This window comes from Gavia stellata, chromosome 4 (genome assembly GCF_030936135.1).
Source record: "Gavia stellata isolate bGavSte3 chromosome 4, bGavSte3.hap2, whole genome shotgun sequence".
NCBI lineage: Eukaryota > Metazoa > Chordata > Aves > Gaviiformes > Gaviidae > Gavia > Gavia stellata.
The window spans coordinates 43,101,466-43,245,644 of NC_082597.1; the positions used below are offsets into that span (position 1 = coordinate 43,101,466).

Sequence of the window (144,179 nt, forward strand, 5' to 3'; positions counted from 1 at the left end):
CACAAATGTATTATCTTCAGAAGCACCTATATTATTATGGAGCCAAGGCAATTTTTAAAAATGGCACTCAGAAGAGTGAGAGGGTGGAGTGATATCCCTCCTGAGGGGAGCGCCACGGGCGGTAGCCTCTGTTGGGGTCACTCACATACTCTCCCATCCTAACGCAGTGCCCATTAGGCTGATATCTGCATGGTGCAATACCTTTTACAGGCAGGATGTAGGGTCCTTCCAACCAGCCAGAGGAACTGGCTTTTATCTACTTAGGGTGCATGGGAGAAGTTGGGCCAGCTCCTCGATTAACCACCTATCTCCCCCGTAAAACACTGAGAGGCTTCATTCTTGCCAGGTAACAAATTTGAGAAGGAGATAAATATTCATGGTCAATAGTAAATTATTTCATGTTTCAAATTCACTGGGATTTTTTCCACCCAATTTCTTGCAAGGGTTGGCAACTGCCTACTTCCCAATTCTGTCAGCTGCCTGTGTGTAGGAAAACTCATGTCTTGGTAAGAAAGAAGCTCACAACCATATGTTTGAAGTGCTCAGGCCTGATGAGAGCTAGCCTTCAGCTTTAGATGACTACAGGTTATGTTGTGGGTCTTCCAGTATTGCTTCTTTTAAAGAGTAACACAGTTGCAGCTAGCTCCATTTGCTGTGTTTTGCATGTCTGCTCTGCCTTCTGTCTGGATCTACCCAGGGTTTAGGATAAGAAGCGAACATTTGCAAAGGCCAAACTGTAAGCACTGAGTGAGGTTCCAACCAAACAGCACCGTGCTCGTACAACATAGCTTGCTATGAGTTGTGCTTCAGTGTGGCAACTCTGCATTTAAGTGTCTAAAGTTTCTTCATTTTCTCCTTTACATTGAAGACCTGTTCTGATTTGTTGTCTCTCTCTTGTGCAACCAATATTGTAAATGTCCTTGGAGCTTGGTTCTGATGTGCATCTCTTGACCACGTGTGCAGCTGGCTCTACATGGTCCTGTCCCTGAGCTGGTTTTCATCATCATAGAACCATCATAGAATAGTTCAGATCAGAAGGGACCTTAAAGATCATCTAGTTCCAACGTCCCTGACATGGGCAGGGACACCTTCCACTGGACCACGTTGCTCAAAGCCCCATCCAACCTGGACCTGAACACTTCCAGAGATGGGGCATCCACAACTTCCCTGGGCAACCTGTTCCAGTGCCTCATCACCCTCATGCTGAAGAATTTCTTCCTAATATCTAATCTAAGTCTATGCTCTTTCAGCTTAAAGCCACTACCCCTTGTCCTATCACCACACGCCCTTGTAAAAAGTCCCTCTCCAGCTTTCTTGTAGGCTCCCCTTCAGGTACTGGAAGGCTGCTGTAAGGTCTCCCTGGAGCCTTCTCTCCTCCAGGCTGAAGAACCCCAACTGTCTCAGCCTGTCTTCATAGCAGGGGTGCTCCAGCCCTCTGATCATTTTTGTAGCCCTCCTCTGGACTCACTCCAACAGGTCCATGTCCCTCTTATGTTGGGGGCCCCAGAGCTGGACATAGTACTCCAGGTGGGGTCTCACGAGGGCAGAGTAGAGGGGGAGAATCACCTCCCTTGACCTGCTGGTCACACTTCTTTTGATGCAGCCCAGGATAGGGTTGGCTTTCTGGGCTGCAAGACTGCACTGACAGCTGATGTTGAGCTTCTCATCAACCAACATGCCCAAGTCCTTCTCCTCCGGGCTGCTCTCAATCCATTCTCCGCCCAGCCTGTATTTGTGCTTGGGATTGCCCTGACCCATGTGCAGGACCTTGCACTTGGCCTTGTTGAACTTCATGAGGTTCACACGGGCCCACCTCTCAAGACTATCAAGGTCCCTCTGAATGACATCCCCTCCCTCCAGCGTGTCAACTGCACCACACAGCTTGGTGTCATCGGCAAACTTGCTGACGGTGCACTCAATCCCACTGTCCATGTTGCCAACAAAGATGGTAAACAGCACTGGTCCCAATACAAATCCCTGAGGAACACCACTTGTCACTGGTCTCCACTTGGACATTGAGCTGTTGACCGCAACCCTTTGAGTAAGACCATCCAGCCAATTCCTCATCCACCGAGTAGTCCATCCGTCAAATCCACGTCTCTCCAATTTAGAGACAAGGATGTTGTGCGGGACAGTGTCAAATGCTTTGCACTAGTCTAGGTTTTGCATGAACCAGCTCTGCTAATCCCAGAGCTGGCAGCCTTAGGGTATTATCCAGCTTGCATCTGCAGAAGTGCTGCTCGGTTACTGCTTCTGCCACTCAATCAACACAGTGGCTCTGTGCTGCACCAGAGGGATGCTCGAGCTCAGGTCAGCCCATGCCGGGGCTCTCTGTGCTCTGCTCCATCCTGCAGAGCACTGCATGTGTCTTCTCACCGCAGTAACAGACGGAGAAGCTTTTAGGGGGTTTTGCTGGGTTTGGTTCTTTTTTTTTTTCTTTTAGTATTGTCTGAGAGGCAGAATCCAACCTTGTCATGGCTGATAATTGTCTGCAGAAGATGCAGATTATCATTTAGATTGTGTGTATCTATTTTTTGGTCTGCTTTAGTAGACTACCTTGGGCAGGAACAGTAGGACAATATTTGCCATACAATGTGAGGGAAAAGGAACCATGAAGTGACAAGAGAGGATTTTATAGACCTATTCAGTAAATCAGGGCCCCGAGGGCATCACCAGTCCTGACTGTCCCTGACCCCTCCTTGGGGCTCCCCCCACCTTGCCCATAGCCCAGGACCCCATGTCAGCCCCCCACGGCCATCAGTCCCTGCCCCAGCGATGCTGCAGCAGGGCTGGTCTCAAGCTCCCCACAGCTCTGCCTTGCCTGTCCCATCGCCATGCCCAGGGAGGTGCCCAATGCCAGGACTGTGCTGCCCTGGTGCTGCCCAGCTGCCCCACTGCCCTGGCCTGCCGTGTTCCCAGGCAGCAGCAGCTCTGCTCCTTTGCCTGGAGCTGTGGGAGCTGTGGGGCATGGTGCTAGGAAGAATTACTGGGTTATAAACTGAGAACGCCAGAGGTGGGCTGTCAGGAAAAATGAAGACATTCATAAGAAACTAAGCATATGGCTACTAGGTCTGTATTAGATTTCATTTCACCTTCACGGAATTACGCCCTCTCCCTCTGAGACTGGCAGGGACTGGGTTAGTGTCACACAGGGGAGCTCACACCTACGCAACAGCCATAATATTCTCAGTTGCAATATGCCGACATGCAACTTTGCAGATGAAACTGATTCTTTTTGCTGTCAGCCCCCTCCTCCTCTATTAAAATTCAATTTTATGGTGCAGCATTCCCTATGGCCATGTTTTGTCATTTGTTTCCAAGACATGCTGAACGCATGTATGTGCTTCTAGCAAATGCTGAAACCTAAGAGAAATAGTATATAAATTAGCAGCAGCAGGCTATAGTATAATAAACTGCTTACTTTTTTGATACCATATAATATGTGACCATTTGTACCAGTTTTAAAGCTCAGCTACAAACTCATCTACTAAATACCATTCTGTGTACCAAACCTTTTAGTTCCACTGTATTAAAGTGCGAGTGAGCCTTTTTTCTTTTTTTTTTAGGACCGCTAAAAGCGTCAGCAGTAAATGAAGCCCAAGGTGACCAAGGTCCTGATCCTACAAGTTCCCAAGTGTTGCCACTTCCCATCACCATCAAGATGTGTGGTTAGAGTGCTGTGAAATCTCTCAAGTGCTGGCATTTTTGAGAACAGGGGCTGAAAGAGTCTTAAACTTTGCAGCAATTCAAGGGAAGTCTGTCTCATCAAGCTGTAGGAATCATTGACGCTATTTTGACTGTGTTACCTCAGCATATGAAGGGAGATAACAGAATCATTGCACTGACAATGTCTTAGCATCTAGAGACTTTTTTCAGAAAAGAATCTTGAAAGAGGGTTAAATCATCCACCTGTTTCTGGAATTATCTACATTGCCCACATTTTGTTATGTTTCTGATCAGGCGTGGGTTTTGATTTTCATCTGCAAGCTCAGAATGGCAGACTTGGAATAGTGCATCTGTACATTTCCATCCTCTCCTAACCCAGATCTTTGCACAGCAGATTAGCACTGCATAACAGGGCTGTCAGCTTTAATGTGACAGCTCAGTTTTCCTGCATTTATTCTAAAAATGGTGCCACTGGTTCATTTCCTACACCTCCTAGACTTGATTATACTGGCTATACACCTCCTATACATTTCAATGTCTTTAGTGATTCCCAAGCACACCATCTAAACATACAAGTTTCTGAACCCCAGTTTTCTTTTTTAAAAGAATTAAAATCTCGTCATACAGCATGATATTTAACATTTTGTATTGACTATTAACAATGCATGTTTGAGTTTGCAGTTCAGACTGGCTGTTTTCATCCAAGCCTCCTGAATGTTTGCTGTATTTTACTTACTTTTTAATTATTATTTTAAAGCCTAATTGTGAGGATTATTGCTTCATTTAGTAGCTTCGGTATTCTGGCAGTCATTATATGAATCTTATAAAGGAAATCCAACCCTAAAACCTTGTTTATTTTTTCCCCAACTGTGTCAATGAGTCAGTAAAAGAGATTGCTGCTTCCTGCATATCCTTGCTTAGTCAAGGGCAGATAACTGTTGGTGCTACCACTCTTTCCCCTTCAAGCACAGCCTAGTTTATACCAGCACCTATGCAAAGAGTACTTGCCTGTGTGTAATGATCATTAATTCATGATAAATTCAGCAAAAAACGAAATAAGATGGTAATTCATGCAACATTTTTCATCACAATTTCAAAAGCTTATAATGATTTGGTGTTGGCTGAAATTGTCTGTCCTTAATTTCAATAATATAATAAATCTGAAATACCCGCATAGCATTATTTAAATACTTCAAACAGGCAATGAATTGTTTTCTACAAAAAAACCCCTAGAGAAATAAAACATCTCCCATGAAAAACAAATGGTCAGCCCTGAAGTGGTCGGGTAGTTGGACTAGATGATCGCTGTAGGTCCCTTCCAACTGAACTATTCTATTCTATTCTATTCTATTCTAGTCTAGTCTAGTCTAGTCTATTCCATTCCATTCCCTTCTAAATATCAGAAGCTTTCTGGTTTTAATCTTTCATTTTCTTTCTTACTGCTTTTGATAAAAGCTTCCTTGGTTTATATTTTGTTCCTGTGCTATTCCTTTTTTCTCCTGTTACACAAATGTAAACAATCTCTTACGGGCAGGTCCATCTCTGGCAATATGCTGTCCCTGACAATAGTCTCTAGATACCCACTATCATGGGGGTAATGACTACAGTTCCTGAAGAGGATTATAACACAACGTATTCTATGATTATCCTATTTATAAGAGTGGCTTATTACTGTATGCTTGGGTATCACCTTAATCACTGAAAATTATTTGAGTCCAGCTAACAAATTTTTGTTTATAAAGGGGAGAAGTGTTAATCTATCATGCTCCTCTGAGCTTGATTTAGAACTGAGCAGGGAAAATATTTACTTCATTTAATATAAAGTACCAAAAAATAATTCATTTATTGGCTTTCATCCAAAGATGGTAACTTAAACTCCCAACTGCAATTTTTTCCTTATTTTATCATTCAGCCCACTTCAACTTCAACTCCTGAGGAGGCAATATTTCCATAAAAAGACACCATAGTTGAATATTTATTGCTTCATTCTCATTAATACCTTTTTAAAGGAGTGGAATGGCTATTAATTTTATTTTATTTTATTGGTTTGTTATTGGTTTTCAGTTTGGCAGTGAGCTCCTATCTCAGCTGCCTGTGCTTCAAAAATCCATTCTTTGAACATGTTCTGCACCTTCTCCAAAGGCAGCTGGAATAATCAGCCCAAGGGATGCAAAGAGAGGTCTGGGAGAACAAAGGACAACAAAAACAAAAATAGAAAAAAAAATCCATAAAGTGTAATCCAGTCTCCAGTTTCAAGTCTGTTCATCTTCCCTTACAAATATCGAGCATAATCCAGTATGAGCTGTTGTACAGGGCTGCATCACAGTAGACCCCGGTTTGCCCTAAAGAATAAGCTCAGGCAGACGTGTTAGCAGAACAATCTGGTACATGTGGCATGTTCCTGGATGTGCTAATGAAAGAGCTCTAGGGGAAAACTCAGAAGAGACTAACAGACTCAGGTAAGTTAAAATATGTTTTAGTAGACCTAATAGATACATTCAGTCTAGGTAGCAAGAACACTAAATAATAGCAACTTTGACTATAACGAACAAAGAAAGAAGAGACGGTGCTTTGACATTAAAGATAGCAGCAAAGCCATCCATGAGTATGATATGGTATCAAGAACAGATATTCAAAACATGGTGAGTGGGAAATAAAAGCACATCATCTTAAAGGAAAAAAGTGGGCATAAAAAGTCAAGTTAGATAAAACCACTCATTTTCTGTACTTTTAACTCTATGAATCAGTGCAGAATTTGTCAACATGTGGAACTGCATCAGCAAAGGTAATCACCTAGGGAAATAATGTGATTGCTTTATGTCATTCAAAAGCTATACATATTTGCTACTAGTAAGATTATTTTGGCAGAAAAGAAATACACAATAAAATGACAAAATCACCAAAAACCTAAAAGCAAGGGTGCTATGCTTAATAGCAGCCTACACTTAGTGCTCACCTCTCTGACTATGTTCAAATACTAAATAATGATTCCATTAAAAATCTATATGAAAGAACAGAAAGTGACTGAAAGAATCTATCCAGAAAGACATGTTGCATTCACTGGCTGAATTTCTTATTGTTTTGAAATCCGAACATTAATTAAGCCATTTAGGATTCCACAAGTACAACATTTTTTTTAAAATACGTTTAGCATCTTGCAGTTTGTCACTGTTTTCTATATATGTTTATTTCATCAGCATTATATTTTAATAACTTTATGGGAAAAGCTCCCTGATTGAATGTCATGTAAAGATTTGGGGTCCAATTACCCTGTGGAAAACTACCTGTAGAAAAGGCTCCCTTTAAATGAAATGGGTGACATCTTTCACCACTGCAAGGGCATTTCCAGCTTCCAATGGCCAAATGGAGAGTTTGTTCACCCTAGGAAAGTGAGGGTGAAATAGCATGAGCATATTATTTTTTCTGATGTTTCCTATCAAACATCATCACTGGGCCTCTTTTAAGACTCGCAGCTTCCTGGAGTGTTTCCAAGGGAGCAAGAGGATGTGTAGGAAAAGAGCAGACTTCCTTGGGCAGATTCATCCTGTTCCATACTAATACTCCTGCAAAACACCTATCACCTGCAGACTAATAGACAATATTATGGCTTGCTATCCCATCAAAAGAAGCTTGCCCCGCCCCCGATTTACTCAGGAGGAGTGGGGAAGAAGGCGGCTTTCCCTTTTAGTACCCCTATCCATGCTGTGTACACTCCAGATTACAGTGGTTGAGGGAGCACCCAGACATCAGATAATAGTCCAACATTTTTTCCCCAGTTTTAGGAGGATTGCTGATACTGTATGGTATCTAAAACTGCCTGGCATGATATACAGTGGTATTTGAGAAATAGTAAAGGATGGTATAAATAGATACTGCATCTGACTTTCCTCTCATCACAACAATGTAAATCAAGATGACCACCACTGAAAATCAGAAACACATTGCCATAAAACTGGTGTAAGAGCACTGTCAGGCTCAGAAACAAACTGCTTAATGTAGCCACTGTGGCTATTCCTCTTCACTGGCCGTGCAGAGAAGAGGCACCTGACCGTGCTCGGTAGTGAGGCAAATCAAATCACCCACTGCTCTCTTGTACTAACAGTGCTGACTGCCGTGCGGTAGCACATTACACAGCCACACAGTCAAGTTGCTGCCGTCCCCAGCCATCCTGGCTGACAGATGCTGCCACCTCTGAGTAAGGACACCCCATCCCCTCATGAATCCTCTCCTTAACTGCCATGGCTTTCAGCCCAGGATGCTGAAGACTCACGTTACCTTAGAAGAGAGGGCTCAAGCCTGCAGTGGTTCAGGATCTGACCCACAGCGAGATCTGATGCCTCTGCCTTCCAGGATAGCGACCTCTCTCAAGAGGGTGAGGCAAATGGTTGGGATCAAAACCAGGTTTAGTCACTCAGGTTTTATTCATGTCCATACAACTGTCAGAGCCCTGAAATACTATCACAGAAGCAGTGACTGCAGCTGCAGGAGGCACTGTATTGACCAAATTCACTATCTTTGATTTCTGGTATCAATGCTGCATACTTAATATTCTCCTAATGCACTTGCTTTGAGAGCATTTTCAGCTGCATTGTATTTTTAAAGACAAATTCCATGGAGCTGTTTGGGCACAATGACACAAAATCAACTATCCCTATTTTCCCACCAACTGTGGCTTTCACTGAGGAGAAATGACTTGGATTGCCCTTATAAAAACTGGTTCAAGTTTGACTTTAGGTATCAACTCCTGCTTGGCATAGGGGAAGAGCTGTTTGTTGCCAGTTTAAATCTTTTTCTCTAAGTTGTTAAACTGTGCATTTTTGGGCATCTATCTTAACCACAAGAAGGCATGAAAGGAAACCCAGTAATGGTGTCATGATCCTGTCTCAGCTACCATCACATACAATAGAGACACCTGTCTTCACAAAGAAAAAATGGCCATACCAACATAGTTTTTCTTCATAGTTTTGTGCACTTTGGATGGAAAATGGTCAGTTGTGAACCTCTCCCTGTTACTGAAAGTGGCTCACCAGTTTCACCTGAATTTTCCCTCTGGTTGTTTCCTGAGAGAAGACCTAGTGAGTAAGAGTTTCTAAAAATGTTACGGGCCTACAGCATGGGATTAAAATGAAATTACTGAAGAAAGTTTCACTGTTGCTCCTAGGCTTGCCTTCCAATAGCCAAAGCAGAAATGGGAGAGACTGATGGAAGTGCGGTGCATGAGGCGTGCTGTCATAGCTTAGGGAGTGAGCTTCAACCAGGCAGCTATTAGGACAATGAAAAGATGCTGACCCCACAGAGAAGAAAAACCTACACAGCTGGTAAAGAAGGGTATGTTTCTGAGCCCAATGCATACTTAAACACTCAGGAATATGGTAATGCTGCAGTAGTTTGCCTTGCAGAAACACGTTACGGAAATGCTTCCAAGAACCAGCAGTTGGAACAGACTGGAGGGGAGACCACCTCGAGGGGGTTCAGTCACCCAAACTCACAGGCTTTCAGTCACCCAAACTGGTCCAAACTGTGTGAGAACCAGGTACTCTCCATGTGCTCTAGGAGTGAATGCAGAGAGAAACCATAGACTTGGATAAACCCAAGCAGAATGACACGTTTTATACATTAATTTTGGTATACACATCTACACGGATGGATGTAATTTCCAATACAGAAAACACAAGGCCTAAACAGTAACATGATTAAAAATGCAGTGTAGATAGCAATTAATAAAGATAATTACTCATTCTGCTCATAGCCCCTCTGCACACATATTCAGAGAACAGGAACATGATATGGCTTCCCCAGATATTTTAGCCCCTGACAGTGAAGCTAGTTTTTTGGGTGACTGTGCAAAGGAAAATTTCACAGAGGCCTCAGTATGGTGCCAAATCCATCTCATGATCTATTAATTAGGATTAATGAAATGTATGTATGAAAAGTGAAGGACAAACACAGGTCCTCTAAAGATACTCATTCTTTACGGGTTAGGTAGGGTACTTTTACTTAGCACCTATTTTGTAGTAAGATTTTCCAATATTTTCACCTTAAGTTTCAGCCTGCTGTGAGTGCAAACACTTAGCTTTAATTGCAGTATTTTAATATTTTACCTTTGCAACCTTTTAATTGCAAAGGTAAACAGTGTTTAATCACATTTTAGTTGTTTCAAGTGTTAACACCATAATACAAAACTACTACTAAGACATGTATGTTAAATGTTTTTTATTTCACTGCCACATTTCACAATTTAGTGGAAGACAGGAGCTAAAATAGCTGCACAGTCATCCCTAGTACTGAACCATGTGTATGGATGTGTGTTCTATAAATATGTCTTGTCTCTGCCAAAGGGGTTTTTTTCCTTCCTTAAAAAAGGTAAAATTCATGCTGCAGAATAGAGAATCATAAGACTTTGTGCTACTTACTTACTTCCCAGTGAAGCTGTATTTTGGCTTCCTCGAAAATTAAAAGGTGTCTAGACCTTGTGTTCTTTTTTCAGTGATTAACGTAAAGCAAAACAAAGGGAAGAAAATCTGTTTGTGGTATCGGTGAATTGTGTTTTCCTTAAGTCAGACTAGAATCTAAAATAATTTTCCAGTGCACGCTGTGTTTAGCCAATATTCTAGACCTGTCCCTGTGGCATGCCTAGTAAGCAGCACTGGATAAAACCTCTTCGGTCAATATGGAAAACACTTCACACATCAGCTATTGACCATTCAATGCAACCACACAGACAAGCATTTTTGGCCATTGATCAACAATAATTCCTGGCATTTACAAGGCATCTTTAATCTGAGAGCCTTAAATTGCAGTGCAACGATAACAAATTCTGAGAGTACCCCTCTGAATTAGGTGACATAGCATTTGATTTACAAATGAGCAAAGTAAAATGTAGATGAGTGAGATAATTGTTCAAGGTCGGGTAGTGAATTTTTGCAAGAGTCCAGAAGAACATCTAACCTTAGAGATGTTTAGATTTGTGGAAAATAGGTGTAAACTTTGTTACCAAAGCAGATGATTGTTAGGTTTGTATCTGCTGTTCACTTACTCTGCACAGATGTTAACTTGTCTGTAACAACAAAAGACAGTGAAGAACCACGTTTCCAAGCAATCATGTTACAGATTAGGAGAGGACAGGAAATGCTTGAAGTGTGGAAAACTCTTTAACTTCTGAATCACCGTTGGCTTCTGAATGAAGAGCTCTAATGCAGAGACACCTTAGCACGTTCCCGTATTCTAGTTCTGCTCTTACTTGGTGGTAAAAGGGGCACTCGGTTCTGAAGAAGGATATGATAGGCTGCACATGAACTATATAGACAGACGAGGCCTCAAATTTAATGGCAAAAATTCTCTGTACAGCTGTCTCCGAGAACAGAACTGGTTTCAAAATGTGTAGACCTGTGAAGAACAGGGTGTAAATAGCATTTACAATCCAGTTCAGAGCCACAGGATGAAGCACAGCTTCTTTAGACTTGCAAGGAAAAATAATCTGCATAGTAAAAACACTATAAAGATTTTGGTTATTTTATCACCCTTACTTTTATTATAAATACGAGTGAAGAACGGTCGTGATTGATAGGATTTCTAGTTCTGGGATTTGCAGGGGGGTGAAAACCGTCTTCTTCAGGCAAATCAGATTGCAAATTATATCTAAGCGCTGGTACATTTAATAATATACACCGTTAAAAAAAGATCCTCTCCTGTATACTGTGTGTCTTGTTCTGCTCTTTTAGCACTTCAGTACCTTATGGTTTCAAGTCTGTGCTTTTAGACCTGTTTCACACTCCCAGTTTCTAAATGCTATGTCCTTCTTCTTCTTCTTGATAATTTTAAATTTAAATATATTTATACAGCAAAAAGATATTTATGGTTTAACATTTTAATAATGCTGTAGTCAGATTTTATTAGTGTATCATCTCTGTTACATTTTGTATGAAAGAGGAAAGAGTAATGAAGAGAATATGATTGTGGGGTTTTAGGCTTATGAGCTTAATGTATTATGATACAACAAAATGTATTATCTAAAGGTCCCTTTCTTACAAAGGCAAACGAGAGCACCACAGATATGACAATATAAAGCAGCAGTCAAACCAGTGATAACATTCTGTAATTGCAAAAACATTTTTTAATAAAGAAGTAATTTATAAAAAAAAGTTTGAAATAAAGAGCTTTAGGATTCCTAATCTTGGCTGTATGCGTATTACAGAGCTTGTGAGAACAGAAATTACAAACTAAGCAGAACAAAACCTGTTTCCCCTCACAATGTAATTTGACCCCGAATCTGCAGCAGATAGCTTGGCCATCTGGATAGAGTGTGTGACAGGACGTAAGAACTCACCAGTTCAGTTGGGTACAAATGGTTGGAAGGAATCCCTTCCAAATGTCCTCAGAACTGTTAGGGGGTTTCAAACGTTCTTCTTGCAGCTGAGAGTGAAAACCTTATAAAAACTTTCTTGGTTTCTTCCCATGCTCTCTTTGCTACCTAGTAGGCATAAAGGTAACTTCCAACGAACACTGGAAAAACGTTAGTCTGGAACCAAATCAACATTAAACGTACAGGGGAGCTCTCCTTTTCCTCTCATTTCAAATTACGAACTTAATTAAGCTCAAGTATCTCCCAAAACGTAAATCATACTGAACACTAATTTCAGGAGCACTTATACTGGTATCTCCAAAAAGTAACATGCTCCTCCAAACAACAAAGTTGCTAGCAAAAAATTTGTTGTCTCTTCGGTTGGCGGCTGCCTGCCTCAAAGCAGCCGTCCTGGGGCCCCGAGAAGCCTGCAGGCCCCAGCCTGAAGGGGAGGGGGCCCCGTAAGGCTGGGCTACCCGGCAGAGGTGGGCACGGACCGGCTGTGGGAAGGCAGGTGGGCAAACGGGCAGGGAACCAGGGAGCTCTCCCCTGGAGATGTGGCAAAACAGCCCCGAGCCTCCCAGGGAGGAGGGCGGCCGCCCTGCCGTGCCGCTATCCGCCAGCTGCGGCCCTCTGCTTTGAAATCCGCCCGCAGGCTCCTCCCCAGGCCGCTGCCGGGGCTCCGAGGCCCGTTAGCGCCCGTTGCGCCGCCGCCCGGCGCTCCCAGCGGAGGCGGCTCCCCGGCACCGCCCTTGCCGACACCGTCGGGGAGCGACCGGGCTCCGGCAGCGGGCGGCGGCGGCGCTGACGGGGCGCCCGGGGACGGAAGAGCCGGGGCCTCCCCCGGTCCCCTCAGCGAGGGCTGAGCCGCCCCACGGCTGCGCGCCCTCCCCCCGCCGGGGGCGCCACGGGGCGGCGCGCGCGCTCGAGCGCGGGCCGCGAGAGGGGCGGTACGGCGGGGAGCGCGCGCATTACCCGGCATGCAGCGGGCGGTGGGCTCGCACCAAGATGGCGGCGCCTCTGGAGGAGTATGAGAAAGAAGCGGGCTGCGTCCCCATCCTGCACCCGGAGGTGAGGGCACCTCGCCGAGCGGCGGCGGTGCGCGGGCTCGGGGCACGGCCGGGACCGCGCTCCGCGGCGGGAGGCGGGGAGCGAGGCGAGCGGGCGGGGTGCGTGGAGGGCGGGAGGTGCGCCGCCGCCCCCCGCTGCCGGCCTGGGTGTGCGCGGCGGCGGGCCGGGGTGGGCAGGGCTGGGCCGGGCCGGGCCGGGCCGGGCCGCGGCAGGGAGGCGGCCAGGCGGGGAGGAGGATGCAGCTGCCGTTGGCGGGGAGGAGGGCAGGGTCCGCCGCGGGCCCTGCTCTGGCGTCCTTCCCGGCGGCGGCGGTCTCGCCCGGCCCCGGTCTCGGGGGGTGAGGCAGGCAGCGGGGGCCCGTCTGCCCGCCGGCCCGCTGCGACCCAGCCGCCCCTCCGCCGGCAGAGCCGCCCCGGGGTGGTGTCGCGGCACCGGCGTCCCTGAGCAGCAGCGCTCGGTGCCCAGCCGCGCTCGGCGCCCGCCCCCACCGCCCCGGGGGGGCTGCGGCCCCGCAGCCTGGGGGGAGCGGTTCGGGGGAGGAGGAATAAATGTTTCCTCTTGCGTTTTGCGAGCACTGGCCTGCGGCTTGCCTGCAGGTCGGGCCTGGTCCGATCCAGCCTAGCGCTCCCTGGGTGGCGTGGGGTTTATTTTGAAAGCAAACGGTCTGGTCTGTCTTTTCCACTGTGTTGGCCAGGCGGTGGGAGGAATGTTTACAGGTAACACATAGAGGTCGTTTCATGTCATATTTCCGCTCTTCTTTTGTGCGACCCACCTTTGTCAACAGCATGTGTGCATTCTCGAGGACTAGCATGATGGTTTTGAAATGTATTTTAAACAGTTTAGAAAACCTTTTACATGTGGACTTATCACCTGATACATTAAGGATTGTAAGAATTGATTTTTCAGCCTACGAAAAAGATTAATGCATATGCCAGGCTCCAGTTTTTGCTAAACATATGGCACTCTTTTTCCTTAAACAACATCTTAAAGACACTTTTAGTTTTCTTAATGACTGAAGAGGCTCTATAGGCCTCTATATGTGATTGTGTATTCTACCCACTCTTCTTTATCTCTCCAAACTGTGCTCACTAACGACTTTAAAATAGACCTGTCTTTTCTGAAGGTTAAGTAGCAAAGCGATGCACCCCAAATAAATGTCTTGGTGTGTTCTTAAATTTTTTTTTGTTTTTTTTAAGTGATGTGTGAAGACTGATACTATATATTTCTTCAGACTAACTGGAGAAGTACCCTCATTTTCAGTGTCTGATGTTTATTCAGAAGTGACAGAAGTTTTCAGTAGTGATCCAGACTGGATGTTGATGTTCTTTGAAAGAAAACGTTCTTAACTTGTGGAAACTTTAGATAGGCAGTCTAAAACTATGAAATGAGATAAAAAGCGTCTGCGGGCTGTTAAAAAAACATTGTGTTTTAAGGATTGAAGACTAGTATTTGTTAAATTAACTTTGAGAAATTACTATATAGTGAACAAAAAAGTCTCAGTTCAAATTGGTGATTTTCACTAGTTAAGCAATCTGGTAGAATTTTATATTCTTCCTTTGGTGTATAAAGTTGAGTGCATGTACGAAAGATGAGGAAGGAAGTTAATGTATAGTGTATGCTGTAACACCATCCTGAATCTTTTTAATATGCAATAAATATCACTTGTCTAACTAGTCTTGAGCGTTTTTTTACTTGATTTTTCTGGAAATGCTGAGTATCTGACTGTGTCTTATTCACAGGGTAGTATTTACATGGATTTCAGTGGGTATTCCCTTAGTCCTTAAAATCCCTTTGTGCGGATAAGCTTTAAAAGAGAAGGATGTTTTTAATGTTGGTGGTGAGACTGTTAAAAGAGCGTTTCTGGAGTGTCTGTTAAAAGCTTGAGGATTCTGTACCATAGCAGAGCTATATTGTCACACACATGCCCACTGAACAATGTAGTGCATCTGTGTTCAGTCATTTTTGAAGGTCAGAGGCCTTAATACTCAGTGATTTCCACTTTTTAAGAAAATAGCACTATGTCTTTATGGAAGTGGTGATGTTGGAGCATATAATCAGATCTTACATTTGTATACATATAAAGCTGGTGCTTTTTATAGGACTGTCAAAATCTTTCCCAGTTTCTTACATTTCATGCTACTGTGATCTGTCATGCATCTTTTTCAGATTTTTTTCTGTGCTTTTTTTTTTACATGAGACTTTTGCTTCTTACTGTCTTTTTGTTTTGACTAATTTGGATTACTTTCAAAGTTTTTTGAGGGGCTTTTTGGAAGGGAAGTGTTTGTTTTTATATGGGCTCTATGGCTTTGCATTTTGCCATTAGATATTATGAACACAGTATTGAAGTTGGAGGAAAGATGGTCTTGGGAATAGTGAAAAATTACTTAAATACCGGAAGATCTGTTTGTTTATTTGTGAAAGGCTCAGCTTAAAGTAACTCATGTAGTTTTGGTAAGAAGAGGTAGAAACGCTGCTGAAAATGTGAATGTTCTAGGAAATTTGGTGGGTTTTGTGTGGTATCTTGCTGACTGAGTTCATGGTCCTCCCTCCTTCCCACATGAAAGCAAGCCAAACTTATGTAATAGACTCTTGTTTCAAAGGATATTTATTGTCTCTTCTTATCACAAGTTCAGTTTAGTATGACAGTGTGCATCCCGCTGTTTTCTACTAGTATTGTTTTAAGATTACTAGTGGAACAGCAAAGCATATAAAGATCACTGTAGTGGTGTAGTACAACAAATAACATCAATTACTCATGTAGCACTCATGGAATGATCTTATAGTATGTGATAAATGGATGGAGAACTGCTGGGTAATGGATATATCTTGGATATAGTTGCTAGAGAGAATTATTCCTGAATGTCACTGTTCCTGAAAGTCTTAGAGGAGTTAATCTACTAGATTCAAGACTTTTTTTCATGAATGATTTAGAAGTAATAACAAAATTGTCACTAATAAAACTTGCAGACAAACAAGGTGGGTAGGTACTAAGCAGGGAGGACAGAACAAGTGTACAAAAACATCTAGAATTCATGTGAAGTTATGCTATTAAAACAAAGTGCACCTTAGTGTAGCCATATTCAAAGTAATGCATTAAAGATAAGGAACATAAGCATGGGATTATATCCTGAAATTTATTGACTGGTAGGATATAAACATGAACAAGCAGTTCAGCAGAAGCTCCCAGTGTAATGCTCTGCTTAAAGAATATGTAATACATTCCTTGATTGATTTTTTTTTTTTAAAGGTGATTTACTGATTAGGAACAAAGAGACGATTTTTGGCTGAGCGTGTGGTAATACTAACAATGAAGTTTTGTCTTTAAAAGTCATTGTGAAACAATCAAGAGTGTGGAAAAGAGTTAGGAATTATTTTAATAATGCCTTACAGTGAAAGGCTTGAAGAAACTCTGTTCGCATTATCAGAAACAGTGAGAAGCCCCTTTTTCCCCACTTTCTTACTGAGATGCAGTGCTTTATTCATTTCATACTTAACAAGATCCAGTGTCTGGGAAGTGAAACTGAATGGGATCAAATTGAAAGGCACAACTGGTAAACCATGAGGGTGAGTAGTCATTGTAATGAAGATAGAAGGGCAGTAGTGGATTATCCAGCTCTTAATGTTTTCAGCTTGAGTTTGGACATCTTTCTAGAGACCAAATGCGAGCTTTTGAATTCTGCACATGGATAATGGGGTGGTATTTTAAATCCATGAATATAGAGGAGTGTAGACTGCGTTGGGGTGACTCTGATTCTGAGTCATGTACCACCTCTTTCATATATGTGAATTTTTAGCAGGATTGTGAAGTGCATGGATGACCAAAGAGAGGGAGTCCTGTGGGTGCAGATCTCGGGGTGGACATGGCATTGGTTGCCCTACAGTGTGATATGATAGCCCCATTATAAGAGATGCAGAGCACCCGAGAGTGGCACAGTAACACTGGACTGAACAGTCTGTGCTGGTTTGTTTCCTTCTCGCAATGTTCAGGTTTCTGGTGACAGTTACAATGGCAAGCTCTGCTTCCATTTATACGGTGTAGCCCTGGTATGGGAATGCTAGTCATACTGTTTGTACTTGTTATCCTTTGACTAAATGACTTTAATAGGCCTTCTGACTTTAAATTCCTTGGATTTTCTAAACAAGAACAACTTCCTGACTGTTCTGTGGTAGGTGATGATAGGCTTGGATGTTTTACTTTGAAATCCAAGAAGGGGGGGGATCTTTAGGAAATGGATTTTGGTTTTATTGTTCCTTTTTGCTTGGAAAATATTCTTGGGGTGTAGCCTAATATGGCCTGAACTGCCAAAGGTATTTCAGCTGTTGAGGGCTGCATCTCTACCTAAATGGTAAGAACTGTTACCGAGGAGGAAGGTCTGTTTTGTTACTGCTATGTAGTGCATTCACCAGTGTTGTTAGGTTGTGTGGGATATATGAGACAGATGGAAGTTACTGGTTATTATAGATCTCTTTTGGCATTAGAAAAGTCTTGGCTGTGGAATTCTGTGGGTTTTTGGGGGTTTTTCTTATTTTTTTGGCTTACTCTGAAGTCAAAGAAAAATCTTCCTGCAAAGTTGGAAGAAAATTCTCCCAGAGTTGTGGGCTCTGGCAGGAATTATCCTAGCTGGAAGCCTTAATTTTTATCTTTGTTTCTGTCCCTGTGGTTCAATTTGTAACTACCTAGGAAGTTAGAAGCAAGATATCTCCTTGATTCCTTGGTGGCAGTGTGAAGAAAATAGGTAAACTTATTGTAGATAGCTTTGGCTGTAATTTCTTCTGTTTAAAATATCAGTAAAAGGCCTGATTTTACAATCTGACTCTATTCCCTGTGGAATTCTGTTGATATTGTTGGGGCCGTATTGGGGTGCAGATTGTTCTCAATTGTCCTGTAAAGATACAGGACTTAGTTTGTAGTTTAGTCAGGATCACTCCAGGGACTAAGCTTACATTTGTGAGCTCATTCAAAGATCAGTTAATGTTTATTGTATTACTTTAAAAAGGAGGACAGAAACATGAAGTCTCAGACAGATTAGCATGCTTAATATTGAAGGTTGAGTCTTGCTTCATGTACCATGGTTAGCTTCATAGTTTGAGGCCAGAGGGGACTGCAGATCTAATCCATCCCTCTAATGCAAGCATTGAGGGTTTTTAAGGAAATAATTATTTTTATAATCAGGACACTACTTATAAAGTAAAAAAAAAAAACAAAACAACAAAATACTATAGTAACAGATAATATTGTATAGCTGGGAAAGTTGCCCCCAAATTTAATTAGTCTGTTTAAGACTTAAACCTGTTTCTAGTCTGAATTTAATTTGTTTCTGTTCATTATGTCTTGAGAGATACCTATCCAAATATAGGTCTGTCTGTATTTATTTAATATGCTGATGATTATCAGATCCCTACACTGGTGTTATGCTCTGCAGTCCTACTGACCCTTTTGAGTCTGTCGTTAAGATGTGTTCTTTCATTCTTTCAGTGTTTTCATGGCATTGCTCCGAGTGCAGCAGTTGTTGTAGTAGTGAACTTGAGAACAGAACACTGTTCTAGTAGTTACACCAGGGCCAGTTGTGGTAGTAAAGCAACTTTCGCATTCTTACTCAGCATTCCCCATATGTATAGACGATCATACTGGTCTTGTTGGGAACTGGGTCACACTGGAAGGTTATGCCCAGATGATTATAACACCTCCAAGTCTTTTCAGTGTTTTCTGGATAGTTTCCAGGATGGGTCTTCATTTCAGATACGACTTTGCTTTTGCTGGTATTTTAGAAATCTTATTCTGGCCTGTCCCAACCTTCCTCAAGTAATATAGGCTACATTGTATCAGAAACAGAGTATCATTTATCCACCTTTCTCCCTTCACTGTAAAACTTTGTTCTAACTGTTGTTTACTCCTAGGTTGCAGACAACCATGAAATAGGGTGGTGTCAAAATACAAGCTCTGTAGGATGCTTAGTGTCCTTTCAATGGTATTTTCATATTGACCATCCCTTGATGTTTTAAAAATGTGAGCTACTGAAAAGAGCAAGAGAGGTTTTTCTGGCCAGCCTGGTCCTTAACTAGGACAGTGCGTATAATAGTCACAAAACGAATCATAAGAATAAAGCTTGTTCATCTCTAGTTTTTAATACATGCAAGATAGACCACATAACTTTCTTTGTATTCTAATTTCTTAAGCAAAATATCAGACTATGCTAAATCAAACACTTTGGACATTAGCTGTGTTTGACCATTATTACTTCTTTATCAACTGAAAGTGCTGGGTTTATTTTTCTGTGAAACCATGGTGCTTAGCATTACTAGTCTTTGCTTTTTTCTTAATTCTATATCAAACTTAGAAAAGCCAGCAATAACTTAAAATAGTAACCATTTATCACCCATGTTATCTTTTATCCAGATCACTGGAGTTTCTTCAGGCTTACTGAAAAACAGTATTTACCTCTTCTGGACTATATGGTTGACCTAAACAATCTGTACTTTAAAGAAGTTTAACAATATTTTGTTGTTATGTTAGAAAGCATTTTATCATGGCAACAGGATATGATTTAAAGTTTTTGGCTTTTTCCTCAGCTGTTTTTGTTCTGCACTTACTGAACACTTTCAAATCTTGTGGTTTTGTGTTTTTATTGTCAGGTCTATCATTCTTATGTTGTAATCTTGACAACTTTTGTCCATTTCTTTTGTTGTTAGGGTGCTGCTTGCCCTTCTAGGGATAGGGATGTCTTGTACCCTTTTGCTTGCCTTCCAGTTTTCTGTGTTTTTCTAATTTGTCATGCTCACTGTCAATGCTTCTATTGCCATTTTAACAAGATTTTTTTTACAGTTGTTCTCACTTCCCTTGTAAACTATGCAGGTTTTGACCACTGTAGGCTTTTTCTCAGTGGTAACATTGTAGCTGCTTAGGCATGTAGTAAAATGCTTGAAATAGATTTCAACTATTTACTGTTTTTCCTCTACATATTTTCTTCTGATTAGGCAGTAATTGATTTTTAACTTTTTGAAACAGCTCCTCTTAAAGCATCAGTGGTGAATGTCTGGTTTGACCTGAATTTGTGCTGACTCAGTTTGCCTTTACTTGTTAAGCACAGACTTTATTTCTGTCAGATTTCACAGAATTTTAGTCTTTCAACAACATTTGTTTCACTTTGTTTACCTGTTTGCTCAGGAAAGTAATGAGACATTATAAATGTGGAAGAGGGTTACATTTTAACTTTGCAGAATCCAGTTTAGGGAATGACAGAGGAAAATGTTTGTTTGCTGTTTGCTTGAAACCGAGATAATATTGTTATTGGTACTGACATGTTTAGATGGGTACAGCCTCAGTAATTGATATTTCGGCAAACACACTGTCCTCTGCTGCTTTTCAAAGACAGTATGAGATAAAGATTTGACTTTCATAGCATGCCTGTAGTTGAGAAACACTGGGGTCTGTTACAAATGAGACTGCAGAACAAAGTCAAAAGATTTTTCTGAAGTCAGAGGAAGTCTGGCTGACTTGAACCCTCAGGCCTGTCATGCCCAGTACATGGTGTAACATTAGACTGCAATTTGTCTTGTGCAATTTTGAAATCTAGTAATTTCTTCCTACACTTGTAGGATGCCCTGAGGTCTTTAGAAGTGTTTCCTTGATTGTTTCTGTAAGGGGGAGGTAGTGGGAATGCTGTGGTTAGAGCTTGGAAGGCTGCTCAAGACCAGGGGAAGATGAAGATGACTCAAGAAGGATGGAGCGCAGTAGCAAGACAGGGACATCAGAGTGTGCTTTGAAAATACTTGTGTTGCTGGCTTTGAAGGATGTGGTTTTGGGATTGAGTTTAAGCTGGTCTAAAGCCATGGTGGAACCCAGACACAGTCCCTTACCCTTCCTGGGATTAGCTCTTGCAATTGTGTGGCCAGAATGAGGGTACTTCTTACTTAGTGAGTCTGTGACGTGATCTAATTGAAACCATTACTGCACTGTTGTGAGAACTGATAAGAGGTAATGGAGAATGTGCAGCCAAGACCGTGAGTGTGACCACACCTTCTGACAGGAGGACAGTTGTAGCTACCTACAACTCTAGTTGTAAGCTCTAGTTGTAAACCTACCTTTAAACTCTTTCAGCTGCATGCATCTGCCAGTGATACTTGTCTGGTCCTAGAATGAACCAGTTCGGGGAAGTAAATCAGTAGGAAATTCATCCCATACAAAAAAAAAATGGGGAATAACTCTCTGCCAGTTCACTAAACCTACTCATTGTAGGATCAAGTGCACTGCAGTACTGACAGAAGGTAGAGGATAAGCTGGAGTGATGAAGTTTGGAAGGTTAGGAGTTGGGCAGAGTGAGACTGTTCTTAACTGTCAGACCACAGATTTACTAGACTTTCTCTCATACACTGCAGAAAATTGACTATCAGCATTACTAGAAGTACCTTTCGTGCAGTTTGTAGTTGTGGTAGATGAATCAGCCTGTGTTTATCATAAGTGGGAATGAGAGTTTGCTTAGTTGGCTATTGATTTGAAGCTCCCTTTGCTGGTTCAAGATTGTGGTGGGAATGGTGAACTGAAGTTTTCCATGAGGACTGAGCGTAACTTGTACTAACTTTCTTTTTTTTTCTGTATGTGCTAAGGAGAAAAGAGGGTCCATAGCTAGACTGACTGCTCATTCTGTCATGTGCACTTGCCAGTGCTCTAATTCTTGATTTAATTTTTTCATTGTGCCTCAGAGGTGAATTAGCTATACATCTAATAAGCAGCATAATTTACGTTTGAGTGTTGCTTTGGCAAATACTTGCTGAATAAAGCAGAACCTTCAGTATACTTTTTTCAAATATGTGATGTTACCAGGTTTGAAAGTTGAACAATTAATCTTGATCTTTGAAAAAGCATTTTCAGAATATCCTTTTCAGGGAATTTTAAAAAAGAGTGTGGGTTTTTTTCCAAGTAGTTGAGGATCAGGATTGAGCTAGATACATACGTAGGTGCATTTTTGAAATTTAGCACTTTTTAAGAGTGAAATGCATAATTATTTTAAGTTACTCTCATGATGACTGACTACTAAGGCTAGGTCTCTCAGGGATTTTTTTTTTTTTATGTTGAGAGGTCTGTAAGCTCATACACTTTGAGACCTAGACCTGTTTAAATTACTTGGAAAGAAATACAGCTTTATATCTGTTTGAAATCTGGAGATTTTGGCTGAGAACACAATGCAATGCTTCTTGAAAAGGAAGCCAAAAAAGATGTGTGTACATGTTAATGTAAGTTGCTGACTAAAACAAAAGCTTTAAACCATAATATTTTAAGCTTTTAATTTTTTTAACCTCTACAAATGCTAGTAAATGCAGCTGTTGCACACTTGCTGGTGATGCTATGTGTGCAAATACAAGGCCTTCTGGAAAGCCTTCTTGTAAAGCTCTTGCTTCTTAAAGTACAACATTGTACAATTTAGGAGCATCTGTAAGTAAATGGCTAGAAAGCAGTCCATAGTTTGTGGATGCTTGCTTTGAAGAAACAAAACTTACCGTTACCAGCTGTGCCTTAAATCACATGATCTCTGACCTCTGCATAGAGTGGTTGGATTAAGGGCTCTGGTTGAGCATCTTTAACTTGTTATGTAAAAAATTAGATCTACATTGGAGAGTAAGCGGGATTATTATCTCTGTGTGATGGCTGATTGTTGCTTGTGGGTGGAAGTCTCTATCAGCAAAAGGACTACTTTATTATGTTTGAGATGAGGCTTTTCTCAATCTATTTTGCCGCTTTTTAAAGAAAGCATTGTCAATTTCAACTGCAACTTGCTTTCAAAAAAAAAAAAAGAGAGTATTAAGTACAGATTTTTTCCCACTGTGTGTGTATTCTATAATTAGCTTCTCCAGGGATTTTCATAAATGCATCTTTTCTATTGGTGTGTCAAGAAACTGTGCAAATAGGCTAAAAATTTAGGAGGGAAACCAAACAGACTTCACAGGATGCTGTCAAATGTGAAAAGTAGCAGAAAACGGTGACAGAATTGGCATTGAATGGAAGGGGGTTTTTTGTCATGTCATACTCATTTTGTGTAATTTAGTGCTATAGTTGGGGTCAGGGAGAATCCCAGCATAAGTTTCAAGGGTCAAAGTAAGGCGAGTCTGATAGTATATATTTGCAAGCTAAACACTGAACTGTTTTTTTGATACATAACATGACCAGTTAAGATTTAAAAAAAAGTGGTATTGCATACTTTTTCTCATGGAGAATGTAACCTGGTTTAGATGGAAGTTTTCTAGCATGTATTAGCTAAACTGAAGGTGTATATGCATCAACCCAGTTCAGAAAATCTAACAGTTTATAGCTGCTGAAGGCTCTGGCTCCTTAAACTGATGAACCTATACAACCCTGCAGAATTCTTTTTTTTCTGGCTAGGACTTCATGCGAATGTGAGAAGGTTCACATTGCTCCCACTTGATGACAGTCAACAGTTAGATTAGCTATTACTGGTTTCACCCTACACTTTAGTGCTGTTTCTAGAGAAGAAAAAGCTTTTCTTCTTATGCCTGTAAAGAATGAAATGTGATTCTCTCTAAAATTAAGACATGGTCAGTTTAGCCCCTGTTTCTGTGACTTTCTGTGTTGCAGAATTAGATGAAGGGGTAGGAAAGTTATCGTAGACTTTAGAAGAGGAACTTGCATTAAAAAATGTTAAATACCAGCAGTATCTTTTTTAGGAATCCAATGAATTGATTTGCTTGTGCTTACTTTGTGAGCTTTTTTCTATTAATGCTAGTGCATGAGTGGCTTGTATTTATGTGTATATAAACTAATGTGGGTGTTTGTAATATGCAAGTTACTATAAATGAACTTGAACACATTCTTGCACTTTTTAAAAAGTAAGAGGAAAATTGGGAAAGCTTACTAAAAAGCACTATATTCTAACAAATGAAGAACAAAGAAATTGAATACACAAATACGGGGGAAGGAATTCTTTAATATTAACCTTCAATAGTCCCTGTTAAATACAACACACATGCATGAGGATTATTTTAGTACTTAGCTTCCCTGAAATAGTGTGCTTAGTTGCAGTCACTTCCAATTTTATCATGATTCTTTTGACTGCAGCCAGATATGGAAATCGTATAGTCATCAATTAAAAAAAAAGAATATTATGATTGCTTCTGTTTTTATTAAGAAACAAAGGCAATAGTATGCAATATTTTATGGAAGGTAATGTTTTTATTTCTACACTTGTATTTTAGAACTTCTTTGTATTTTCTCTTCAAGTGTCAATTATTTTGGTCACCATTCAGAATTTGACTGGCTGACGTTGATCATGGTATTGCTTCTTTGCAGCAATATTGCATAACGTTAAAGGAAAAGCAGTCCCAGCCATCTGTTCCTGCCTACCAGAGCCATGTGTAGCAGCTGTAAGCAGCAGTATTTTCCTCCCTTCCTTATGTCCAAGCAGGCATATTGACCCAGTCATATCCTCCTGCTATATATAATTGCAAATTATGAAATTGCTATCTCAGATTAATTCAGTCTTGGTCATCTTATTCTTTCATGCCTAACTTCTTAATTTTTTTTTTGCTATGAATACTGTTCTCAGAATTCTCCTTAAGCTTATTTCATTTTGGCTTTTTTATTGGAAAAGATTAAAAGATTTGAGTACTGAGGGGAAATGGGCATAACTTTACTGTGCATTTGGTTATGAAGAGAACTGATTGGGAATGCTGGTATTGTTAGTGCTCATTCTTAGGAGCTGTGCTTACTTTTTTCCCCTCTCCCCTGCACTTCTTTTTTCCTTTGGAGTTGTTATTCATATTTTGCTTTATCTTCTATTTCCCCATCTTAATGGTCCTGTTTTCCAGAGGAGATTCCTTTTTTCTTCTACCATGTTGTTTCTTTTTTTCCAAAACACTTCTTGTTTTTTTAGACTTATTCTTACTCTTCTGAGTTTTTTCCTACCCTGCATTACTTATGCATCTGTGCAAGCAGTCTGCATGTTTTGTGACTAATGAGTAATGACAAACTCTTCACAGATGCAGATGAGTGATTAGGGCACTGTCAAAGGATAGCCGCTGAGGTGGGAAGCTCATCTAGAAAGAGTGACCCTTGGTAGTAATTGGGGAACCAAATTTGATTTTTATAAATAAAACCTGTCTCTCTTGAAGCCTTCCAAGCCAACAAACTCTGCCAATTTCTAGAAGTAGCGTAGTTTTCTTCATGCTGTCAGCCTGACTTCCTTGAATATTTAAAAGCTGGAGTGTGTTGTTCTATGATTACTTAGGGAAATTAATAATTGGCAGCTGCCAAAATGTTCCTGCTACCATCCCTTCACTTGCTTTCCCTCTACCAGCGGCTCTGGAGCCTGTCTTTTCACAGGAGAAACAGATTCAACTTGCTGTCCTAGTAAAAGAATCAGGTTTTTCTGTTTCTTCTTTAAATTTTTTCCCCTCTAATGAGTTCACTGGGCTCCCTCTGACCACAGCCCCGAGTACTGAAGCTATCCTGAGTCAGGCAGCAGGAGCATGGAGCCAAGAACAGTGGGGGAGAGTGGGCAGAGAAATGACCTTTCTCTTTTAGCAGTGGTAAACTGCTAATTTGGCTCAAGTCACGCTTGGAAATCACTTGAAACAGGATGAAGTGAGTAGAGATTCAGTGTTTGCAACCTGCTTATTGTAAATCGGTGAAATCGGGCCTCTGCTCTACTACCTACTATGTAGTTTTCCTGACTTTCCGCTGGGGAGGAGCCATTGTCAGTAGAGATCAAAATAGAAAAAAAAAAAAAAATTGGATTTCAGTTAGTTTTTCATCTTTGAATTAGCTGTTAATGGTTTTTAACAGTGGATCATCATTGTAAAATTAAATTTTCCTGAACTAAATGTTTTCATCATAAAAGGAAAAATATTTTAACACATAGGTATATTGTTGAAGCCATTTGTGAATGTGGTCTGTGTTCTAGGTTCAAAATGTTATGTTGTTACTTTATTATCAATCTGTTATATGTTTAAAAAAAATCATAGTAGTTTCAAGAATTTTAACTGTTTTCCTAAAATTTGTGTGAGGGTGTATGAATTTAGAGGAGATTCATTCTTTCCTGTTTTAGGTGAGAACTTAAAAGCCTAATGGTGACAGCAAAACTTACAATACTCAAAGTTGTGTGAAAGGGATGATATAAACATCATTATTTTTTGCTTTTTTTAATGCTTATTCCCGTTCCTTTAATAATGGTGGGCAAGTAAAAAATTTGATTACCAGCATCCAGTTATTGAGAAGGTATTGTGTTTATACAGCTGAGATGAGTAAGCTCCAGATTAAGAGAGTTAGAGAGCAGAGTTTACTTGTCTGCATGCAAGCTCAGTATTTAAACTCCCATTGCAGTCAACAGAGAGCTGGTTAATGTTGCAGGAAGCTAGAAAACACTTTGGCTCACTAGCCACAACTGAACACAGTAAGAAGTTACTAATGCTTCTCAGTGTGACCAACAGCTCCTTTTGCAGTAATTACTGCACAGCTGAGAGAATGTGAGAAATGGGGAGACCTCCTCATGTTTGTAATAGGAAGTCTCCGTAGCCCTAATATGTCTCGTAGTCACTGAAGCTAGTGGGGCAACATATGCCTCACGGGAGAGAAGGTGGTGGGGATTTGTGACTGCGAAACCTTATTAAGGTTAGGTGTATTATAGCATGGTTGTCTTGACTCAGGCTATTTTTATCTCAAAAAAAATATTTGTCTAGTGTGTGTGTGTGTATATATATAGATATATTTGTAAAAAGTTGATCGCTCATTTTAATAACTAAGTGGAAGTTGGAATCTTAATTAAAAACCTTTCATAAGGTGTTTAAAAGTGTTTCCAGGTACAGATTAAAGAAACAAAATTTCTGCTCATGGCACTATATGTTGGGGAAAACTGAGTAAAAGTAAATTACACATTTTAATAAAACCAACTGACATGCATTTTTAGAACTTTCAGAGAGCTTGCTTCTTTTTTTGCTTCACTGTTGCAGTTCTCACTTTTTTATGTAGCTATGCAGAATTGCATGGTTGATACAAAGCGGCAATAAGTTATAATATTTGTAACAAATGGAAAATTGTCTAGAAGCTGCATAAAATTCATCCTTCAATTTCAGCTTGCTGAGCTGACTTTCACATGCATGCAGTTTGTAAAGAAAAATGGTATGTTGCTGCCTTAGTGATCTGGCAATACAGTGTTTTAAAATAAATTCCACCAAGGAGAGCATTAACAGTTGAAGTGTCCCCTTCATCAAAAGCATTAAGTTTGTAGGAAGCTGTATCTGGTGAAGAACATGTCACGGTCATGCCATATATTTCTGAGACCCATAGGTTAAACATACATAGATCACCTCTGAAGCTGGGACTGGAGTTGAAGAATCAATGAAGTATTAGTAGGTTCTAGTCATTGGTATTAATCATTCCCAATTATGTATTTTATAGAAGGTATTTGACTATGCTGTTTGAAGTATAGCAGTTACTTGTAGTAGCAGAGTGAGACTTTGTCAGTTTACGGCCAATAGCTTTCTTCAGCTATGCTATATTGCATTTATAAAACCAAAAAAAACCCAAAACCTCAAACCAACCAAACAAAAAATTGTTGTTACTTTTTGTTAGCATTCTAAAAAAATACCCCAGCATAGGATTTGGCAGAACTCTGCTATTATAAGTGGTGTTTTCTGGAAGGTGTTTGAAATCTGTACTAGGGAATACAGTGGCCTCCTTTGCAAAATGTAGAAATGTGGCTAGTCAGCTTACCACGCTCAGATTTAGGTTGCTTTATAGTATATTGAACTGGGTACTGTTTTTAGTTTTGCTTAAAGGATTTTTTTTTTTCTGAGAAACTTTAGTAATGCTGATTTTGGTGTTCTAATAGTAAGTTTGTCTTTTTTAGGAAATAAAGCCTCAAAGCCATTACAACCATGGATATAGTGAATCTCTTGGACGGAAAAGCCACATTGATGATTACAGCACTTGGGACATTGTCAAAGCCACACAGTAAGTTTGTTTTAGAGTGTTAGATTTGTCTGTGTCTGTATTAGTTAAACAGTAAAATGGATTTTTTTTTATTTGCATAAAGTGGAAGGTGAACTGTATTTGTAGATACAGTAGCAGAAGATTTCAGAAGTCAACTCTACAAAATTACTGTTAGACAAATTTATAAGCATTGTATGAAAATATGCGGGAGGAATTATGATAGGTTGTAAATATAGGTGGTTGCTGGATAGACTGTTGGAAGAGAACATATGGTTTTCTTCCTGTTGGTACTGTTTATTTTCTGTAGGTGATGATTAAGAGGTAAGTGGACAACGTTGATACACAAACACGAGGGTTTCCTTGGTTTGTTGGCATCATTTATAGGTTAGAAGGAACGTGTCTCCATGTAACTTCCTTCATAGTCTCTCATTCTGCAGTTTCAGTGCTGCTATGGAACTGAGTTTATTGCTAGAAAAGGGTTGTAGGAGTAAACTGTCTGCAAATGTCATAATTGCATTCTTAATGCAGATGAATTATACAAATTTGTCTTCTACACAGTCCTGTAGTACATACTAACTCACAAAACTTCCTGAAGAATTGTCATGACACTACTTTTTAGCTTGCTATTGATTACCATTCAGAAACTGCCACCACTGTCACCTTTCTTCAATTAGCTGAGTTATTTTTCTTGTATTAGCGATTTAAGCATTCAAATTAATATGTATCTTGCTGAGCTATTTGCCTTTTTCTTCTTAAAAGAAAATTTTTCTTTCTTTTTTTCCCTAAAAGGCATCTCCTCCAACTGAAAGCAGCTTTGCAGCTCTGCATGTTGACATAGGCCCTATTTAGGTTTAGGAAGTATGTACTTCCTTTCACTTTTTGTTTTGAGTTGTGAGGAGTTAACTTCCTGAAGTAGATGTTGACTGACCGTGCAATTGTTGCTCTAAATACTTTAATAGTAATACTACAACCTATAATCTTCTTATTAGTGGATTTCTAGAAATGTAAATATTGGCATAGCATCAAACTAGCTGCTTCTTAAAAGCCTGGAAATATGACAGCAGAAGTGGTTTTGCAAGTTACCTGCTTCCATTCTTGTATGCTTATTGTGTGTTTGAAACCCTAAAACATTTGACCCTATTAGCCCTCAGATTTAGGCTGATCTATGCTTTCAGCTGAGTTATAATTCTTTTCTGGTCTCCTCCAATGAGAATCAACAGGGCTGTAAGTTATCAGTTACATGCCCTCAGTCATGGTGAGATGTGATTTACAGAGAGAATGACATCTCACCAAAGAGGACTATATTTTCATATCATAGCCCTAATTGTTAATATCACGGGGAAGGGGGACTGTCAGCATGGGTATATGATCAAGTTGTGGTATCCAGGCAGCACTTCCCTGAATAGAGGAACAACTCACCTTTATTTTAAGTATTTACTAGGATTTGAAGGCCATGTTATACAAAACAGCTGTCTTAAAGGGAAAAATCTCTGAAGTTTAAGGCAGAAAATAAACCCACCAAATACTATAAGGCTTGCAATAAAATAAATAATGCTGCTAATCTGTTAATTCAGTGTTATTAAAAAGATATCCAGTTCCTATTAAAATGATGTAGTTATTCACTTTTGTAGAAATATAACCTCTTTTATATGTATGAAGAATATAGGTGATCTTATCCTCTACCACTTGTCTTCAAAAGTCATTATTCACTTAGATTAAAATATCTGCTGATTTTGTTTACTTTGTAGTTCAGTGCTAAGGTAAGTATGCCACAAAAAGTTTTGTAAAAAAGGGGCCACTCACCTATCTCCCGGAACTTCCCTCCCCAAGCAGTTCAGTAAGTTGAAGCAAAATGTAGCCAAATAGAGTAAGAATTATTTTCAGTCACTTAATTTGGGTGTTTTTTCTTCCAAGTCCAGACGTGTAGCATTTGGCATGGGATTGGCAGCACAGTTGTGGTTTTTTTTTTAGAACACTTGAAAACAGTCAAATTCTGTTGGTCTCAAGAATGGTCTGATATACAACTTTATTACTACAATTAGCTATCTTCCTCTGTTTAAAAAAAAAAAAGTCAGACTGATCTGTCATCCAAAATGATCTGGCATTTCATGTAACACCACTTAAATTGCAGGCAGCTTAACAGGTAGAAGGTGCATTTCATTGTAGCATAGAATTGTTTGCTATTAAATTTATGATAATCCAAGCAGGAAGCCAGTAGTCAACATCATACAAGTAGTTAGTCGGTCATTTAATTTCTTTAATAATCATTGTTGTTCTTAAAGTATTTGATATGCTGCATTATTAAAAGTTTCTCCTGTGAAAGTAACTAGATATTATTGTTCCAACATACATGAAAATGGGGAACATATTCCTTAAATCTTAAAGATGATGAAAAATGGGTTGAAAAGGTTTAAAACTCATCTATACTTCATATATGCTGTTTGACTGTAGAATTCTATTTTGAGATGTTGAGTTTATTGGCATTTGATTACAGAGAAATAAAACAATGTTAGTAAAATAATGCATTTGCTTTTATGTTTTTTAGCAAGGGAAAATAAGAGCTTGCATGCTCCGCACATTTTTCCAGAAGTATTTGTTTGTTGTTTCATATCTTGTTGAACTGCTTGTGTGCTTTACCTTTTAGTCTGTAGATTGGATACTTATTAAATTAACATGCTCATACAGTATGAGCTACAAATCTAATAACCTCTTACAATCAAATTAAGAATTTGTATAGAAAAGAACGGTTCAGCTGATGTTCTCATTGTAAAGACTTTATCAGTATTTGTATTTTTTTTCCCCATTATGTTCCTGATGAATCCTCCCACAGCTGTGGGGGCCTAGGCATGCTTTATCCCATAAATAGTCTGTCTCTGTCTTTATTTTGCAGAAACTTCTGTTGAAGTAAAAATCATAGTGTTTGGTTTTAATATATGTTGATATAAAGGACACTTTTCACTGGCTTTGTTATAAACATGTCCAAGGGCATCTAGGTAGTGTTAAAAGTAGTAGTGTCTTAGCCCTTCATCTTGCAGAGGTTACAATGTGTGCAATCTCTTGGCATCTTGTATTTGGTTATAGCAAAATTCAGTTTTGTTCATATAAATCTTCCACTGTGTTTCTGAAAGCAGAAGCAGGCCACTCATGTATTTGAAAATCTGTTTTCAAAGGAGTAGTAAAAAAAATAATCCATTGTTGCCTTTGCTATTGCGATGGAGGAACATTGCATACTAATACTTAATAAGTACTTCGCTTAACTGCATTTGAAGTCTTTGAATTTCTTCTGCCTCTACAAAATCAGAGGGTGGGCTGTGTACTGTTTTTGTTCCTCTGTGATATCATTCAGTGCTCTCACTGGAGCTGCAGGGGAATGGAGTCTTGTGGAAAAAAAAAAGTCATAAGTGATTTAAAAGTGAAATTTAATGGAGATATGTTTGGTATGTTTATTTCTATCTCTTCTGGCACCAGTAGCCCTACATCATCCAAGGCTGGAGTCATAACTTTGAATATGATGTCTTGGGAATGGTACTGTGTTAACATATGGCGAAGAACATTTCATGGTCATGCCACTTACTTCTGAGACCCATGGGTTAAACATACATAGATCATCTCTGAAGCTGGGACTGGAGTTGAAGAATCAGTAAAGTATCAGTAGGTTCTAGTCATTAGTTTTAATCATTCCCATTTATTTATTTTCTAGATACTTGCATTGTGGTTTTCAGTTCTGTTGCGAGTGAATAGGCATCTTCTGCTTGTAGTGAACTTGAGCAAATTCCAGCTATGCTGAAAGTACGTTAAGTATCCATTATGAACATGGTTATTAAACATTAATGATAGTAACAAGTGCTTTTGTGACTTCTGGAAGATTGATTCCGTGTGCTCAAGTGTTACGATTTCATTATTGCAAGATTAACTTTTCTGTTAGTTTTATTCACTGAGATAATTCAAAATGAAGTCATGTGGGTCATGAAATAGTGCAGCATGAAATATGCTGAAACTTGCTCAGGAAAAAAATCGTTGGATACATTTGAGAATGTGCTATTTTTCCTCACTGTTTCTCATCATTCATAGGGTAACTGGTAAGAAGAAAATAGGATACATATGGAATAATTCAAATTGGTGAGGGTTGGCCAAAGTGACAATTACTGCTGGCTTTTTTCAGCTATTCACAGGAGAGGATGGGCAGACCACAGTACACATTCATTATGCCTGGCCATTTGTGCCTATGGAGTTTGATTATATTGCTGAAAGTGAAATGTATCTGAAGTTCACACAGGAAGGGTGGGATTTTTTTGACCACGCTAGTAATACAGCCACAACTGCCTAGACAATTTGAGGCTTTGGAACATATGCTAGAGCTGAATTTCTCTTGTCTCTCAACATCCCTGTTCATTAAGCAGCTCTTGAGTTATCCCTTTGCTGTTGAAAACAAAACTGTCTTGCTGTTTAACACAAAAAAACATGAGAACAAATGAAAGGCTTTGTTAGTATTTAACTGCCATCATTCATGGGAATGAGACTTCAAAGGATAAAAAGAAGATAACTTTTCTACTAATTGCATTTCCAGTTAAAACAGCTTTGATTGGAGTTAGAATGATAGCAAGATGAGGGAGTGAGCTCCTGGCTTACCTGCTGTTTGTTGGCATGGTGATGTGCTCACTGAAGAGATATTCCTTCCTAGTATTGTGACCAAATTTTATGTTAATTATGCAGCAAAGCTGGCAGTGTCTATTTCCAAGAGTCAATGTGCTTGCAGACAAAAGGTTACATATTTATAAAGCAAAAGGCTTCTAGTATACTATTTTTGAAAGTAATAAATTCAGAATATCTTTAACCTGTGATGACAAATAAAATGTTACAGGTTAGTTACTGAAATGGCTTAGCAACTGTGATGAGGAAATGAGCTTGCACAATGGTATTTTTGCCCTGGAAGAACTAGTCCCCTTTCTTTCGGAACAAGGCAAGCTCAAAAGTATGCTTTTATTATACTCCATATCGATGTTTACAGCATCACCTTTTAGAATTCACCCAGATGCTGAAAATTTGTTAGGTTAATACCTAAGTCTCTTGTGAGGATTTGAATCTTTTCCTCATTCCCCTTTCTTGAAGGGCAAAGAGCCCTTTATAACATTATAAGCACGATTATGCTGAGTGTCTGAAATAGATGATTTTCTCATTTTGTAATCTTAACAGCACATCATGAACCTTTGGAGAAGGCCAGGTGAAGTCAGCTGCAGCAAATTGATGGAAGAAGACTGTAGGTAGTATGTGAGAATGCTGTGTTTCTAGGACAGAGCTCAAGAAACTGTGACTGCATCAGATTCAGTGTTTTATTTAATTGTAGAGGGCCTGCTGTTTCCAGGAAGAGGAGCAAATTATTGTAAATTCCTAACCTTTTTTGCCAGGCAGATTTTGTCTGTCTAGATCCTGAAGTCCTCTTGTGACAATTTAATAAATTGAAGAGTTATTAAATTATACCTTGTATGTTACATCTTTTGTAATCAGTTATGATTTGAGCTCATGATACCAAAATAAATTGCTAGGAACAGACAAACTGATGGTGACTTAAATAAAAAATTGCTATATACCTCATTCTCAGTTTAACTTTGTGAAAGCATTTTGTTTTCCTGGGAAGGCTCTTCTGATGTATTGCAAAACTCCATGATTTGTTTTGCGGCCAAGTGGTAGGAAGTACCTGTGACTGGCAGTTTGCCTTCCAGTGGGGAGGAGGGGAAGTTTATGATGCTAAGGCCGGAGAAGGAATCCATTCCTACTATTCCTTGTTGTATCTGAACTCATGCAGGAGTCTTTGCCCAGGGCTTTACAGCAGTGTATGGGTGAATTTTAGAGGGTGGTATTTGTAAATGTCAGTGGAGCATAACTAGAGCATCCTGTCAGGGTTTTTGCAGGGGCACTGGCGACAGCGTTCTGCCTCAACAGGCTGCTTGCCACAGCTCTCCTTCATTTTCATATCTCTTGAGCAAAGTTCTTCAGAAAGCTGCATCACATTTTCTGTAAGATGGGAGATTTGCTTTAAATAAAATAAAATAACCCACAAAAACCTCCCACCAAAACCCCAAAGAACAAACACCCCCCCTGTCGTCCCCCCCCCCCAAAGACTGTGACAGTGCTGCTTGGTTATACCTATCTTGGTAGCACAGTCTAACAAAAACTTGACTATGTGTCAGAGGTTACTTTCAAGGAGATTCATTTTGTGTTGTGTAGTTAACCTGATAGGACACTTATCGAAATCATTTGTATGGTTTACCATAGCTGACTGATAGTAATATTGTGGTTTAGCCCTGGTAGGCAGCTGAGCCCCACACAGCTGCTCGCTCACGCTCCTCCAGTGGCATGGGGAAATGAATCAGAAGGGTAAAAGTGAGGAAAACTCATGGGGTGAGATAAAGACAGTTTAATAGGGAAAACAAAAGCTGTGTGTGCAAGCAAAGCAAAATAAGGAATTAGTTCACTACTTCCCATCGGCAGGCGGGTGTTCAGCCATCTCCAGGAAAGCAGGGCTCCATCACACCTGACAGTTACTTGGAAATGACAAACACCATAACTCCAAATGTTCCCCTTTCTCCTCCTTCCCCCAGCTTTTATTGCTGAGCACAGTGTCATGTGAAATGGGATATCGTTTTGGTCAGTTGGGGTCAGCTGTCCCGGCTGTGTCCCCTCCCAACTTCTTGTGCACCCCCAGCCTTCTCACAGGCAGGGCAGTGTGGGAAACCAGAAAAGGCTTACACAGATGCTGTGTAAGCATGGCTCAGCAATAACAGAAATACTGGTCTGTTATCAACACTGTTTTGCTCACAAATCCAAAACATAGCCTTATAGAAGCTACTATGGAGAAAATTATTTTGATCCCAGCCAAAACCAGTACATGTAAGGAAAATCCTAATCAGTTACATGAAAGGTTTACGTGATTGCCTCTTACACTTTATAGAAGTTAGCATTATTGTGTTCTTGTGTTCCTTATGTTTTTCCAATAACTTAGAATATTTTATTAATGTAATTCCTGCTTGGTGTGTAGTACTACTTATTCAAGCAGGATGAGAGTCAGCTGAACTCAGTCTTAGGCAGTACAATTTTCTTAGCTGATGACTGTTAAATCTAACAGTAGGGCTGTAGGTCAATAATTTCTTACATTGTGGCTTCAGTTGTTTAAACAAAGGCAGCAGGCTTGTCTACAGTAGGAAGGGTTGTCGTAACAGCTGACTGGAGTAGAACAGCTTGTCAACAAAAGGGTGTTTTGCTATTCTGTATGAATCACTTTCCGGGTTACCTACAGGTGTTGTAATACACTAGTGTGATATTGTACTGCAGTAAGATCAGAATTTGCTATCTTGCTTTCAGAAGTCCTTCTTTCCTTCATCTCTTCTATCATCTTTTCTCACTCCTCATTCTTGGCTGACCTGACTTTAGTAGTCCTGACCTGTTTCAGTGGCCCTTTCAGCAGGGGGGTGGTGATGTGGGTGCAGAAGTCAGGAATGGCACATGTTAAGCCGTTTGAACAAGCACTTGTCAGGCCCCACTGCTGATCTAGACTGGGACTTGGGAGATAGTGCGCCTCAAGATTGGCCAGGCTTAGAACCTTATCAGTTTTCCTGGCAGTTATGTGTGTCTGAGTATGTGTATCTTGTCTAGCTGGCTGCATGTTTTTAAGTCTTTGTAAACCAAACCTCTTCACTCCTGCCTCCAACTGATTAGAACAAGGCTTTGTCATCAAAATTATTTATGGCTGTTGCTTTTTTGCTCAGTCTGAGAGATCAAATCTTACAAGCTTGTTGCCAATTGGTATGTACTGCATGCAATAGTCTTTGTTCTGATTTTTTTGTAATATTTGGAAAGATTATAGGTCTGACAGCAATTTCTAGCATTTTTCATAATTTCTAGTGCAACTTTCCTAAGAAATTGAAAACAACATGATCTAAGTAGGCTGTTATGTCTAGTACTACTTTTTTAATAGCGTCCGACTAACTCATGTGTTTCAAACCTGTGATAGGCTTGGAAGGCATTTCTGAGGTTTGTTGATTTGAGTCATTTGAGGCTTCACTATGGGAGCGCTGTCCAGATTGAGGATCCATACAAATACATGAAAGAAAAAGTAAGAATGGTAACTACCCCAGAAAAAAGGTATCTGCATCAGTTACGCAGGCTGATCAAGTGGACCAAAAAGGCCTTAGGTTGTCTAAAGCTGTCTCTTCTGCAGAAAGTAGAACATAGAAGCAGCATAAGGAAAACGTACTTAAATTTCAACTTTGAGAGCCTGTTAAAATTCTGCTTTAGCAGAAGTTGGATGTCACAAGGCATTGATCTTGATTTCAAGTTGTGTCCTGCCCACACATCAGTCTCCTCCTTGAGACATCGCTATGGGTTGTACAGGTGTTGAAATGTAATCTTTACTTGCCTTTCTGCATTGCTTTTATTGCCACTAAAAATAGGTGGTAAAACAGTGTAAGCCTCAAGACAAACATTATTTAATGTTGGCGTTAATCCTATATTAGATGCCTAAGTGATATTTATGCTTCCTGATTTGTTTCAACTTTCAAAATATATGCAGAATTTTTTTTTCAAATGAAGGTAGCTCACATTTAATAGTCATCTTTAATGAAAGAATTAATTTCATATCAAAGTATAGAATTTTGAAGTGGTATAAAAAAGAAAATGGTATTAACTTGTATCAGGAAGATTGCTATTTGTTATCTGAGAAGAAAAATGGGAAGTGTTTGAGCTTTGTTAGTGTTTGTAATTGACCTGATGATCTTGCCATCTGCTGAATTTTAGGAAGATACTGTCAAATCAGTTGGCTAAGCTCTTTCCGTCTTCAAGAGATGGAAAGGAAGGAGAACAGATGTGGGAGAAATAAATGTAGTGGAGTCCCTTGGAAGAGAAGTGTTTTATTTATACTTGGTATACTACTGATGGATATTTTGCCTTGCTGTGCTGTATAGTTTGCTGTGGAGACAAGTCTTCTGTAAAATCTTGAATTGATTAATATAACTTCTGCCAGTGGAAGCTTCTTGTTGCAAAAGATCTGTAATCATATAGAAATAGAAAGTAAAGTTTCTTCTTAATTTCTCTTCTTTTGAAGCTTTTGTATTGTGACCATAAGTATGGTGTTTGCAGAACGCATTTTTAACTAAGGTAACAGCTTTGAAAAATCTCGTTTTCTCCTTCAAGGTATGGAATATACGAACGATGTAGAGAGTTGGTGGAAGCAGGTTATGATGTGCGACAACCAGACAAAGAAAATGTAACGCTTCTCCACTGGGCTGCAATCAACAACAGGATAGATCTGGTGAAGTATGTATTACACTTAAACATAAACTAACCATGTCCTTAAAAATGTTGATTTCTTTTTTAAAGGTGTTATATAATCTTAAGTCTCTTAAAATCTTAATTTTTCGTCTTGAAATTTGGGGGAGGGGGGAGAAGTTAGAAGACCTAATTTGCATTTTGGCATCAATGTTTTGATGATACAGTTAACAGAAATAAAACCTATTAAATGTCCAGAAGTCAAGCTCAGACTCTTCTCAGATGAGATAAACCTGTGGAACAGCTATTCAGCTGCATGGGCAGTTTCTTTATACTATGGTATACTTGTTGAAATACCAGATTTTTTTTTTTGAGGAGGGGAAGTTTGGTGCTAGGTGGTAGTGAATGTATTTGAATGAGCAAGATTAATATGATGCAAGAGGCAATTCCTACTTCATTCAGCATTTCAAGAAGTTCTAATTTAATTAACTTCTTTGCATTTTAAAAGCATAGCTGCTACAAAAGGTAACATTGCAGCACTTCCCCTTTCAAGTAATAACAAAATCTTTAATAGTGGGGGCTGTGGGATTTGGGGTATGTTTTTGCTTTTCAGTGTATAAAATCTGGAGCATAATATTTGAGACTGTGTTTTAAAACTTATTATTATCTTTCAGAACATGGAGAGCTTAAATCCTGAAGGGGTAATTCTTAGTACTTGCAGTTTTACAAATCATGAGTGTGTGTAGAACATGGTTTTTTTCCTCTACCAGTAACAAAACAACGAATTAAGTACATGCAATTAAATCTGAATACGCAAAATATTATTGAATCAGCAGGTTTCTAGAATATTTGACATAAACTGCACATTTTCAATCAGTCCACTTTTCAATTGGCATAAGTGGCACATCTTCAGTTAGTCCACTTTTCAGAAGAGTTCTTATTAATGAATGTGTGCACTTACACGTAAAACCAAATGCAAAACATCTTCGTTTAAGCACGTTCTCCCCATTTATGTCCATTACCAGCACCAGATCTTGAGTTTCTAGAAGATCTCAGGTTAACGTTTCTCATCTTATTCTTAAAGGTCTTTCTGAATCAGTTTTCTTAAAAGAAGGTTAAATAAATAAAGATAGGTAAATAGATAAAAGATTTAGATCTGATGAGAGGGACCTTGGGATCCTGGTGGACCGGAAGCTGACTATGAACCAGCAATGTAGCTTTGCAGCAAAAAAGGTCAATGGTATACTGGGCCTCATTAATAAAAACAAGGCCAGCATGCTGGGAGGTGATCCTTCCTCTGTACTCAACTGTTGAAGCTGGACATCTGTGTGAAGTTGTGGGTTCCCCTTTGCAAGAAAGATAGGGACTTACTGGGGTGAGTCCGGTGCAGGGTGGCAAAGCTGATTAAGGGGCTGGAACATCTTACATGAGGAGAAGCTGCAAGAACTTGGACAACTTAGCCTAGAGAACAGAAGGCTTATCTTGTCAACGTATGTAAGATCCTCAGGGAGGATCTTGTCAATATACATAAGTACCTGAGATAGCTGGTAATATATAATACCTGGAATCTTATAAATGTATATAAATACCTGATGGGAGGCAGAGCCAGACTTTTCTCAGTAGTGCCTAGGGGCAAGACAAGAGACAGAGGGCACAAATGAACACATGAAATTCCATCTGAACATCAGGAAACACTTACTTTACTGTGCCAGGTGACTGAGCACTGGCACAGGTTGCTCAGAGAGGTTGTGAACTCTCCATCCTTGGAGATACTCAAAACCCATCTGGGCATGGTCCTAGGTGACATGATCTAGATGCTTTGATCAGGGATGGTTAGACTAGATGATCTCCAAGTGTCCCTTCCAAACTAAACAATTCTGTGAAATAATTCAGTGTTTCTGAAAGAATTTTTATTATATGCAATACATAGCACAACAGCTTTTATGTCTTTATTGTAGGTAGAAGCCTATCATGGAAACCATAATTCTGCATTTGGCATCTTCCTTTCATTATAAGATAGGTAACCAATGTGCTTTCTGGCACGCTGAAAGAGAGCCTCTTGCAAAAGTGATGCAGGACCCTGGTTTACCTAAATAACCTTTTTTTTGTGAGAGTACATTTTAGGCCCTATTGTTTTCTTCCTTTTCATTCTATTTTCCTTCTGGGTCATCCTGGGTCTTTATGGCTAGCATCTTACAACTTGCCGTGAAACAACTGAAATGCATAAAATTTCTCAGATAGCTGTTTTTCTTTAAGAAAAGTACAGCATCTAAAAGCAGTTGTTATAGTTTGAGCTCACTTTTTTATCTGTCTTGAATGCATAATGAATTATGTGCAATGAATCGTTCATCTTATTTGAGCTGTTGGAAGACATATTTGTATTACAGATACTCCATCTCATTTGGTATGTCTTTATAAGGTCTGTAAAGTGAATGGCATTGAGACAACTATCATCACTTTAAAACATGAGTATGTCATGAGGCATTTGAAAAAATAGGCCTATGTTGTGGATAATGTTTCTGTATCAAGTTATGTATAGTTTCTGTATTAGCTTTGCAGTGCAGTGAATCTACCTGTGTGATACTTGATTATGAGTTAATGCTTTTTTTTTTTTCCCTCTAAACATGTTGCTAAACATTTCCAGCTGTAGCGATTATATTGGACATAGAGGTGTTCAAAATAAAAATGTTAGATTCAGGTAGATGGAAGTCTGTGCTTACATCTTTATCTGACTTTCCAGTTAGGTCTTTATTATACGTTAGGGAGATCTCTCCACCTGCATTTGAGTGCTGGAAACTTGTTCTGAGAATTTTAGTTCAACATAACTTTAATTGTACCAGCCATATCGCTTTCAAGTTATTTTAGTATGAGCCCTGACAACTGAATGTTCTGAAATCTAATGTGTCTGATTCTTACTTCTTCCCCAATAATATGGCAAAGCTCTTGTCCCTTCTTGATGCATCTCTACCGCTGTGACATGGTGCATTGCATTTTCCTCCTGCTCTTTACTAGAGTGCATGTGACTACTAATGTGTTTAACTGTCAAAAATTTATTCCTCCTGATGCAGTTCTTACGCTCTAAGTTCCTCTGTCTTTAGGGGGTCTTGATTTATTTTAGTTTATATCACCCAACATATTGTGTGCTCTCTCACTCTCTCTTTTGTGAGACACTGGTTTATTCTGTTTCCTTAGAATGAAATTATTCTGTGTTTTGCTTTTTGTTTGATCCTATCCCATATTTCCCCAAGTCTCTGCTGTTTGTGCCCATTGTGTGCAATGGATAATTTCATTAAATATGTTGCCTAGTAAGCTTGGTATCACAGGGATAGAGTCTAAGTGTAAGTGGTCTGCTTTCATGATACCAGATGTCAGCGTGTTGCTCACTGGATATTGACTATATAAGGTCTTACCAATGAAGTAGCTTAGCAGCTCGGCTGTGGAGGGTGCAGGCTTAGAATTAGACTTCTCTTACTTTTAGTATTTCCTCATCCTGTGTATTGTGAGACTTGAGATTCAGCACAGATAACGGTGAAACCCATTGATGTTTTATAAGGGAAACTACAGAACCTTTTCTTATTTCTACAGGATCAGGTATAAGTGTGAGACATCCACAGCATAATTCTTTTTTCATCATGACACTGATCTATTGGTCTCTTTTCATCTCAATTTTGTAAAAATGCAAAAATTGGCCATACATCTCTACAGTTGCCTACTGCCTGCATTTCCCCATTCCCTGTGTTGAACTTTCTCCAGACAGGGATTTCTCTTCTACTTTTCCACTTTCTAGCAACAGTGACTGCGTGCACTTTGATTCCACAAGCACTGAATGCAAGTTGGGGCGGTTTTCAAATGCCTGGCAGAGACTTAGTGATCCTAATGTGGAGATCAGTGGAAGTATTTTCTTCTTAAGGTGACCTCTTACCAGGTCTGCTTGCTTTGAATGTAAGTAGATTGCTCAAATAGGACTTGCACACCTGGAATCTTCTAGCGTAGAAGCTTAGATGACTCACTGAGAGTAGAATTGCCTAGTTCCTCCTTTCTCCAGGGACATTCTCAGCAAGCACAAAATTCCTTCTGCGAGACCTACCTAGACAGGGAGATTAAGTTCTCAGTCTGGTTTTGCAGAAAAATCTCACCGTTTATGTGTACTGAAACTGAAATGTGGTGATAAATCTCATCTTAGTCTTAAGAACACACTTAAGGAAACATAAAATGTTATTTCAGTGCTCCATCTGGCAGGAGATTGCTGTCTTATCTTTCCCCAGTTGTCATACTGCAAGTTCTTCCTTCTAAATAAAACATACTAACCAGTAAGCAGTGCTGCTGCTCAGTAGAATCTGAACATATTCTGAGTTTCTGCGGGGATCAGTGTTTGAATGAAGACAATCTGTTTAATGTTCACCTCCCCATGAGTGGCTATCACATCAGCGAGATGGATCCAAGCTTTGACTGTGAATTTCTCTGTGCAGTCTTTTATCTAGACAAGATTTTGTTGGGAACTCCTTCCCAAGGGGGACTAAATAGCTTCTCAGTGTCTTTTTCAAATTTGTTCTTTAGTAGCTGATAACTTCGCTTCCCAGTAACAAAATTATGTTGTCCCTTTACCTTATATACACCTTGTCTTTTCACCTGCACGGGACCAAGACTTTCACAAAATCTTTGGTTGTTCTCATTGAGAAATCCAAAAGCTTAACTTCAGCACAGAGGTGTTGCAATTTTGTTCCTTTGGTGTTGGATAGCAGCAGAGTGGACTGTCTGTCCTGCATCGATCAGAGCAGATCTTGTTTGTCATACAAATCGGAGTTTGTATGACTTTGGCAAGTCTGCTGAAGTGCTTCATTGTGTCTGATGGCTCTAAAGCAACTGTATGAAAGGACTTCTTCCTTTAGATGTTTTTAGCGTGGACATGTATAGCTAATGCATTTTTCAGTTCTTGTTCTTAAAGCTAGCTTTTGGGTTGTTTTTGAAGTTTCACTCTCTGAATCAATAAGCACTAAAGAAAAAGAAGGTAGGTAGGTAGAGTAATTTTTTTCAAGTTGTTCTGTTTGTTGCTTTTCTTCTTGCCATGTCTTCAAACACTTAGAGGAAATTGAGATGCCAGAAACTCAATGCTGAGGATTTGAAGGATAGTTTGTGTGGGTGGGAGAGCAGCATTCATATATACCTGACAGGTATTTTGAAAGTGAAAAGTCTGCAGGCACAGGTACTTGAAATGTGCAAGCACTTGGGAATCTATAGCTAGATAGTACTTTTCAAAGGTCTGTTAGTAATAACTTTTTTTTCCATTGGCTTATACAGTAGTGAATGAAGAACTAGAAGCCTTCTGGGAAGTCCTGTTTTTTAAAAACATTAATTCTTTGTCAGGTGTGGATTTTCTTTCACAAAGGAAAAGTAATATTTCCAGTTTAGTGTCCCATATAAAACAGCAAGGAAAACAGTTCACAGAAACAGTACCAATGACTGTGAATATGAATTGCTGCAGTTAAATATGGGTAACTTGTTTTGTTCTGACAGGTAGCTCATATTTCTGTAAATGTTCTTGAGGGAAAAATAATTTATAACCCATCATTTAGAAGTATTTTTTAAATACTCAGATGTTTTTGTCCTTTGATTAATAACAATTGAGAAGTATATAAAAGTCTTAGTACTTGGCTAAACATGTAGCTTAAACATGAGCTCTTGGAACAATGACTTCAACAGGGCCATTCCAGCAGTGATACATGCTGCAAGTTGAATTGTATGTAATTTTGCCATTTAGCCAAAATTCTCTAAATACGCTAGTTGTCTAGCAGCATATTCTTTCACCATTAATTCAGAATCCTTTTTAATCCAGAAGCCCCTCAATATTTTGGAAGAATCCATTTTATTAAATACTTCTGTGTTAGCACAGTTTGTACTAATATATAGAGCAATTATTCGGTTTTACCTTAGAACCAAACTAGGAAATAGCAGCATGTTTAAAACACAGTAGGAAGCATTCCTACTCTCTCAATCCATATCAAAAAGGCAAAAAGTTGAATATACATGCGTGACCTCTAAAAAGGAAGGTTATATGAAGGCAAGCAAGGGTTCTGGTCTTCTGGTCTGTAAGTGCCTGTTATGCATAACATGAAACATGCTTACTGTATTGTTTGTTCTTTATATTTAACCAAGACAAGCAATAATGTTTACTATTTCTGTTATTCCAGATACTATATATCAAAAGGTGCTATCGTTGATCAGCTTGGAGGAGATTTGAATTCTACCCCACTTCACTGGGCAACAAGGTGGGGAAAAGTCTTCCAGAATTTTCTTTTCCTGTGTTTTTGCTTAACTTGGAATCTGCTACTGATTGATTTATGAAATTGCTGCATTTTATGGGAATACTTTGTACAAGAATTAATTCAATCATTGATAACTGGGCACAGTGTGAATGTGGTAGGTTTGAGCTACAGGAGCTTTCAGCATATAGTGCGGTTTTTGTCTTATCTCTTTTTGATGTGAAGGAAGATGATTGCTAGGGTAGGAAAAGGAGTAAAATAGAATTAGAGTCTATAGTCATCTTGGTTTACTCTTACTTTGGAGATCTTATTTTTTCTGTCTTCTGAAGTTCAGCGACACTTGTGCAGATGGGGCTTGGGATGATTTTTTTGTGACATTGTCCTTGGACTGTTCTATTATGTGTGTGGATTTTTTTTTTTTTAAGATGCAGTTAAAATCAGATTTCTGATGTAGAAGGTGGTCTGAGAATGATCAATGGCTGGGAAAATTGAAGACAGCCTTCGAGTAGTAGCTGCTCCTTCAGACAACCGCCTAGAAATAGGCGGGGAAAGAGGACTGTCCATATTAATATTTTTTACTGTAGACTGCAAAAGAAGACTTAGAAAATTAGCTTATAGAACATTTAATGTATCAAAATAATTTGTTTACTAAAGATGAGGACCTGCTTGTTAGCCTCTGTTAGAGATTTTAGCTTGTATATTTCTTTTTGTTACAGATCACACTCTAAGTTCTCTGTTAATAGCACAAAAGCTTGATTAAATTTCCTGGTGTTCATAGCTGTAATCTGTTGTTCTGTGAAGCATTGTCCAAAGCTGCTTCAGAGAGATTGAAAAGATCTTTTTGCTCATGTCAGAAACTGTGTACTGACAGTTAGGCACTGTGTCTACAAAGAGGATATGCCTATACTCATTGTGCCAAAAAGATGCTTAAGCTTTTAATGTAGTGTGGAAGAAGTGAAGGCCTTCAGTTTTCCTTTTTTCTTCCTATTTTTATCTCACTACAGTTTTTAATAGTAGAAGGATAAACCATATGCCCCACAAAAAGTGAGAGTATATAGCCAGTTTGATGTCTCTTAAAATAGCAGGTTTCATATGTGGATTGGAAGAAGTCACAGTAGACTAGATTTCTAAACAAATAACCTGGGTTATTTTGTTGGCTGGCTTTTTGCTATACAACACACTTAAGTGAATTGCATGTGATGAATGCATTGGCTGCATAGAATTTGCTCATATGAATGAGTTTGCTTACTCCGTTGCAGAATCAGATCATGACAATTGTTTTCAAAATATGAGTCAAAGTGTGGAAGCTCCAGTAGTGTAATTAAGCACTAAACATATTTGTTGTATTCAAATATTCAAATTTTAATAGTTTTTCTGTATATAGTTATTCAGTTGTTTGTTTTTTGTGTTTTGTTACATTTAGACAGGGTCACTTATCCATGGTTGTACAGCTGATGAAATATGGGGCAGATCCGTCGCTAATTGATGGAGAAGGATGTAGCTGTATTCATTTGGCTGCCCAGTTTGGACATACTTCGATTGTTGCTTACCTGATAGCAAAGGGACAGGTAAATTTTAAGTAATACCATATTTAAATAGATTCTACTCAAAATTAGAGTAGGAAAACAATTGAAACCTATACCCATCATTCAGGAAATGCAAAATATTTGCCTGACTAAACATAAAAATAATTCAGTGTCTTTTATTGTAGACTACAGTATTGATGTGCCACCTGCTAACTTAATTTACTTTAACAGTGGTCTGAGTACTTTGGCTTTAATTCATACCTGTCTAGTGTAGTATATGGAAATTCTAGCAGTTATTCTTTTACCATTCTTTATTTCTAATGAATTTAATCTTTAAATATTAACAGATAGCAAATATTTTAGAATTCTTTAGAATTTTCTAAAGAAACCTTTAGAATCATCAGGTTACACACGGGTAAAGAATCTAATGACAAATAGTTGTTATAGGTCATCTCTTCTTTTTACACTTCAGTCCACAACTTTTATTTATTGCTGTTACTAATTGCATGCGTGTATAAATATAAAAACCAAAACAACCCAAAACCTTCTTGCTAGCCTCTTATATTACTGCTAGATCTGTGAAGTGTGTATATAGCATGTGTATTCATTACTGTTCTTATTGTCTCCCATCCTTCATTCTGTACGCTCAAAAACATGTTCACCTTTTTGCTACTCACCTTGCATTATAATTCGTAGATTTACTCACCCCCAGAGATGTGCCTGAAGCACAAATATGATTTACTTTGTAAACCATATAGAAAAGTCAAAGCCCTCCTCTCGTTTTACAGTCCTGCTAATGCTGTTCACACGTCTGTATTCTGCTTATTCTTTGAAATAGCAAGTGAGATATGATCCAATGAGTCTGGTAGAATATGACTATGAAATCAGTGGGTTTGGTCTGTGTAAAACAAGTACTAAATTTGCTGCAGAAAATTATTTATGCCTATACATGTAAAAAAATAAACTATTGCTCCATGCAGTCTTCAGCTTGTATCTCAGAACTGTTTGGTAAAACAGTATTTAGTGTATGATAGAGAGTAAGCTAGGCACAAGAAGAGGCTGATCATATATAATCGCTATTTTGTACGAGATAATGATTGGAGAGTGGTTTAACCTCAGCTGGCAACTAAGCACCACACAGCTGCTTGCTCACTCCCCACCTGCCCCAGTGGGATGGGGGGAGAGAATCGGAAAAGTGAGAAAGCTCATGGGCTGAGATAAGAACAGTTTAATAAATTGAATAAATGAATAATAATAACAAATTTTAATGAAAAGGAAAATAACAACAACCAAGAAAGGCAAGTGATGCAAATGAAAACAATTGCTCACCACCCTCCGACCGATGCCCAGCCTGTCCTGGAGCAGCGGTCTCCCGGCCAGCTTTCCCCCTAGTTTATATACTGAGCATGACATCATATGGTCTGGAATATCCCTTTGGTCAGTTGGGGTCAGCTGTCCCGGCTGTGTCCCCTCCCAGCTTCTTGTGCACCCCCAACCTACTCACTGGTGGGGTGGTGTGAGAAGCAGAAAGGGCCTTGGTGCTGTGTGAGCACTGCTCAGCAGTAACTAAAACATCCCTGCTTTATCAACACTGTTTTGGTCACAAATCCAAAACACAGCCCCATACGAGCTACTGTGAAGAAAATTAACTCTATCCCAGCCAAAACCAGCACAGAGAGAAATGTGTTTTCATCAGAAACAGGTTTTGTATTTTATTCTCAAATTATGTATGATTCTATGTGGGTTTTATGTTACCAGAAAAATCTTGCAGATGTTATACAAGTGCGAACTTGTTTAAAGCATAACATTAATGAAGTATAAATGGCCTTTAAGATGTTTTACTGTGATTATGAAATCTCCTTGTAAATGTTTTTTTGTTCTCATGTTTATATACAGACTTGTCCTATTTATCTGAGCATAAAATACTTCAGTCCAAAAGAAACTGTGTGTCTTTACATGTGTAGATACACAAACACACAAAACTTGCTTTAAAATTTAAAACCTACTATCTTGGAAACAGCTCTCCTTATCAATATCTTTTAGGAAGATGATTCTTATTAAATCCCCCAAATGTTATCAAGTATGATTTTGGTATCCTTTCCATGTTGTATATTTGAATTAATTTTAACAGTAATTTTTGGAAGCAGTTAAAAAAATTCAACTTCAAAATTATGTATGGATTTGTTTGTTTAAAACATAGTATGTTTAAAATATAGTAATATCGATAGCATTGTAATAACAATCCCTAAACTCATAGTTCTCTAAAATACTACACACAACTAAGAAACTACATGATTTCTGTAGAAGCTATGGGAAACACATGATTCTACTTTTTATTCTTCTTTAATAAGTACATACGAGGTCAATAATTCCTTCTTTTCCCCCCCACCTCCTTTATGATATGATTGGGGTTTGGAAACTTGAACTGCTTTTGCTTATGTGGGCTGACCCTATATACTACTTGCAATTTTTTTTTGCCTTTTGTCTTTACAGAGATCAGGTTTTTTTATATCCAAAGAGTAGGCTTGCCCTTGTTTTGAACCTAGTTGTAGTACCTGTGTGGTAAATGACAACTAAATAAATGTCAAGATAAAGGTCAGTGTAGGCTGTTGTGCTTTGTTAGTTCTGATCCTGATGCCTTTGTGGACCTGCATGATCAGAGGAGACCCAGCTTTCATAACTGTGTAGAGAACTGACAGGTGGATTAAGAAGTTGCTCCTAATTGCTTCTTGTCCGTTTTTGAGACAGAGCTGGAACGCAACTTCAGTGTTGCTACTTCAGTCTCTTCCTGGGCTGCAGCAGCCAACAGTAGAACTTCCAATCTGAGGCTCGAGTCCGGTCCTCTAGCTTCTGAAGTGTAGTGTAGGGGAAGAATTCTTGGTCAGATGCCCTCTGGCCTTGGTTGGAAGTGAACCTACTTTCATGCCAGCAGGTACTACTCAGCCAAGAGGCAGCAGTGGCTGATAGCTTTGCTTTTTATTTAGTTATGTCTCTTACTGGATTTTGAGAGACTAATACCTGGCTGTATCATAATTTGCTCATGTTGTTTGTGTCAGTAGGTTGCCTGGGTCAAAATCAAGCCTGGGGCAAATACACGGCATAATTATAATCTGATAGCAAGTAACAGAATCTCTAGCACAGCTCAAGTTTAGGTAAGATCATTATTTTAAAAAAACACAAGAAAGAAAAACTGAAAAGAGAAACATGTCACCCCAGAATAAGTTAAGATATGGAAATGGTATGTCGGATGGTTGAATAATGTGTTCTCATTCTGTGGCATGTGTGAGATAACTTACCTCAGTCACAGATAATGAGTGACTATAAAGTTGTTAGTAGGGTAAAATTATGTTGTAAGAAATATTCTGGAGCTAAAATTATAGTTTAACTATCACTTTCATAGTTTAACTATCACTTATTCATCAGGTACGTACTTTTTTTATTCTCAGAGCTGCAATTTTATGCGTTAACTACTGTCCCAAGCTACATAGGGCCTTCTGCTGAGCTATGGCCTAAGAGTAATTGGCATCTACGCTGGGAGATGCCATTGTGGTACCAGCAGCCTTGGTTACTTTGGTGGTGCAGTCCGTGAGCACTGTTCCTAAGCACTGTTACCTCTGTTGGCACTGATGATAGTTCTCTCCACCTGGCTCAGGCCAGTGTGAGACACTGAACCAAGTGTTTATTTCCTAGACCCAGTCTACAGCACATTACTTGCAGAATTATAAGTCCAGTTGTGTTTCTTCTTCATGATTGTCAAAATTGACTTTGCGTTTGATGGACTAGAGTATTCAGAACAGAGCTTTTGTTGTTTGAAAGAACAAGGTATGTTCAGTTTTGTGTGTTACCTTCCTTGATGAGCTGCCTGTTGGTCTGCACTCTGTTCATTCCACAAGAATCCTACAAAATCTCTGCTTCTAGTGAATAACTAGCACGTCTTTCCTAAATTAGGAAACATTTTCAGCCTTACATCTCCTTTCCTGATAAATCTTCTTTACTATACAGTTTTAAATATGTCATCTCTTTAGAAGCCTGTTTCCCTTTCCCTGGGCAACAGTCCATGTGAAAGAGATCTTTTCCTTGTGGAGAACAGAATTCTGAACAAGGGCATAATGGGTCTTTCTATGAAGGTCTGTGTTTTGTGAAATAACCAGTAATGGTTCTAAAGAGGATCAAATTCCTGGTCCCTTTCTGTGCAACTTAACACACTTCTAAGTGGAATCTCTTGATGCTTTTTGTGGTTTTTAAAAGGCCGTATTGTATCACAGTACTGGTTTGACCATTGCTTGTTAAATGTCCTGGTAAGCCTAAATGCTGCTCTGATCTCCAGCTGCTATTCAGAATCCTACCTCATCAGCTGTATTGCTTTCAGAAAGTAGTGTTAAGCAGCAGAATAGTTGTTAACAGCTCCTTTCCATGCACAAAGCTCTTTCTCCCCTATTTTTTTGCCTCTCCAAAAGCTTTTTGTGGAATCTTGTATTAGTGTCCTAGTATTAAGTCTGGTTACCTTTGCATATGTGAAGTTCTCTTTCAGAACCAGAGTTGTTCTATTTCAGAAACAAGTGAAAAATTTGCCAGTCGTGGTCCACGGAGTTCATGCTTGAAACACATACAGTGGGCAGCAGTATGTGCAATTTTTGATCCTTGCATCACTTACTGTTGAAATCTTTGGCTCTTGCAGTGCTGGTACTGTTGTCCCAACAGCATAGGTACACCTCTCCATGGGCATTATCAGATTAACCTGTCGCCGAGAGCTAAACAAGAAATTAATACTAAAATGCCTGTTGGTACACACTGGAACAGAAGAACAGTCTCCTAATACGTACCTGCTGCTGAAGATTTACTTTTTTGCGTCAGCCCTTTGGTAAAAAGCAGCAACAGAGCTTCCTTTCTGAAATGTCCCACTTGTGTGGTTGTGGTAATGATCTGGCACAATAACAAAGAATTCTTGACGAGAGGTTTGCTAGAGCATGCTTCTGCTATCTACAGCCATGTCTTCTTTGTTACGTCTATACAACAGTATGCAAGTCAATCTTAGTTGCTTTGCTTCTTGTTAAAGTTCCTTTGAAAAGGGATCTGCCTCAGCCCACGTTGTAGCTTAATACAAGTACTAGCTGTAGCCTTCCTAGGTAATTTATATGCAAGATATAGTCTGGGGTTCATGGAGTTTTTTTCTTTTTCTTTTAGCTGAGTGTCACCTAGTGTTCAAAATGTAGTTTTGATTTGTCAGGTGGAATCACTGAGGAATCATTTTACTTATGTCCAGGCAATCAGGTCCCTGCTGTTGGTCACGAGGAATTGCTTTTCTATATGAAATCTAAAGATGAAAGAGTGATTGTTCATGTTAGAGTAATTTCTACAATCTTCAAAATATTTTGTTCACACTGTGTGACCTGTGAATCAAAGTCATGCTTCTCAAGGATGAATGACCTTGAGATTAGGCTATGATTCTAATTTCCTTCATGATCTCAACCACAGGAGGTTAAAGAGAGTGCCAACGGTTGCATGGTCCTAGTAGGCTTAAAAGGATCTAGTCTGTACAAGTACTGGGGGGCAAACAGACTTGATCCTGGTCTCAATGCTTGTAACTCTTTTCTGAACAAACAATACAGTAAAATAATGGTTCTCTTTCCTCTCCATCAACTGTTTTTTAAATTTCTGGTTTTTTGTTTTTTTGTTTTTTAATAAAGCAACAGAGTAAAAACTCAGAAGTATAAAGTTACCTGCAGGCTAGGGATGTTTCAAAAACAATTATATGGAAGAACTAAATTGGATTTTCTGGAAAACTTCTGCCTAGGTCAGGCTAGCAGAGCCGTGAGCAGGGATCCCAGGGTGCTGGGCGTTTGGCAGACTACTGGAGCAGAGAAGAATGTTCTGGGGGTGACAGAAAGCTGTATCATCCACTTTCTGGTTTTCTGTCAGTAGTTCCTGTAGCAAAAGACTTTACTGAAACACTTTCAACCTCATTTTCCTAGTAAGGACTGAGGGGAGTAGCATAGGAAATACTGACATAGCTCTATTGCCTCTAAGGAAAACTGTTCAGGTCTTGCATTAACTTAGCTTAGAGTAATTTTGCTAGTGGTGGTCCGTGAAACTTGCCCAAATATGCTTGAGAGTTTAACCTGCCTCAATGTATTTAGGCATTACCAGCTTCCATGTTAATGAGGCCAGGGATCTATAACAGGAAAAAATACTGTAAGTATTAGATCGTTTCTGATAGATCTAAGAGAATTGTCTGGATGGTGCTCTTCTGTCATGCTGTGGCTATGTTCTGTTAAATGTAATAATGGTGGGTTTTTTTTATTTTTAGCCATCAGTTTAGTCACCACTTGATTATAGATGAATTTTATTTCTCGGTAGGTTGTTTTTATTACTGGCTTTTGTTTAAACTTACATTTCCTGGCATCCATTAACTTGATATCCAGATATGTAAATAACTTTGGAATGGAGTGAACTAAGGAAAATTGCTTTGCAAGTGGAAAAATAGATTCAGCTAGCATTCAGTAGGATGTAGGATTCAGGACATGGTATTTATGTTAATTTATCAAGTATTTTATTAAATATTGGTGCATTATTTTAGTTTTCTTGTGCTTTTGAGTGCAATAGTACACCACCTCTATATATCTTTTATGTTGAAGATTAATAGTAAGATAGAAAAGACTAGTCTTATACAGCATGACTGTTCCTTAGTTTCCAAAATAGATTGGAGTGGTTATATTTTTGCAATGGTGGTGTTAATGTCTGTTTTCATTTTTTAAATATTATTTTATTATGTACTAAAAGCTTGCCAGTTTTTCTCCAATCAGTTGGTTAGTCTTAAAATACTGCTTCTCGTTGCAAACCTTGTATCTCCTGGCTCTTGAGCATGCTTACTTATGTCACCAACTTTTTTTTTTCCTTTTTTAGGATGTAGATATGATGGATCAAAATGGAATGACACCTTTAATGTGGGCAGCTTACAGAACACATAGGTAATATCTCACTGCAATTTTGACTTTGTTTTGATGTTAGCTAAGTGGCATATAGTACTGACTGGTTTTGATTTTTTGGGAAGTTCTTTTTGGTTTAACAAGTCAATGTTCTTTCCACAATTGCCACTTTATCTTTCTTCATTTATAATTGTTGTGAGTTAGCCCCAGGAGGCACGCAGCCACTTGCTCACCCCCACCCAGCAGGATGGGGAGGAGAATCAGAAGAGTAAAAGTGAGAAAACTCAGGGGTTGAGATAAAGACAGTTTAATAGTTAAAGGAAAAGCTGCATGCCCAAGCAAAGCAAAACAAGGAATTCATTCACTTCTTCCCATGGGCAGGCAGGTGTTCAGCCATCTCCAGGAAAGCAGGGGTCCTTTACACCTAATGGCCACTTGGGAAGACAGATGGCATAACTCCGAACGCCCCCCATTCCTCCTTCTTTCCCCCAGCTTTTATTGCTGAGCACGACATTATATGGTCTGGAATTTCCTTTTGTTTGGTTGGGGTCACTAGTCCTAGCTGTACCCCCTCCCAGCTTCTTGCCCACCTGCAGCCTGCTCGCTGGTGGGGCAGCATGAGAAACAGAAAAGGCCTTGATGCTGTGTAAGCATTGCTCAGCAGTAGTTAGAACATGGGGGTGTTATCAACACTGTTTTGGTCACAAATCCAAAACACAGCACCACAGGAGCTACTATGAAGAAGATTAACTTGATACCAGCCAAAACCAGTACAATGACCTATTCAAGGGAGAGGATATTATGCAGAATTACTCACTAACATGAACTTTTAGTTTACAAAGTAAATCTTCTTGTGGAGATAATTGGAAAAAGTTGGTGTAAAAGTTGGTGTAAAATAACACTTCTCCAAAGAGCAAATTTGTCTGAATTAGATTCCTGCTCGGAAGGGCCTATCTCCATCGATTGCTGAGAGGAACATAAGTTAGCTTTTACGAATACCTACCATTACCAACATTATCTTCCTATTTTATTTTCATCTTTTGGAATGTGAAGTAGAAATATAACATGTTTTGAACTTCGGTTGTTATCTGCCAAGTATATGATCAAGTGCGTGCTTTTACAAATCTGTTGATACTGTTAGGTTTTAGTAAATGTGAAAACAGAATTTTATAACAAATGTGTTTCATGACATCCCAGAACAAGCTGTCTTCCTGAGCTCCTTTAAAAGTCAACAGAATTGTGGTTGCTTTTTGGTGGCAAGGGAATTTGAGCCATTCATAATCATCAGCAAAAAATGTTACTTTGCTATTACATAGTTTACCTGATTAATGTTCTTCATAGAAATTGAAGTCATTAACAATAAGTTGGTATGTGTTTGAATTCATCTTCTGTAGATCTAACAAGAATTTTCTTTTCTAGTGTGGATCCAACCCGATTACTACTTACATTTAATGTTTCTGTTAATCTTGGAGACAAATATCACAAAAACACAGCATTGCACTGGGCTGTGCTAGCAGGAAATACTACAGTTATTAGTCTTCTGTTAGAAGCTGGAGCTAATGTTGATGCTCAAAATATAAAGGTAAACATTTGGCCTGTTTCTATTGTAAGTGGTTTGAGGCAGAAATAACAGTGCCTATGATACATCTCAAGAATAGATTATTATTGTGGGTATGGTGGGATCATGAAGATGGAGCAAAAGCCATGCCACCAATGTTTAATTTGGGAATCAGTTTTTCTTAAGTGATTCATAACCACTAAATCTGCACCTTCAAAAGTACTCAAGTAAATAATTTACCAATGGTTATGTGCAAATATGTGGGAGTGGGGTGTACAGTTAGACTGGATGCATGAAGACTCATGCATTTGGATGCAAAACTGGAAATCTGACTGGGTATCTTCTAGTGAAGTTCTGGGGCGACTGTTGCAATGAGATACGAGATGTGAGACATCTTTATCCTCTTCCAGAGAGATGACAAATGCTCTAGTGTATCTCCCAGTGGCAGTAAGGAAGTTTGAGACCTAAAAATACCATTAAGAATAAAATAAGAAAATAGGCTCTTTTTTGCATCTGAACTTTAAGTTGCCTGATTAATCTACCAGAACCTTTTAATGGTGAAGCTAGATTCAACATTAACAGAGCATACGGTAGACCAGCCAAGCAGCTGTTGGAATTTAGAGCTGTAGACTTGGAGTCTGTGAGAGCTTCACCAGTGGTAGAAGGTGTGCCTGTTGAACGTGGTTTTGTCCATTGCCTCCAGACTATTCTGTGTATCAAGTTAGATGCACTTCATCACCCAAGCTGTTTCTTCTGTGGTGCCAGAGAAAAATTCACTTTTAGAAAAAGAATTGTCTACTGAACTTCTTTTCAAATATTTGTATTTTCCACTTAATGAGTGTTACAAGTGGAGTGGTTACACTGGAAAATACAGCTGTAAATCTACATTTTTGAAATATTAAATGCTTAATTAAATTTATTTGACGTTTCACCATTTTTCCTACTGATTAAGATGGCCAGGGCCTGTTTTGCTTTGCCACAAGTGATAGAAATATGCTAAAAAAAATATATCTATACACATCTGTTTTCTTGAACAGCATGGAACAGTCTTTTTAAGGTTGCAGTCAAATTTTGCTAGTCGCTTTCTAGATCCTATATCCACTTTAGAATATCAGAAACACTGATGATCATGAATGAAAACACATTAGAAAAATCACATGGCTTTTCACGTGTTTAAAACAAGTCAACTAGCCTCTTTCATGTAGTGATGTGAATATATAATAATTATTCCTCATCTGTAAGGTCAGTTGTGTGGATGAATTATGCTTCTAGTCTCATTTCTTGTAAACTGTTGAAAAGCTTTTTTTTCTATGCCACCTAATGGTAAAAATTAAGGTATTTTTGTGGAAAAAAAAAATCAGTGTGTCATACCTTGCTTCCCTTTGCAGACTGATTAGTGTGATTAGAGTTTTAAAGTTATCACCTTACCTACATTTCTGGACTCTTATGAAATCCATAATAAAAATTCATATGTTTGGCCAAATGAAAAAGTATCTGCTAGCCTGAAGCAGTTCATGGTCTCTCCTTCTTTATTGACAGACAGCAGCAGTCAGTAGAAAAATAAGTTTTTGAACCTGCTGGATCATGATATCTTTCCAGTCGTGCCAGAAGACATGCACCTGGTTTTGTTAACCACTGCCTGCCTTCTGCAGTGGAGTCTAGGTTTCTTGCATGCCTTCCCAGGTTTCTAGGATCTCCAGAGGATCAAAATCTTTCTAGCAGTGTCAGTTTTGCCATCCTGTGAGTAGCGTTTTAACAGATGCTGATTTGGGTGATAGTAGACATATAGGAAACATAAGAATTTGGTTGGTTTTTATAGGTATATAGAAACTCAGTTTTGTGCTTCTCCTTTGACTGTTCAGCAAAAAAGTTTTCTTTGAGCTAAAAACTGGTTAAGTGTCTGGCTCATCTTTCCCCAGAAATAAAAGGAATCGTGAAAAGCTCCTTTCTGATGCAGTTAATTCCAGATTTCTGCAGCACTATCTAGCGGAGTCCTTTTCTCAGGTAGCCCATGGAATTGAGCAAGAATGGCGGTAAGACAGCTAAGGTTAAAGAAATACACTGGCTGAAAGCCGTTCATCTTTTTCACATTATGAAGTGCCTGAAATACTAGGTGTGAGCTTTGATCTTCTTGTTACCAGCTCTAGGCAGTGTGTGTTAGAAAGGCGCATGCTTCTGGCTGCCTAGGTTTGGAACAAATTGGAACCAGTCATCTCAGTAAGGTGGTCTTTTTACTTTGCATGACAGTTTGAGAAGCATATGAACAGTAGTACTTTTATTCTAGAATAAAGCTTGATACAAGCAGTGGGTTTGTCCTGTTTGTGTTATTTATCCTCTTTATATTACACTGTACAAGAGGATAATACTTTTGGTAGTAAGATACTTTCTTTTTCTTTTTTGAGAACTGTATTACAGTTGGGAGTTGGAAGCTGCTTCTCACTAGTCGAAATAGAGTGGTTTTCTTGTTTGGTTGATTTTTTTGTTAAGGAAATTATCTTGCCACACTGGTAGACAGATTGGGCAGATGAGGACAGGATTTCACAGGGAGTCATCTTATCATGGGGGGTTGGGGGGAAACCTGTAAATGTTATTTAAATATAAGCAGAAGCTCCTTTTTTACTAGAGATTGATAGAGACCTAAAAAAGCTTTTATGGTTTAAGGAAGATTTTTTTTTTTATCTGTTAATGAATCATTGAATGGACTTTAGATGTAGTTTCTTGATTACGCAGTGTATCTGTAGGTTTGTCTGTGGAAGTCTACATGTAAAGTTCCGTATGGTAATGACACTTCAAATTATTCTTTCTATCTAAACACTTGAAATATATACTATTGAAGCTTTATTGCTTGCTGGCAAACTAAGTGGGTTACTAGACTAAGTTGCCTGATTTTTTTTTTTTTTTTTTTTTTTTACTTTCTAAGCAAGTCAGCCATCCACCACCCCTGTGAATACAAGGAAAATATTAAAATGGCCAGATGATGAGAAGCATAGTCAAAGACTTCTTTAAAGCTCCCTCAATCTTTTTATCTAGGCAGTTCCTAGGTGTCTCATGGCCCTCTAGTGGAAGGCATGCTCAGCTGGACCCCAAGACAACTTCAGGATTTACTTGGGAGATCAACTCCCAGAGGGGATTGCTTGTCCACAGGTAATCTTTACAGTCTGGATATATAAGGTGATTTTAAAACAACAGCATCTCTGGAGTATTCCAGATATTAGCAACTCAAGATGCTATAAAATTTGCGATGAAGCAGGCACCATAGTTTGATTTCAGGCATTTCTATTAAGGATGGAGATAACTTAATCTGTTTCTTAAACATCTGGCTAAATAACTTTGAAGCCAAATTAAGCTAAAACGTTATTCTTTTTTAACTCATTTTGCTAGTTAAACTTCTCACACAGAAGGAGTGCAAGATACTGTTAAGTAGCAAAAAGCTTCACCTCATAATCTGTAGTCTGTGCTATTTACCCTCCTTTTAGATATTTGGAGCAAGATTTCAAAGGCAAAAATGGCAGTTAAGTACTCAATTCCCATTGTCTTTCTATGGGATATAGGTAGCTAACTGTACTTTTTAATCTTTGAAATCTCTTCTGTCTACAGTAATTATTGCCCTTTCTGGGTAATTTCAGTTTCTGGTACCTGTCTCACTTTTTTTTTAGGAGGGGGCCGAGCGATGGAGGATTCAGCCATTTTTCAAGCCTCCATGAATGGTTTGTTTAGGAGGGGAGTTAACTCCAGTAGAAGAGAGGAGGAGTCAAATGCAAAACTGAAGCTGGAGGTACCTGCAATTGGTTGTCTCTTGCCTCCTCTATAATGTTAGACCCAGTCAATAACTTTCATTTAGCTCTCTTCCTAAGTGCTTAAAAAGCAATAAAGTCAAATCAGTCTGGTAGGCACCTTTGGCCCCTGTGTATCTGTGTCTCTCTTTCGCTTTGTCTGTCAGTCCTCTCTGAAAGTAGGGAAAGAAAAAGCATGGACCATTGCTGGCTTAGCACCCAAAGTATGTGAAGCACAAGCTAAGCATAAAAGCTCAGAGTTTTGGAATAAGTTGGACATGAGCAATCAGTTTATTCTTTCCCATTTTCTTCCTAGGACTTCAGTAACTGAGATGAATAGAAGAACATTAAGCTTGTGGAAAAAATTCCTTTTAGAAACATTGATATTAGTAACTTCACTCTGCCAAAAAGGCAGAGAATTAACTGTGAAGTCAGGCTTCAGACTGGGAAAGTTTCCATGATCCAGTGGGTCACGAGTTCTTACTCTTTTCTTGATTTCTGCTGCCTGTCAATAGCTGAGGGGGAAGCACAGTCTTTCATTTACAGACTAGTAGACTGTGTGAAGAACAGTGGAACATAGATGTGTTATGCCAAAGGCAACAATTATTGCTATGTCAGGACATACATATTGTCAGGATCACACATTTAGTATTCTACGTGTCCACGCATGTGTAGTTACGAGAGAGTGAAAAAGACCAAAAGGAATGAATGATGTTTTGGTGTCAAGTAAGCTGCAGAGCAAAAAGTATGCCAGAATGTAGCTTAAACTGATTTAAAATGTATTATTTTTACCTGCCAATCTTCTGTTTCAAAAGTGCTCTGAATGCATTTTATTTTTAAATTGGATGTTTCCCACTTTTATACTCCTGGCAGGGAGAATCACCACTTGATCTAGCAAAACAGAGGAAAAACGTTTGGATGATCAATCACCTACAGGAAGCAAGACAGGCAAAGGGATATGACAGTCCATCCTTTCTGAGAAAACTAAAAGCGGATAAGGTAAGAAGTAGCATAACACTTATGTAAATCAGTATTACTGCTGCTGTTGGTTTGGGGGTGTGTGTATTTGTTTAAAGTAAGCAGTTCAGTACTGTGGTTTCCCCACATTTCAGTTTTAGGAAACATCTTTTTGTTATGACAAAAGTAATTGCAAAAGAAAAAAAAAAAAGCTTTATTCAAGGCACGAGGAAAGAAAACCCCAAGCCTCCACACAGTTACCTTTAGTTTTTGTGGTAACTACATGTTAGGAAAGTACCGAGTGGTCTGGTATTGTTGGGGATAACCAAGACTTTCACAAAGCTGACTCTCAAGTATGTAAGGAAAGAAGCTTTTTAGATACCCTGAACTCTGATCTCCTCTCTAATTATGTAGTGTTTGGTGTTGAATGAAAGAAGCAGTCAATCTTGGCAGTATAATGTAATATATGAATCTCTAATGTGGAGGCCTTTTTCTTCTCAGGTTATTATTTAATACTGCAGATAGGAGGAGGCAAGAAATGAGGGTATGAAGGGTAACATATTGCTTTAGCAAACTGCCTATAGTTTGATAACTTGTCTAGAATTAATATTTTCTTACCAGGCAGAGTGTTGTGCTGGATATTAAGTACTGCTATTACTGATTAGTTACACCTTCTTGATTTAAAGATACATTGCATCTTGATGATTAAAGCACTGGCTACAGCCTGTGCTTTTTAACCCTGTGGTAATATAATAATGCAGTCATTATTGACTTTAAGTGATTTGTGCATTGTATTGTGCGTACGTGTGCATTGTGACTGTGCTTTGAATATCTGGAAAGAGTTCAGTGCCTTCGTCAGGAATTGTGCTCACATAGTATAAGACAAAAAAGGTCCTATCTTCATAGATGCTTCAGTATGACTTTATCTATTACTTATGTAACTGCAGTCTTTAAAGTTCACTGAGATTACCATGTGCTGTGTAGTAGTTTATACAATTTGACAGATTCTTAAAAAAGAACTACTGTTGCCTTTATTATGGATTAACGGCAAAGTCTCTACAAGACAGTTCTAAAATAAATAAAATAAAATTACTGATTTGTTACAAATTTTTAGGAAGATTATTCTTCTTGCATGTTCATTGGAGATATGTAAATATAGGAAATGAGAAAAATTTATTAATTTCTCCCCCTATGTCAAGCTTCCTGAAAATTTAAGTTTTTGTAACTGTCCTATTTATTATAGAATATTATTATACAATCTGTTCCTGAAAATAGAGTTACTTACTGATATTTGTTTCTATATAGGAATTCCGTCAGAAGGTGATGCTGGGAACTCCTTTCCTAGTTATTTGGCTGGTTGGCTTTATAGCAGACCTAGACATTGATTCTTGGCTCATTAAGGGGCTGATGTATGGTGGCGTTTGGGCTATGGTGCAGTTTCTTTCAAAGTAAGTGTTTTACCAGGACACTGTCTGTTTAGTGTACACACAAGAAGTGTTTTGCTGGCGTCTGTATTGGATAAATAATCTTAAATATCAATTTTTTGTGTGTTTTTTCCACATGCAACATTAATTCTTTGTTGGAATTTTTTTATTACTATTTCTGGGAAAGATCTTGTGTGACTTGAGCTCTTGTAATGCTCTGTTGTCTTGCAAATAGCCATAGAATTACCTTGGGTGAATACAACTGAGCTAATAGAAGCTAACAGCAGAACAGAAATTCAGTCATTATCCAGAGGAGGGTGCTGAATGTCTGTCTATACAAAGAGTTATCAGCATGAATTTTGCAGAAAGCCGTCAAGGGGAAAGTTACTAGAAAGGAATAGAAAAAAGATATGTGCAAGTGTGCTATTAAAACCTGGGTTTTTTATAATTTAAACACCCAAAGGCATTTAAAGACTTTTATAGAGAGAAGTTAAGTCAGTGTCAGATTTTGTAGCTTCTGTTGTTGTGGAAAGGGGTGACTAAAGAAGAAGGCTGCTTTCTCATGTTTTTAATTTGTTACCTGATCATAAAGAATTTTAGTTGTGTTTGTCATTACTTTAACTATCTGTAGATGCACCTACGTATACACGTGCACACACACACATATGCAGGCATACTCCAACACATTTTCAAGATCTGTAGACTACTTCATCTATCCGTTGCCTTTTGTTGTCATGTGTGGCATGTATAGAAGTACTTGTTATTCTCGAGCTTTCTGCTTTTCTGGCATTGAATGTCATGTTTATTAGAACCACTTGCTTCTCCTTCCTTTCTGTTTAAAGAGGAAAGGAAAATATATCTGTTCCTTAAACCAAGTTTGTAGAATTTTAGTGAACATAGTACACTGTGAGGGAGGTGGGGGGTCATCAAGCTGCCTCTGCAGGATCTTGGAGATGATCTTTTCAGTCTTTTTGTTGTCTCTGAGGCTGTGCAATTTTTTGACCTTCTCCCACAATTTATTTGGCAATGCAAATCCTCAACTACAGCTGCTGCAGGAGGCAAGGAAAAGATTTCTTCAAGTTTCTCAAGATCTATGTTTTGAGTTTTATATTTGTGACCTACCTGACTTGTTTTCAGTATTAACATTCTTACTTGCTCTTTTCCTTTGTTTAATGTTTAATATAAATACTTTTTGAAGTGTTTTTCACAAAGCCCAAGTTTGAATGAAACTTTTGCTATTATTTTGGTAGTATTTCCTTTCCCCATTGAACTTTAGCTAATCTGCTTAGCTGTGTTTTCCTCCCTATTCCTTTCACACACAAAAAAATGCACAGAAATTGCTGAAAGAAAGATTACTGCTGAGTAACTACTGTGTGTCCAAATGTATATTCACTTACTACTCACCATCTCAGCTCATCTTCCTTATAGGATTTTCTCAAAAGACCTAAGAAACTTCCTTTAGAGAAGAGGCAGTTGCTGCAAGGGAGTAAAGGAGTGAAATGGAAACTACTCGGTGCACACATTTGTCTGTGGCAGCCCTGAGGGCACCACCAGGACAAAAAGCAAAATGCATCAATGTAAGGGTGTTCAGGCAGATGATGGAAGAATTTTTATTTCAAGGAGTTTAGTAGTTTAGAGTGTGACTTTTGGTATGTTTAGCAATTTTTTCTTGAATATAGAGTAACCTAGTCTCTCACATAGTTTGTCTCATCTTTAGCACTGAAATCTCATAAGTAAATGTAGTTTGCAACCAGTATCCCTGTAGGCTAGGAATCTCACAGGTTTCTAACTGCTTTCACAGAGTAGTTTTAGCATGAATATTTACTCATTCTACCTTTCTTGTCCAGTTATTGACATTCACTTCAAAAGTAAATATATAAATTTTAATTAAATAACTTTCAGTCATGATCCTTCATCTGGACAGGTTGAAAACGTGAATTTTTCATGAACTTTGAAGGTGAAAGTGAGGAAAATGTTTTCATGGTGTATTCTGCAATATCCCATATAGTACATATTTTAATGGGAAGTGTTTTTCAGAAACAGTAGGTTCAGGATTTACATTTTATAAGTTGAAACTTACCATGTGACATTGCTACTACTTTACAGGTCATTCTTTGATCACTCCATGCACAGTGCACTGCCTCTTGGAATATACTTGGCAACTAAATTCTGGATGTACGTGACGTGGTTCTTCTGGTTTTGGAATGATATCCTTTTTTGTGTGCGCTAATAAGCAAAATTTTTCATGTTAGTAGTATAAAGTAATACCTAGATGTAGGCTACATATTAGAGTAAGTAAAGTAATTAAAAATTTAAAAATGGCTATCTCCATTAAACATTGCTTTCTATATTGATGGTAGTTACTTTATCACTTGAAAAACATGCATGCTATTGCTTTGCTTCAGTAAGTGAAAGATTTTCCTCAAAATTGGCTTACAGTAGTCTGCAAGATTTCCTGTGCTTTACCAGTTTAAGTGGGGGAAATGTAAGCAACTCTATAAAATATGCTCTGGCTGTGAGTTGACAAGGTGTAATTGGCTGCATTTTTAGACACTGCTTTTCTGAAAAGCAGTAGGTAATTTCATGGTATATATAAATTCCACTGGAATTAGCTTTATAGTTAGTTCTTCCTAAAGATTTTGCAAATTCCATTTCGTACAAACTTTAGATATATTTGTCAACTGTATTTTCAGTCTTTGATGATATATGTATTAACAACACTAGATTATAGAGATTCAGCATATGCCCATCTTTTTATGTTTTTGACTGTTTGCCTAGATATGAACTTTTATACTCACAGGGGTAGAAATGGATTCAGAGTTCACTGAAGAATGTCAGTTATCCACCTTAAGGAAATAGATTCAAATTTTTAAAAAACTTTTTTGGGTATTGTAATTACAATAACCAAGAAAACAAAATAGAGATTTGATGTTTTATTAAATGTTTAAGACAGTTCTTATAGTTGTAAATAGTTGAAGTGTACTTAGTATTTATGATGGATGTTGCCTTGACTTTTCTAGAAACTGTTTTTCTTTTCATTGTCAAAGGAATTACCATGAAATAGGATAGAAGCAGTGCAACCCTTTTATCATCTTGTTAATATGTTCTCCAACCTTAGCTAAATGAGCCTCACATTTTTTAGTTGAGAACAAAGAGGAGACCCTGCTTCCATGCTGACAGTGTTTGCAAAGGTACTGCTGTGAATAATAGCAGTCCTGTGTGACTGGAGATGACTGCTATTTCATGTTTAAAAAATGTAAAGATGAAAATCTAGTAGCTGTTAAGGGAAAAAAAAAAATTTATCAATATTAGCATGTGTATGTCTTGAAATAGTTATTTAGAAATGCTGGTCCTACTACCAGTCTCTCTGTCTGGCCTGATTTTCTATGTTTTACTCAATTAAATTTACTAGTAACTGCAGAATGAGGAAAGCGAGTACAAAATGAATATGAAAAACATTTTAAAAAGCAATAGTTAAAATGGAGGTATACTTTTCCAGTTTTTATGGAATGGAGTAGAACTGTCTAAATATGTCATAGACTGAAGTTGCTTTCCTGTTCTTTTTGTTAAGTAAACCTGACTTTTGGCAAATAGTGAAATACAAGTTTCTGAGGCCGTTATAATAACTACACCATCTCACTTCTGAATCTTAGCTCTCCATACCTTGTGGGTTTTCCTTAGAAACTCACATTTGCTAATGCTACTACACGTTTTGAGTTGCAAATGTTGAGCTACTGTGAAATGCTTTCTTGTGCTAACATAACATCAGCTTGAACCAAATCTAAGAATGTGTGCAACTTTAAATCCAAGTCCTTGACCATATTAGAATGGCTGCACAGCCAACACAACTTGATGATGGCCTCTATCTTGATGTAGAAAGCTGTCCCTTAAGGCTGGCAAATTGTGAGATTTTTATTCTGAAGCTTGTATTTTCTTCATATTTGTACCAACTTGCTTAGATTTTTATTTCTGTTAGCTGTTCTCATTAATGTAACTTGATGTTTGGGGTTTTTTTGATCACAGAATAATACTCATTGTCCGCTAGAAGTAGTAACCATAGGCAATTAATTACCCTAATAAAGTCTGAATTCAGAATGTCAATAAAATACTGTACTGCTTCTGTAATTTAAGGTAGGTGCCTCAAAACCTTTGCAAGTCTTTTTGTACGCATAAGTAGTAGTCTAAAAACTTAGTTACTAATTGCTTTCATTAGAACTGACACAGTTCTCTGACAAGCAGTTTTAGAGACTTAGTGCTTGAGGCCATCTTCCTTTAATTGGTGATTTTTAATTAGAAGCCTTTGTAATAAGATTCCAAATCATTCTTCTTCTTCTGGAAAATTGCCCTGTAGCTTTACTGGAAAAAAGAAATTGCATGCCTGCTCTATTTTTATAGCATGAGGCACAGCATTGTGGTTGGAGAAAGGTTACTTGTATTTTTACAGCTTTATATGATTACTTACAGCAGACCAGAGTACTACATAATACTTTGTAATGTTCAAGTGATAAAACCTGTCCTGGTAGTTTTCACAAATTCTGACACAAAATCTTTTGCTCCTGAAAAAAGTTTCCAACCTTAAACAACTATCACAAATTGCCTTACTGGGACTTTATATTATAAAGAATATAAAGGTCTTAATTGCTGCAAGTGTTACTTTAATATTCAGGTGTTTGGTAAGAAATTCTTTTCTTGTAGTTAATGTTGAAGGTGTCTGGAAGATCATTTGGTCTTCTGGGTTTAATCCTAATGAGACCGAAAAGGACAGCTGAAACAATGTATCATAAAGAACAAACCCACCCAGAGATTAGCAGTGCGTTCTCTTGTCTTTCAGGGTGGTCATATGAAAAATAAGTCTATAAATTCTATGGCTTAATGGTGTGGCTTCTGAAAGACCAGACTTGAAAGTAAATGAAAACAGTTTAGATGTATCTAGTATACTGAATTTTTATAAATGTTCCATTTATTGGATTTTTTTCAGCAGCTTCTGAGTCTGGTATATTTGTTAAAACAGAAATCCTATTCTTGCTGCGAATGAGGAAGTTATGATCTGTGTATTTATGGGTATATGAGTCTATTGTCCTATGCTTCCCTGCCGCTGTTTTGCTGCTGTTTTGCTGCTTCCCTTTAACTGTATTTTGTCCATAACAAAGGATAGTTATGTCATGCTCTGTTAGTGTATTCTGATCTTCTACTGTTTGCAGAGCAGGGGGGAAATACCCTGAAAAATCTTACACACTAGGTCACTATAATTTAATTTAGTTTTATTTTTAAAGGAGAAAAAAAAAAGATTTAGAAGTGCGCTTTTAATAACATGAGACTAGAATTTCACATTTCATTTGCTTTCATTAGCATTTATAGGTAGAACATTCTCTTGCGTCCTGTAAAAGTTCAGGGCACATGTACTGAGTTCATACTCAGTTGTTCACGCAGTCTTTTCAGTTCCAGCTGAACAAATAGCACCTGTTATGTTAGAAGGTTCTTATACTGCTCTGTTTTTCTAAGATGTCAGGGTTTGCTGTAACCCAAAATATTCACAGTATTTTTTTTTTTGGTTCTACCATTTCTATTTGGAGTGTGCAGTTTTCATTAATTAGGTTTTTTTGGTATAGCATACTACTTGCAATGCTGAGATAATGAGATGATACAAGACAATTTATAATTTTTAAAATAATTTATCATTGACTAATACTGTATTGATTATCTTATTTAAAATATACTTCATGTATTGATGGATTTTAGGTGAAAGAAAACAATGCACACTTTTTCAATTAGGGATAATTTTAAAAACTGGATGTAAGAGAATTCATGATGATTTTCATGCTTTTACAAAGCTGTTACAATAGCATAGTGTTTTAAAAACTGTAACAAGCCAATTGGTACAGTTAAGCAGTTAAAAACAAAAAAACCCATTCATATTACCCAAATTAGCCTCAGTAAAACAGCAAAAAGCCTTGCATGCAGAAAGAAAGAAGCTAGCAGCCATGTTTCTGGAGGAACCAAAGACCCCAAAAATCCAAACCCCAGGCCCAGCTATCCAGAACTTCTGTTCCCGTGTCTAAATATGTTTTTCTAAATGAAAAAAAAAAAAATAAAAATTGTGGAGTGGGGGAGATGGTAGTGAATTAATTTTTTTTGCAAGCTAAGGGATTTTTTTATGTTAAATAGAAGATGGAGGTAGAGAGCTTTTGCAGAGCTTCAGTTGATTAAAAATGGATTTTGTCTAATAAGTGTCAAATGAGGCTTCTTGTGTAGCTGTCTGCTGTATCTACCTGGACTCTTGGATCCAGATGTACAGCTGTTATGAATTGGCATGTTCATTAGCATGTATTGATCTCTGACAGCTTACACTGGCTACAGATTTTTGTCTTTAGGAGAAAAGGACTTCATTACTGGATTTGTAGTTAGTGGAACGGAGCATCTTGGTATATAATGTGCATTTTGGTTTGGTTTCAGACTCTTGGATGACATGTAGCTGTGATAGCAGGAAGCTGCATGTGTTTGGGCCCTTACAGTTCAGGATGAAAAATTAGCTCATCACATGTTTACCTCACTCATGGGTTGTGGGGTGCTTGTTGGGTTTTAATTTTCTTTTTAATGAGATCATCTTTTTGGTTCCAAGTGGTTTCCTGGAATGATTTTCAGCCCATTGTACTTGTTCTAATAATTAAAGGATATTGATTACGTCTAAAAGTAGGAAGTGTTTCATAGGTGTTTCTGCTTTGTCTGTCACAATGAAAACTGGGGAAACCTCGTAAAAGACAGCACATTGGTGACAGTGCAGAAGGTGAATGCCTGCTATATCATGCATTTTGCGGCCCTTAATAATACGGTAATGTATTTTTCCTTGCGTAGTTGTAGATGAGGATGTTAGGACAAACTGAGGCACTCTCTCTGGAGAACCAATTCCTGACTCTGTAGCTAATGCAAACCTACAACAGTTTCTTGCGATGGAGAGTTTTGAGAGAAGTCTGTGATACAAGTTGCTAAAATCTCTTTGGAAGCAAACTTCAGAAGGGAGTTTACCATAATTTTAGATACTTCTAGTGTGGACATCCATATCTAAGTTAGTTGTTTAAGCTCTTTTCATAGCCAGTGGAGAAAAATAGCCACTTGTAGGGCACTGCTTCTCTGACTTACTTTAAATATCTTGATACTGAAGATAGATTGGATGTGGCTTTTTCCTTTCTGTTCTGTATGAAGGCATTATGAATGATTTAAGGTAGGTGAGATGAATCCCCCAGTTTGAGTTGTTTATCTACATCAGATGCCAGAAATATCCTGGAGAAGACAATTCTAACTTTCATTTCTCCTTCAAAGTCTGGTTGGTTTTCATCCCTTTTCCCCAGTTTTGCTTAGAACATCTGAGAAGTGGGTTTTTGAAGATACTAATGAAAAATACCACTGACTTTGTCTTTCTCCATTTACGTAGTTACTGCTCATCTATACTTAACTCTACTTTCTCATGTAGTCTCCCAACATCTTCCATCCTCAGCTCAGAAGTACCTTATCTGCCACCATTTACGCTGTTAGTGTTGCACAAATCTGACACCACCGTAATAAAAGGAAAGGCAAAACTTAAACTCTGTGGGGAGTCTCATATGCTCTCTCTGTATTTTATGGAGTAAAATGGGGGAAGGGTATGTTCAGAAAAATACTGCATACTGAATTTCTACTCGTGTGGCTTGGACCCATGGACAGCTTCTTTATCACACAGGTTATCTAAATTTTAGTCAGTAAAAAAACAATTCCAAAACTTTAAGGTTATAAAACCCCTTTTAATGGGTAGAAAATAAATTGTCTTTCCCCCATCTTCTTTAACAGTCTAGACATGGTGTATAGTAATTAGGAATGGGTCATATAATTTTCTTCAATTGTACCTTTATTGTTTGTAACAGATGTCCGATAAAGGTATTTTTAATGAAAAAACAGTTTTCACTGTTGTGGCAAAACCCCCATGATACTTTTAGTATTCTAAAGAAAATGTAATCTCTCTCTAGCTATATAAATAAGTTGAACCAGCTTATTCTTGGCAGAGGTAATTTTAGAAGAAGGATAGGAAGAAATTAGATCATATAAATATTGAAGGTAGAGGTTGTCACCTGTAATGTATCAAATAGAACTGCGAGTGTTTAGGTTATAGTATAGCTGGTGGTTTTTTTTCTCCCTATTATAAACTTGCTGGAAACAGCTTGTTAGAGGAAAGATTAATTAGCCTTTAGTGAGTGAATACAAACATTCTACTATATAAGGTACATGATTAAAATTTTAACTTAACTTGCCAGTATTTTTTTTATGATAAATTCAAATTCCTCCCCTCAACAGAAGGAAAACAAAAGTTATTCGGGATACACTTAACATGAATAATGAGACTTTCTTAGCATTTCAGAAGTCAAAAAGAGGCCTTACTTGTATTTATTCATATTTCAGGGTTCTTTCACATCAAAAGAGCAGTGTAAAAGGATTTGAGATACTTCCTGTTTTTCTATAGAAATTCTGTTTTTTTCATTTAATATTTGCTTGTATCGGTACCATGTAGATTTGTTTATCAATGTTTTATGTAATTTTTTTTCTTAATACTGCTTAATGCCTTCAATAAACATTTTTTCCAAGAACAGGGTCAAACAGAACAGAATATACTTGTAGATATATTAGTAGAATGTATTTGAGCATCTAGTCTAACTTCAAAATCTGATTTTTTCAAAGCATGCAAAAATGTTTTTTCTTGTTGTTTTTGAAGTGGTGTATACCAACTCAGTACAGATTGCTATGTAATGCTTGTTTTTAAGTCTTACATGCGGGTTTTGTAATGCAAACACACAATATATTAAACTTTAATTACAGTAGAAGTTTTAATGACTACTGAAGTAGAGAGAAATATTCATCTAAGTTACTCAGAATGTAGTGTAATTGGAGTGTGCAGTAATTTGTGCCTTAGTAATAAGTGTCCTTTTTGCCTGGATAATGCTGTAGAGGCTTCTGCCACCACAGCTTTGTCAAATATGGCATCTCCTTGCAGTTATGACTGACAGCTGACGGGTATCTTTCGTCAGGTTGATCAAGTCTTTTGTAGGTTTATCAGAGTAAATAATTTTCCGCCTTTTGTGGAAGAGGCATGTCTGAAGTATTTGGTTTTTCAACAGCATTGCTAAGAAATGTTTTAATTCTGTGAAGAAATGTCAAGTGTTGTAAGACTAGGCGTGTTATATGGCAAGTCATTCAACACAGGAAATATATTTTAAAACTAATGGTTATTTTCTGTCTTTATATGGTAATTGATTTTATAAACACTTCCAGTGAATATAAAATCCTGTGGTTTTGTAAGTATTAGATGTATTAGTATGTTAAAAATAACTTTCATTGATGTAAAATATGGGCATCGCCTTGTGATAGGACCAGGTTTCAGACAGTACCTTTCTTGGAGATAAGTGGTGTTGAGATGTGATTGCCATGCAACAGTGGTCTTTGTAGCACAATTCCTTCTATGGCCAGAAACGGTCCTTTCTATGATCTAACGGGAATGTCAAGCCACTGAAGACATAGGCAGTCAAATTACTATCTTATAAATAGAGCTCTGAAATGTTTATTGTGAAAACAGGAAATACTTTAAAGAAGATAAATTTCATGGAATTTAATTTATTTAAAAGGGAAAATAATTACAAAAACTGAACTGTCATTACTCATTCTTTAGAAGGGTAAGTGCTTTAGAAATGCCTCATAGAGAACAGCATTTTAAAAAGTAAGTTTTCAAGTTTTTGAGCAATAAAAAATACTGAGTACCAAGCTAGTTCTTACAGCAGTGCTGAATTTTGTTAATTCAGAAGACTGTGACTCAAGGGCATTCATAAAAATTAAATTTATTTATATTTTATTTCAGAATTTTAGTGGGTATTTTCAATAGGAAATTTGGTTTTAAACTTTAGATTCCTTGACTTCAAACACATCTCAATTTTTTCTTTATACATCTTCCATTCCTTGCTAATAGCGTTGCACTTTTCTACAATTTTGGAAAATCCTGGAAATCTGATCCGGGAATTATCAAAGCCACGGAAGAACAAAAGAAAAAGGTAAAGCCATGAGATATGTGAAATTTGATCTTCAGCAGCTTGCCACCAGTTGGTCAGAGTAGTTTTCTGTTCAGTACATGAACTTTCAATAAACTGTTGTATAATAAAAAGCCTAAAATGCTGAAAAGTTTTCCTTTCACTTGTCATCCAGGTTTTTTTACATTTGGAATATACGTTCAAATGCTTACTGGTCCAAAGCTACATTTAGATAATTTGAGTAACAAAATCACAACTTAGATTTTCAAGGTAAAGTTTAAAAAGCAGTTGGGTGAAAATGAAAATGTGAAATTTCAGAATTTTGCCTTACTGAAACAAGTGACCCATTATGGGATAAGTGTTAGTTAATTTGATTGTAAAAAAATTTCCAGCCATTAAAGCAGCTCTAGTTTTCCTTAACTTTGTGTCTAAAAGTATTGGACTGACTGAGGATTAAAATACCCAAAACCCCAGGCAGTCTGGGATGGATTTTTTTTTTTCTTTCGGTTTAAATATTGGAGAAAATATGGATGATCTAATGATATCTTTCTAAGACTTTATAACACTATTGTTAGCATTTCTAATTTTTTTTTTGTTGAAGTACATTGTCCTCAGCAGCCAAACTCAGCATTGAATATTGCAAAATCATAGAAGCAGCAGAAACATTTTGTTTTGGGCAAGTTTCCCAGAAGCTCACATCCTACCAAAAGTGAGTTTTGTGCTTCTACTTCATGCTCATTCCACCTGTGTGGATTGAAATCTGATGCTTGGAATTATGGCCCTCTGTAGTGATAAACGTGTAATAGCTTTTTAAAACTATGTTATAGCTATAAAGCTGGTTGTGATAGCTTAAGTGATTTTTGTTTTCTTCGATAGATTATTACTGAGTTGATAGTCAATGTGCAGATTTACTTATGCAAATTCCCTTTCTGTTATTGCAAATTTGCCAAAGTAAGTTCCAGACTAAATTCTCTTCCTTCAACTGGACTGAGTCAGCCATTGTACTTTGGTTTGGATTCAGCAAATTGCACAAATATGCAATTCATTTGATCTACTTGCTTAAGCAGTTAAGTGTGGTTACAAAAGCTTTACTGAACTGGATAGGAATTGTAAAATGCATCTTCTTCAGTCAGATGCATATGGCTATGAATGTTTTGGATGTCTTACATTGCAGCTAACCAAATTGTGAAATGATCTGTTATCAGGGGCATAAACCACTGTAGGGTGTGTATTTTGCATTTGTGCAGTATACTGCTTTCTCCTGTTTTTGCAATTTGTCTCCAAATGTTTTATGTTGATTTAGCCTTTAGCTTTGGAATATGCAACCAAAAAATTCTTTTCATTCCAGATGACCAAGTTAATTATGTTTGGAAATGCATAGTAAGCAACAATTTCAGATGTTTATTCTTCCGATATGTCATGCCCTTTCTTCTGTGTTACAAAACAATCCAAGTCACTCTTAAAAGAAGTTAGTTGATGAGAAGCTCAACATGAGCCGTCAGTGCGCGCTTGCAGCCCAGAAAGCCAACCCTATCCTGGGCTGCATCAAAAGAAGTGTGACCAGCAGGTTAAGGGAGGTGATTCTCCCCCTCTACTCTTCCCTTGTGAGACCCCACCTGGAGTACTATGTCCAGCTCTGGGGCCCCCAACATAAGAGGGACATGGACCTGTTGGAGCGAGTCCAGAGGAGGGCCACAAAAATGATCAGAGGGCTGGAGCACCTCTGCTATGAAGACAGGCTGAGAGAGTTGGGGTTGTTCAGCCTGGAGGAGAGAAGGCTCCAGGGAGACCTTACAGCAGCCTTCCAGTACCTGAAGGGGAGCCTACAAGAAAGCTGGAGAGGGACTTTTTACAAGGGCGTGTGGTGATAGGACAAGGGGTAGTGGCTTTAAGCTGAAAGAGCATAGACTTAGATTAGATATTAGGAAGAAATTCTTCAGCATGAGGGTGATGAGGCACTGGAACAGGTTGCCCAGGGAAGTTGTGGATGCCCCATCCCTGGAAGTGTTCAGGTCCAGGTGGGATGGGGCTTTGAGCAACCTGGTCCAGTGGCAGGTGTCCCTGCCCATGGCAGGGGCATTGGAACTGCATGATCTTTAAGGTCCCTTCCAACCCAAACCATTCTATGATTCTATGAAATAAATAATAAATAAACAATTCCAAGTTTTCAAAATCAAATATTAATAGTTCAAAAGCACAGGAAATAGACCCAACGTTTACAAACCACAAAAATATGGCTCTAATTTTGAGTACTCCTGGGTCTCTATGCTATAATCTCTAAGGAGAATTACATTTAAGTGGTTTATCTGCTCTTGTTCAATTCTGTTCTTCTCAGCTTTGGGGTCTTGCTAGTGGATAATACTTAACTCCAGTGCTGAGCATCACAGCATGTACATCCTTTGTGCATCCTTTCATTAGTCTGTCGTTTAGTTCTATGCACCCACTGAAATCAGAAGAACTATTTATGAAATTGTCCAAAAATATATTAAGATACCCAAAACTACATCAATAGCATTGAACTCATGGTAATTATGTCTTGCTGGGTTTTTTGCTTTCTGTTCATCTGGTTTGTTTACAAAAGTTACTCTTGCGAGGGAGGCTCTTTAATTTCAAGTCCTGTAGTGGGATATGTTGTTAGAGTGGTGAGGGATGGCAGAGGGCGATGAGAAAGGCATGGAGAGTACTGAAGTTGGCAAGATGCAAGAGGGAGATGGAAGGGCTTGTGAATGGCTGTAGTTGGCTGGAGAAGGGATCTAAAGGGTTGCAGTGGTGGAGGCAAGAATACTGGGCCAATGGAAATGCAACAAGCAATGAGAATAAATAGTCCAACTTTCAGAGCTTTGTTAAAAAGCGTTAGAAAACTAAAGATTGTTCCTTATTTACCTGAAATCAGCAGGGAAAGCATTAAGACGCTGATTTGCCCTCAGACTGTTGACTGTAGCTTTTACTGGTCACTTTGAGGAAAAGTTTCCATAAATTTTTTTCTAACCAGTTATTAAGTGTAGCATTTTGGAGGAAAACTTCTGTGGCCTCAGTCAAGATACCCACCTTAGTGGTCATCATCTAATTAAGGAAGTTATATTACTGTGATGAGAGAATAGTTGTAAGGACTATTTTATTGCTTCTGCAGTTAGAAACCACCTTGATGTGTATGATATACGTGGTTCGAAAGGGAGCAGTAAATTAATCTATTTGCCATTAGGCTATTTATGCTGAGCAAATTCCTTCTGGTTCAAGGAAGGCTATTCTGGCAAAAGATGTTTTCAGGATATTTTCCTTGTGTTGCAAATGTCATTTAGGTCTCACATGGCATGATTTCAGCTGCTGAATTTTAAAACTTCTTGGAGACCGTTTAATGGAATAATAGGTTCCTTCTATTCCAACAATGAAGTGGGTACTGAAGGAGTGTACAAAATTAAAAAAGCTAGCATTTAGTGTGAAGGTATAGGCATGCTTTAACTGATACCTACTTCTGTGTATCAGTTGACCCGTAAGTATAGCATTATGTGTCAGAGGAGGTTTGGTTTGCATTCTTTCTTTTCTTTCTTGAAGCTTCAACGTCTGAGGAAAGAGGTGAATATAGATTTAAAAGTTTTGATGGGATACATCTGGAAAGAAAGTCTGGTATTTAGACTGGCTGATCCTAGCTAGTTTTATTTGTGTTCCTGTTTAGAAATTCAGCTGCATTAATTTTAGTAAGTTTAACAACAGGTTAGTCAAACTGGTGCTAATCACTGTGTGGATGTATCAAAATTGATATAAGCTTGCTTTTTCTCTAATTAAACCTAACTAGAGTAGAAATAAGTATGAGCTATAGTTAATTTAGAAGTAAATGTGCATATTGGTTTAACAAAGTAAGTTTAAAATCAGTTTCAGCTGAATTCAAGTTGTTCCTGTGTGTAGAAAGTACCTGAGCTGAATAGAGTTCACAGTCCTGGGTCTGAGAAGCAGCTGTTAAAATGGTTGTCAGCATTTGTTTATATGCTAAATTCTCATTTCTTTTTTTCTGCAGACAATAGTAGAACTTGCAGAGACAGGAAGTCTGGACCTCAGTATATTCTGCAGTACCTGCTTGGTAGTGTATCTTTTAATCGATTGCAACACTGATTTTCTTCTTATTTTTTTTAATGCTAGGCCAAAATGAGATGTTCCTATACTGAACACATTTTTGACCTTAATAATGCAATTTCAAGGGCAGGATTCATTTGTAGTCTTTAATTTAAGCAGTGTTTTCAATAAATAATGTATCTGTACACAAAAAAACCTGCAACAATAAGAGGAAAAAAATTATCACTGTGGAAATAACTTGCCAGTGTCGAAATCCAAGTACCCAATATATTTACCAAGATGGTTGGTTATACACCTAACAAGTTTTGAAAAATCACAGGTGACATTCCACCAACTCTAACTCACAGTAAAATTATGTGGTGCTTTTTTTCAAAAATCAAGTGTATTTCTCAATTTGACAGTATTCAGGAGGGGGGAAAAAAAAAAAATCTTAATTTTTGTAAAGCTTGCTAAATTGCGAGCAAATACTTTTCTTGGACTAGTTAATACTTAGTTTCACCACAGAAAATTGGAAAGGAAATAACGGCTTAAGGAAAAAAAAAAAGTAACCATGGTAAATGTTTCTTTTGTAGAAAGTTAACTAGTAAATATAAAATTATCAAGGTTATGAGTGTTACACTATAATGCTCTGACCCATGTAGAACATGAATGATGTTAATATTCCCAAAATTTAATCTGGAAGATTACGTACAGATGTGGCACCTTAAAAACTACGTGTGTGTATATACATATATATCTCAGACCACTTACTATCAGGGATTTTTTATTGCCAGTTTATATTTCTTTCAAAACATAACCTTTAAAAAAAAAATGTTCGGAGTAACTTAGCATTTTAAGTTCCACCGATTTCCACTTCTTGTGTCATATTGGTGTCTTTAGAAAATAAGCTGGAAGAGCTTACGTTAGAACTTAGTTATGAATGATACTGACAAAATCATGGAACTCAAACTTACTCTGTATTTTCATTGTTAAAAAGCTGAAATGAAACTAGGTGCTATATAAAGCTCAATAGCCAGAGGGGATAGGAGAACTTTGTGTGGGGGAAAAAAAATTCTTTATATAACAGAAGTAGTGTGAAAATTATTTCAGTGAGGTGGTATAGATGTTTGTGTTAAGTAGTGTATGGATTAAGATTTATAGCTAAGATTGCTTTTAAAATTAGCATAAAGTTTGGAGTTTTCTAAGGGCTTAACAACAGAAAAAACAACTTACATTTAAATTGAGGGGGTTTTTTCCTATATAAAAATGTCAGGGTTTTTTTCTATTCTGAACAAATGTTAATAACCATTACAGATACGGAAGCCAGTGAGGTCCAAACACTGTGGTGTATGCAATCGATGTATAGCGAAGTTTGATCACCACTGCCCGTGGGTGGGTAACTGTGTAGGTGAGTAATTTGCTAAAATGCGGTATTGTCTTAACAGATAAAGAAGTGAAAATCTTCTGAAATTGACTCTGGGTGTTGTGCAGGATTTTGTCTGTTGTCATTTCACGGTGACAGGGGCTTGGCTTCTGCCAAAGTCTGAGAAAAACTGTTGAGGACTTTTGGTAAAAGGAAAAAAGTTTTCGATATTGAGCTTTATTTTTTATACATGCAATTCTCGGCATTATTCTCATTTGTATTGTCTATTATATACCCACCCTCAAAATTGTTCTGTGTCTAATTCACTTTCCTAGCTATATATTTTTATTAACATAAACTCTAGTAATTAAAAGCTGCAAAGCTTAACTGCTTTTTGATGTTTGCAGAAAAGGCATGTACCAATTCCACAACTGACTATTACATGAGATAAAAATTTTCATCTTTACCAATGATTTTTAGTAATCTAATGGGAAAGTATATGTATTCAAAGATGTCATGATTATAGCAGTTAGATACAGAATGACTTTCTATTGAGGTATTCTCTTTTTTAACCCCCAGGTAGTCATTTATTCTCCCCAGTGATGTTGAAAGGAGCGGATATAGAACAGGAATAAAGTCTCTAAATGCTACTATTCCCTGTCATACTTTTTGAGAAACTTACTTGAAAGCCATTATTATGCAGGAAGTACTGAAGACTTCGCAGCTAGGAAATGAGTGCAGCTTTCTTCAATGGTTTATTTTTTTAGGACACAAGCAGAGGTAACTTTAATCTTGGGAAGGAATTAGGACCTGGATTCATTGACAGCTGACAGCCAATAAATGCTTCATTGTAGTCCTTCCAAATATATATAATAAGGGATAGTCACAGTGGTTTGGTCTAATGATCAAGAGTAAAATAGTCAGTGCTGGCATTTGAATTATAATAGAACATCACTAATGTCTCATTGAGATGGACTTATATCACTCCCTTCTATTTTATATTTCCTACCAATGTTACTGCCTGAGCTGCTTTTGATTTATATTTCAGATGTTTTACAATGAAGAACTAAGAAATTTTTGATTAAAACAGGCAGGGGGGCATGAGCTCAGGTTTTGAACAGTGTTTAGTGACAGTTTGTTTTGCAAGAGTGCTGAGGAGTACTTGTCAATGGGACAGAAAAATCCATTATTTTAATCAGTAACTGGAAAAGTATTAAAAACGGGTGGGGGAGGAGAGACCTTAGTCTGTGTGTAATAAGAGAGTATGTGAGTAATGGGACTAAGTTAGGTGAAGGAAATGGTTTTTAAAAAACAATGGTGATGGAAAAGCAGAATCCTACTAGTGGTCTTGTACAGTTGGGGATAACTGGAGGTAAAAGTAAACATTAGGATGCTTGAAAGTATGCTGGGAAAAAAAGCATTAGAAATCACACTATGGGAACAGCCCTGAACTGGAGGGAGTGATGACCTTATATGGCTTTTCTGTGTCTCTCTGATTGGTACATGGTGACTCTGAGCATAGGATTACAAAACAGAATCCATTCTTAAAACAGCATTCATAGTATGTTCGCCAAAAAGTGAACCATGAATCACGCCTTTGTGGAAAGATGGAATTTGGAAATGTTTTACGTAGTCTTCCTTTGAATGTGTTAGAAGGATAGGAATTTTACTAAAGATAGGACAGAGAAATATTGTAAGAGTGTGTATAGACACTGTAAAGTAAATCCTCTGGGGATAAAACTTGCCACATAAAGAGGCTGAGAGAGAATAGTTTTACCACTCTGAAGAAGTTCACAAAAAGCGCAGACTATTTGAAAAATAAATAAATTGGCAATTGGGGCAAATTATTTTCATCATACCTGCAAAATTTTAGTTAAAATTACAGTTAGCAAGTCTCTAAAAGTGATTATACCTATCTTTTTAATGGAGTATCAAAATGGCATTATGTTTTTTACAGTTGGTTGATGGAAAATGAAAAATAACAGATTTTATTAAACTTGCAATTGCATTTCAATCACAAACTGCAGACTTGCAACAGAAATTTCATTTTCAAGTAACAGCGTGAAAGGAGTTAGAGCCAAATTTTAAACCGTTATGTCACATCGGTTATGGTGATGTTGTCCTGAATTATTGTTCTGATAGCAGTGACTGAGAAGGTAGGTCTTGTGTATATGAGAAATTACTTTATGGTTTAGAATAATGATCACTTTTTTCCCCCCAGTAAAGATTGTTCTCCAAGAGGCTAAATGTAGGAAAAATTAAGAAATTAACCAACTGTCTAAATCATGCAATATAACTCCATCAGTAAAAAATCACTTATTTTTATTATGTGTTATTACTTATGTATAATATAAGCACAACCATATAAAAGAAATTAGCAACAATTCTTACAGCATTGTTTTAACTGTGGGGGATAACTGATTGTGTTCCTGCCAGTCCAGGGTAAAACTGTAGAGAATGGTGTTGTGTTTTGCCCAATCTTATTTCAGATACAGGGGAAAGGCAGTTTCTCCACTTTCTTTTTCCAAAGGCTTTTTTTTAACTGTGACCAAAATTATACCTGTCTTATTTATAGTTTTAAATGCTACACATATGATTTTACCAAACACAGACGGAGTTCCTGTTAAGCAGAATTTGATTTAGTATCACTGAAGATGCTGCTGAAAGGAGCATCTCATCAGATGCCTCTCAGATGGACCTCTAGGTCACCATGTAACTTCTGTTTTTTAAAAAAATGTCTTTTATGAAACTTAACAGTTCTGAAATTTACTATGCAAATGAAAGTGATACCTTAGGGACATTCGCAACACTATTTGTCACACGTTCTTAGGTGATTGAAGGCAATGTTACAAAATATTTTATGTCTGAAGGAACTTGTTTCATTTTCAAGGAAATGTCTTGTGTTTAGTTTAGCTTGTGTTGTATGTGTATTTTCTCTCATCTCTTATTTATATAGTCTTTCAGTTCACTTGCTAAAAGAACTTGTTTATTTTCTGCCTCCAGAGGATGCTCTTGTTTTAGCAGGCAAAACATTTGACATAATGAAGAAGTAAATGCTGTGCTGGTAGATGATGACAGCCAAATCTTTTGTAGCCCTTATCTCTGGGTTTAGTTTACAGCCCAGAGCTGTTGGAAGGTTGCAACGGTGGACATATTTTACAAACAGAAGGAAAGCTGAGTACTTCAGAATTATGATGTACTCGCATAAAAGGCATCTTTTTAACTCTATTAATGTTAAAAATAGATAGGTCTTTTAATAACTGAATTTTCTTGCATTTAAATTCTGTCTTAAACAGAATGGTTTTTATCCCATTCATTATTTTAGCCAGGTTGTTAGGCCTCGTCTGTTCAGTTAAATGTATTTGCTCTACAAGTTCTGTTAGATATTTTATGTTTAGCTTCATTAAGCAGGTTAAACATAAGTTGTGAGTTAGCTTATTATAAAGGGAGGTTGTATATTTATTCATATTTCTGTTTCTTTTAAGACAGTGAACTCAGAAGTCTGACAATTTTTAATGGAATTTTTAAAATATTTATTGAGGTGTAATTCCTTGCTGTTCAGGGCTCTGCAACAGCTGTCACCAACATCGTTCTAAGTATTGTCTATCAATAATTTTATTAACTCATGAAAGAGGTTACGCATGAAATGCATTTGTGTGAATTGCAGCTGTAATGTGACAGAAATTGAAGAAAATAAAACATGGCTTTGTTTCAGAAGTAAAAAAAAAAATCATGAAGTCATGTTGGCTTAATATGGAAGAGTATACAATATTAAGCAGTACTTCTAAATAAGCAATTAAACTTTCTGATGTAGTGTTGTCTTTCTTCTGAAAGTGCAGTAATCTGATCCCCGTTGTTCTTGTGCAACTTTAGGAGCAGGGAACCATCGCTATTTTATGGGATACCTGTTCTTCCTGCTTTTTATGATCTGCTGGATGATTTATGGATGTATCTCTTGTGAGTAAATGTGGTTTTTTGTTTTTTTTTTTTGTTTTTTTTTTTTAATTGCTTATAAATAGTTTGTTTATCTCCTGGTATGGATTTTTACAGATTTCTGCCTTATCATAGTTCTGGATATTTTTATTCTGGACTTGAACTGCATATTAGTAATTGACTATATTGGATATTTTAAGTTAGAAGATGATGTTTTTCTTGTCCTAGTTTTTTTTTTTTCTTCATCACAGCTAAGTATGTGCATATGTCATGTATTCAAGGAGTTGGGAAAGGAAGAGAGAGCAAGTAAAACTATTTTGGCACATTGTCATTTTCTTATTTAATATATTCTAATGTGGGCATTATGTTAATGTACACTAAACATATCTTAAATCTTCTGTGTGGTTTTTGACACTTTGTTTTTTTCTCTAGACTGGGGTTTCCACTGTGAAACAAGTTATGCAAAGGATGGATTTTGGACCTATATTACACAGATTGCTACCTGTTCTCCATGGATGTTTTGGATGTTTCTAAACAGTGTTTTTCACTTCATGTGGGTGGCTGTATTACTCATGTGTCAGATGTATCAGGTATGGAAGAGCACTTCATTTGTAATGCTGAGTCTTAGGAGGGACATAAGAATATCAAATAGTTCTGTCATTTAAATTTTAATGTTCATTATGCAAGACCAAGTGTTCAGTCCCTCAGCCACGCTGGAGGCAGGCATCTGTTCTCTCTGGATATTAGGCAGCATTCACTTGTGCTTATTTTTTTTGCAAGAGGTTGAAATACCTACCTCCCGCTTTCCATTCTCAGAATGACAAAAAGGCAAAACAGACCAGAGAAAGGCAATAAAGAGTAATAGAGGATAAGATCTGTGGGTCAAACTTGGAATAATGCAGTATGTCATTAGCAGAAAGAGGGTGGTAACTTCAAAGGGGATGCAATAATTTCTTACACTGCTTCAGTGTGACTTGTGATCACATTACTGTACTGTAATCTGACCAAACCCAAGTTTTTCTTTATCCTTTTTAAGGAAAGCCTTTCAATATGACTTGAAAGTCTTTCAGTATGACTTATCATTAATGAACTGTGAGACTTACAGATTTAATCTTTCCAGAGATCCTGGAAATAAAAAATCATCCTCTAAGGCATAAGTAAAACTTTTCAGGAAATTTAAGTTTTGTCCTCCTTTACCTACAATATTCATAATTTACAATATATATCAATTTCAAAATCTTGTATGTGTGAGTGAGAATCATTCAGTCTTTTAGAGTTCTTTCCTGCCCAAGACAAATGAGCAGAGGAACTACATATATTTCAGGTGGCTTTCAAAGAGTCTAACCTACCAGACTTCTATGGCAGAATAAGCATGTAACTTTCCGGAGAGCCTTCCATCATACTTGTATCATGATCCATTAAGTTCCCCATTGAGGATTCCTGTTAATACGATCTATGTACAGATGAATCTTTGAATTATGCCACTTGGAAAAATACATCTCATAGTATTTTGTATCATTAGTGTAATTAAGCAAAAGAATTCTAGCATTTGACTTCTTCACTGATCCTGGAAAAATGAAAACCGAACACACAGTCATATTACTAAATTTCCTAAGAACTTTACTCATAGAAAACTTGGGATTGTTCTTGACAAATGTCTTTGGAGTTTGCCATAATGATGGAATTGATTAAGATATTCTCTAATTTGCTTCTTTTGGTTTGCAACTGCAAGCCCCTACTCTTGCTGCCTTTTTATTTTTTTTTCTTCTCTCTCAGTCCACCATAAAGTTTGGACTGTCCTTGTTATTGAACTGGCCAGGGTTATTGCCAAAACAGTACCTACTATCTTAGAAAAATAATTAAAAACCTTTACTTCCTACTTCAAAAGTTGGCCTTTGAGAGCCCATTTGTGTACGTAGACATAAAACTTCACTGGGTTTCACGGAGGCGAAGAAAATGTTTGATTTATTAAGTACATCCAAATGAGGCAAGCCCTCCCCCAACTTAATTTTCTCAATGTTCTTGCTTTTGTAACGTGCAGCAGAGTTGACATTTTATATTTCACTAGAAATTAAAAGATTTTATTTTCCTGTAGTATAGGGCTGCTAAGGGAGTTCTCACATTTTTGTTTCCAATTACATCACGTTACAGTAAACTCTGTTTCTACAGGAGATACCCTTTTAGGCTAATGTATTTGGGAAGCTGTTACAGAAAATCATAGCTTTTGGGCCAAATGATTCTGTAAAAAGGAAAAAACACAAGCAACAACAACAACAAACCCCACTTTTTTTCTGGTCATCTTTTTGTCTTGTGGACAGAAAAGTTATGTTACTGCAACAAATTTATAAATTGGGAAAAATATTTTACTAGAGCTATAATCAGAATGTCAAGAGGAGAAGAAAGTGGTTCAAATGCTGTGTAAAGTAACTCCCAAATCTATTATTTACAGTACACTTCAGCTGACAATATAGTAAAGGCATGTCTTTATTATGAATGAAGAAGTCACAGTTTATTCAGTGATGATTATTTATTTCTGATCACTTTCAAAATTAAACCCTTTGCACAATCTGGTACAGCTGTTGTATGGTGGTTTATGTTGGGACCTCGTAATTTCCCCAAACAAAAATTCTTTCTTCAAAAGAAGAAATATAAAACAGTAAATTTGGTCCTCCTTTTTCAGTCTGGCTCATGCAGGGCTTGTTCACATGTTTTTACATGAGCTAAATTTCTTACTCTTTTTCCTGTCTTCAGATATCTTGCTTAGGTATCACTACAAATGAAAGAATGAATGCAAGAAGATACAAGCACTTTAAAGTTACAACCACATCTATTGAAAGCCCATTCAAGTAAGTTTTAAAGTGTGAACATATTTCTTATTTGTGTAGCCTTCCGTATGTTTGAATTGTGCAGCTTGTTGAAACAGAACATAGCAAAATACTTTTAAAGTATTTTCACTACTTGGAATGGTGAATCTGTCAGCTATTTTTACGGTAACATATTCTATCCAGTTAAAGGAAGTGATAAACGTTTTGTGGTGACTCTAGACAGGGATGCATAAACACAGAAAATAATGCTTTCCAGCAGTGGTCGTATTTTGCGATAGAGTTTATGGAGAAATAAATATCCTCTTTATAAATCAGATGCCCAAACCAGAGGTAGTTGCTTATTGCATGGTGTCAGTGTTGACCTGGATCTTCACTTCCACACAGGCACTTTCTCCTGATTGGTATTTAACATACTGTTGAATTTGCTCTGTGCAGTAGCTCCCCTTGCTCTCTTTACTGTGAGAGAAGAGGCAGCACTTCCTTCCTCCTCAGGAGGAAGAGCATGGGCAAAGCTATTTGTGGGGAAGGGAGCAGGATGTCCCAGGAACTGAAGTGTTGCATGGGTGAGACATGGGCTTTTGCGTATCAGTATATAAAGAGTAGGTTGGGATTCTGTTTTCTGCAGTGATGAGGATGCAAGCTGAGAGAGGGGCTGGGGGATGATACAGCACTGGGAAGGGAATATGGCGTCATGGAGCAGCTTACGGAGCCAGAGCAGAAAATAAATGAAGGCATAAGGCTGGAATATTGGTGGGTTGAGGGCACTTTACAAAAGAAAGAGCAAAAGGACAGAAGCATGTCTCATCCTGCTGCATATGCTGTGCCTCCTGTGGGAGCTGCTGCTCTTTCAGGTGACACCCAGGGGAACAGGAGATAGAGGTTCTTGCTGCAGTTTGATTTCTGTGCTACAAGAGAAGTTTGTGTGATCTTTTTTAATATCCTTCCATCAAAACTTCTAATGAGAAGTGGACAAGAGTCTCTGTATGGTTGCAGTCTTCCTACAGATAAGAGTTGTAACAAAACCATAATTATTTTGCCTGAAGGACATAGGGTGGTGCACAGAATAGGAAAAAAGTGCTGGTTTTATCCCCAAATATATGTCACATTCACAAACCCTTTTCACTGAAATAGCTGCTATTATAAAAATTACTCCTGAAAATAACACCCGATGTCTAAAATAACTGACTTGTCATCACCTGTCAGATGAAGCACTGACATCAAGTAGTTGTCATCTCCTTGTTGCTTAGACCTGTTCTTGCAGATATCGTAACACGAGCTTCTTTTCCAGAAAACCGTGATCTATTCAGGCCACGTGTAATTAAGTTAAAAAACCCCAATATGTTGGAATTTTGATGTAGGTATCTTAAATATTTGGTAATTAATTGATTCAGCAGCAGAAAGCATTTGAATAGTTCATTTAATTCAGATAATACTTTCTTAATTTTGTGTTGTCTAGGGACTTAATTGATCTTAGACCTGCAGCTGGTGAACCAGTATGTGTGACAGAAATAGATATTAATTAAAATGGAAATTATTCTAGGAAGACATTCACTTCATACTGTCTTGTCTTGCATCCATCCGTACAATGCAACTTTCCTCTTAGAAAGGGATCTGAATTACCATGGTATGCTACATGATGGTGCACTGCCAATAACATGCTACATTTCTGCATACAGTTTTGGTAGATAGTGGAAGAAAGTTAGTGTCTTGGTTGTGTCCAAGGATTAAACATTGACCAGTCTGGTGACTGCTTCTTACTTTAGAACTTGCTCATCAGCAAGCACTAAGATAATTCTTAACTGAATTGGTTTTCTACAGTTAGGACCTTAAAGGGTGAAGAATCGAATTTGTAGGTAGCCAAAAAATGTTGTACTTTGTTAGATGAGCTATGATATTGCTTACTAACATGTGTTTTTGTTTTGTTTTTAGCCATGGCTGTTTAAGGAACATTATAGACTTCTTTGAATTCAGATGCTGTGGTCTTTTTCGGCCTGTTATCGGCCTCATCGTGGATGAGCTATGATATTGCTTACTAACATGTGTTTTTGTTTTGTTTTTAGCCATGGCTGTTTAAGGAACATTATAGACTTCTTTGAATTCAGATGCTGTGGTCTTTTTCGGCCTGTTATCGTGGACTGGACAAGGCAGTATACAATAGAATACGACCAAACTTCAGGATCAGGCTACCAGCTAGTGTAGCACCACCTTTGTCCTGTGAGCATATCATATCTGAGTGGTGCCTGAAAAATTTTCTCTCTCTCTCAAATCCGCATCCCTTGAAGAGTAGCATGCTATGTGTAGGGCTGATGATGAATCTTAAGGTACCTTCTCTTCATCAGAATTTTATTAACAAAAGTAAAAATGGACAGAATGAACTGCCAAACCTGATAAGGAAGAGGAGGAAGATCAAAAAAGGATTTTAACAGTTCTTAACATGAGAATTATTTGCGACAGCATATTCACAGTATTTGTTGTTGGGTTTTTTATTTAAGGTCTTTCACAATGGAGCATGAGATCATTGAAGTATTGACATAAGTAGTTACGTTGTGCTGAGCAGAAAAATATATTTCCCAATATGAATAATTCCACTGAAACAAGAATCTAGAATACAAAACTAAATCTCATGATGCAGAGTTCACTGATCGCTATGTTGTAGTTCCTGTAATGTGATTTTTAATACAGATTTTCTGTAGTGTTATGTACCTTGAAAAATGTGCTTTTCAATACTGTTATAAACATCATGTGGTGGGAATCCCCTGTAACGTGTTAAGTTATAGCAGTAGGGCACGTCAGATAATGTTGAGAAAAAATATGTTGCCCACGTTTTTTGGTGATTTTTTTTTTTGCCACCAGTTAGTGGTACAACTAAATACTTGTAATAACTGTGTTCCGAGATTATATAGTCTGAAATAAACAATCGCGCAAATAAGGAAAGCTCTTCTGTTAAAGTTAAAGCCCTGCTTAAATGCATGATACACCTGTAAAACTAGATTACAGTATATAATGTTCAGAAAAAAAGTGGAAAAAATTCATTGTCTCTGAAGTAATTGTATAAGCAACTTACAAACTACCCATGTTTCAGTATTAGGTTTGGTCCTCATGCAGTACAGTAGAGTGTAATTTGAAACATGTTGGAAGAGAAATTGCATGGAAGAAACCACAGATGTGAAAGCAAAAATCTCGATTATAAAAAGACAAGATAGTTTTAAATTGAATACAATTGCAGAAGAAGACCCCAAAGTTGTCTGAAATGCTTGTTTTGTTTGGATGTAAAATAATGGAAACCAAACTTTAAAAAAAAGATAAAAATCTCCATAATAGCACATGCAGACAGAAATGTAACGCAATGTTCTGAAGAGGTGGTGTATTGGCACGTGGAAATCACCCTTAATTTCTTTTTTTAAGTTCTCATGCTACAGATATGTTTGGAAGGTAAGGGATGATCTGAAATTGCATTCCAAAGGGGCTTTTCTTGAATGTGATGCACTGATTCTTATTATGGTGTTTTCATATACTCATAGTGAATTGTTCACTGCTTCCTTAACTATTGTTTACAGAGAGACTGAGAATCAGGTTAGTTCTCTTCTAAGTGCTGTAGCAACCCAGTGGTTCGAGAAACCTGTGAGGGGAGTTTGGGGAGGGACATGAAAGCAGATGTCTGAGACCAGTGTAAAGAATGTGTATCTGTATATAAATAATTTATCAAACAGTTTTCTCTCTGTGAGTGTGTGTTTAGTGTATTTAAAGCTGCTCATTTTCATTTTATTCAACCAAAAAAGTGTAGGAAGATATCTAATGAGCTTTTAGTGATGTTCAGTATTGCTGTTAATAGGCATTATGCCCTGCAAATTCACTGCATGTTTGATGCTTGGCAAAATTAGCGTTTTCTGTAATATGCAGATTACAGGTAATAAAGCAACCCAGTGGTATTCCCGGCCCTTGCCTTAGTAAGAGGAGCAGTGAAACTGTAAATAGTTGATGTTCAGTATTTGCAAGTAAACATTTTTTCTGTAGTTGTTCATTGATCTCAAGACACACACTTAGATTGCAAGTACCAGATATCAGGATTTACAGAAGTGCAGCGTTAGAGTACTTGAATGTTTAATACTGAAAAAATCAACATCGTCTTGGACACAGTTTTAATGGGAGAGGTTTGGGTGTAGGGGTGGCAAGAAGCTTTTGCTATTTTTGTCAGACAAAATTTGTAATCCTAACGAAGACACGTTCTATTTCAGTGAAAACAGTTGACATCAGTTATTCATATTTTTTTCTAATAAGAAAAAAGCATGAAGACTTTACAATGTTGTTTATTTTAATCACCAGTAATGTCTGCATATTTGTTCGTAATGTTTTTTCACATTTCTCTTGGGGGTCGGCTGACTTGAAGAACTTCAATCCACTTTATTAAATATCACCAAGCACCAGAAGAGCAGTTCAGTACGTGATACAAGTTTTGGTTTTAGTTGCCCAGTAGCATTAACTGCCATGAATTGTGTCATGCAGTCCATGTCAAAAATGTTTGCAAAAGAAGAGGTGATCTTTGGTAGTACATAGTGAGTTCTGCACTATTTACTTGTTAATAACGCTCTGGTGACAGTTTTGTTGAGACCTTGCAAAATTTGAACAATAGTAAGTAGTTGTGAAAATTAACTTGCATATATGGATTTGGGATGGATGAAGTTTCCAGTGCAAAATGTAACTTGTCTTGAGTAACACTGAATCTTTTGATGTGAAATCATAAAATCAAGCAGGGGGGAGCCAACTATGCAGCATTATTGTGTCAAGTTATCAAACTTAAAATTCACTTGTTGAACCAAAACTGCATTGCTTCTGAAACTTAACAAAGCTGATCCAGACCAACAGCAGATCAGACCAACTTAATCTGACATAGGTAGAATAAATGGGAATTTTGTCTTGGCCCTAAACATGTGCTGTTTCTTTGCAGGTTTCTGTATTCTTTAATGTCCACCAGGTATTTTTTTTCAATTAATGTGTAAAACAGCATCACTACATTTTAAGCTATGGATTTTTTTGTATATTCTTTATTTATAACTGTGCCAAGTATTATTTTAATACTGTCGAGATCTTGATGTATTACATTGTGAACAAAAAAAATCTGTAAAATGTTTAATAAATTAGCTCTCCTTACATAAATTAAATCTGTTAAATTTTGTAAGTTATTAATCAAATAAATATTGACTCTTAGATGCAGTGTTTGTCTTGACTTGGGATGTGATTTCACACAGTGTTGTTTCTGTCCAATTCCAGAAGCTGTACCACGAGAAAATAGCTGCTGTCTCACATCTTGTTTTAGTAAAGTCTTTCCGGAAAGATTTACAGCTGTCTTAAAGATATCATGCACCCAATTCTGTGCTGATGTGAAATCCTGTGAACTATTACACTCTTTTTTGGTAAAGTACACCTTTGTACTACCAATTAGAGTTACCATTCACTAATTAGATACTCCTTTCTTTTGAGCAAAGCATGCTGGCAAAGTAACATTTCTTAAGGGAGAATTCCTTCTAAGGAACATTTCAGGTGGCCAAATGTACATATTTAATGACATTTGAGGTCTTCTAAGGGTAAACAAGACATCCACATAGGGCTAGTGGCTATGACCAAGATGTATGCATCTAGGTGGCACTTGCAGGAGAGATAATAGCTTGACTCTTCTGGTCCATGCTAAAGGTTAGATTTTTAATAGAAACAAGGTAACCATCCAAGCTGGAATTTAATCAGGATATTTATAAGTGGCAATATCTATTAAAGTATAAGGCTAGGACTTAAGAGCACACTTAATGGAGAGAAAAAAGCCTCTGTGTTTTCTGCTGGGTGTGGGTTCAATGTTGACATTGAGAATTGTTTCTCCCCTTCCCCAAGTGATGGTTCTGGTGAGGCGGGGCTCAAGCTCGCCTCTGCTGAGCAGCTTTTGACTTGTCTGGTAAAGATCATGGAACGTACTTTGTTTTTAAAAAAGGCATTCTGTGCTGAAGATCTCCATCAGAGATTTACAGTGCTCCATCAGAGCAGTTGCTGCTCTTGGGAGGTATGGGTGGGCTCCTGAGGACTTCAAAGCTGGTTACTTGGTTTGTTTTGTTTGGGAAGAAGCCTGCCCTCTGCGCCCTCATTACGGCTTGATTAGAGTTCACTCCCTTGCACCTCCCATGAGCTGCCTTTAAGTAAAATCAGATTTTTTTTTTGCTCTGAAAACAATGTCTACTTGTGAATGCTTGCATTTGGATTTTATCCACCTGAGGCTACTGAATGGAGATCAGTAAAAATTGCACCTACTAATTCCAGGTTGAATTTATTTGCAGTGTCTTACAAACTTTATAAATATTGTAGTGACATATTCACATTGCCTCCAATCCTACATGCTACTTACGATCTCCAGATCATGAAGTCAGAGTACTCTTGAGAACCAGTCTCTCCTGGAATTAGGGCTCCAAACAGAGACTAACTCAAAGCATTATTCCAGCCTGGGCTGAGCTTTTATTCATCAGTGCTTTGCTGCAGCTGTAAAGTTGACAGTAACCAAGTGAAAGCACTTCAGTGTAGGGTACTCGTTTGCCTCGACAAGTATATTGTCTTTATGGTTAAAGTTTTCTTTTTTCCTTCATTTCTTTGTTTTTCTGTTGTTAAATAAGTTGTTGGGATGTAGAGCAGTGTGGAGCTGTGTTACCGCTATGACTCGCTCCAGAAGTGAAAGGAAAGCCCTTGATTTTTAGCAGTTTAAATCACTTCTGATCGCTCCTTCTGTTCATTTTTCTACAAACTGAAAGCTCTTTTTATAGATAAATGAACAATATGTTAGATGCCCGTTTTTGTTAGCAGAAATCGCACCTGCCAACTGTGTTAATGTGGTGAGTTTAGATCAACTACAGTAGCTACATCAACTAATGGGGAGTGGTTTCATCTGCCCAGTAGTGTGTCAAGAGTCTTATTTTGCTTTCTGTCTCTTAAATAGTGCTGCTCAGCATTTTATAAGAGGAAGCACTTCCATCAGGTGACGAGGCTATGGAAAGGGGCTGATGCCATTGTCTTCATGTCCTCGGCTGCTGGGGCCTGGATACCACTTCTAAGTTGGAGCTGTCCTTGCTCAGGTTAGAAAAGTTGGAGGGGATCAACCCTTCCTGCACAAGTGTCAAGCTGGCAAAGGAGAAAAGTATTTTTTTTTTTTTTTAGGAGAAAAGTATTAGGATCATCAGTATGAGTAGCAGGACCAAAGGTTTCTGCCCAGGTTTCCTGGGCTGTGCTGTTTCTTTCTGTCTCACTCCCACCTGAAATGTGTGCTGGTCTTGCCTTACTGTTGTCTTTTTCAATTGTAATCTTTCCCTCTCTGTGAACTGTACAAGCTCTTGGCTCACATTTTGAGATGGCTGGCTGTTCTTCCACATATCCACATTCTTCCTTTGTAACCTGGACAAAATGCTCTTTGTGTATTAGTATGTATTTTTCTAATTAGGCTTTTGGCTTGCACTGCTTCGCTGCTTTGGACTGCAGTCATAGATGTTGCTTGAAACTCTGCCTTAGACCGTGCTGACACATTTGCTTGCGATTTTGTCGTAGCATTCCCAGTCTTGAATGTGTCTCCATAAATACACTGGGTGAAGGGTTTCTTTTCCCCCCAGAGGTATCAGCCTGCTTCCCAAACCAGAAAGAGTTTCAAATCTCATCTTTTCTTTAACTAACTTCTGTTGGGCATGATGAGAGATGAAATTGAACCTCTTTCCTCCACCCCAGACCACCACATGGGTTGTAACCACCAGTATAGAGCTTGTGCCTCCCCACGGCGGTGGTCAGCTTCTAGTGAAGCCCTTGCTGTGCAATAGCATGCTATTCACTGGAAGGGATGGAGAGACACAACTGCCTGTTACCTGCTGAGGCTCAGTCATGCTCCCCTGAGGTAGAATTTGGCTTTTAAGAGGCAGCGAAGCCTATGTGCCTCCTTACTGAAGGCAAGAGCAAGCCATAAGCTTTGGAAAAGGAGGTTGGCAGAGGAGCCTGAGCACACTGGTGAAGGTCTGCTTCAGGTGCTCCAGAAACTTACTTATGCCCAGATGGAAAAAAAATAAAAATCACTAAGCTGTTCATACTAAATGCTGGTTACTTGCATAAAAAGAGGGCAGCTTGCCTCAAACTGGGTGATTTTTTGCATCTCAGGTTTAGGCTTAAGTACATACCTCATTCTCACATGCCTTTGTGGTAGGCTGGTCCTGGGTCTCCTGTTGAGAAGGTGATTCCCATTTGCTTCACAAGTGCAATTGCAGGTGCTATCAGCTCAGGCCTCACAGGCTTCTGGTGGGAGCTGCTCCAGCCCCCAAAAGAAGCCAAGCTCTTCTGTAAGCTTTCCACTCAAGATCTGGCTAAGGCAAAAGTAATTGTCTCCTAATCATAGACCTTTAGGAACTGCTGCTAATAAAGTCCCATTAGCAGAGGCAAGGACCCTGACTGTTACACCTTTCACCCAACTGGTGTATTCGCATGGAGTAGATCTACACTACATTTGATGTGTTTAATTGCTATTACTCCTTGCCCATCAACTTGTGTTCAAGTCACATTATCTACCAGAGTGTTTAAAGGCAGAATTTTATTCTGCTCTGTTGTGCTGCAGCTACCTTGTCAGATGCTATCCTCAAGAGGCTGAAACCCTCCACCATCTTCAGGGAACTAAGGGTCCTAGCACTACTGAGAAAAGGACAAAAGCTGTTCCTAAACCTGAGTTTGATGTGATAGTCCAGCGCTTGGTCAATCGCTGAGTAGGGATGGTATTAATCTGCAGCTGTCTTAGTAGAGTACTCCTTCTGCGCAGTAAGTTGTGTGCATAATAACACCTCAATACCAAAGCAGGCACAAACCCAGAAAATAGTACAGTGAAAAAGGTTTATTTTCCATTCACTAGAGATGCTATGGCAGGGACAGCCAGCCATTTAGGCACACAGCTACTTATAATCTATCACTTTCAGAGCTGTGTCACTGCACAGAGCAGTAGATTAAGATTTAGTACTTCTGTGCAGCGAGCACCTAGTCGCCTTGCACATACAAATAATGGTGTGATACTGGAGGACAGTCATTCACCACTGAAGGCCACGACCAGTGCTATGTATGTCCAGGTTTCAGTCACATTGGGCTTTCACTGAAGGTCTGCACCAAGTCTATAGCATCGTATCTGCACCCCTGAAGTACCCCAACAACACTCCCCTTACATGCTTTGTGAGCAATGAAATGTAATACTTGACTTTAGGATATATCAACAAGCAAAGCTTTAATTCAGTATTAAAAGTGTTAGTGTGATACACAAAGCAAGGAAAAAAGCAGTGGTTTTCCTCTTTTTTTTAAAAAAAATCATTTGCTGAATGTATGGTCCAAGCACTACAGTAACTAGTATCTGTTTCACAGTAGTTAGTAACATTTAGGAAACTCTCTTTTTTCTTGTAGCAGGATCTCAGCAGAGCCATAAGGGGTTTTGAGCTGTGCCCCCTCACTGTGCGTGAACGAGGGCGCCCGCTCCCTGGCCATACCCAAATCCCTTGGGGCCAAAGTTCTTCGCATAACAACCTGCGAGAAAGATGGAACGTGTAGTAGCTGAGGCTTCTGGCTCATTAATTAAGAACAGCACTCTCTAGGCTAAGCCCCTCGGAAGCTTCCCGTTAGTCACCAGAACAACCCCATCGGAAGCAACGCTTAAAAACATTTTGTTAAGCTGTGAACCGCCGTGATGGAACTCAACAGCCATGGCTGTGCGATCTGTGCAGCTCCCAACCTATTCTGTGAAAGCAATTCATACATTGGTTCTGTGGCTAGTTATCTGTTAAGACATATGTTGTCATCAAACCCCTGTGTGGACGCAAGAAGGCATGGCAGGATGCTAGCTAACTTGTTTCCTTACCCCAATCTGCTGTCTGACCCAGGCAGAGGGCACAGGCTGCTGCTGCATTTCTCAGTATGTAATGTTTTGCTTGATGCAGATGTAAGCTACATCAGCAGCTCCAGTAATACTTACTTACTTCATTTTTCAGCTCTATTTCTATGACTTACAGAGCACTTGATCTTGACAGGAGCCTGAAAGTTTCTTATACCAGGAATAAATTCAGCATCTGTCCTTGTAACACATTACCTCGAACCATAAACAAACAATCTTTGCTTCTTTTCTCACCTTTACAATAGATTTCTCCCTCTTTTTCAGTTAGGGTTGTAGATTCTAGGCTTTTTCCACACTTGGCACATCGGAAGCAGTTTTTGTGCCACGGCTAGGGGGAAAAAAACCCAAACAAGTTTAAACACACGGAATGCCTGAGTTGGTAAAAAAAAAAAAAAAAAAAAGCATTAACTGGAGATGCATCAGTATTGTTTATAGATGACTGGTGCAATAAAAAACAGTTCAAGTGTACCAGTAGCAGATGAGAACGTCTGCATTTCTGCGAGTGGCTCAAAGCCCCAAATTCCACACAGCATTCTGCTCAGGGCAGCACTGTGAAAGGTTTGGGCTTGCTCTAATCAGTTCAGAGCAGATCTTGGCTCTCTGTAGCAAGGCAGACAGCTGGCAGACTGACACACAGTTTTACACGGTATTTTCAGAGAACATCCCCTTTCTGCTGAAACATTCAGCCTCCATCATAAGCTGCACACCACAAGACTGTTCCCTCTTCTGCGGGGCAGAACACTCCTACAGTCTGCTTCAAATCTCTGGTACAAGACAATATTGAAGCTTCACCTCTGAAATCCATGGTGAGCACTCATCACCCGGCATTTCAAGTGGTTTATTTAAATGAAGTTGAAAAGTAGATTGATTTGACTATTTCCGATGCTAAGAAATGCAATTTTAAGGTAACTCTGCCCCACAGTTGGTTCCCTACTGGAGCCCACATAATGTACCTTGCTCATTTTAAAGTCCATGTAGCAGGTACAAAACGGCACAGGCAGTTCCTTACCTTTCCAGCTCCTATTACTTTCTCTGCTGCATAAACAGAATCGCCACACCTAGAGCATTTCTCTGCCCCGCCGAACTTCTGAGCGAACTTTGAAGTGTTTGGATTTGTTGTGGGTCGGTGGGGAGAGGGTGTGCTGAAAGAAATGTGAGATTTCTTGTCTCTACTCTTTTACTAAATGACCTCTTGCTCTTCTTAACAACACAGAGCAGCATCCAACACACAGTACAGAATACAGTACTTCTGCAAAACTGGATAAGTAAGTTACCAGCAAGGCTATCCAATTACACTTGGTAGGGAAGAGAAAGGTGATGCTTCAAAAGATAAAAAGAAGCTACTGTAAAAGCTAGTTTTCTGAGGAGCCTTCACCTTGTCATTTCTCTAGAAGTGCTGAATTCTGTATCAGGACATGGATTTACCACATAGAAAGCTACAAATAATTCTGTTAAATTCCTGTCCACTGATCATAATCTGGAACCTGAACGGATCACTGAACCTGGCTGGAGATGATACATCATATAAACGTCAAGCAATAATTTGGGAACTTGCATGAAGCAAGTTGTGAGGCATACCTCAGCATCCTTCCACATGCTTTGCATTACAGCAAGAACTTAATCAGACTAGGAATGCTTACTATTTAATAGGCCTTTTGGGTTTGGCTATAATTAAGCACAAATGGTTCTTCATTTGCCAGTTAGAATTTCATTCTTCTTGTAGCCCCAGATTCTAAGCTCTCCGAATCCACCCCTGCCAGAACCTGTTGAACATTTGTATTTGCAGCTTATTTAGGAGAGCGGCTCGAGATCCACGGTCACTTCTGTGGGGCTTGTGCAGAGCCAGCGACAGCTCTGTAATCCAGCCCCCTATGGCTCATCCACAGGGTTAGTGCATCTTTACCTGCACTAACTCCTGCTCGTATGGTGCCTACTCACATAGTCACCAGAGGAAGCTTTGTGCACTGCAGGTTAAATGCCCTGCATTCGGTTATACTGGGGTATTTTGCAGCATTTCTATTCCGGACAACATGACTTAAACAAAATCCAGCCCCAAAGACTCTTATGAAAGAAAACAGCACTGAAGGACAAGGGTCACAGCCCCCCCAAGGCAATTCACTCACCTCTCAGGCTTGATGCCTAGTCTCTCTCCCCTGTCCATGTTCAGCGTGCCTGCCCCTTGGCCATATCCATAACCTTTCGGGCCATACTTTTTTCCATAGCAAGATTTGCAGTAAACTTCAGCATCATGAATCGCTACAGTTGTGCTGTCCAAGTTTTTCCGGCAGACCACTGGAGGAAAAAAAAGTTAAACTGCCTTAAGGGACCATTTCCATCAGCACATGTAGTATGCCAAAAATCAAGTGAGAAGTGATGTTATGGGTTTCCTTGTCCACAATTCTTCCTATCAGGCTGTGGGTCCCCTAGAGATTAGAGGGAGCAGGTTGTCATTTGAATTAGTGAATTATGCTTAGCCCTATAAAGGGCTCTATTCCCTCCCACCTCTTCATGACCGTGACATTTAAAGCCTGGAAACTTGCTGTGGTTTGATGAATGAGGCTGCTCAGAAACCCAGATAGTGCAGTCAGCAGTTTTCCTTGACAGATGCCATACAGCATGAAGCAAAAGTCTATCCATGCAGAAGAGCCCCTGTCCTGCCCTTTTGGCCAGGGTGGGGCTGGGGAAAAAAACCTTCAAGGTTTTCCCCCTGCCTTGGTACTGGTTTGGGACAGAGTTGGGACTGTTTCACAGCTGTCACCGGAGGGGCCGTGCTTTTCTGGCATTCCTACATTGTCCTTCAGCACAATGCAAGCACTCTGCTCAAGGTTATAGTAGAAGGCAAAACTATTTCCTTTTTAAACCTTCTTTTGTATCCCAACTGGCACGCTCTTTCCGTCTGCAACAGCATTATGCCCGTGATAAAGAATTTGGGGAGGAAAAAAAAAAAGAAAAAGCCTTATGAATTTTTTGTTTAAAAAGAATTTAAAGGTCTTCAAAATACAGGGTGACCTTTGCTTATGGCATTCATTAGCTCCAAGGTTCTTTTTATAAGACACAAATATCCAATAAGTAAATCAACTAATGCATGTTTGTTAAGTCTACAGACTTTAACCCCAACAGAACTATGCACTAAGGAAAAGCAAATACTCAGGCACACTAGAGCCATTGTTTGACTGTAAGTTCCAGGTTTCTTTTAATAGAAACTCCCATAAAAGGCTGAAAATGAGGCAGCCGAGACATCTAATCGTTTTTTGTGACTGCTGTAAAGCTAAGGGGAAGGAGCGTAGGTGCGCCGAGGCTCACATGCCAGCACAGTGTGCTGATGGTATTCTGCAGACTAACAGCAAACTAATTTGAGAGGGCCAGTTCTAACTGTGGCGTATCTGAAGAGGGCTAAACCCTAGCTCTGCCTGTAGGTATTACACGCCAGCAAGTGGGACAAAACGGTACCTCGTGTTTGTAATACGGTAAAATTCTCCGATTCAGACAGGCAGGCTGTCTTTTTGCAAAGTAGGAGCCTCTGATTCACAATGACCCTTTGTTCCCTTCATCTAAGCAGAGGTCTTTTCAGCAGAGAAAGCAATTTTCAATGCCTCGCTGGGCTTGTTGGTTGGACGGGAAAATAATGCTTTGGACTCCTTTCATCTGAAATAAACCACAGGCCCCTGTGCCAAGAAAGTCCAGGCTTCTGGCTGTGCTAAAGCATTGACAACTCGGCTGTGCTCAGGCACGCTGGTGTCCCGGTCTGCGTGGGACTTCAGGGCAGGAGTTTGGTAACTGTTCCTTCAGCTGCTGCCGGCCCTGGGACCACAGGGAGAAGTCCAGCTGAGCTCCGATCAGTGCAAACGGGGCTCTGCCACTGGGCTTTCTCCTCTGCATGAGCACCACTTCAGCCAGGTTTCCCTCCTAAAGATCCCTTAGACTCCTGAGGAGAAGGCCGGGAGGGGGGAAAACGGAGAAGAACATGATGTGCTTTGCTTTGGGAGGCACATCCCACGCCTCCCACACTGGACAGGTAGGATAATATCTCTCCAGGAGACAAGCTCTCCCTTCGGCACCGCCAGGCCCAAGCAGCACGTGGGGAAGCAGGAGTCAAGCCCAACACGTGATGGACAAAGCCATCTCTGGCCGCTGCCATTCCCTGTGCGTCACGGGTGCCAGCTGAGCCTGGGACGTCTCCTGTGGACCAGCACCTTGCTGTTGTGGCCTCCCAGCTACGCCAGGAGAGGTTTTGCAGGGGAGCGGGAGGGGAATACTTACTGCAGAGGAAGCAGCACCGGTGGAAGCTCCTCCCGTCGCACTGCACCTCCTCGGCGTGGTAGACGGTGCGGCCACAGGCGCCACATTTGTTGCCGCCTCCCCAGTTCGGCATGGTGGCTCTGCGCGCCCAGCCAGGAGGGAGGGGAGAAGGGGAGAGGTTTGTTAACCACGGTGTCCTCCACCACCCCGGCTCGAGGACAGCTGGGGTTACAGGCTCCTTTAAACCAGGTCTGCGAAGTTTGTGTATCAGAGCACAAGCCTGCGATTTTGCCAACTGTTCAAAAACATGACCTTCCACCGCGTGAGAAGTTTTTGTGATCAGATCAACTTCTCAGCCCTTCAGATCCCAGAGCAGACTTAAAGGCTTAGGCGGGCTCTTTACGGCTATTTGTAAAAGCAGATGGACTGGCAAGGGGAACAGAGGCCGCTGCTGCTGAATAGCAAGAAAAACAGAGACACAGTCTTCACAAGATGTGTCCTCCTGTCCCTGCCTGGGGTTTTGAAAGCTACATAAATTGGATACGCACAAATTACAGTTTCATGCACAAGGGCTTTACTGTACCTTGAGCGAGCACCCCCCCAGATGGATATAATTTCAGTTTCTATGCTTCATTGACGCTGGGCCTCTCGTCTGATGGAAGCAAACCAATTGTGCCAACAACGGCATTTTGTTCTACTGCAGGGCCTATCATTTGGGATGGAGTACAAGCCAAATTGCACCTCACCAGAGAACCACTTATTAGGGCTGTAGGGACATTCTAAACTCCTTTGAGATCATGCCTGCACTTCAAAGAAGTTTAAGGCGGATTATTTCCCAGGGACTCACAGAACCACAGAATGATAGGGGTTGGAAGGGACCTCTGGACATCATCTAGTCCACCCTACCCCCCACCCCCCCCCGGCCGCCAGAGCAGGTTCCCTTAGAGCAGATTGCACAGGAATGCATCCAGGCGAGTTTTGAGTATCTCCAGAGAAGGAGACTCCACCTCCACAACCTCTCTGGGCAGCTTGTTCCAGTGCTCTGCCACCCTCAAAGTAAATAAGGTCCTCCTCATGTTTAGATGGAACTTCCTATGACCAAGTTTGTGCCCGTTACCTCTCATCCTGTCACTGGGCACCCCTGAAAAAAGACTGGCCCCATCCTCCTGGCACCCACCCCTCAAGTATTCATAAGCATTAATAAGATCCCCCCTCAGTCTTCTCTTCTCCAGACTAAAAAGACCCAAGTCCCTCAGCCTTTCCTCATAAGAAAGATGTTCCAGTCCCCTAATCATCTTCATAGCCCTTTGCTGTACCCTCTCCAGCAGCTCCCTGTCCTTCTTGAACGGGGGAGCCCAGAACTGGACACAGTACTCCAGATGCGGCCTCACTGGGGCAGAGTAGAGGGGGAGGATAACCTCCCTCCACCTGCTAGCCACACTCTTCTTGATGCACCCCAGGATGCCATTGGCCTTCTTGGCCACAAGGGCACATTGGTGGCTCATGGTCATCCTGTTGTCCCCCAGGACTCCCAGGTCCCTTTCCACAGAGCGGCTCTCCAGCAGGTCAGCCCCTGACCTGTACTGATGCATGGGGTTATTCTGCCCCAGGTGCAGTACCCTACACTTGCCTTTGTTGAATTTCATAAGGTTCCTCTCTGCCCAACTCTCCAGCCTGTCCAGGTCACGCTGAATGGCAGCGCAGCCTTCCGGTGTGTCAGCCACTCCTCCCAGTTTTGTGTCATCAGCAAACTTGCTGAGGGCACACTCTATCCCTTCATCCAGGTCATTGATGGATATATTGAACAGGACTGGACCCAGTCCTGACCCCTGGGGAACACCACTTGTTACACACCTCCAACTAGACTCTGTGCCACTAATCACAACCCTCTGAGCTCTATCTATCAATCAGTTTTCAATCCACCCCACTGTCCGTTCACCTAACCCGCACTTCCTAAGCTTGTCTATGAGGATGATGTGGGAGATGGTGTCGAAAGCCTTGCTGAAGTCAAGGTAGACAACATCCACCGCCCTCCCCTCATCCATCCATCCAGTCATGCCATCGTAGAAGGCTATCAGATTGGTCAGACATGACTTTCCCTTGGTGAATCCATGTTGACTACTTCTGATAACCTTCTTTTCCTTCAGATGCTTTGAGATGGCACCCAGAACGAGCTGTTCCATCATCTTTCCAGGGATGGAGGTGAGGCTGACCGGCCTGTAATTTCCTGGGTCTCCACTCCTATTACATGAACTTCACCTTTACCAGACAGGTATATGAACCAAACCCAACTGCTCAAGGGGCCACGGCTGCTTTAAAATAAAGTAAAACTCCCTCTCAGGCATTACTTGCAATGGACACTCAGAAGGCTAGTGGGGAGGGACAGGCACCATCACCCATCAAGTCAAACTACAGCCTTGGGAACAGTCTCCTACATTAAGCCAGAAGCAGCAACTGTCCCACCTCAAGGTGAGCTGCCCCCTCCCCAGCTCCCCTGTGCTCGTGCCATCACCACAGGCAGTTCCCACACAGCTCGACTGGGAGTTCTTCCTGCTCCTCCCATTAACTGTCCTGGGTTAAAGCACCAAAGCAGAGCATTGCCCACCACCTTTGTCTTTTCTGGGGCTTTCCTCCTCCCGCCACCACCACGAGCTACCATAGCAGAGTTTGCTGAAGGCTCATCTCCCGGTCATCGCTGAAATGCCCTTGACTCACAACTGTTGGTTAATGCTGGTTTGCTCCCCTGCAGCTCACCACCGGAGGACCACATCTCATTAGCACAGAGGCCAACAGCAGCCAGAGAGAGAGTTATCGATTCAGCGAGTCTAACCCAGCAGAGCTGCTCAGGCCTCATCGCCCCCCCTGCTCCTTACTGACCCTTGATTCAGACAGGGTTTCTGGGTGAGGACCATGGGTTTGCCCACTGGAAGCCCAGAGGGCACCTCCTGCCACCCTACCCCACCAGCAGCACCATTCCCTCCCAGCAGGCTCCCCACAGCAGCGCTGCGGTACAGGTCAGCTATCAGGGAGGGAGGGAGGGAGTGAAGAAGGGAATTTGTCGGGAGCTTCTGACCTCTCTTGGCACAACTCACCTTCAGTTACCCTTAGAAGCTCTCCCTCATCAGCCAGACAGGGAGAAGAGACATGCAACAGCATCCCCACACAATGCCCACAACCTGCTGCCTTCAGTCAGCTTTGCCGTTCATCCCTCTGAGCCAGAAGCAGAGGACTACCAATCTCCAGTTGTGCCCCTGGCCAACAGAGAGGAACTGGAAGTGCCACCACGACACAGGCAGCCAGAGAGGAGCATTTTGCTTCAAGACTCCCTTTCTCTAAGGGGCTCTCACCAACGTGGGGGAGAGACCTTGGTGCAGACTGAGGGGTCTCGTGGGCACCCGGCTGCTGCGTTGCGCTCCCCAGGCAAGGGAGAGCAGACTCGCACATCACATCTCAGCGCAGCAGTTTTGGCTAAACCTGAATTAAGTGACCCATCTTGCTAGTGCCGCTAAAACAAGCCTCCTGCCCAAGCAGCCTGACCAGTAGTTCAGCAGTTTTAGGGATGCAGGGAAGGTTGCTGGTTCCCAAGTAAGACATGCTGCCAAGTAGCTGCTACAAGACCTTTGTCCAAAACAAGCAGACAGCCATTCACGGCATGTGGGAAAATAAGATTAGTTTATTAACCTAAATTGGGACATCTTAGGTACATTCCTAAGCAAAGGCTTAGGAAACTTCCTCGGAGTGGCTGAGCAGCGCCATTTGCACACTGACACTAATTACTGAGATATCCCTTTGTTTAATACTTCCACGGGATTAGCACCATTACTGCTCCATGGTTTAGCACTAATACCCTGACCGAGCTCATAAAATTAGTTTTATGACATATTCCCACTTTGCCTTTGTCATTCTTGGCACAACTGTGGAGTCTAAAAATTAAGATTCCATTTCTTTTATTCAAGTGCTTGGCTGTGCTACCGCACAGCAGCTGACATCAATCATGGCAAAGAGCGTCCTTAGTTAAAGGGGATATAGGCTGCACAAAGCTTTGGAAAAGGAATGCATGGACTGGAAAAAAAATGAAAAAAAAAAAAAAAAGAAGAGATTCCTTTCCACTTTGTATGCTTTCCAAAAAGTAAACGGTATTTGGTACAAGAACTACTTCTGTCTTTTCCTCTCACCATCCCCATGCTCATGTTCTTTTGAGCATTTACATGAGTCTAAATTATTTTAATCATTTTGTTAGCAAACAATTATTTAGTTTCCATGCACACTAGAGCTGAGGACCTGGATCAGGTTTCCAGCTTTGCCCCAGATTTCCCACGTAATATTGGGCAACACAGGGTGCAGCTCCACCCCTTCTTCCCAAGGGAGACAAAGTATTAGACGATCTGGCAACCATTAGCTGACTCAAATCTTCTGATAAGAGCTCTGGAAATTCATTAAATGAAAAGCAAAAAGGAATTGAAGTCCGTACTTCAAGGTGACCTTGGTCTCTTCCACAGAAGATATTTCCATTTATCCTCCCCATAATGTTCCCATGACGGCTTGCGTGGGAAGAACGGCAATACTTCTTCAATTACCCAACAGCGAGGGCTACCCTGAGACAGCGGTGCCCAGAAGGCACCTAAGGAGAAAAGGGCTGATGACCTGAAGAAGCTCTGCACGTAGGACAGCGTACAAGCCTGCACTCCTGCCCAGGAGCGGCTCCCTTAGCACCGCCCTGGGGCTTCACGCTGCCCAGGTCTCCTTTGAGAGCTGCACAGGTAGCAGACTCGGACTTCCAGTCCTGCGTTAAGCCTTCCCGGCTCCCTCAGGACTTTTTGGCTAGTTGAGGCAGGCCTTCAGGGAGCTCCAGAGCAGCAATCAAAGATCCAGATGATCTCACTACCCGTACCAACAATTTTGACTTCTGATTGCAGGTTTGTTGGCAGCTACTGTCCTCTAATAAGAAAACCCTGACTCTGCTAAGCTTGTACCCAGTCGAGAGGAGAGCTAGCGTTCCCCGAAGCACCAGCGACAAGCCACCGCAACTGCAAAGTCCTTTCCAACCCATCTGCTAACAGCAGGTTTAAATACAACAGCCCCAAACCAGCCCCAAGCCAGACGCCGAGGAATTTCAGGCTATCCAGTTATCCTGGACTGCTTTTTCAGCGACCCGTTGGGGAAGCCAAGCCTGCTGCAGCTCCGTTCAACACAGCAAGCCAGGCAGCGCCAGGGAAACACAGCTCCCTGCGCTCCCCGCGCCGAAAGCGGGTCGCGTTGCTGCCGCTCACGCAGAGCCCGGCAGCGGGCTCCGAGCACCAGTCCCCGCACAAGCGGCCAGGGGCGGTGGTAGCGGGGCACCCCCGGCTGCCCAGCCCTCCTCCCACCCCACCACCGGGGACGCCGCCACGGGGCCCCCATGCAGCCCCGCAGCCCTCACGGGTGGGGCGGGACGGGCCCCACGGGCGCAGCTTCGGGCGGCGGCAGCGACCACCACACACCGCCGCACCCCATCCCGCACCGCGGGGCTGCGACCGGCTGCGTGGCGGCTCTGCCGGCGCCCCTTCCCCCAGAGCCGAGCCGAGCCGAGCCGAGCCGAGCCGAGCCGAGCCGAGCCGAGCCGCCCTGCACCTGCGCGCCCACCCGCGGCCCGGCCCGGCCCAGCACTCACCGCGGGGCTCCCCTCGTCTCAGCGCGTCTCGGCCCGGCGCGGCCCCGCAGCGGCTTAAAGAGCCGGGGCGGAGCCATGACGGGCCCGGCCCAGCCCCGCCGAGCCGGCTCCCGCCGCGCAGCCCCGGCTCTGCCGGGCAGCACTGCCCTCACCCCCTCCCGTGAGGCCTGACCCCATCCCTGCGGGAGTCAGACACCGACCCCGCGGTGGGGCCGCGGGAGCCGTGTGCCCCGAGCCTCCCTGTCCGCGAGGCAGCGTGAGGGTGGCTGGGGCATCCAAGTGCGAGGGAGTGAAGGGTGTAAGTCGGCTATAGCCACCCCGAGAGGCGCGGGGGCAACGGGAGGGATCCCGACTGCAGTCTCAGATAGGCCCTCAGCCACTGTTTTTACTCATTTTTAAGATTCTTCTCCAAATTCTGAACTTCTTCACTCTCTACGTAGGCCCCGTGATCGTGTTTCGCCAGGAACAGGGGGAAAGGTGTGTAGGGCTCAGAAATGTACTTCCCTAGACGGGAGAAAGCGGGCTGGGGTGGGAGCGGGTGCCCAGGCACGTGGGGGTCTGCGGGCACCCCGGGGGAGGAATCGGCCCCGCAGCTCCCTGCTGAGCGTTGCTGCACCATGGATTAATTAGGAAGGCGTTTAATAGTTTTCACAGCAATTAGGCCTGTCCACAGCGGCCAGTTCATGCTGTGGAGAACAGCGCAGTCCTTGAGCTGCTTTTTAAAAGCGGCCCCTTCTCCCAGGTCCGCAGGGCCATCATGCGCTGGCAGGTTCGGGGCAGGTTTACGCACAGAGCTCCCTGTGTTTAGAGGGAGATGCAGGTTTATCTCGTCTTTATTAATCAAATACCAAATCAGCTACTCGTTACCCGTCAGAGTGCCAGGTTGCTCCGTTTCAGCACAGGGACGACTTCTTCACGCGCACCAGAAACGAAGCCCAGCGAGCTGGGTGGAGGCAGCTCCTTACAAAACCTCCGGCGCGAGCACTGTACGGTGAAATGGCTGTGGCTGCAGGTCAGGTGCGAAACAGGTCCCACAGGACTGTTAGCGCAAGCGGCTGGGTGGCGTGCAACCCGCGTTGTCCAGCAGCCGGTATATGGGGCCAAAGTGCCTGTACCACAAGATTAAAAATTACCTCCACGTCAGGCATGAGAATGAGAAAGGTTAGCTGTCCTCTCCCCTTAAAATGTGCTTCCAGTGTGCCAGTGCCTGCATGCTGGCAGCCACAACTCGCTGAGATTTTTTCCTTCCCGTTTATGATTTGCTTTTTTCGTTTACAATGAATTGTGAATGACCAGATTGTGCACAATTTATGCACATCTCAGAGCCCTGCTCCATAAGCAAAGCCAGTATCGGTTCCTGTGGAACACGGTGACATTAGCTGTGAGCAAGACCAATAGTCTGACCTCAAACGTCATAGCAAAAATTTTAGTCTAAATTTTGAGGGAAGGGAGCACAAGGAGAAGCAGAAGTACTAGCAACTGTTGTTTCATGACTTGGAGGTTACATGAAAGGAGAGGATCTCTCCAAGTCAGACAAATAAGAGGCGTATGAGTCAGAGCAGGCTGACTCCCTTTATTGCCTGTGCTCTCTTGTCCAACCCGTCCCGCTCCCAGCCCTGCTGGAACTACGTGTGATGATGCTGAGTTATTTACCATGTCTCCTCAGGTAGCCTCCAAAGCTATTAGATTTTCCCTTTTGATAACATTTCCTACAGACTATAAAAAATAAACAGCAGAGATCCCAAAGAGAAGAGAGTAGCATTGCAGTTCTAGCGAGGTCTGACTGTACTCAAAGAAAGGAAATTCTCACTGTGACTAAGGGGCCACACTGGTGCAAAATAAAACACTTCAGCAGTGAGGCACTGCTAAGTGAGCTAGAAGAGAGTCTGGCATTCAAGAATTAATTTTCTCATGTCTAATATTTAGTCACTCTGTCAGAAGCAGAGTAACTATGAGGGACAGACATAAATATGTCGGTAAGTCCATTACTATTTAAGGAATACCTTACTGTGACACTGGGGAATAAAACCTTGTAACGAAGGAAAACAAAAACAAGAATGAGAACTTTGACCACATACTTTATTTCTGTTGATAATGACTATTTCTGTCAATACATTTTATAAATATACTTCTAGGTATGCATGTATATATTTATTATCTATAAATACATACTTATTTTATATATAGATATAACCATAGATATTCTGTCTCCGCAGCAGATCTCCTCTTCTCTGTCTCTGTCTTTCCTGAGGGCATAGTTCAGAATTTTTTAAAGGTAAAGCCTGCATCCGACCCTGCTGCATTCCTCCTCAATGATGTCCTGCACTCCTTCACCCTGTTACCCTGTGCATGTCTCTCATTGCCTGAGCAGCCTCATTGCCCCCATCACCCTCCTCGCCATCCTCCTGACATGACCCCTTCCTTCCCCGCATTCCTGCCTAACACCTGCCATAAATTCCTCTTGCTGACTCACTTGCCCAAAATCTCAGATGTTGCTTCTTCTCAGTGGCCTGGGGAGGAGCTCCCACCTAACCACCACACCAGGTCCCTGTGGACAGTGGGGCTCCTCAGCCTGCCAGCTTTTTGACTGGCTTCTGCCATTTTGAGCTTAGCAGCTTATAATTAGGACAGTTTATTTTTGAGAAGCAGCATTCAAGTGTATTAACAGCTCCCATTCATTTCCCCTGCTGATTCGACAGCTCTGTGTACGGGGTGCTGTGCCTCTGTTTTCTTCTGCTTCCTTGGCCATGGGAAAGCCCACAGGCTATACACAAAACCAAGTTCTCCCTTCACGTGTAAAATTGACCCAAAGCATGTTTATCACCTCAGAACAAAACTCTCAAGTTTTTAGCTATGCCATAATTTTATATAAAAGTTGTTTTCCATGTTTTGGGGAGCTGAGTAGATCATCAGCTTGTCTGACCTAGTTACTTCTCAAAAGACTTGTTGCACATCAGTGTCCTCAGGCCTTTTACATCCAGTAAACACCTTCCACTCACCTGGGATTATCTTATCCTTGTTTGATCTTGTAAGCATGGTCCCACATGTCTGCTTACGGCAGAGTCAATCTGCTTGCTCTGCTGGTAATCCTTGCTATTATTTTATGAATGTTTATTCTAGATAGTCCAGATTTTACTTTGCAGGGGGTTTAGTCATATTCTGACATCATTTTTGTCAGACCTAGTTTTATCCAAATACTGCTACTTCTGATAGAGCTCCTTTAATTACGTTCTTGACAGAGCATAATTTAGCTAATTTTCCTATTATGAAAGATTGTTTTAAAGCTAGCATTAGAGCTTGTCATTTACTAACCTTCAAGGTCAGCCACCTCACAGTGGTTCCCGTGGTGCCTTGGTTAATTTCTCACTGGCCAACCCCCAAACTTGCCCCTAGTAAAGGGAATTTTCAAGTGTGCTTTATGCAATATCAGATAGTGAAAATTTAATTCGTGCCCAGAGTTACCCAGATTTGCCCTAACCTAGAAGGGCATATGTGTTTAGCTAATTTCCTTATCTAAATATTCATGTATCTCAGTAGTGCTATGTATTTATTCTACCATAAATATAACAATGATAAGTCAATGAAGTTTGCACAAATTAATCAAAATACAGCAGACAATTCTAGAGTTTACCAGAGCTGTGGGTCTTTTTGAATCAGCTCTTTAAATCCGAAGTACAGATCTCGGAGACATTCAGTATGAGAAGGCTGGGCTTTCCAGACTCATTGATTTCTTTATCATTGGTCATATTTATAAATTATTTTACATCTAGGAAATTTTAATTCTAGGATAAAATTAATTACAAAATCCTCATTTGCCTAGTGATGATAAGAAATAGCTATTTGGGTACCCAATAAACAACGTGATCTAAGATAGCATAATTTTATGAAACCCATAAGTATTTTCATCTTTGTTAACCTATGTCTTTATATCAGTGATGCTTCTCAATGCAGAAAACAATAAATAGTCAGATTTGTGACACGATTTGAAATCTATCCAGATCTTCCTTTTTACAGAGCATTCATTTTTAATACTATACCTCATGATATTTGATTTCCACGATATAGGGACTGATACTGAGGAGTTCTCTGCTATCAAGATTCTAAAACTAAGAAATGAAGAAAATTTAAACTTTTAATTTAAAGGATTTGCTTTGTTCTAAGTCATGGCCAAGGAAGATATGTGTGCTTCAACACAGGTCCTCAAAGTTATTAGGCTTTTGCAGCATCCCAGATGTTTCCCACACTGAGGAATTCTTGGTCCCATCTTAAGCAATAAAGCGTCTAATATTATTGACGGAAAGGGTTGCAGAGGGAGATTGAGTATCACCTGGATATGTCATTGCTTAGGTTAGCTCTACCGTATATCCCACCAAGATTTGTAGTGATATGAGGTCAGTAAATCACCCAGATTACTTCTGAGCAGAGCAGCATGGTTGTGCAGATGTGCAAGGAGAGCGCCGTGCTGTGCCACAGTCCAGCAGTCATCCCTAGGGACGGCTGCGACCCAGTGCTTGGGCTCTGGGCGGATGGGGGAGGTGGGCACTGCTCACTATTTGGGATGCTGAGCGATCGCTCCTCACTGCTGACGTAGTTCCCCTTCTCTGGAGGTTAGGGCTGGAAAGGTCCTGCCTGGGAATAGTGCAGAGCCGTTTTCCCACCTTCACCGGTTCAGTTATTCGGCAGAGGGGTGTGGAGGAGGCAGGGTGCTGGGCATTGACCACATGCCTGCTGCGATGCCCACAAGCGTTCGGTCCTCTCCCCTTGCTGTGAGTTCAGGTTACTTGTCCCAGTATAACAGTGCCACGGGGAGAGGCTGAGAAGGAGCCATCCACCGAGTCCAATGGCCTCCTGACATCCGGGGCTGTCTCCCACTGCATGGGAGGCTGCGGCTCGAACCCCTGCTGCAGCCCGAGGATTTTAACCTGATTTTCACGTGGCCAAGGCCAATGCTGCAAATAACAAGTTGGGAGATGGAGACATGCAAGCCCGCTCATGCCTGGCGTGCCCAGAGCGTGCCTCAGTGGGGCTAAGGGGCAGACCAATATCTGTGGGCTTTGCTTTAAGAGCTCTGAGCATAAATGGAGGCATCTGTGGAGCTGCCCACTGTTGAAAGTATGGGTGCTGGTGGGATTTTAAGGAGACGAAGTAGTGGGTTTTGACTTAGAGGCTCTCAGACCCCTCTCCAGCTCAGCAGAGCTTTCTGGACCCAGTGTGTTCCTGGTCCCCCGGGGAGATGGATATGGACACCTGCAGAGAGCTCCCTTTGGTTCCCAAGGTCTTGCACGCAATGCTTCAGCCTGATGTGAGGTTTATCTAAACCTCATATAGATGAAAGAAACACACGGTTTGCATCTAATCCTAAATACATTTAGTGAGGTAAAGCACAGTGTAGGCTGCTGGTGCTGATGTTATCAGGAGACATCACTGTAAAAACCCAGCGAAATATTGAAGTAGTTATATTCAAGTTCTGAGGTTTTGAACGGAGGTTTCTGAAAAGCCTAGCAAAACATGAGCTCTCTTTCAGGTGCCAGCTCAGCAGAATACTAATACCTGGACTAGTAATGATGTCACCTCCTTGGCAGGAGGCATGATTTAGGTTGAAAGTATTGATTTCTTTAATGAAGCTCAGTTTATGCACCGTACACTCACAAGGCCAGATTATCCCTTGCATTGTGCCATGGAAAAAAGTGCAGGCAAAAGTTTCGGTAATCTCAACCATGTACAAGCTCTGTTGCTGACTGACAGGATTTCATTAGCACAGGACAAAATTTGAGGACCCACACAGCTTGTTCCAATAATACTCTTAGTGATTTTTGAGGAGGGCAGGGAAATGTGTTTAATATTAGATAACAGGCACAGAGGGGATAGCAAGGTGAAATGGTCCGACTCTGCTGTTTTCGGAAAGCTTCCTGGATCCATCAGGCTGCTAAAAGCATTGATGGGAAGATGTTACCAAGATAGCAGATGGCAGCCTTACTAAATCCATAATGTGAAAAAGCAGTGGTTGGGCTGAAAAAAGAGCCCATGTGATTATTTTTTTCTCCATCGGCCTCTTTCCCAGTAATGAGTAGGACCCTAAATCCTTCTCCGCCACTCCAGCAGTGCTGCGTGTAGCTTCTTGTCCTGATAAGAAGAGGAAGCTCAAAGGTGAGCTGTGCCAGGGCGGTATGGTGATCATGCTGTTCCTTGCCTGCCTGCCTGCCTACCTGCCTGCCAAGGAGCACTGCTTCAGGCTCCATTACATCACCCACGAGCAACCTTCGGCAGAGCCACTGGCAGTCTTGGGCCAGAGCTCCCTGCTAGCTGTTGTGAGAAAGAAGAGGGTGGATGGTTTCCAAGTTGCATCGTGTTGCCATTGCATGAAGTTTCCTGCATCCTTACATCAAAGGAAAAGCATTTCGGACTCCACAGAAACAGCTAGAGGGTGGTCAGCAGTAAACCCAGCAACGTGCCGATGCCTGCTGGAAACCATTGCTACAGAACGTGTCTTTGGTGTCTCTCCCCCTGGCAGCACAACATGCTGAGATGCAATGATGCCTCACCTTTCCCAGGCTAGGAACATCAGATCTAGGGAGAGGGAGTGGAAGTTTTGGCAGGAAACCTACCCAGCCTCAAGGGGAATAAGCTATTGAGTGTGGTTGGGCTGTAGCTTCTAGCATGTCTCCTTGCAGCCAGCAGTGTTTTAATTACCCTGACTGTCTGCAGAGGGGCTTGGTGGGATTGCATATTATTCCTGTTCTCATCTGAACAAAAAATGAGCGTCGGACTCCTACTTTGCAACTGACTGTAATGCCAATGACAAACACACGTCACTGGGGAGCGTACGAGCATGTTATGATGTCTCTTTTTTCCAGCAGTAGAAAAGGAGAGGATAGGTATACCTCATCCGACGTTGAGTCTCCTGGTGGGAGAAAGGCAGCACTCTCCATAAACATGATTATGCTTCATTAACAGCCCATTGAAGGGGAATAGGTGGCACTGGGCACCACCTTAGTGGTGCTTCTAAGACTGGACGTGGCAGCGGCGACAAGAGCCAGCCATAAGCTACAGCCCACCTCTGTTCCCTTTGCCTGGAAACTAAGCATCTGTAGCAGGCTCTGCCCAAAAAGCAAAGTTGTCCTGGCTGCAGGCGGCTTGCTGAGGGAGGTCTGTGGCTGAGAGCTCTTCCTAGCCTGCAGAGCTTCTGGTTTGGTGCGTAGCAGTTGTCAGTCTGACCCTCTGCAATGAGCCGGTGGCAGTATTGCATTCCATGTGGTGGCTTTCTCCAGTGGATACCGCCTACAGGTGAGGCAGCATTAGCTCTTGCCACCAAAGTGACTTTCCATTAGCTCTGGATGGACCCGTTCCTGTCTCTGACATGTCCCTGGTGTGCAGGATTCATGGCAGCAGCTGTGTGATACAACAGTAACACCTCACACCTGCATTTTCCTATGTGTTTTAGGGAGAACTGAAGCTCAGCTGCTCACCTCAGTGCCATCTGAGGAGGAAAGAATACCTCATGAATTAAATCAGCTGATGCTCATTATTAATTAATACAGTTATCATCACTGGTTGGAGTATTTTAGTTACCTCTATCACTGAATAATTATTTGAACCAGTAAAAACAGGTAATAACTGTACCATGGAAATGCTGATTATACACAGGGGTTTCAGCAAGGAAAGGATGTCAAGGCTTGGAGATGTCTCTGTGATTGTATTAATGTAAAGACTGTCGTAGTGCAGTGAGCACCCAATATGAGTTGTCAAGCAGAAACTGCTCATCTGGGACGCTGCCTTCCACCATCAACATGGATGGGCATCGGACATCACTGGCACTGGTGTTCCCCTGGTCACTTGGCCCCACTGCGCTTTCCTACTCCCATCACCATCCATGCTCCATCCCTCTTGTCGGCCATAGCATTCATCAGGGTGCACAATGGTACCCAGTTAAAACTAACTGTGCAAAAATAATTTCTAGTGGCAATGCTGGCTTTGGCTGATCGTATAACTATATCATCATCAGCAACAAATCATTATAAGGCACTCTGCTTTTCTGTAGTTTCTTTGGATAACAATTTATGACCTCCTTCCACACACAGCAAGTGAAAACAAGCTGCGCTTAAGAAGATCACGTTAGCTAGCTATTGCACATCACACAGTCTTGGCAATGATCCCTTTTCTTGGTGCAAATACAGAAGCACGAGGAAGCTAAGGGGTGTCAGAGCCTTTTCTGTATGGTACTGATGGTCAGCTTTCAGCACTTGGCTTATTAATTATCTTTAACACTGCATTCAAATTATGACAGCCATGGTCACGTAACACACACTCTGTAACAGCGCACACACCGTCCTGCTAAGATAGAGAAGCGCCTGTAAAATACAGATCTCTTTTGTGGAGAAATACAGGTGTAAAAAAAGCAATGCAAGAGCCAAAAGGATTCCTACAGATACTTTATCACTCAGAAAGGAGGATCCAGCTTTAACAAAAGTGAAATTCCGTGGCCAGGAAAAAGCCCAAACAAGTTACAATAATTTCCTTAATTGGATTACAAATGTCACCTTTGGAATACATTTAAAAATCAATTATTCTTTTCTCTTCGTTGTGCTGTCAGTTTGTTTTTTACACTTCATTGAGCAAGGCAATGAAATGACACTGTTGTGCTTCTTATTGATTCTGCTTCGTGTTCAAAGTCAGTTTAACTTTCTTGATACTGGGCAACAGTAAACTCTGTTTTCTTTTATAGAACAGATGAGATAGCTATCTGCACCAACTTGAAAACTGAGCAAATTGCCATTGTCTACCAGAGGGTCATTTCTGGTCTTCATTGGGATGTAGGTTCTTCCGTAATTAAAAGATACATTGTGCCATAAAAAGGTCAGAAAGACAGCCTGCTTATCTCAAAAGTTGGAATAGGAGAAGACATACGAACAGAGATTGAAGGGGAGGTGGCTGAGATTTATTGTCTAAAAGTTAGGGATTAAACAAGGATTTAAAAGAAAAGGTTCTGGAGGTTGTTTTGTAGGCATAAATGGGGAGATGTGACAGGCAGAAGAGGAAGCTTGAAGTCCAGAATGAGAAGACAAAGCAAAGAGAGCAAAAAGGGTAAATGTATAAATATGTAAATGGGGGAAAGAAGATGAGTGATAATAATGGAAACTGGAACAGAGATAAGTAGGAAGATAGTATGCAAGGTCCCAGTGGAAAAGGTCTCTGGATGAGGACAAAGAACCAACATTTAATGCTGTTTGAGACATGAAGACTGAACAAGGGAGACAGACAGTCATCAGCATGAGAGAGGTTTTAGTATTAGGCTGAAAAAATATTATTTTAAAATTCAGAAGTTTATTAACTCCAAACTGGCTACTAGGTGCAGAAATATGTGTATTTTCTGTATTCCTTGCAAGTCATGGTACTGCTTGTACAGTAAGATTTATCTTTCATTTTTTTTTGTCCTGAGATTTTTTTTCCTGTAGCAGTTCAGATGTTCAAAAGCTTTACTAAACAATACATTAATTGAAATTTTAGGATTTAATGGTGATTCTTCCTTATCACCAAAAGGTTTACTCCCCTAACTCAAAGTAATTTGTACTTTTTTTTCAGAGACTGAATTTCAAGTCAGAAATTTATATAGCCATATATATGTGTATATGTAGATGTAAGTACACGCAGCGCCATAGCAATGTCTGGGTCATTTTCGGTCCTTTGTTACACACTTTGTTATTTACTCTCTATTTTTTGTTCTGCACATCTGAGCTCAGCGCAAGTACACACCATCAATTCAACATCAACCAGCTAAAACTTTCCACTCTCAATTGAAAAACCAGCAATTAGCATGTTGTACCCTGCAGATTAACACTGTGCTTTGTGTGCACTTAACAGCCTTCGTGACATGGTTTGGAGTGGCAGGAACAGCAGAAGGGTCTTTTGTCGTTTCTCTCTCTTGGGGGCTGGTGTATGTTGTGCTAGAGCAGCTGTGGCCGTCGGCTGTTGCACTGGCGGGGCTCTGATGGTGTTGCAAAACCCTCCTAAAATTAGGTGAGCCCCTCATCTAGCCAAGGCAGAGGCCAAATCAAGAACCCACTAATGATAGCTAAAAGAGGCCCATCAATTTCAGTAAGGTCTGGATGGGCTTTCGCTCCTTTTCCTTGGCCGTCTTCCCCCACCTGTAAAGTGAGGATAACAGCAGCCAATGGTGGGCTATCTGAGTGGGGGCAATGAGTTTTAACTGCTTAGTGCCATATCGCGATCACAGCTGGTTGCCACTATAGTCCTCTCACTAGTTAAAGGTCAACATACTAGTCTGAAGATGGAATGCTAGGTGTTACTGTTACGGTGCTGGTCATTTAGCAAGCAGAGTTCTATCTGTCTCTTCTTCACCATATGTGGTTTCATCCGTGTTCCTACAGCGAGCCACAACATCGGTATTTCCAGCAGCAAATTCTCAGCACGGCTGGGGCCAAAGCGCACAGAAACAGCAATGGAGCAAAAGTGCACCAAGCACTGAAAAAATTCAGCAGGTATTGCAGCATTAAAAAACCTTCATATTAATTTTGCATTCCAAAATCTAACCTTTGTGTTTGCTTTACATCAGGAATAAAAGAGTTTTGTTTCCAGCTTGTGGCTATTTGGTGGGAATTAGGCCTTTGAAATGCTCCTTGGCATTGTACGCGTTCTTGTAAAACCAGCTTTTAGTGTCCTAAGAATAATTACATGGGTCTGAAATTCACACCTAAAATTTGTTTTGATTTAATTACATGTAATTGTTGTCATGCAACCAGATACTGTTTTCAATTCAGCATTATGTTCCCAGCAAAAAGGTTAACAGAAATCAAAAGTAATTAGCTCTTCTAAAAAGCAGTCATTTTATGCAAAACAGAAGAGGAAAATTTTTTTTTATTGTAAAAGACAAAAAGTAAAATAAAACTGCTTTGCAGGTTAGAACAATTTTTACTGTTTCACGATACTTTCTATGGTCTTCACTAAAAATTAGAGAAGGGAATGGGGTGATTCCATTGCCTGCAGTGCATTTGGAGTCTGATGCCAAAACCAATAGGGAAATCAGCTGAGAGATGAAGATTTAACCATTGGGTGAGATAGTTGCTGATAATTACACGTTCAGGATAATGAATGCTGGTAGTTTCCATCAGCCCGTGGCTGTTTTGCATTCAGGGAGGACTTGCTGAATTCAGGGCACACAGCAGAAGACCTCTCATGCGCACATTGCCTCCTCTGTCACCACACTCGGGTTGCTCTTACCCATTTGATATTTCGGGAAAATGTTCTCAAAGAGCTGGTGTGCTTCAGGAGTACAGCTGTCGTTTGGAGACATGACAGGCAGGCTGGTTAGACACTAAATCAGTTTTTGGTCATGCACATTAGACACCAAATCCCATTAACTGTAGGGCACCTGGACACCTTGGAGGCTTGGAGGTGTCAGAGATTTCTACGCATTTCTTTCCTTGCTTCCAGCCCAGCGGTTGACAGTGGGGCAATAAGTGCAAGGCTGGAGGGGCACTTGGTCAGATATTTTCTAGCCTGTTCACCCATGTTTTGTTTGCTGTGCTGGTAGCTCAGGATTGGGATTGTATGTGCTCAAGCAAACTCTATGCTGGCTCAGTGAGGCTTTCACCCCAGAGGATGGAGACCCTGCACTTCTGTGTGGATGTTCGGGGAGGCTTCAGCACACCATTAGGGTCTTGTTGTTTGAAATAAGCTTTTATAATTGGGGAAATGATGGGTTGTCCGGTTCAGCAAGTGGAGACTGTTGACTGCTTGGCTGAAGCCAAGGCACTATTGTTGCTCTGGACTTGCACAACCAAATGAAGTTCTTCTCGAATGAGGAAAGTCAGTGGTCCTTGGAGTTGTTTATTTTAGCTATTGTAACTTCCTATGATACTCAAATCTGTGTAAATGTAATCCTTTCATGGTGTTTTCTACACTAATCACCTCAGTAATGTGTATGGAAGCAGTTTCTAGGGGTTACACACTTGCTTATAGAAACACTTCCTGATGTTCGTTTTGTTGTTTTCATTGCCTCTCCGCTCCTCCTGCTCCCGCTGTATGGAAAATGCAGGACATACCATGTTGCCTAATCCTTTATTTTCCCCTCTGCCTGGCAGTCTTTTTGCTACTTCCACCCTAAAACCTAAGTCTGGCTCATTTTACTCCTCTTTGCCTGAGAGCAGCCCACAAGCCAGTACAAAATGTGCACACATGCAGGCACACGCACACGCACGTATATGTATGTATATATGAACATATTATTTTCACGTGGACTGGGAGGGCAACGTGGTTTACATCATCTCACATCTATTGTCAAGTTTCAGTGTTATTTTAGTTTGTCTTAGCAGCATGTTTGCAGTTGAATTTATGTAGTATTTTATAGTTTGATTCTTTTCTCCCTAGTTCAACTATATGTCAGGGAAGAAATGTTGGAAAAATAAATAAATATGAAAGAAAATTATTGTGCAATATACCACTCTAATGTTAGAATTTCACTGTGTTATAAATAATTTCACGTATAGATGAGGAACAGACTTTTGATTTACTCTTTTCTGTCTGAATTAGTCATATATGGTAAATTTTTGTAGAGGGGTCATATTTGACCGAAGGTGTCTGTTATTGTTGGCATTAAGTGATACGCTTTCCAGAACTGCTAGACTACTCATGGCACTGGACCAATTTGTTATTTTGGGAGTAGATAAAGTCTTTGTTTAGCCTTCTGGCACTCAGTGTAGCCCTTAAAAATGGTTTTCTTTGTTTTGCTTTAGGTTTTCTGTTGCTCTTAAATCTGCTCCATTCTATGGGGTTTTGTCACAGGAGACAAGGGGCCTGAGTATTAGGTGTACTCTTTCTTGGATGTCTTCCCAGAAGGCTTAATTTCAGGTGGGTGGGAGGGGGACACGTGCAGATAATGTACAATATTGTACTTGTACGTTGCAGCGTCAGCACTCCTGCATTCGTCTAAGACCAGCAGCTGTCAATGTTGCTGATGTTCACTAGATGTCAGATATGATTTTTATATTATACCATAGCACCTGGAGAAGTTGAATCATATTTTTTTCCACATGTAAGTGTTACCTCATTGTGTACAACTTGGAGTCAAATCCAGTAGAGGACTTGGATAGTTAAAGGAGAAACGTGTTTATACCTGACTGCAAAGCTTCCTCAGTTCCTGATTTTAAGGGTGCTGGACCTGCATGTTGAGGCAGACCCAGAGCTGCCCCAGCTGTGGCACAGATGTCACCTCCGGGCATGGAGGATGCCCAAGGCTAGCGGGCTTCCTAAGCAAAATGTTCCTGCCCCGCAGCCATTGCTGTGCTTAGTACAGAGGCAGGATTGTTTTCACAGAAATACCAGTTGCCAGCTTCCCTGAAGGCAACTTGTGGTGCTATTGTTCGTGATAACCTTGCAATTAGAGCGGTCGACAGGAGTCTGGGAAACCCGGATTTAGTTCTCTTTCCAGGCGGAGAGGATGCCAGCGGTCCCAGAGGACTGTCCCCCTCGCGAGGCTCCAAGCTGCCTTGCAAGAGTGGGTCTGGCATCTGCGGGTGCACAAGAGGAGGAGAGGCCTTGCTGTTGGGGTGAGCGGTCATCCACCCCGCTTTTCTTTATGCCCAGGGCTGCTTTAGTTCATCACTCGGGGACTGCTCCGTGTAAGAGCACCCTAGCAGTTACGCAGGCAAACAGGGAGCCCAGGGCTTCCCCATCAGAGGTGTCCAGCCCTGGGGCAGTACAAACACACAGCTTCTCCCTGCTCCCCCGTCCACTCTCCTCCATGAACTTGCTCTGCAGGACCAGGAGTGCCCCAGCTGGGGCTGGCCCATTTCCTTGGGTACCGACCAGAAAAGTGGGACTGTGTGCCCTGGGAGTCCTGAGCAAGGGCTCTGACCAGTTACTGTCTCAGCTGTTACCCATCCATCTCTTCCAGCTGTGGTTTGAAAGAAAAGCAGGCACCCTGCTCCATTTTCCAAAGCCATGTGTTGGGTGCAAAGGAAGGGAGGTCCCTGAGGCCAGCCCACAGCCAGGGTCCCAAGGGGCTAGGCTGAAGGCTGCCTTTTGCCTCCTGGTTTCTACCTCTCTGTAGTAACCCACTGAGCGTGTGAGCTGAGCAGGGCTCTGCCTGCTCTGTGTTTACTGAGGCACCTGTGTGGATCATGTATACAGCCTAACTGCAGAGATGCAGGGGTCTGAGCATCCACGCCGGTCCCAGGTCTGTGGCCTTGATCCCAGCTGAGGCTTTCATCCTGTTACACAGCTGGGACAGACTCTTGTGCAGCTCAGGAGGTCAGTCAGCTCCACTGATTTACGGTCTGGAACAGTTTGCTGGATTTGGACTCCGTACTCACAGTATTTTTATTGAAGAAGTTCCCAAGAATGTTTTTTGTTTGGTCAGGGCTGAAGTAAGCTCCCTGTTAAAATGCACACTTAAGGACATACCTTAAGTCCCATCAGCTTGGATGAATCTTAAGTAGGTTCCCCTTAGTAGCTTTGCGGAACAGGGCTGTGACCTCAGGACCTCATTTCGCTGTCCCTGCTCAGGCATCGGAGTGGGTGGAATGAGCAGGCGGGTATTGCCACACCATGGCTCAGGTCTTGGAACGAAGTGGGGATTTCAGGCTTTGATTCTCCATGGAAGACAGGACCACCCGTTTGGATGTACAGCACAGAAATGACGCTGTGCTGCCTTTCGCTACTCTTCTGCTACGTCATGTTTCCTATACAATTCAGCAGAGATGGTAAACTTAGAACATTTATGCATTTGAGGCTCATAAAATGTCTTGCACTTCTCAGCCTTTTGAACTGAAGCACTTCCATATTTTCTCAAAGCACTTTTTAAAACAACAGTCAATGAAAATGTCTCCAGGAATCCACTTTTCCAGGAGACAGCTCCTCATTCCTCTTGAGTACCAAGTTGTGCTGTAAAAGGCCCAACTCAGCAAACACAAACCCACAATTTACCTTAAGTCCCAAGGGAGCCTCGCTGAGTACAATTCTGGCTTGCGTTAGCATGTGTATGAAGAGTCTGAACAGAGGCCTGACATTGGAAATATTTATGACAGTTTGAGAGCATTTGTTTGGAAACGTCACTCCAGCAGCACGTGGATCCCACTCCAGCCCTCAGGCGAGCAGCAAGTGGGTGTCGCTGGTGCCCTGTGCTGCAGGTGCTCTGATAACAGAAGTTTAAATGATTTTTAGAGGGATGAGAAAGAGAGGGAGCTCTGAATTTCTGCTGTGGATGAAAATACGTTTCAGCAAAAGGTACATTGTTATCCAACATGTGCCCAGACTGTACCATTCAAATGGCTAAATATCAGCTTGCAGTGTTGCTTAAAACGTAGGGCTGTACTATGTAGTCCTTCATCAGTGGTTGCGTGAGGCTTAGGCATCTGGATCTCCTGAAAACTCAGCTGCAGGAGCTGATGTGGATAGTGCCATGGCACCGGTACTGCGGTACTCCCTCCTCCCTGTTCTCCTGAGGCACGGGCTCCTGACTGCCCCCCCACCTTTTGGGGGGGCCTGAGAGGGAGGACATGCTCTACCACCCTCGTATATAACTCCTTGATCCTGGAGTCAAGGCTTTGAAATCTCAGAGATGTAATCTGGTTTGTTTGTAATTCAGGTGAAGTGACAGGACAGCTGTAAAGCTTTACACAAGAATATGTTTTAAAAAAACAATTTGAAGGGCAAAAGTGGGGTGAGGAGTTGGACAGGAAGGCAGGTCCCTTGCTCTATAGCTAGAATGGGTTTTAACACAGAAGAGCATTGTGGGTGCAAGAAGGCTCAGCTTCTTTGTGATTCAGCGTTTTGGCCAACTCACCGCTTTGCTTGTTTTTGGCTGAGTGGCTGTAGTGGCTTGTTTCCATGGACATCACTTGTACTCAATTCTTCAGCATTTTCAAAGGGCCCAATTAAGGCCATTTCCTTGAACTTCATCGTTAGGGACAGTGCTCAATTTGTGCACTCCATTCACAGGACAAATCTGTTGCAGCCGTCCCATATTTGGGGACTTGGGTGCAGCTTCCTTTTGTGGAACTGGGATTTCTCTTCTCTATAGAAGAAAAGCTTTCTATCTGACTTGAATTTCCCCAGGCCTAGAACGATATCCAAGAGGAAACTGGAACCTGGGTTTCTTTTCTCTTAAATAGGTCTTCACAAACATCTGCCATAAAGGGGGCTTTGAATTACTGGGAGCAGGGGCAAATGGCATCCCACTGAGAGCACTCCATAGTGCATGGGAACATTCTGTAATGCATAGGGTTTGGGTCTTAATTTGAGGTTTAGCCAAAAGAAAGGTGTAAAAATATTGATCTTTCCAAATTGGATGCAGCATGTGTTAGAGCTGGCTGCTGAGATTTTTACTTCAGTCTGCATCAGGATTGCTGATACAAGTCACTAATATAAATATTACTAAAAGGTTCATTTTTCTCCTTTAGTGTGGCTGCTAGGGCTCTGGAGTTTTCAGTTTTGTGTTTTTTTCCTGAATATTACTTACAAAAAGTACACATTAAATGGGTTGCTTTTTTGGCTATATGTGTATATTTTATGGTATGGTCAGTGATGTTTATTGAACAAAGTTACAGCCTGGGTCAAAGTCATGCCAAATTGCAAATGTACATTCTTTATACCTTTTAACAGGAAAGTAATGTTGAAGGAATATAGCTACTGTCCTACAGTACCTGGCAATGGATTCGTTCTCCTACCTGAAGATTTCCTAGCATCTTATTTGTGTGGGGAAATGAAACGTATTACATTTTTCAGATTGGATAAGAGGCGTATGGACATATTCGTCTTTGCTCTGGCTATAAACATTACTCCTCAGGAAGTTAGGATCAAAGAGCAGAAATGATGCTTCATCTTTGCTTTGTTTCTTAATGAATTAAACAAGTTATTTTCTCTTGTCCTGGGCTCTGGCAGACCTGAAATGCAGGAATGATGGATGTGGTAATGGCTGTTTTTCAGTGTAACAGATTCCTGCTCTCTTTTTTCCTTTTTTCAGCTCACCTATTTGTTTCAAATATACCTACCCATTTCTCTAAGTACTTGTAACTAGGTTTAACTGCAAATACTGAATAATTCTCTATGTTTCCAGATAGCAGCGTAGGTAGGAATGGGAATTCAGATCAGCCCAAGTTATGCTGTACAAGCAATAACTATACTTCTGCTACAGCCAATCACTTAATTTCCAATCTTTTAAACAAATAAGCAACCAAAGTGATAAATGCCAGCCTTTTACAACTTTTCTCAGAGAAGAATATTAAAAAAAAGACTTGATACATTTAGTTTCAATTTAGTACTCCTCTGGGTTCAGTTCTGAGTTATGGAGAAGCTGAATCCTACTTGTATCTCTGCTACCCATTTCAGTAAGTCACCTCAGCCTAAGGCACTGGGGGTTATCTCATGCTAGTATGTTGATATACGCCCAGGACCCCACGTACCTTCCCTACATGCTGTGTACAAACACCCTGTGGTCAATAAGCATTAGTCCAAGCATTCCCATCAGATGCAGTCATTGACAGAATGGGTTTTGGATGAGGCGATGAAACTCGGTTTCCCTTTGCATCCCCGAAACAAGCTTTTGCCTTTGGAAACTTGAATAAGAAACTCATTTACCAGTAGATTTCCATGTTGAATAAATTAATGCATCACAACAGCAGATGTAGGTAAGGGGTTTATAGCCCAGAAGGAGCAATGAAAGTTTTAGGATGTGGAGGTTTTTCCCCACTGCAGTGTTACGAACCTTATATATTGTGAAGGGGAAGATGATTACACTGTAGCTGTGTTACTATAATGTTATAAAATGGATGGGATGGTATCTTTCAAAGAGACTATCAAATGATTCAGTAGCATGGATAACCAACTGCGGATTTCTCTGCATGACAAGACCAAGTCGTAATAACAGCTTGGGAATACTGATGCTGTATTTTTCCATTAAAGAAAGTTTTATTTCTGGAACCTTGACAGATTTTTAAAGTAACGTAGGCTTTTCTTACCACTGAAGCCCGCATCTTTATTACAAAGCCAAACTGTTCTCTCTGAAACCACATTATGCATGTTGTAACAGTACTCTCCCACAGATGATGAACACTTAGAACATATTTTTCCATGTGAATCATCCTTTCACTTAAAAATAAATTCTCTTATTAAACAAAACACAACCATGTGACAAGTTTTGTAGGTTTGTCTTCCATCTCTCCTTTTCATTAGACTATTAATATTTTATTGCTGTTTCAAATAATTTTCTGATAATTGCATCATTTTTCCTCTTTACCCACCCCCCATTTTCTTTTCAACATAATATAAAGCAATTTCCATCCTCACTTTGTTGCAAGCACACACCTACATAAAATAAATGACCAAGAACTCATCCTGCAGTGGGATGAATGCAAATAGCTCTGTATTGCTCCTTGAAACCTGTGGTCACACAGCTGTAATTCAAGTTGCCTGTCTGCATTTCTCTGCTGGAGAAAGCCCTTAAAGAGAAACAAAGCCATCATTACAATCCCTGACACTGATCACTGAAGAAAACAGAGTCTCCGCAATTTTTTATGCTTTCCTTCAAAACTAGAAGGTTACGAGGGAGCACGAAAAGCATATGTTGTTGTAAGGCTGGCACTCTGGATCAGCATCCATCACCAGATGCTAAGTCTTGCCACTGGTGATACGGCTTTTCATGGGTATTATCTCTCTATTTCACAGCCCCAGATAAAAGGCAACAAGATCCCAAATTCCAGGAGTGATTAGTTTTGATAATTGTTCTGATGCTTCCTTTGTGCAATTTACTTCTATAAATACACACTAGGGGAATCATTTGTCTAGTGTACCATGGCACAGTAATTTCCTATATGATTTCATCCAATTGCTGCAGGAACTCATTTGAGCAATTGTTAATTAATCATTAACAATCATTAACTTCGGGTAGCAATGATTGCTAATCAAGATTTCCATGCTGCATTTTTAATGTCTGAAGGTTCATCATTCATCAAATTAGTAACATTTTTTGTTATTTGAGGAAAAGAAACAGTATGCATCCCATCCATTCAAAGGAACTGTTAGTAACATCTTTGCCTTTAAAATCATTATATGCCTTCACTCTGGCTGTTGTAAAAGTCAGAGGCTTTTTTGCTGCATAAATTACTTGAAAATATTTTGCAGTTTAAGTTAACAATGCTTCCCCATTGTTCATGCTACTTACAATTGTGCTATTAGGAACAACCATGAAAGTAGCAACGCCACTCCAACTATTTCCCTCATGGTTAATCTTCTTTGCCTCATACCTCATGGCTTTGAAAAAAAACCCAGCTACCTGTAATACTTTTAATACCACCTTTTTCTCAATAATCTATTTTTCTATTAGTGTACCCTTATAGCCCATCAGCACAGTGCTTGTAGATGAGGTGGATGTTGCTGCACCAAGACTTTGTGCAGCTCTGCAGTAGAGGAACATGTAATTCTAATTTTCTTTCACACTGCAGTGACTTTGCAGTGTCCCCGCAGAAAGAAGAGAGTGGCACAGCCTATGGATGACACGCAGATGTCAGGAAGAAAAGCCGGCCAGGTGTCTCTGCTCTCCGTCCTCCACACCTTTACCTGCCATCCTTGATAGCAATGGCAGTGGGAAGGAAGGGGCAAGGGTGGAGCGCAGCTGCAGCTGGGCTCCACTGCACCTCCAGCGAGGACAGTCACGCTCTGTGGCTTGACCAGGCTGCACCAGCCAGCCCACGTACTTCCAGTCCCATATGGGACTTCGGGTGACCACGTGGGAGGAATCGGATGTGAGAAGTCAAAGATTTCCCCTTTCTGAGGTGCGATGGAGAAGCAGCCCAGAAGCTGCCATGTTTACAGCAGGATGTTTGCAAGCACTGGGAGGACGGGGCTGGCAGGCTGCCTAAACCCCTGGCTCCCAGCTCTGCTCCAGCATCCTGGACTCAGGCAAGCAACTCCCTTGGGTGTGCCTTCACTCCAGCCAGAAAAAAGGGAGTAATAATTAACTCACAGGGCTGTGAAGTACCTGAACAAGAAAAGAACAGCATATTTGAACAGCACCTCCATCCAGCTGAGCCTACCTCCATGATGCCTGAGCGAGCTGCAGGACCCTGCCACGCCAGCGCTGCGCTTATCAGGGTGTGACCCACCAGCCTCGGGATGGAGAGGTCAGCTGCTCCTATCACTGCATGTACTGAGATAAACTGCTCACACACTCACCTCACCGGGAGCTGTAAAGATTAAGGTTGGCAAGTCAAGTCCCTTGACAGTGAAAATGCTATTGAATGGCGCTTTTTATCACTGCTGCTTGCAGCACAAATACTTGCTATTACATTTATTATTAAAACACGTTTCCCATAGAGCTGCAGATTGCGAGGCCATGAATAGTAGTGGGCTGAAATCAGGGTGATCTTATTTCAAGGAATTCCAGAGGAATGAACAATAATTTGCCACTAATTGCAAAGAAGCTTTGATAAAAACTCTGAACAGATTCCCAACAGCACATATTTTCCAGAGCCTGGCTGGTAATTTTCAATAAAACCCAAGAACAATATGACCATTAACTCTTATGTTAAATGTCATCCAGATTTTTTCATATAATTCTTCACTGCACTGCATCTTTTCTATGCATGTTTTCATAATTTATGGTGTGTGGCCACATTTGGGCTCGCTCAGTTATACATCCATGGAAAAACGTTAGATGAAGGTCAAATGAAGCCCACAAGGGCTGGGTGATTACCTTTCCTATTCAACTCTTATTTAAAAAATACAGAAGTTATCTTCTAGCTTGTGGCTTCATTTGTAGGCAGATTGCATCTGCACAAACCCCTTCCCACGTAAAGGTTTAAATACGTGCAGTAGATTCTTGAAACAGACAAGGTCAAGAGCAGTGATAGCATTTGGACTGCACGGTGAACTGCACAGTGATGGCTTATGGCACTGTCTGCAGCACTGTGCATGTGCACTGCTTCCTCAGTGAGTCTGACGGAGAAGGAGAAAGAGATGTCTGACCCTGACTGTGCAGCTTGCAATTGGGCAGGACATCTGCCTGTGCCCTGGCAAGGTCCTTTGCTGCATTAGGAGGTTACCGGTGGAGGCCTGATTCAAGACCCTCTGTGGTCTGTGGAGACTTCCACTGACCTACTGAGATTTTTGAATTAGACTCTCTTTGTGCTAGAGCATGCTAAATAACATGGAATTGTTGCTGAAAAAAAATTCCATTTCCTCCTTGGCTAGTGCTACTTACGTTTTCTGATGGTTGTAAATGTTCAGAAAGTTACCAGCTATTTATGAGGCTATTGAAGGCTTCCCAATTGTAACAATACTGTTGCATTATTGTGAGCACTTATATAAGGTACAGGTTCATTCTGCTTAAATTTGGTGCCATTTAAAGTTGCAATACCGGTAATCAATACCAGATGTCTTAAGTTACCAGCCAAACAAGAAGACTGGTGGATGATTGAAACAATTTGTAATACCCCATGGGAAAGTTAATTGTTCCAATTATTCAGCAAATATTGCAAGTTCACAGACAATTAGAAAATCTTTTGAATATTTTGTCATCATGAAAGATCTATGTCTATACAGAATATTATTTTAAATTAATATTTCAACTGGCTCATGTTTAATTTATTCTGTGTAGCTGGCCTGGTTTTGTCCTATTGACAGAGGAAGTAATAAATATATGAATGTGCTCTGATTCCCCAATTCCCTATTTAATAAAATATATTAAAAAATTAAAAGCAAGCTTTAAGGCACGTCCCACTGCATGGTTAGTTCTCTTAAGAAGATTAGCAGACATTATGGCATCCCAGTCCTAGCTGTGCTGGGATCTCAGCTGCCAGTTGCTGAAAGGCTGGGATCTCCCCTCACGTACACACAAGTCATTAAAAAATATAGTTGTTGGTATTTTAAGTTGCCTAAATTAGGAGATGTCTTGATATTGCCTAAATTGGGAGATGTGCGTGATATTCATTAGGCCAAATCCATTGCTGACATAAAGCCAAGGAAGAAATGGTATAAATGCATCTAATTCTGATGATTTAGAAAGGCCTTTGGTACAAGACTTCTTATTTCAAAATAAGAAAACCAGCTATTAAATTTTATTTTTTTTTAAGTGCCAAAGGATAATTCAAATGAGATTCTTTGCATCATACATTGTTCTTGCAAACAATCTAGGTAAGGTTTCTTTTCTGTTTTCTGCTTTAGCATGTCCTCTCCACCTCATGACTCTGGTGTGGCCACCACTCTGTCCAGCAATATGTCAGATGGAATGTACAAAAGAGAAATTTTGAATGGTTTCGTCTCTTTCTAATAATTTAAATGCACTCTGATTTGAAAAGCTGAACATTGTCAGATACTGATATATTTTTGCTCAAAAATAACCTGCAGCTTTTTATGTGATGAAGCCTCCTTGAGAACTTTTGTATGGAAGAAAATGTCTTGTACCCAAGCAAAGCACTGACATTTGCTGGGACGTGTTGGCCTATTTTTTCTGTGGACTAGAACATGACCAGGTATAGCAGCAGGCTGTACCAAGAGATGACAGTGTGCTTTTCCTGGGGACAGTAGTTCTCCCTCTGTGTTAAGTTACAGAAGCTGGTTTGCAGGCTAGAGCTGAAGAGCCAGGGTGTCACTCTGGTTTCTGAAAGCTTCTGCCCAGACAGTGCTGTGCACCTGCACACTCAGTTAAATGATAACTCAAGTTTCTTAAAAGACCTGGAAATTTGGTGTGGATGCTCTCCACATACTTGATCACAGATGTGTAGTTTACCCGTGGGACCAGCCAAGCTAGAAACCAAATATTTGAAAACTGGTGCAAATGTTAGTAACTGGGGTTTTTTAATAGAGAGTCCATTATAGATGCAATTCCAGGGTCAGGCACAAAGTAAAGACAGCACAGGTAGGAGTGTCAAACAAGCTCTGGCAAATTTGTCGGGCTAAGTGGGGCAGAGCACGTGCATCGGCTTCCCCCGTTCACATTGCAGCCTGTTAGTAGACTCTGCCACTGAGGACAAGCGTTCAGTGAAGTACTTTTACTGAACTGGAGTGGTCAAAGTGCAATTACATATCGCTATTTGTCAACTTTAGCCTAATAATAGGGAAAACACAACCAACCAAAAAGCCATAATAAAAACCACGATTAAACAAAAACCTGGTTTTCTTCCAGACAAATTTCAAATCTACATCTGAATTCTCCTGTAGTCAGAAAGCAAGCAACCCAGAAACTGCTTATCCTTTCAAATATTTATGCTAAAAAACATGGATAGCTGTAGTATCTTCATTTTTGCTAATTTATGTCCTTCTGTATAATAAAATATTTTTAAATTACTCCCTTCTGACAGCTTTCTAGAACAGCTATAATTTCTTTCCTCCCTCCCTTGCTGTGCTTTGCAAAGTCACATTACACTGCAACGTTTAAAGCATGGATAGAATTTGACAGTACTTCATACAAAATGGACTTTTCAAGAACAGAAATAATAAATGCCCAGGAAATTGCTATTATTTCTTCTGTTATTGTCCATTAAATCCATGGACAGGGAAAAAATACACTGCAAAGTTCCTAAAAGATCCACCAGCCCAAACCATTTTTCAAACACAGAGGAAACTTCAGGAAACTTCAGTGACATGATTTCTGCAAGTAGGAAATTTTGAAACTAAGAAAATTTCATTTGGAAACCATTATTATAATTTGCAACTTTATTTATACTTTGCCTTCTATTCTGCAAATAGGTTTTCCATATTTTCTTCCTAGTATTAGGTGTTCCATTTGAGGCCAGGCAGATGTTGTAAGGCTAAAACCTCAGTTGTCATTAGATTTGTGAATCAGTTTTGCTACAATAAGGAGCTCTAAAAGAGGTGAAGCAAGTGATATTTCTGCTATAGGAAATTAATATTCTTCCATATACTCAAAAGCATTTTTTTGCTGTTGTTTAATGATAATATTCAATTATTTTGCTGATTTACATATTTTGGCCCTTCTGAATACCCTTCATCTTCCAATTAGTTTCCCCATTACATGTATAATTAAAGGCAAATCAGATTATGGTGATTAGCATGTATTATAAACCATTTTACTAATTTCTGAGGGCATATTCCTACAAGGGATAACATAAAAATTAGAAGGCTAATTAGGCCAAAATTACCTTTGCTAATGAATCTAAGCAGTAGTTAAATCCTTTAACAAAAGAGACATTTGTGTGCTTTGGAGGTTGAAGGTGTGATTCTCAGGAATCAACATTAGGAAAAAATCCGTGGAGTTTCAAGAAGATTTACGAGGGGCTCAGCTCCAAAACACCTGAACTAATTCTCTGAAAATCTGCTGCCACTGGGTCTAAGTGTGGTTGCTTAAGACACTCATAATATTGTAGAAGTCTGAGCGGAGAAGTACCTCTGTGTGAAGTACAGCTGTTCCCACTGTTCTTGGGGCTCACAGGGAGAAAGAAGGAGGTTTGAGGAGGCAATGCCAAATTTTGCACGCAGTGTGAGGGCATGGTCAGGCAAGAAGGACAGCACCCCGCCAGCAGGGTTGGCGAAGGCAGGGTGTGTGGCCATGTGCTTGCCCCTCGCCTATTGCCCAGACAAAGAGACTTAGCGTTGCAATGGATGAGGAGTTGATGCAGGGACATGGCCAAAGCGTCAAAGGCAGAAACCTGCAGTGGAGGGACACCAACACTTCTATTTGTCCATGTTGTAAGTGTAGTGGTACCACTCCCTTATTCAACAAGAAGGTATACTGAATTCAGGAGCAGCTGTAACAGAAGAAAGCATCTCCAGGTGTTGAGGCACAAACCCGCAGCTCAGGAGACCCAAGGTGATTTGCAGCCACAGAGTGAGCCTTTGAAGGTTGGTTAGTCCCGAACCTTTACATGCATTTGAGTTCTTGACTTTCCTTTGAATTTGGAACCAAAATTCCTCTCAGGGCTTCGATCTCAGTATCCCTGTCCTAAAGTCCCCTATCGGTAAAAGGGAAAAATAGTGCACCCTACTTCAGATATGCTAAGTATGCTGAAGAGGGAGGAGTGGTTCGACGATACAAATGAAAGGGTATAAAAGTACCTAAAATCCACCAAATAAGGACTGCTTGAGCTATTGCAGGTGCAGTCCTTCCCCAGGCTCGGGCACTTAATGAAGTGGCAGTATTCTCCAGAGGCTTCCTTTCCCCCTAGTTCTCGACTGGGATAGATATCTGTGCTCAGCCTGGAACAGAGTATTCCTTCCCCTTGTTCTTCATTGGGATGTATATTTGGAATATCAGAGTCAAACTGTTCCTGCTTAACAGCTCTATTTTCAGATGCTAATCACCTGCTGAAACTTTCAGCCTCTGAGCTGAAGTTTTCCAGACCAGGTTTCTGCCCCGGATTAATTTCATTTAAATGTGTAAGTAACAAAGTGCAGCTATTCTTGTAGCCAGGGAAAATATTCTCCCTTCATCTGAAGGAAAAAAAGAAGAAAGTGATAGATTGTTTTGAACAGCTCTGGTGTCAAAATGGGTGGGAGCAAGAAAAGACTGAAACACTGTAGGAAAATAGTCCTTGGAGAGGCGACAAGCCTTTTGGTGTTCCAGTGAAGCTAGCCAAGGTTTGGGGATGATAGTTTCCATATGCACGACTGGTTTGCACAATTATTTCCTCATATTCTACATAAAATGAGGCAGTGCCGTGCATGGTGATACTGTTCTTTGTGCACACTAAAATACCTCACTAGCCGGTGAGGTGGGCTGTACATCCATTGCTCTGCAACAAGTGAGGGTATGGGAGGAGTGAACATGTGGAAGAGAACAAGCTTTAAGGTGCAAAGGTCTCCATTGGAGGTGATGTTTTTTGACCTGTCCAAGAGCTAAAAATTCTTTAAAAAAAATAGGAAAAGACCTACGACTGCAGTCACTGAGCATGTGTGTATGCGTGTGTGGGCTGCTCGTAAATGAAACCTGGTTTAGCTGACTCCAGCCCCTGTGCATCAAGCTGTCAAGATTGAGGCAGTATACAGTATCAGAGAAAACGAACTATACTTTTCAAGAGGAGTATTTGTGGACTTAGAAACAGAAAGATCTGCACGGAACAGAACTAGGCAAAAGGAGCAAAGGGATTTTTGGAGGAACTGAGGCATATAAGGGGCTTGTAGCTGTTTTTCAAGTATATCTCTAGTATTAGGGCAGTGTTGTTTGCAGACTGTGGTCTCTCATCAAAGGACTCTGGAATCCCAAATAGACTGAAGGGACTAGTAGTAAACCACTGTTTAAGAAAAGAGGCAGTTTTCAATGAGTGTCACTGGCAAAACAGTCTTGACTTGGGGAATTTTACTTAATTTAATCTTTTGGCAAATTAACATAAAATTTTAGTTACTGATTTAGATATTGAGGAAAAGAAGACAATTAAACAAACACTTAGGGAAACACCTTTCGTCTCCATTCCCCAGACTTGATTCAAGCCAGACATCTCCCAAGCCTTGGCTCCCCTTTTTTCCACCATCCCTCACACTCAGTCCCTCCCAGCTCCTCCGGTGAGGCAACGGGCAGCACCAGATGGTGGGTCTGGGCATGAGGGTTTCTTTCACCTGGTCCTCCCTTGTTACTTGTTTTCATCTGTCCACCGGCCACAGGGGTGTCCCTGCCCCCACGTGGGTCACGCATGGCCATGGTCCCTCTGAGGTACCTCCTTTGGCACAGAGCAGCTCCTCCCGAGAGTGCATCTCCAGCCATGTGCCCAGCAATGTCCTCCCACATGTCTCCTCTGCCTCCTCTCAGGTATCTCCCACCCCTGTGTCTCCTCCTGTGTCTTCTGTCCCTTTCCTTAACCATGCTGGAGGCAGGCGCCAGGGATGCCTGGGTGGCTGGGGCTCTGCCTCATGGCCAACACAGTGAAAGAAATCATGACACTTGTTGAGGCAATGGTGAGTAAGAGCCAATTTTTCTGGAGGGCTGGGTGGCTCAGGGACCTTAGCGGCAGCTGAGCAAGCCACAGCGACCTCTGCATTAGGGAGACCTCGGGGCACTGTCAGCTGGTGGGTGCTGCAAAGGAGGGATGGACAAGGTACCAGATGTGTGCAGTAGGTGGAGAAGAAATGGAAGGGAGGTCAGAGCTGAGCGCACAAGTTACTTGGCCATGCTTTGGAAAGAGAAGGCACCGTCCCTGGCACACAGTGAGAGGTGTGTCTGAGAGAAGGGTGAACACCCCTGCCCAGACAGCGAGCCGCGGGGGGGCTTGGGCTGGCAGTCCAGCTCTGGGAGCCTGTGGAAAGACATCTAAGCCAGGGAGGAGTGGGGGGGTTAAGTTATATTATGCCCTTCCTTTAAGAATTTCCTTTTGGCTAGCTCAGGTTTCTGCCTCTTACCCTTCAACGTTGGCATAGTCAAGGACTGTAAATCCCTCTGTGGGAGGCAGCCAGAAAGTTGGTCACCACCACAGCAGTGCTCTTTGTGGGTTTAGGTCTGTTTGCCTGTTCAAAAGAAGCTACTGGCAGCTCTGCTCCATGTACAGCGGCCCACATGTCCATTTTTTGTGGAAAAAAGCTAAGTCCCAGCCAGAATTAGGTGAATGTTGTTATGCACACTATCACTGGGCAGGGACTAAGGGGCTATCAAAAAAGAAAAAGCAGAGAGACTCCTGGGAATGTAAAGCAAAATTGCCTTAAGTAGATTATTGTCTCATATCCTGAGTGCTAAATGGATGGGTTCCCTTCCATTTTCCCTGGCCATTGTTGCCGTTCAGCACCTGTGCTTCCTCTTCAACACAAGGTCTTCCTGCAGGCTTGTACAACAGTTTGTCTGCTGGCACCTGTGAGCTTGGTGGTAGCTCTTCGGCAATGATGTGAACAGTCATAAATCACAGCTCAGGCTGAATTCCCAAAGCAGCTCGCACTGCTCTCCTGCACTGGGTGTAAAGCCTTGCCACCAAAATTACCCTCCACTTGGAGAAGACCTACATTGAGGCCTGGTCTGGCCAGCATGAGTGGAGCAGCTAGAAACCTTCCAACACAAGTAGTTCCCAACCTTTCCTACCCCTATCTGACTGTGCCAGGGGTTGCCATCATTTGATTGATCTATCTGTTTGTCCTTGTCCTCTGAGGGGTGTCCTTGAACTTGAAATATCTGGACTTGTTCACACTGACTGTCCATAATGGTCATTCTACCACATATTTCATCTTGTTACAACATTTGCTTAACCTCAGGAAGGTTTTCTGTTAAAGCAAGCCCTAGGAGATAGCCAGATAAAGCTCAAGTGAGTGTAATTTTTATTGCCTTGGGAAGAAAGGTTTCCTGCAATGTAACATGCAACAATTTATAACACTTTTCTTCCCTGTGGCACTTACAGAATATGTAAGTGCAAAGAATTGCAACCAAATGCAGAATTCAAGACACAACAAACTTTAATTAATTTTCTGGAAGAATTTATTGTGGGGGAATCAGTGGGAGGTGAGAAGCAGAGCTTTTCCCTGTATTTCATTTTCCTTAGCTGTATGTGACAGTAGCTGTCTCTCAGCATGACTCTTTCTCGTAAGCTTGCTTAGATACAGCTGGAAGCTGGCTAGACTGTGATGGATGGTGCCAAACTTCTATTGTTTGGCTGAAGATGGGTATTTTTGGAGTGGTTTTGCTTTAAAAACAACTATTCTCCTAACTTTCTGTTCTCTCTGAGGTTCAGGAAAAATTCCTGGTGAGGCAGGAATCATGGGAAAGGTAGAAATGTAATGAGTGTAAATCTACCATTACTCTGAGATAATTTCTTTAGGCTGAAAGATGAAAAAACTCAGAAGTATTTCCATGCCTGGGTAAGTATTACTGGTGAGCTAGAACATCATGCTCCAGGATAGAGCTTTCACCAAAGAGTAGACAGATGCTGCCGGGTGCGTACAATCACAGCCAGCTGAGAGCTCCAGCTAGGCTTACAATAGAAATGTTGGCTGCAGCAGAAATGTTGGCTGGGGCAGAGGCATGTGTTTTAATACAGAAGATCCATGCCAGCAGCAGTCGTAGTGTAGATGCAGTCATGCTAGCAAAAAAGTGGTCTTGCCAGCACAGTGTATACAAAGTATAACAGCAACAGGGACTCCCTTTCCAGATCTTGGCGTCTACTTGGAGGATTGAACTAGAAGCATCTGCTGTTCCTGTGCAAGCTGAAGAGCTGAGGCCTTGGAGGTGGCGTTATCCTCTCTGGACTGGGCATAACACACCTGCCAGGGGATGGTGGCTGCTGCCCCTGTTCTGAGCACAGTCCCAGAAATCAGCAGTTCCCACTGGTGGAATAGGTTGCACCTTCAAACAGGGACAGGTTTTGGGTGCAGAAGGAGCTGGTTCCTCCTGTGCACTGGGGATTGTGTGGATGTGCCTGTACCGGTGTCTGGTCTCTGAGAGCTCAAATCAGGGCTAATCCCCGTTATTGATAAGTCCTCATAAAAATCCTGCTAAAAGAGGTAAATCTTGCTAAACTGCCACTTGGCAAAAATCACAACCAGCTGGCTCAAGCAGGCTAAGATAACTGGTACTGACAATTTCTTCAAACTAGGCACCCTCAAGGCCCTGCAAAATGCGCCCACATTGATATGTTCCCAGAGCCAGCATAGTGCGAAAGCCAAGGAAGTCTTAGGTAGATGAGATTTTGGCTTAGCTTGGGAACTAGACACCCCATAACAATGGCTTACCTTGTTAGAGGTTAGCGGGTGCCAGTGGGAGGGAATTTACATTCACTAGGCAAATGCAAATTCCAGTGAGGAGATTAAATTTGTAAGAGTCTTATGGAAAATAAACATCCTGGTTAGGGAGAGAGGCTGGAGAACCAGCACGAAGTATAACCATTGGGTACTTAGACCTCAGCAAAGAGTGTTAATGGATAACTTGATACACAAAGTGCTGAAGAAAACCTCAAAAGTCCATTTGAAAAGAGTTACAGAAACTCGGTGTGTGTGTAAGATAAGGAAGGAGGCCAACAAACACAGCTCTGTGGAAGGCACTGGGAGTGATTTAAGAGACAGGAAGAGGATCCAAAAAGCTGTTCAGGCTGCAGGAGACCCTGCTTCCAAGGGTAACAGGATCCTAATTTTCCCAACCTGAGGTGCAGGATACAAACAGGACAAAAGGAGTTTATTGTTAATGAAAAAGTAACCATCTGAGTAGAAAGAAGCAGAGGCAGAGCCCTTATTTCTATTATATTCAGTCATTTTTCTGGCTAAAGCATATGCTTGTGGGAAGGAGGAGGATGATAGGGCAGAGAGTAAGTCCTGCCAGACCTTTATTTGAGACATTCACACACACACACAAAAAAAGGCATTTTGTATCTTTACAGACTATGGGGAAATGAAAGACTGAACTACCTAGACAGAAGGACATGGACACTGCCAGGACACTGATACTTTCAGATACTGGTGAAACTGAGTTCTGTGACATAACAACCTCCCTGATATTTTATCTGGTCTATGATCACATCAAGTCTTTGCACACTAGGCCTAGATGATTATGCCTTCCCCTCCCAAAAGAAGTTAAGTTCTTGCTCCTTTTTACACCAGAGATCTTTTTTCTTGTATGCATTACAAGTAAATGCATACATTCTCTTATGTATCCTTTTAAGAATGTGATTTAATACAGTATAGGAGGCCTGATTCTGCACCACCTCAGTGCTTGAAATCAGAGGGAAACAAAAATGAATAAACAACTGCAATGACTTCTTGGGTTTGCTAGCTTTTTTACTTACTTATTCTGTTAACTTTACGTAAGTGGAAATGACTACAGAATGTACAAGGCCCCAAAAGCTGCAGTGCAATAAGATGTCAATGTTACACCTTCATAGGTCTCTATATTTTAGAGCTTTGCTCTAAAAATAAATCAACACTTCATCATGTAAGCCCCTGACTGTGCTATGGCTCATCTTTGTCATTCTTTTTCATTGCACAAAAATGAGCTTTGCAGATGTAGCAGGAAAGCCAATTTCTTCAGACAGTGTCAGAAGACAGAAGCAGACGGATATAGAGCTGAATTCATCCTACCCATTAAGGTACAATGGGCTTGTTTAGATAACAAACAGATTATGTTATTTAAAAATGGTATGTTTTAAAAGTGGTTCCATGTCTTAGCATCCAGGGTGAAGGTTGAGAAACCTTTCTAGTTCCTGAACTTCTGAGGAGCATCTAGGTGACCTCACAGAGGGGATTTCAATGATCCAGACATCTGTCAGAAGGGCAACTTGAGTTAAGTTCAGGCAATTCAGGCAGATCCTAGACTGCTAGTGACACTTGTGTAATGCAAATTGTGAAACTGCCCACCGGGACAATGGTCTCTTGATGTATTGTTCACAGAAAGGGAAGAATTGGGGTCAAATGGGGCTGCAGTTTCAGCTGCAGTGACCACAAGAGGGTTGAGTTCAGAATGCAGAGGAGAGGTGGGAATGTGACTGGCAGAATTAGGACTCGAGTTTAGGAGAGTGCACTTCAGTTCAGTGAGGAATTTGCTAGGTAGAATCCCTTGGAAAGTGTCATGAATGGGAAGAAAGCTGACTTTCAAAGAAAAAATAGAGAGAGCTCAGGAACAAACCATCATGTTGTGCAGAAAGACTGGGTGTTGCAGCAGAAGGCCAGCATGGTGAAGTGTGGAGTTTCTTGATGAACTGCAACACAAAAAAGGAGCATACCAGGTGCTAATAGAAGGGCAGGCAGCAAAGGAGTTGTATGAAACCATTGCTTGTGTATGTACATACAAAATCAGGAAGGTCAAAGCCCTGGAACTGATATTAGCGAAGGATCTTAAGGGTACCAAGAATTCTACAGGTATGCTAGTTGCAAAAGTGCATGCGGGTCTCTTGGAGGAGACAAGTTAGTGTTGGACGATATGGAAAAGGCTGAGAAACTCAAATAACTTTTTTGCTTTGGCTTTCACAAGCAAAACCTGCTCCCAGACCACTGCGTATATCAGCACAATTTGGAGGCTGAAGGGACAGGCAACAATGGGGGAACAACACAGTAGGTACTGCCTGGAGAACCTGAATGTATTCAGACCTATGGGGCTGGATGAGATTTTCCCAAGAGTGCTGAAAGAATTGGCTTATGTGATTTCATAGTGTGTTGCCTATTCTCTCTGACAAACCATGGTGATTGGGAGAGGTCTGTGACAACAGGAAAAAGACTAGCAATAAGTCCTTAAGAAGTGCAAATGGGACAACCTAGGGAACCTCACTGTGTGAAGGCCAGACAGCTTCACTTTGATTCCTGAAAAGAGCATGGCACACGTCTTCTTGGAATCCATTCACACACATGTGATGTGTAAGAAGGTAATCAGAAATAGTCAACATGGATTGCCTTCTACAACAGTGTGACTGTCTGTGTGGAGAAAGTGAGAGCCATGAATATAATACACCTTGACTTTATTCACCCATAGGATTCTCGTTTGGAAGCTGAAGAAATATGGGCTGGAGAAACAAACTGCTGGGGGACTGAAGAACAGCTGAACTTCTGCGCTCAAAGGGTCGCTCACATCTGGTTGGTGGCCATTTATGAGAGGATTGCTGCAGGAGTTGTTTAACGTCTTCATCAACAACCTGATCGATAACACAGAATGAACCATCGGCAAATTCATAGAAGACATTTTAATTAGAATGAGAGTCTGACAAGATGAGTGGTGGAGTTTCAAACCTAAAGACTGTTGCTAAACATGAGGACTAGGCCAATGTAAACAGCTTTAATGATTTAATAAGGAGAAATGCAAAGTTTCACACCTGTGACAGAATAACCCCATGCACCAGTACAGGCAGGGAAGTGACTGGCTAGTAGTAGCCCTGCTAAAAACGCCCTGGGTGTTTGTGGTGGATGGGTGTTGACAAGGCACTCTCACTGCAAATAAGGCAACCCATACACTGGGCTACATTAGGAAGTGCCTAATGTAGCTCTTCGTTAAGTAGAGCCTTGGGACGGCAACAGTCCTGCTTTGAGCAGGAGTTTGGAGTAGATTTCTTTTGAAGATATATTCCAACCTACATTTCCATGATCCTATAGCTTCAATCTCAACAGCAGCTTAGTCTCTGAATAACTTAATGGGCTTTTCCCCCAGAAAATATATATGAAAGGCTCCACTGATCTGTGAATATATCAATGTGACCTTGAGACAATAATTTTCCATACAGAGCCATCTCCTTCCCCAGACAAGAACACTTACTGTGAAAGCTTACTGGTGGGCAGAAGGTTATGAATGTGGTGTGTGAAAGTTGGGAGTTTGGTCAGTTACATTTCTACCCTGGATATTTCTGGCTGGCTTAAAACTATTTGCTTTACAGCTTAGTAAAGTGATGGTTGTTGTTGTGAATCTTGATAGCTGGGAGGGACTGGGTAATAGTCCTTTCTTGTTTTCATTACTGGACTGTATAATTGCAGTTAATAAAAGCAATGATTTCTTAAAATGTACTTTGTGTATTGCAGCTGTCCTCAGGCAAGAGGACAGCATGTCTGGTTAAACTCTCGGCCTTTAGAGCAATAGCAGAAAGCCTGATATTCTCCTCTGAATTGTGTAAGAGAAGAAAGAAGCATATCCCTTTCTGAGGACAGGGGTTTGAAATTATGTTCTCCATCTTGCTCTGGTTTCTCCAAGCCCTTTTGCTACACTCATCTATACACTCACTCTCTCTCTAAATTGAAAAGGGAATGCTTTGTGCTTTTGGGGATTAGTGAATTGAGCAGAGCCACCGGGATGAGTTCAAAGTCTCGTGGGAAAATGATGAACTAGCCTTTCTCCAAGGAGAAGCACAGCAGCAACCTTCCCAGGGTTCTGTTGTTGCAGTAGCATGAACACTTTCACCCAAATTCATCCCACTGCATCATAGGCACTTAATGAGGTGCCTAAATTAAGAGTCTCATTGTCTTAAGCTCTTTCATTGCTGTAGACAATGAACTCCGGAATGCAATTTAGTCCTCCTACAATCTGAATTACTCTTTCAGCGTTCCTGTCTCTCTGGACACTACAGAAGCCCTGGGTGACAAGCGCAGGTACTCCAACCTTTCTCTCTTTTTTTTTTATCAGCTTGAAAGTCAGGATCTAGATATTCTGTCTATCTAAAGCTTACAAGTTGTGGTTAATTCTGTTGGCTGAATGATTTGATGTGGTAACCTGTAGCTGATACACACTACCAAGACAGTCTAGAGGATACTACAGAGGAAACAAAAGAGTCGGTAACCTCAGTGACTCTGCTGTCGGCAGATGGACAAGAGATAAGCTAAGGGTAAGGTCTGAACTTGAAATACAGTTCCACAAGTGAGCCAGCACAACAACTAAATACTGCCAACATGCTGCAGCGGTCCTTCCCTCATTTTCTTCCTTCTCTTTCCTTCTTGGAGGCATCAGACCTGCTGTAAGAGCAGTATGCTTTGTTGTGTTGGCCTGCACATATTGAGGGAACAGACTTCCAAGATTCCATGATCTTCTTTGTACGGCCACTCTGACTTCCTTGCTAGCTGTTTGAAACTCTGAAACATAAGTCAAGGTAGAAGAAGACCTGCCCATAGAGATCTGATAACACTTAATCGGTCTTCTTGTCTCCCCACCTGTCTCTTTTACTTGTGACTTCCTCTAGTTCCCCTGGATAATCCAATCCCACTGGAGAGGCAGGCAAGCATGAGCTGACGGGCTCTTCCCTGAGCGTGTGCCTCCTGTCAGCTGAGCTCTTCCAGAATGGTTATGAGATGGTTAGAGTAACATCCTTCAGTGTATCATTTTGCATGCAGGTGCTGCTGCACATTAACTGTGTTGCAGGTAGCATTGAGCCTTTCCTTATCCCTGTTGGACTGTCTCCTGTTAAATATTTCCTTACCAGTTACTCATCTGGAATCCTCTTGGACCTCAGCTGCTGTGTTTGAGAAGGTCTGATTCAATCATGTTGTTTCTCAGCACCAGGTAAGACACCTCCAAACACTTCTTCTGAAGGATGGCACTGCCTTTTCTTCTGCCTTCTCCCATTCCAAGGCATGCAGTGATGTCCCCCCTTCCATTTACCATGCTCACCAGGAATTTTTCTGCACACACTAGTTCTGCCATACTTTAAAAAAAAAATCTAGCTCTGACATCAGGAAAGGTTTTTTAAAACTGTGGCCTAGATTCCTACCTCTTGTCTTCAGGGCTTAAACGAGATGCCAAAGAGCCCAGTCAATAGAGCTGATTCCAGGTGGCAGTTGGGTATTTTTAGCTTGCCTCAGGTACCATCAGAAAATGCCCACCTTTCTCTATTGTCCACCTTCCCTAGGCCATGGCTGGACCGTGCTGTGATTCCTGAGGTGTTAAAGAAGGTTGTCTGCATCCTGGAAATCCTCTTTCCTGCTGTGAGCCTGGAAAACACATCCCAAGCCTCAAGAGCTGTTCCTATGAAATAAAGATGTTGGTACCCATAAAAGATGCTGGCTTTCCTGTTCAGATGTCAAAATACACATTTAGCTTTTGTTTCATACAGCTACCCACTTGTTTGAAGTTGCGAGCACATGCTGATTGTTAGTTTCCTTCTTTCCTTGTTTCAAAGTGTACACTGCATGTCTGTATAAAACTATCTTTAAGCATAGGAAATCCTTCTTCCTTTCATTGTGCTTCTATTGGCCATGTCATCTATTTGTGTAAACAAAAAGGCGAATTTTGAGAAAGTGGAAAATCCCAAGTGCTTGATTGAATTAACTCATTTATTGCCTTTCAGTAGATTGTATTTACCTCATTTTGTGAAGTGTAACATTCCTGAAACTTTCTGCATGTTCCTGAGGGGTCCAAACCCCCTCAGGGCTCAAGGCATCTCATTAATCAGGGATGACTTGGATTGCTGTGTAAGCCTGGCCTCAGAGAGAGTGGGCTCCATCTCACTGGAAAGCATCTGGAGGATGTAAGTTATATAAAAAAAAAGAGATTATTGATTAACCTAGACAGAAATAAGTTGTACAGAGATAGCTAACTGTTGCAGTACTCAGAAGAGCTATTCTGCAGCGCATGTGCTCTCAAGCCATGTGGACAGCCAGCCAGGCTGTGGAGTGATGGGGAAGGCTGTAACTGCCCAGGTGGTGCTGCCCGCTGCAGCATCTGACCCTTCAGCTCTACAACACAAGAGACCTGGAGCAGCTGTACAGCCTCCAGCAGCCAGAGCAGGGCTGATCCAGCCTGGGCTAGCATAGAGGACCTTGCTTGGTAGGATTACAGCAACAACAGCGACTGCGTAGCCAAGTGTTTCCGTATGACTTTGAAGTGCATTTTTTCTTTTTCATAAAGAGAAAGCTATCTTGTTTCCCCAAAGAAGAACAGAGCATGGTTTACTTCCCAAGGACACCTATGTGCCTGTGTGCTGGAAGGAAACATCTGTGGAGGTGAGCAGGGGTGGTGAGGAGTTTTTGCGCTCTGCTGGTTTGTGGGAATTTATTGCAAGCCACTCAAGGGTTTTATATAAAATGAGTAGCGTGCTAATGTCTTGGCACTCAGGAATAGTTCAGGGCTGGGGTTTTATGTTTGTTTTACTTTTTGCTTGTTGTGCATGAGATGCCAAAGAAAATTAATTGGAGGGACCATAGCTGCACTGGCACTGAGTCCGAGTGATGGCCAGCAGCCTGGAGATTGGGTCTGTGTCTGGTCAGACCGGAAAGTGTGCCCAGCCTGGCCAGGTACAGGCCATTTCCAGGAAACCTGGCAGGGCCTGGAAGGCTTCAGCGTACCACCCACACTCTGTGTGATGCCCACATATCATGCGGCACTACCATACATCATGCGGCATGAACGATGGGGTCCAGGACCTCTGTGCATCCCCAGCCACTCTGATCCCCAAGGCAATGTTGGCACAGCCAGGGAGTCTGCGGGACAGCAAGGAGCAAGTGCCCTGCAGCCCCTGTCCCTTACTGTTACCTACCAACAGTATTAGTGGGTCACATTTTATAAGAGAAGGTACACAGGTAGTTTGTAGCTGTCAGAAAGGTGGAACAGATGAATAGGTCAGAGGCTATCAACTTCAAAACTGAAAGAAGCCAGAAAGATGTAACACAAAGCTACCATTTGAATGCTGGCTGCTCATGCTATTTCTGGAAAATGGTTTGGAAACTTATGGGGCTTTAAGCTGCAGTAAACCAATATTTAAAAAGAAATAGGTTCTCCTGCCCTCCTTACCCATTAGATGATGATGCTGATCCAAAACGTTTACAGTGCCAAAGGGCCTATTCAAAGTGATAGGGGCTTTGAATCCCACCTGTCAAGACCGGGTCTTAATAAATGTCTCCTTGGAAATCAGTGCTACAGGCCTAATCTGGCAGTCACTGATTTGGAAGAGCCCAGAAGATTTGTCTGTAAGAGGATGGCAGAAGGGTATTCTGTGGCATTTCTAAGCCCAATTGCTATAAACTGTAATAGGATCTGTAATGCTTCAGTTGTTCGGATGGGTGGCTTGGCAATTGTTTTCTTCTTCCTCTTCTGGCATTTTCCCAATTTTTTTTTCTTAGTAGAAATGCATATATGGGAAATAATATTCAATTTTATGGAATTGGTCAGAAACTGGATACAAAATAAATAAAACAATTAGACTGAGCAATGACTGATCCTGTTCTGATGTAATTCCCAAATTACAAATGTTTCTCGGCTTCCCATTGCTCTCTCTTCTCTAAGTCTGGCAGCTCTCTGCATTCCTAGGCATTCCCTTCATTCCCAGTTTGTAATGTCTGAGATGAAACACTATGAAATATAATTAAACATATTAGGAGACACAATCTGCTACCATGCTGATATCTATAATAACAGAGGGGCTTAAAAACTGCACAGAAAAAGAGAACTCCATTTTTTCAAGCGTAGCACACCTACCGCTCAGTAATGGTTCTGTCAAACTGAATCTCTGTGCCCTACTGTTAAAAACTAGGCATCTGGTATAGTATTCATTTCCAGAAATCTTTTTTTCTACTGTGTGAAAATGGCCTCTTACTTTACTATGATGATTTTGAAATACACCAGAAATGTATTTTCCTGCATAGCTATTCATTGTGCCTTAAGAATATAGAAAAACCAGATGGGACTCATTTTCTCTTACTTGGTCCAAACATTTCAACAAGTGGGTTATTTTCCTTACCAACCTTTGGACACCCCACTGTTCTTAATAGGATTATTTGGATAAATAAACTCATCCAACTTTGGCCCTTTATTAATCACACACCTGAGGCAGAACACGCAGAAGTTAGTGGAAAGAAAGAATGTCTGCTCTGGTAAGAAATGAGCTAATGTTGCTTTACTATGAAAAGGCATAAGATTCTTCTTGCAAGAAACAAGAATTCATTTTTTTGGCATAAATCTCCAGGTTTATTTCTGCTATAGTTAAACAAACACCAAAAAGTGAACAGGTTGGAACATAGTTTGTGAGGGGAAAAGAAGGAAGACTTATTCTAACTACCTTATGGTTTACAGATGTTCCAGGTAGGCATATAGATGTCTCTCTTGTTTCAAAGTTATCCCTGTACTATTTTCCCAATGTTCAAACTCATTTCTCCCTTTGAGGCTCTATCTACCTCAACTACAATTGGAAGAAAACAGGTTACAGTCTAGCATGCAGCAAAAGCAATATAAGAAAATCAAACAGTGAAACAAAACCAGTTTCCACTATAGATAGGAAAGGAAAATTTTCAAAAAAATGAAATTATGAAGTAAAATAGGATGGACATTCTCCTTTTTTTCCTTCAGAGATGAATGAATAACCAACGCAAGGATGCAATGAGATACATACATCAGTGATAGATTTCAAAGACAATATTGAGATGGAGATCCTGAACAAGGGACATTAAAGGCTGAGCAGTGCTGTAAGTATGCAGATCACAGGAGAGGTGCAGGTTAAGCTCCTATATGTCATCCTAGATTGCCTTCATTTTCTTCCAAAGCTCTGATCATCAAGGAGCTGAAGCTGTAGTAAAATGTGCCAATGGCCTGTACCTACCTTTAAGATGAAATATTTTGATGCTAGTAGTGACTGCTATGACTGAGGTGCTCTGACACACTACCCTGCGTAATGTTTCTTGCTTTCTCCTCATCATCTGGACTTTTTATAGAGGGATTACAGGTTTATAGGTGCAATGGAACTGATGGAGTAGAAGTAGGAGTGGGACTGAAGCATCCCTTGTACCTGAAGGTGTAAGTGACATTGATATGTTGTCCCAGCGTGCAAGTAAACAGGCAGTGCGAACAGATACAACAGTGGAAGAGGGCATTGTCTGCTCCTTTTCTTTCTGCTGGGCTGCCAAAAGCTCCTGTTTGCTCAGATCTGCTGGTAGGGGTACTCATGAAACTTTCTTCGTTGGTTCAGTCCATGTGAGCTGAGTTAACCAATACCTGCAAATGTAGTTGTTCAGACTAACAGAAGTGATTAAGGAGATGCTCTCCTGAGGAGCAGGGGAGAGTGGTGATGAGCGGTTTGCAGCAAGCTAAGAGCACTCATCTCTTCGGTTGGTGCAGCTGGGTTTGTCCTTGGTATCAGGCCCTGCTGCGAGTTTAGCCCAGTGAATTTATCACCCTGTAAAGTAGGAGCTGGTTCCAACTGTGCATTCGAAGAGCAGCCATATAATTTTAATGTTTTTTCCAACTCCTTCAGCTAGGACAGTTACCTGTGGCACCTGAGAAACTAGCCAGATCTGTGAAAGCAGTTTTTTCAAGCAATCCTCTTATTTTGTATGTAAAGGACTCATTAAGAATAAGCCATGTTGTGGAAGAGTGTGTAGGTAATTGCACTGTACTATAATTTCCCTTTATATTAGATACTATGGGAATAAACCAAGCAGATAGAGTGGCATATTTGACAAGAGGTAGAGGACATGACCCTGCACAAGGTCATTTTGTTTCTGGACAAGACATTTGTTGCAGCTGCAGTATTGTTCTGCTTTGGATGAGAAAGGTGTGCAATGTATTTTTTAATGAAATATTTAAGACACAATTCACAATGTGAATGTGGTCTAATGAACACTGTGTACTAATCTCTGTTAATGTTGACTGTGCCTGTGACCTTGGATAAATCATTGCATTTCTTTGTGTGTATGCCCATCTATAAAATGTCTTCCTCACAGATCTGTAGTGAAGATTCATTAGTTAATGTTTACAAAGTGCTTTGAAGACATAAACATGGTTATTACTTTAATGACTCTGAAGTTTATGAGATTAAGAGGACATCTTACCCTTTGCATCCTACTCACTAGTTGGGGGCTACAGTAACCATCCCATATATAAATGCATCATTCACATCAATCTTTACATGTATCTGTTATCTGCTACTAAATGTCTTTATACTTGTACATGGTCGCTGGCTATCCACTGTCTATGAGTGCCTAATTTATTATAGCAATTAAGGAATAAATTATGTTCATTTTTACAAAAATTGTACACTAGAGATGAAAATTTTTTGCATGCGCTGGTGAGATTTGTCGCTCCAAGCAGCTACAGGGTGATTTTTTTCAATCATACCTTTATTCATATAATCTAGAGCACCTCATTTCCCAGGCAAACAGAAGAATCCTATCTGGACCTGGGAGTGCCATTAAAATGAAATAAGACTGAAAATCATAAGTTTATTGTGTGCAGAATCTCTGGAAGACATTGACCGGTATTGTTGTAAGTGTCTTTTCTGAGCTTCCAGATGAATATACCCAACTGATGTACCTCTGCTTTTTATGCTGTAGTTTAATATGATACAGGAAATCTCTCTAGCACAGTGAAGCAATAGAAGTCTTGATGAGAGCTATTGAGAAAGTGTGAATGCTCATAAAAGCCTGCCTAGAAATCATATATATTGCTGAACCTCAGATTTTCACTAATGAAAATGGAATCAGACTTTGTCCCAAGTTGGTTGGTAATGTATTTTTCTGGCCTTTTTGGCAAAAGGAACTGCAGTGCCACGGAAATAAGCAGAAGCTGTCAACTCTTAGAGTAGTTCAATATTGCTATGATTTATATGTTGACATATGGTCCCTCTGCTCATGATAGTAAGTGTACAGTTATTTATCATTAGCACAGTCCATGCCTCCTTTTCCCTATGTTCTTCTGTTCTTTTGTATTGTTGAATGAGTTAATTTCTACCATGAAGAAGGGAAGGATACATGGAGATATGAGGAACAAGAGCTGTGTGTTTGGCATGGCATGGCGTGGTCTATGATAAACTGGATGAGGCTGCTTTCCGTTACCAGAAAGGATTACCAGGAAGGAAGACCAGGAAAACTATGAGCATCTATTCATTGATGACTAGACCAACTGTGAAGAGACAGGTTTTTTGGCTTTGCTGCCATCTAGCAGAAGATAGACAGCCTGGCACCCACCCGCTGCGACAGAGAAGCAAATTATATTCTTGAGGTACATGGGGGATAACATGGATTTTGACTGAGGTCTGAGCTGGCCATTCTGGCCTAAGGCCTCTGCATGTTGCTAGTTGACTGTTAAAAAGTGGCTTGGTTTTGGAAGAGCAGTTACTAGGCTGCTATTCCCTCCTGCTTGTCTTTACTTGTCTTCTTCAAGTGCAGAACTAGCTGAGACTCACTCACATCACCGGAGGAGTGAACCAGGCTGCTGCTGCCCCATCAGTACTGTTACATTGAAGGAGATGTGCAGACAAAGATAAAGAGACTTAAAAGAATTCAGATATGCCCTCTAAAGACAAACCTCAGCAAGAGGAGAGCCTTTTTCTTGCTAAGGACTGGATTTCTGGGGAAAGGAAAGCACTCCTCATGTATACAGAGCAAATTTAATAATAAACAGTTAAGAGTAACAGTCACCTTGACCTAGGTTTGGTCAAGGCTCATGCTAAAAAAAAAAAAAGCTTTTGCTTCTAAAGCATTTCAAGCAAGTCATTAGCTGATTCTCAGTTTATACTGCTTTATCATCTGAACAGTCTTGAACAAAGCTTAGTTACGTAATGACCATGTAGGCTCCCAAATGAGTTTCCTTTCCTGTAATTATTAATCCTCCCGCTTCTCTCTTTCTTGCAATCTCATTTTCTCCTGCAGTGTATGTTCCTTTCGCAGAGACAGATAACTAGATCTTGCAGACAGTCATTTATGGTCTGTGTTCATTAGTTCACAGGCAAAGGAAGCTAAGCAGACTCTACTCTGATTTTCCTTTTGTTCAATGGAAACTGAACTTTTATTATGGTTTTGTTGCTGAGGGAAAGTTCAATTGCTAATGTAACACAGGCTAAAAAATCGCAGAAAGAGAAACGTTTCATGTTCTGGAACAACTGAGCTCACATGTATTTTCCAGGGAAGGAAAAAAATGCTAAACCTGATTTGAGGTAGTTGAAATGTGCCTGTGAGGCTAACAAACGTTATGAGAATCTTGAAATTAGGCTAAAACTAAGGAGTAACCAGATCACTCAACCTGAAGGTTAAGCTTTAAAAGAAACTGAGGCAAGTTAAGATACAGCAATACACAGACAAATCACCTGGGTATGTCTGACCTGTAACATTGTTCATTATATGATTGAAAGTAAGTAATTTTCCCTTCCAGATCAGATTAGACTGACTTTTTTAAAAGATAAAGTGAGAAGTTTTATTCCCTTTTTTTTT

At 40.5% G+C, this 144,179-nt stretch overlaps 2 protein-coding genes across 5 annotated transcripts; one reads left to right on the forward strand and one right to left on the reverse strand.

Annotated features, from left to right (window-relative positions):
* Window positions 1–13,014: 13,014 nt before the first annotated feature.
* ZDHHC17 (zinc finger DHHC-type palmitoyltransferase 17) lies at window positions 13,015–84,228 on the forward strand. The gene is made up of 17 exons (XM_059815948.1): window positions 13,015–13,078; window positions 27,934–28,037; window positions 37,203–37,325; window positions 43,466–43,543; window positions 44,961–45,105; window positions 51,967–52,031; window positions 53,409–53,571; window positions 58,194–58,319; window positions 59,583–59,725; window positions 61,808–61,908; window positions 69,641–69,765; window positions 73,754–73,816; window positions 75,103–75,196; window positions 79,025–79,108; window positions 79,517–79,674; window positions 81,836–81,930; window positions 83,970–84,228. Exons 1-17 carry the CDS (start codon window positions 13,016–13,018, stop codon window positions 84,106–84,108), a joined length of 1,869 nt encoding a protein of 622 aa, XP_059671931.1. The 5' UTR covers window position 13,015; the 3' UTR covers window positions 84,109–84,228.
* Window positions 84,220–96,221, reverse strand: CSRP2 (cysteine and glycine rich protein 2). Of its 4 annotated transcripts, XM_059815949.1 has the most exons (6): window positions 96,092–96,205; window positions 93,955–94,123; window positions 92,841–92,973; window positions 92,066–92,159; window positions 91,418–91,467; window positions 84,220–85,935 (listed from the first exon to the last, which is right to left on the reverse strand). In XM_059815949.1, the coding sequence occupies exons 1-6, from the start codon at window positions 96,201–96,203 to the stop codon at window positions 85,735–85,737; spliced, it is 759 nt and encodes a 252-aa protein (XP_059671932.1). In that variant the 5' UTR covers window positions 96,204–96,205; the 3' UTR covers window positions 84,220–85,734. The 4 variants fall into 4 exon arrangements, with proteins under 4 accessions (XP_059671932.1, XP_009807675.1, XP_009807676.1 ...); XM_009809373.2 differs by lacking the exon at window positions 84,220–85,935 and having other exon boundaries at window positions 90,839–91,467; window positions 96,092–96,221; XM_009809374.2 differs by lacking the exon at window positions 84,220–85,935 and having other exon boundaries at window positions 90,839–91,467; window positions 92,859–92,973.
* Between the last annotated feature and the right edge of the window lie 47,958 nt (window positions 96,222–144,179).

Excerpts from the sequence above, each read along its gene's own strand:
- CSRP2 (XM_059815949.1), bottom strand. The coding sequence starts at position 96,203 with ATGCCGAACTGGGGAGGCGGCAACAAATGTGGCGCCTGTGGCCGCACC. Across the intron at positions 92,160-92,840 it reads AAGTAATAGGAGCTGGAAAG|CCGTGGCACAAAAACTGCTT; the intron begins GTAAGGAACTGC and ends TTTTCCCCCTAG. Across the intron at positions 91,468-92,065 it reads GGGAGAAATCTATTGTAAAG|GTTGTTATGCGAAGAACTTT; the intron begins GTGAGAAAAGAA and ends TCTTTCTCGCAG.
- ZDHHC17 (XM_059815948.1), top strand. The coding sequence starts at position 13,016 with ATGGCGGCGCCTCTGGAGGAGTATGAGAAAGAAGCGGGCTGCGTCCCC. Across the intron at positions 53,572-58,193 it reads TTGATGCTCAAAATATAAAG|GGAGAATCACCACTTGATCT; the intron begins GTAAACATTTGG and ends TACTCCTGGCAG. Across the intron at positions 69,766-73,753 it reads CGGAAGAACAAAAGAAAAAG|ACAATAGTAGAACTTGCAGA; the intron begins GTAAAGCCATGA and ends TTTTTTCTGCAG.